Source organism: Amblyomma maculatum, chromosome 4 (assembly GCF_055883805.1).
Source record: "Amblyomma maculatum isolate TAMU_Amacu chromosome 4, ASM5588380v1, whole genome shotgun sequence".
Taxonomy (NCBI): Eukaryota; Metazoa; Arthropoda; class Arachnida; order Ixodida; family Ixodidae; genus Amblyomma; species Amblyomma maculatum.
Window position 1 is genome coordinate 59,549,197 of NC_139347.1, and position 144,179 is coordinate 59,693,375.

The 144,179-nt window shown below is 44.5% G+C and overlaps 1 protein-coding gene and 1 non-coding gene across 2 annotated transcripts; one reads left to right on the forward strand and one right to left on the reverse strand.

Annotated features, from left to right (window-relative positions):
- Window positions 1-18,351: 18,351 nt before the first annotated feature.
- Window positions 18,352-97,413, reverse strand: LOC146191181 (adhesion molecule nephrin-like). The gene is made up of 9 exons (XM_084600283.1): window positions 97,278-97,413; window positions 89,977-90,372; window positions 62,874-62,984; window positions 61,646-61,849; window positions 59,136-59,432; window positions 56,314-56,640; window positions 44,713-45,015; window positions 20,506-20,823; window positions 18,352-19,239 (listed from the first exon to the last, which is right to left on the reverse strand). Exons 1-9 carry the CDS (start codon window positions 97,411-97,413, stop codon window positions 19,145-19,147), a joined length of 2,187 nt encoding a protein of 728 aa, XP_084456409.1. The 3' UTR covers window positions 18,352-19,144.
- TRNAR-CCG (transfer RNA arginine (anticodon CCG)) lies at window positions 31,437-31,509 on the forward strand. Its single transcript has one exon. It is a non-coding gene; the product is annotated as a tRNA-Arg (tRNA).
- Window positions 97,414-144,179: the final 46,766 nt, after the last annotated feature.

Sequence of the window (144,179 nt, forward strand, 5' to 3'; positions counted from 1 at the left end):
GGGGTTGGTTGGGGTCTTTGGGATATTCTCAAGTGAGGTGGGGGATACCGGACACGGGTTATGCCGGCCTTAAGTCGCGGCGGCACTCTTGGTATCCGGGGGAAGGGGAGATGGGATGTTGGGAGCATGGGGTAGCATGGGTAGCATGGCAGGCTCGGAATGCAAGGGTCCTGGGGGGTTTGATTCCCCTCACCCACTCACCAGAAATGATAGGCCCTGGTTTGGTAGCTCCTGCTCAGTCTCGTGACGTCACACAGCCCATCGATCAATTAGTGCTTGGTCATGTAACTTGCTGACTATATATACCACCTGCCGGAGCCATGTCAGTGATTTTTCGTCCACAACAGACAAGTTGTTGTTGTTGGTTCATAGGAAGGGAAAGGCGCAGTATCTGTCACACTTGCTCTGTGGACACCTGAACCGTGCCATAAGGGAAGGGATGAAGGTGGGAGTGAAAGTGGATAGAGAGAAAGGGGAGCCGTAGTGGAGGGCTACGGAGTAATTTCGACCACCTGGGGATCTTTAACGTGCGCTGACATCGCACAGCACACGGACGCCACTTCGTTTCGCCTCCATCGAAACGCAGCCGCCGTGGTCGGGTTCGAACCCGGGAACTCCGGCACAGTAGTCGGGCGTCTTACCACTGTACCACCCCGGCGGGGCCCACAACAGACAACGCCAACGCCGGGTTTTCTGGCACAATGATCCTTTAATGCCATTGCGTTATACTCTTTGTGTGCAGGCTGAGAAGCTCGTAGAACACAGGTCGATTGTCTAAAAGTTTCATGGTTGCAGTCTTTAACGAGGCGCACGCCATCTCCGAGCTGCATCTCGGCCTCTTTCCCACACCTGTCACGTTTCTTGTGCCTGGTGGCTCGTACGTGCATCCGTCTTGCCGACTTTGTTCTTTTGTGAACCACTGTAAACCGTGCCTTGACAAAAGGTGATTATAATTATACCTATGTGGTTTAGACAGAGAACATACCCACAAAGCCGCTTGCAGGGTTGCCAATGACGTGTCTGCAAAACAGCTTTCTCAACCATTGTTGTCTAAAGCTTAGGAACAACGTGGAAAAGGCCCCTGCTTCGCAGATGGCGGGTGGAATGGGCCGTCATAATGAAGGATCGATGCGACTGGCTCATAGATCTAATTTGAGAGGAGTCAGCGATATGTCTTGAACGCACGTGCTCGACTTCTGCGAGTGAAGTCAGCAGCATGACAGATCCAAATACTCAATATATCTATGCTCTCCTTTGTGACGCAGTGGAAATAATTAATTAATTAAATTGGTTCACAGGAAGGGAAAGGCGCAGTAACTGTCACACTTGCTCTGTGGACACCCGTACCGCGCCGTGAGGGAAGGGAGGAAGTTGGGAGTTAAAGTGGAACGACAGAAAGAGGAGCCGTAGTGGAGGGCTACGGAGTAATTTAATACGGGGATCTTTAACGTGCGCTGACATTAGAAATATGAAGGCCTAGCATTTCGGTAATGGCAATTCGCTGTACTTGCATGTAAGAATATCCGAGGCATGAAGGTTACATTCCCCGGGTTACCTCACCGCTCTTCGGCCTCAAAATTGCGGCGAATAATTTTCTACTCTACTTGTACGAAAACAAGAGTACGCCTCCGTCGTGAACATGCTTAACATATATTTGCTCGCTTTTGCCAAGTTAGCTCCCACTCTTTCTGCACTTTAGGGAGATACCATCTTCAAGAGCATGTCGTGCATAGGTATTTAATTTGTCACTCATATTTATTTGCGACTCGAGTCACTTCGAGGTCCATGATTCTCTAGATAACTGATATCGGTTAATAAAGAAACCATCTGTGACTTCCACCTTGCAATCACGTTTCGTGCTGACCGAGTTCTAGAGAACAGTTTGCTTAATTGGCTCTGTGTTAAGCACCGCGTTACGACGTTGTTCCGACCCGGTAGTTGAAGGCGGCGTCTGTGCCAGTCATTCTCAACCCCAGCATCCATCCTCACACGGATCACTGATGGATGTACGAACATTTTCATGGCGTGGCGGATGGTAACAGTGCTACTGGACGCGTGCGAAAAGAACCCCAAAGGAAATATAAATGTTCACTGCATGCGAGCGCTTGTCTAAAATTGCCACGCGCAGCATTACACACAGCTTCGTTGCGACATTGCAGATTCAAATGAAAAGAGAGTGCGAAGGGACCGCATAAATATTAAGCGTCATCCAGTTTTGCCGATGTGCTGCAACCTCGTTCACAGAAAATGACTTTTTCGCAGTGCAAACACAAAGGCGCTCATAATAAGCGAAAAAATGGAACGGAACTCCCGGAAGCAGTTGGATACCATGGCGACCGCACGTGCCGGCATGGTACATACAGCCACAAGGAAGAGGGAGCTCGAGCTGTTGCACTTGCAAAATAAAACCAGACTATATGGCGCATGTTTTCAATAAGGTAATATTTGCTCATGTCGAATAGAAAATACTAAATAAGCTGTGCCTTCGGGGCATTGTTGAGCGCGCATGCTAACCGTATAAACCTAATAGTTTGCGCGTGTCGTCGGAAGCGGTATGTTTGGCACTTTCGGTACACACCTAGCTCTCTGCTTATCGGGCGGCAGAGGAAGGAAGGAATGGGAGGCGACAGGGTAGAACTATTGCCTTTTGCACTAGAAAAGATGCCAAAAAGTATTTGAAAATATCCCATGTATTTGCACCTATCTCTAGCCTTATGATTAAAGTAGATGACAGTTTGCCTTCCTTTTAAGCAGAGTAAGGGCACGAAAGCACCTAGCTTGAAATGGGGCTCCAATTTTTTGTTATATTTTAACTACTCTCAGACACGTGGCTCCACCTTTGCAAAGCAGGATAATGTTGTCTGAGGAGCCGTCTCCGTATACATGCAGAATGAGAGTACAGAAAGAAGAAACTTCATTCGTAGCATATGCGGAACCAGGAAGCTTTTCGTGTCTCCCAAAATAAAAATAAATTGCCACTCTACTGCGCCAAGATATGGAATATTTTATTCTGGCGACTGGCGCTCGATCTTAGCTTTTCAGCATCACAATCCTCCGCATGAAGTTTACGATAGGTTGCAGACAGCGGAGCACAATTCTTCAAGAAACAAAAACGCCAAGGCCAACCGAAAACAAATTACGCCAGAGAGAAGACGAGACGTGCAGAATTTCTACAATGCTTTTTTCAATGGCCTTCAGAGTATACTGGGATCGCTTGTCCTCTTCCAGCAACGCACAGTAATATGACTGAGCTGATTGCGAATTCTCTCCGAATTAGAAGAAAAAATAGAGAAAAAGAATGTTACTTCATTGTAATAAAATAAGCCGCACACGTGTAAATAATTCAATCTTTTTTTTCCTTGGTTAACATGAAACTGGTCCACAAGATCACTTGACGTTCCTGTACTGCCAAAAGCATTAAAACTGCAATTACAATCTTTGCCGGAGTGAAGCCGAAGGCAAGAAATCTCGCTTTAGTTTGCTGGTAACGGTGCGTTTGTTTATTGTGCTTTGCTGTCCCCTGTTAGAAATCAAATATTGGACAGGTTATACAGCCCCGCCGGGGTGGTGCAGTGGTAAGACGCCCGACTACTGTGCCGGAGTTCCCGGGATCGAATCCCGGCCTCGGCGGCTGCGTTTCCATGGAGGCGAAACGAAGTGGCGTCCGTGTGCTGTGCGATGTCAGCGCACGTTAAAGATCCCCAGGTGGTCGAAATTACTCCGTAGCCCTCCACTACGGCTCCTCTTTCTCTCTTTCCACTTTCACTCCCACCTTCATCCCTTCCCTTACGGCGCGGTTCAGGTGTCCACAGAGCAAGTGTGACAGATACTGCGCCTTTCCCTTCCTATGAACCAACCAACCAACCAACAGGTTATACAACCAAAATTAAACAGACGTTACAATTTTAGAGTGTGAAATGCGAAATGTGATTTTTGACGATTTTTATAATGTTGCAATACTGAATAACTTCGTTGCTTTAAAGGAAGTGGAACATCTCAATTAATAAGTGCATATACACATGTTGGCGAAAGAGTGAAGATATTGGCTATCTCCCCTCAATCTAACAGAACGTCTTGGTCGTTGGGCCTTGAGCCTACAGGAGAACACCTTCCACGTCGAAGACGTCGGCACCCGGACGCTGAGTCGTTATCTCGTCACCTTGTGGAATTACCTGACTCAAGTGACTACGACATGACACCGTCTCTCTTTGTAACCTCCGATTTGCTGATCGTCACCACCGAACGCTGTGTAGCCTTGTGTAGCGTTGTGTTATGTAGCGGGCTGTGTAACGTTGTGCAGGTCAGAGAAGGCCCAGCCTCTTCCCGCCCCGATTCCTCACTGCGGCTTTTTGTGTTTCAAGATGGAATTCTGTACCGACGCAACCTCCACTCTGGCAGGTCTGACCTGCTACATGTCCTGGCACTGACCCCCAGTAGCTGCGCTCGGCTGTCTTTTCAGAAATTCACGACACATCTCGGTGTGTCTCACATACGACAGGTTTCGCCGTCTTTTCTTTTGACCAGCATTACACCGTACCGTGCGTAATTATGTCACCTCCTGCAACGTGCATCAACGCCGGAAAAGCTGTCTATACCGCCTGCTTGTCATCTGCAGCCTTTTGACATCACTCCTTTCCGTCTCATCGATCTCGACCTTCTCGGACCTTTTCTTATGACCCGATCAGGCAATAAGTGGATAGATGTCACCACTGAGTATGCCACAATATAGACCATTACGCGTCCGTTGCCAACTAGCTGTTCTACTGATGTTGCAGAATTCGTTGTCCAAGACATGATCGCTCACCATGGTGCACCATACCAACTCCTCACCGATCGTTGCCGCTATCTCTTTTCAAAAGCCGTGAGCGATATCCTTTGCACCGTTCTACTGAGCACAAACTCTCCAAAACCTGCCATCCACAGCAGTCGCGAAGCCAGAAATATTTTTTGAGGAGCTGTTATACGCCGCCGGTTGAAAAATATTGCTCGAAAAAAAAAAAAAAAGGCGCAAGGAAGAGGGGAGGGTAGATTCAGCGCTAGGAAAATTTCGAGAGGTGTTCCAACACGACCCCCCCCCCCCCCTCCCGATTACTCTTGGCTATACCCTTGATCATCAGGTTTAATGGCTTAACGAACACCTGAAAGAAAACATTAATAGTATAGCGGGTACCATGAACGCGGATACGAATCAAATCTTCGTGACTGATTTCGACGGAAGTATACGGGCGGGGCGTCTTGATTTGCACGCAAACAATACGAAAGTTGTAAAGAAGCGCGTGCGCATGTAAGTTCCCAAAGTTGGCAATGTACCTCCATATTTTTAATGCGAAAACATTTCTTGGCTCATGAGTGGCGTCGAGAGAGCCTGTCACCACAGCCAGTCATCCGAGTGTTTACGTGCGAACTGGGCTCTAAAAGAAAAGCAAAAAAATAAAAAAACGCCAGGAACCGAACAGCAATCCGAACAGATCAACTTCCTTGGACCAGGCACCAGAGCATCCTACTATCGTAGCAGCCGATCACGCCCTGTGTAAAACTGCAAAACGTACAATCTCACCTTGAGCAATAAACACCGTCGTCTTCATTAAAATACAACCACGAAACACTCTCACACTGGGCAGTAAACATCATCATTTTCATTAAATTTCATCCCCGCTGTTTCTTCACATACGCCATACAGATATTCCATTTGGCCAAGTGTGGCCAAGGTCCGCTAGCCTATGTCGGGCGAATTCACCCCACGAGACGACAGAACATAAGCAGACTCACATTTGTACCTCTAGAATTTTCTTTCCTGTATGTGCTTTCGTGCTCCGCTGTGCGCTGTTTTCTCTTGGTTAACTGGCCGTTATAGCGCTGTACATGGCAGCAAATCTCGCATGTCCTAATCAAGCACCGGAAAGACGCGGTACATTTTTCATATTGTAATGGGGCGGCAAGCCAGTGAAGAGAGAGCGTAACCTATGGTGATGATATAGTGCCTAGAATATAGAATACACTCGTCAGTATTGTAGGCACTATAGTGATGAGGCGGTGTTAATCATGTCGGCGGGCCTAGCGCGAGCGTTCCTGCCCACAGCACTGTCCGCCTCTTCCTCTTCGTCCCTAGCAATACTCAAGGGAGAAAAGAAACTATGGCCAATTTTAACAGATGCATGGCATGACGATAGGAATGACTGTAAGGGTTATAGGATAGAAGAGCAGGAACGTAACAGCTTGCATTCACAATGATCAACGGATGAAGCCTGGCCCAGGAAGCTTCCTGGCCACAGGTCGCCAAGATCTTACGGCTGAGGACCAGGCACATAACGAATGGCAAAGGAAGGGTCGATGTGATCGCATCTGGTGGTGTCTGGGGTCGATGAGGTTTCTGATAGACTGCGGAGGAACCTGTTGATGCGGTCTAGGAACCTGCTGTCGAAGACTGAAGCAGACACAGAGCGCTGTAGCTCCAAGTACAACGGGAGGAGGGATGCAGATACTCTGTAAGTTCCAACCACATGTAACGAGGGGGCAAGCCAGTGAAGCGAGAAATGGACCTATTGTGATAAGATGATTTATTGTAGACGCGGTGTGCTATGTGGACGCGGTGGGCCCTGAGCAAGTGGATGAACTCTGGATGAAAACTAGTAGCTTAATGTTTCGTTAACAGATAAGGTGCTGATAGTGCTGGCAGCAACCCACTCCGACGACACGCACATAATTTATGATTCTCAACACGTCTGCCGAAATTGTATGCGGGGAAGAATAACGCTGTTGGCCAAGAAAATTTAAACAAATGCATAAGATATTAGGAGCATAAAACAATTGGTATGGGTAACCGAACATCAGGGAATAGAAAAGAATGAGGATGCACACATAGCCGGCCGAGCGTCTCTTCTAGGGAGTTCTAATGAATTCCCAGATTCTGCTAGGACTCCTGTACCGCACCCGCTTACCACTTTCGAAGGACATCACAGCATATCTTCGTCCGAACAGGCAGACGTTCCCAGAGCCCGTCAAGGCCCGGGCTTAGAAATGAGAAGCGACACTTGAGAAGGCTGCAAACTTAGTCACTCCTTGGCCACATGATTTTAAAACATGTAGACTCTGCTTTCTCGCTGTACTGCAAAATACGTGACATGTAGGCAGACGTATAATATATGGTATGGGGTTTTTAAAAAATCGATGGAAGTATAGAATAAGTCAGAAAACGAGAAAGGGTTGGGAAGCGACGCTGTCCGACTGCTCGCACCTGGCGCCCAAGAGGGAAATGGTCCAAAGAGCGCGGACAGTGGCTGCAACCCAGAGCTCTTTAATATTACCAGTTGCGAAACATCAGATAGCGCCAACGTATTCAAAAACGGCAGTTATGATTGGTCAAAATTTGGATGTATACGGATGGTGGCTGTGCCCGCGGTCATTAAAGTCATAAATGTTCACATTGTTGATAAACACACAACCACGTGACAAATAAGATCAGCTGAAGAGGTGCATTAGCAGAAATTCTTAGGTATGAGAGGCGTAGAGGCAACTAAGAGACAAAAGGGAAAAAATAAACGAAGCGAATTTCACAAGGCAATTACGGTAATAGCAGACAGCTTTTGTTGGCAGCTTCTAGATGGCGCCACAATCTATAAACACCCAAAAATGTATGCTGAAACTAGTCAGGTTATGAAGCATAGTTTCCAAATTATGATCAAAAACTATGGCTACGACAAATGGTATCCCGAAATAAGGACTACCACACTAGGGAGGAAGGGGTGATATCCTTCAGTTCAGTTCAGTTCAGGCGTTCAGTCGTGTCCGACTCTTCGTGACCCTATGGACCATGTCACGCCACGCTTTCCGGTCTCTCACTATCTTCTTAACATCACATAGCTTCATCTGCAATGCCTCGAGAATGCCATCTAACCATCGCGTTCGCTGCCTACCCCTTCTCCGGCGACCCTCAACCTTTCCCAACATCAAATCTTTCTCCAGCGACTCCTCTCTTCTCATCAGATGACCAAAGTAGCTGAGCTTTAACTTTAGAATTTGACCCTCCAATGAGCAGTCAGGGTTTATGGTCGACAATATCGACTGATTTGATCTTCTGGCAGTCCAAGGAACTCTTAAGAGTCTTCGCCAGCACCACAATTCAAACGCGTCAATTCTTCGGCGGTCAGCCTTTTTCACAGTCCAACTCTCGCATCCATACATCACAACTGGAAAGACCATAGCACGGGTTATACGGATCTTGGTTGGCAGACTAATGTCTCTGCTCTTTACTAGGCGGTCAAGGCTAACCATTGCTCTCTTTTCCAGAAGCAGGCGTCTCCTAATTTCATGGCTGCAGTCTCCTTCAGAGGTAATCTTGGCGCCCAAGAACAGAAAATCTGTCACAGCTTCCACTTCTTGTCCATTGATGCTCCAGGACTTGATAGGGTAAGACGCCATGATCTTCGTCTTTTTAATGTTCAGTTTAAGCCCAAACTTCTCACTCTCTTCTTGTACGCGCATCAGAAGTCTCTTGAGTTCCACTTCACTTTCTGCCATTAAAGTGGTATCATCCGCATATCTAAGGTTGTTGATACGTTTTCCAGCAATCTTCACTCCAGCTGAAGACTCGTCCAGACCAGCCTTCCTCATGATGCACTCTGCATATAGGTTAAATAGGCAGGGCGACAGTATGAAGGCTTTCCTCACCCCTTTCTCAATCGGAAACCAATCAGTAAGACCATGCCCAGTTCTGACTGTGGCCTCTTGCCCTTCATAAAGGTTCCTGAGGAGACAGATGAGGTGAATTGGAACTCCCATCTCTTGGAGAGCTTGCCACAATCTGCTGTGATCTACGCAGTCAAACCCTTTCGCATAATCAATAAAGCAGAAGTAAATGGGTTTCTGGAACTCTCTTGCTTTTTCCATGATCCAGCGAAGGTTGGCAATTTGGTCTCTAGTTCCTCTGCCCTTGCGAGAGGAACTAGAGAGGATACGCTAAATCTATCCCGGTGCAGATAGTTTTTACTCACACCCCACCACCTATATATCAAGTATATTTTACTTCATAGCGTATAGAGCTTGTTACTTCGAAATAACGTCGCCGTGACATGAAATCATTCTAAGCGTGTTGGAAAAATACGCGCATGATTTCGTGTCAAAATTAAGATGCAACCATTCTTTATCAACATTTGGGGTAGTGACATGACGTTTCGCTTCCCTCGTAACATCCAAAAGTTGCAGTCTACTTTGTGATGGGGATTTGAACCGACGATATGTGTACCATCAGCTGTACTCTGTTAACTGCAAGCGCATGTGTCCACCGAGAAGTGAGACAGATAGTGCGCTTTTTCTTTCCCTCGAAACTAAACCAACAAAAAGCGTTAACACTTTGGCAAACTCAGTACCATTCTTTCAAGGTCAAGTCATGTCAAACAGCGCTTTCGCACGTCTTCGGTTTCAGCGGAGTTAAACCAGGAATAACTTTAAGCGATAGCATGTACACCTTCTTCATCCAAAAAGGCAGCACTGCCGTCACCAGGCATCCCGTCAACAGTCGCAAAGCGTGTTGAAAAAAAAAAAAAAATTAAACATACTTAATATAACCGGTTCACGCGCTTCCTTTAGTGTTCCTGCACATGCCTTCTGTATATTAGTTAAGCATAACTCATTTTTCTGGCAGTCTATAGTCAAGATTAAAGAGTTGTCTTTAAAGTTAAGTTTCAGGCGCGTCAAGAAAACGGTTAGAAGGAACAACTACAAAAAACCTGATCTGGTAGTGAAATGGTTGCATTCCCATGGTACTCTCAAAGCAGGTTACTGCCCACTAAGCCGAATAATTTTCTTCACACCACGTCTGATTTTCTTTCTAGGTGTTTTTAGTTCCTTCACCCTTTGGCCGGCTGCAGCAGACGAACTACAGCAGCATGAGCGTAAAAGCAACACGCCGCAGTGTCCGGCGCCAAATTCTCTAATACCCTTCCTCTCTTATTTCGGTTGTGCGGCTGAACGTTTTCAGACATCCTATTCTCTATTCTCCACTACGTTGGACCTGAAGTCCAGGCATGTCTCCTCAGTTCAGTTCAGGCGTTCAGCCTAATGAGAGTGAGAAGTTTGGGCTTAAACTGAACATTAAAAAGACGAAGATCATGGCGTCTTGCCCTATCAAGTCCTGGAGCATCAATGGACAAGAAGTGGAAGCTGTGACAGATTTTCTGTTCTTGGGCGCCAAGATTACCTCGGAAGGAGACTGCAGCTATGAAATTAGGAGACGCCTGCTTCTGGGAAAGAGAGCAATGGTTAGCCTTGACCGCCTAGTAAAGAGCAGAGATATTAGTCTGCCAACCAAGATCCGTATAACCCGTGCTATGGTCTTTCCAGTTGTGATGTATGGATGCGAGAGTTGGACTGTGAAAAAGGCTGACCGCCGAAGAATTGACGCGTTTGAATTGTGGTGCTGGCGAAGACTCTTAAGAGTTCCTTGGACTGCCAGAAGATCAAATCAGTCGATATTGTCGACCATAAACCCTGACTGCTTATTGGAGGGTCAAATTCTAAAGTTAAAGCTCAGCTACTTTGGTCATCTGATGAGAAGAGAGGAGTCGCTGGAGAAAGATTTGATGTTGGGAAAGGTTGAGGGTCGCCGGAGAAGGGGTAGGCAGCGAACGCGATGGTTAGATGGCATTCTCGAGGCATGTCTCCTTCCAACCTCTAAATGGAAAATGGGGAGGAGGCCGGAAATTGTCGACGTAGCCCTCGTCCACTTCCGACACGTGGAAGCGTTGTCTCTTCGCAATACGGCAACTACGAAGCAAATCAAGGCAGTTCAGTGGCACCACTCTAACGCCAGAAGAAATGTCGATCCCGGCTTTAGAATCTCAGGAAACGTCGACACACCCGAGTTTTCGGCCCGTTTTTCTAAGCAGACTTGCCTAAGTTGGAACCGTCCTCACCACAGTCATATCTAATAATCTTTATGTGCGTTCACATCATTTTCGGACAGCTTTGCCTACCCACCAAGCTCGTATTTTGTGTATATTTTTTTTGTAGTGTATTTCGATGGCATCGTATACTAGAACCACTGGGAAAATCAAGTTCGTCTTCTTTATGACATGGGAACTGCACGAGCGATGACGTGCCCAGCTCGTTTTCAGGGGAAGAGGCAGCAGCCTAAAGTTCCCGGGCGGGCCTAGCTCGTCCTTGGTAGCGAAATGTTTAAGATTGGAATTTACTCTCTCCCGTCGGCACATTATGCCCTACACTTGTCGTCCTCATTTTAGAGACAAAATAGGGACGCATCACAGGCAGGCGGAGGGCTTCCTTACATAAATTTTCAATGTCAGCTTCAGTTCGTTTTATGTCGATGGATAAATGCCTAAGAGAATGCACTAAACCGAACACTCGCGAAGGAAGAAATGTTTTGTAAATAATAAGCGCTGCATACCATATAGGAATTTATTTTATTTTATTCTTAGAAAACGGCCTTTACACTAAATGTGGGCTCGAGACACTGGGTGCCCTTGTTTCGGTGTCACCCGCTGAACTTGCCCTCGGAGCAGTTGGCTACAAAGCTGCTGAAAATGAAGCATGTAATAATAAGGGTTATGCTCATTAACTGATGGCGTCCATGGCGCTCGAATAACAAGTTCAACTAAATGGGTGTGAAGCAACTGTAAGTTACTTCGCACCCATGCACGTGGACGGAGCCACGTGCAGCAATAGATCAGATTAACAGATTAATAGCTGCAAACTTAGCTGAGACGCCTCGACAACCGACTTTATGATGATACTGGAATCATCCACGGCGGATATGGCGGAGCGAAGTGTGGTGAGAGCAAGTAGGTTCTCGCTTGAGCCTTACACCAATACAGCTTCGGAAAGTGCTCGCAAGAGAATGGCGGGTGTCCGCGTGCGTCCCGCCTCTGTGCATTTGGATGTGAATGTAACGCGATTATTCCCACCTTATAAGCTGGCTTCTTCCACGGAAACTTTGCTGCGTGCAAATACAAGCTTCTCTCCCTCTCTCTCTTTTCATTGTTGTGACCTGTTGTGTACCAAGCCTCGTACAAGTCATATCAGCTTTGCGCGATATGAAGGTTATCGCACGAGCGTCGACCAGTGTAGTGTTTCCGGCGCCTAGAGGCCAGATTTGGAACAGGGAAATCGCGATTTCACATTCTTTTTTCTCTTGTTTGCTGTTCCATGCTACAACCATCATACCCGCGACGAACTGACCACCCTATCTTTCTATTCTCTGCTTTCTATTCGGTGCGATAAAGTGTTGAGTTTGTTACATCTTATCTCCTCCGACGATAACAAAATATGTGGTAAAGATCCGAAGAAATCTTGGCGGGCAATACTATCACTGCCTATTCGCTAAAGCGAAAAGAAATTAATTAAAAAGCTACTTACCCAGAAGGAAGTGGCGGCTGCTTGAGGAGCAGGAAATAGAGTGAGGTATACTGGCCGAATACCTCCCTCGCCACGGCAGAGGATTATGGGTCATGGCGCCCTTCACGTTCTCGGTCGACGCTCGCGTAAAAACCTCAAAAATCGCGCTGGACTGCACCCACCCCTGCATGGGCTACCAAAAGACGGCCGGTGGTATTGAATAAATAAAGAAAAACTGAGAAACAAATGAAGCACTCACGGAAACAGCGCCACAACGAATGTTTTATTATGTAACAGTCTTATAAAAATAACAGTTAAATAAAAATTTAAACTGGTTCACAGGAAGGGAAAGGCGCAGTAACTGTCACACTTGCTCTGTGGACACCCGAACCGTGCCATAAGGGAAGGGATGAAGGTGGGAGTGAAAGTGGATAGAGAGAAAGGGGAGCCGTAGTGGAGGGCTACGGAGTAATTTCGACCACCTGGGGATCTTTAACGTGCGCTGACATCGCACAGCACACGGACGCCACTTCGTTTCGCCTCCATCGAAACGCAGCCGCCGTGGTCGGGTTCGAACCCGGGAACTCCGGCACAGTAGTCGGGCGTCTTACCACTGCACCACCCCGGCGGGGCATAAAAATAACAGCACACAACATTTCACAGACATGTATTTACAGAACTGAACTGGAAATTAAGAACTCTCTCTCGCCATGTTCAACACAATGGTGCTTACTTATAGGTCGCAATGAATGAAATGCACACGTGAGGGATCCTGTTAGACATAAAGAGCAAAGCGCCGTCCCTCAAGTCAGTGATGATTTTTGGCTACTTTACACTACTCTTTTAATTCAGTGTCATGAAAAATGCAGAAACGATTCCGATAATGGTAGTGAGGTCATTAGTGCTGATATGCTGCGAAAAAATGTTCGCTTCTAAACGCGCCACCCAGCGGTGTCATGTGGCACACCCACCAGATAGCATTAAGTGCACGTTACATATTAGCGCAAACTTACGTACGTGCCCTGGTAAGGACATGTCATTCTCGGTTGTCTGAGTGCCTTAAATCTGCCCGGATTACTCTTAAGTGCATCACTGGGCTTATTTGCCAGCCAGCACATAAAGCTAATGTTCACGCGGGACATAAACGCAACTAGTACCATAGACACAAAACTGCTCGGCAGCCGACGGTAATGAGGCGTGAGTGACGGTATCGTTAGTGGAGAAGGCCTGCTTGCTATAGCAGCATATCATCGAACGACCCTTGGTCGAAATACTCATCGCAGTGCCGCCTTTGTATTCAACTTAAGTGACAAAGCAGGGTGACATAGCCCCGGTTGACGCTAACCAGTCTTGAGTACTTCTCTAACGTTAACAACCTAGCGAGGATGCAAAGAGGTCGAACTTTGCAACCATTGGAATAACGAGACTAGCGTGGATGGACAGACCAGGATAAATGAAAATGGCAGATTGCGCTAGACACCACTTACATCTCTCGCCATAACAAGCACCTGTGTTGCCAAATAAGCACGTGGTAAACCATAGAAACTAAAACCAAATGCTAGGTGTCCCTCTCCATTCCGGAAATTTTTCTTTGTTTATAAAAAAAAAAAAAAAGAAGATAGTCACCGAGTGCACCCAGAAACGCCAAGGTAAAGAGCGCTTCAGAAATTTCGAGCTCGTTCTGGTTATCTGTCGACGAAATGGCACACGTTGCTCAAGGAATGAACGCCTCTTCTGACAGCGTTTACAATGTGCTGTTGAGAGCCTTGAGCCTGATCGTGATTCCTTGGCGATCCGTGATCCATCTTCCGGTTAAGCCAGTGTAACGTTTCCCACACGACAGTAGCATTCTCATTTTGTTCAGTGGTACAAAAACGTTTGTGCTCACAAAAACATATCTGCGTCATTTTTCAAGCTTGTTTTTTATAGTAAACACCACGAAGACTTTGCAATTTTTCCCCACGCTGGCAATTATGTCTTGTTTTTAGAAATAGCCCCATCCCAGCTGTCTGGTTTAAACCAAGCAAAAGCGTCCTTTATTAGGATGCGGCTGCCCCCTTTCGACACATGCGAAATCTGGGCATTTTTACGTATTAATATACAGACGAATGTTGAAATAAATTAGGTGCAAAAAAGTTTGGGAAATCAACAGTAGGAAGAAAAGTACGCAACGTAAGTGAAGGCCGACTCAAAGCAGCGGACTAACGACAAACTTTGAAGAAGGAGCAGGCGACTTGTGCATCGGTACACCACCACAGACTTTTTAAAGCTTGCGTCTCTGTATCAGCGTTTTTTTTTTTTTTTTTTTTTCGGGTATTTACGGGAAGAGCCTACGTAATTTAGCCCTTGTAATAAATGGATTAAAGCAGTTATTGCAGGAAAAGGCACGGAGCGGAGCCTATTATGGATATCGCATGGTTATTAAGTAATTTTATGCGTTATTTTCAGCTCTTCTCTACCCTGGTTTTTTTGGGTGGAGGGGAGGAGGGGGGAGGGGAGGTGTTAAGTTTCCATAAACGCTAATCAGCAAAAGTGCCTGCCGCATTAGAAAGCCAGAGAAACTTGCTTGCGAATTTCCTTCTGTGGGCTCGGCTACAGTGGCAGGTCATCATTTCTAGGTCGTTATATTGTTGTTGAAGTAAACTTCAGTTCAGCATCTTGGTTTCGTAAAAAAAAAAAGAGAGAAAAAAAAACTACTAATGTTTTGCGTTAAAATAACGGCGTTACAGGAGTGCGCCTGCGTGTCAACATTTCGGGCCGCCGGTAGACTTTTTCTTTGAGGTAAAGGTCGCCTTATGACGTATTTAAACGCAGCTCCTATTTTCCTCTGCTTTCTAATCCAGCACTTCTAAGTTAAAAATAGTTATTTTGAAAGTTTCACACCTTAACAAAATTTAGCCCATCCATCCCAAAAATGAAGCACTGGTATTATACGCATTGAAAAACTACCAATATGTCTTTCTTACATGCTAAATATAACATTAGGGTGAAAATTACTCAGGTTCGACAAAAGCAAGAATTTGGGATTAAAAAGGTTAGAGTTTAATTGAAAGCGCATTCAGTTTCCTACGAAACATAATTTTCAATTTCAATGTGTCTAAGTAATACGTTGACTCAAGCTTCTAAACTCTTCTGGAATCCAGTTTAATAGCCACGGTGTCTTCTGGAATAAATTCGCTCGAAGTCTCCCCAGGACATAATTTTTCAATTGGTTATAGTTATTTAAAAGCGCGCTATTTCCCCATAGGACCGCTTAATAGCCAAGTTCAATGAAAAAAAAAAAAGGGATAACTTGAGGAAAGTCGCTGGAAGATTAGGCGAATTGCCTGAAACCCCACAAGCATGCATAATTGATCAAATAAAGAACTCATCCGCTACCGGCATAAATGATATAAACTCAAAAATTTTAAAGAACGCTAAACTAGCTTGCTCCAGTATCCTTTGTGTACTGTTTACGCAATCATTGTCTGAAGGAGCCATTCCTGACGACTGGAAAGTGGGGAAGGTCGTTCCCATCCACAAAACAGGTACTACTGATTCACCTCTTAATTATCGCCCTGTTTCATTAACAAGTGTGCCCTGCAAATTAATGGAACATGTCATTTACAGCCAAATCATACAATTCCTAGGTTTCAATCACTTCTTCCATTCGTCCCAGCATGGATTTCGAAAAGGATTTTCCTGCGAAACTCAGCTAGCCATTTTTCTTCATGACATTCACGCCAACCTTGACACTAACCTACAAACTGATGCCATATTCCTAGACTTCGCTAAGGCTTTCGATAAAGTACCTCATCAACGCTTGCTTCTCAAACTCTCTCAGCTGAACCTAGATCCAAACATCATCGCGTGGATTAAAGAATTCCTCACGCATCGTTCTCTGTCTGTCTTCATTAATAATCAGCCCTCCCACCCGCTTCCAGTAACCTCCGGCGTCCCGCAGGGTTCCGTTCTCGGTCCTTTGTTATTCCTTATTTACATTAACGACCTACCCCAGCATGTATCTTGTCATATCCGTCTGTTTGCTGATGACTGCGTTGTTTATCGTTCAGTCACTAACCTTTCTGACCAAGAATCCCTACAGGCTGACCTAAACCATGTGCAAAACTGGTGTTTGCAGCAGCTGATGACACTCAACCCTAACAAATGTAAGTATATGTCTTTTCACCGCCGCCAAAATCCTTTTGTTTTCCAGTACACAATTTCTAACTCCTCTGTCGACCTCGTCCAGTCGTACAAATACTTAGGTATCACCATTTCTAACGATTTATCCTGGCGTCTGCATGTGACTAACCTGATATCATCAGCTAATAAAACACTTGGCTTCTTGAAACGTCGCCTGCGGGATGCCCCTCAACATGTAAGACTACAAGCATACATTTCACTCATCAGAACTAAACTGGAATTCGCATCGGCCATCTGGAACCCTCACCAAGCATATCTAACAAACGTCCTCGAAGCTGTGCAGAACAGGGCCACCAGATTCATTCATTCCTCGTATTCATACGACGTTAGCATATCATCTCTAAAATTGCAATCAGGTCTATCTAATCTTTCTGCTCGCCGTCGCACTGCCAGTCTCGTCTTATTTCACAAGTTTTTTTATTCGCCACTCAGAGAAGAACCCTACATCTGCGCACCCCCGCCGCGCAGATCCCATCGCATCAGTCACCCTCTTCAAGTTTTGCGCCCACGTGCCCGTACCACTGTTTTCTCTAATTCATTTTTTTGCCGAGTAGCAGCTGACTGGAACGGCCTTCCCCACGATATCGCTGCCATCACCTGCCCTGGAATATTCATGACTGCTTTAAACACCTGTACTTCATAAAAACCCACCCCTTATGTAACACCCCGCAAGGGGTCTTTAAGGAAAATAAAGTGATGTGATGTGATGTGATGTGAAGGGTCTCAACTACGCCGTAGGCAGAGGGCCAGTCTTGCTGGAACTACCATTCATCATTACTCGAGCTCAAGAAATGATCGACGTCGCTCTTCAGCATCAACTCGCGATGTCCTGGCGTTGATTTTGACCTCATTTTGCTCAAATGTAAGCTTAGTCTCATCAAGTTCCGAAATCTCCGCATGCCCTATGATGCTTATGGAAAAATGGGATGATTTAACTCGCACAGTTATAACAAAGAATCGTTTCTGAGCAATCCTCGGTGGTTTTGCGGATTTCAGGCGTGTTCAAGGTTGAAAACCTTCTCATCCGTGAGCAAAACCTGGTCCAGGACTTCACCACAACTTAGCTGTTTCATCGTGCGACAATTTTGCAATATGAAGGCCTTTGTCTGGTCCACGAGCATCTGTTATTTTGGTGGTATGTGAATTTGTAGTCCGAAGTCCTATTTCATGTGTAGCCGTAAGGTCCAGTTGCTAACTCCGTGCTCCTGGGTGAATTTTCTTATGCTTCTGAGGATATTTGGCTTAATGTTTTTGCACACGGACACTTTCAGGTCCCTGAATCCGGCTGTGCGATATCTTCTGCACTTTTGTCAGCCCTTGGTGCCCACTGTTTCCTGGAATAGGTTTAAGACACGACACACTTGCACTGGCAGTAATTACAGCATCGTAGCCATTTTCGGAGTCGTCATTTTCAGCCTGTGTGAGGTGACGATGGTGTGAAGTAGTTCTCCAGAGACTGTTTTCCTCAATAATGTCACACTATAAACATTGAATGTAGCAGTTTTATACAAGAAAATACAACAAAAACGAATACAACTCTAACGATGCTAAATATAGCAGAAAGAAAAATCAAATTATTAATTACAAACAGCATTACAGTACTTTTCGGCACTCTTGTAAATGAATTTTCGATTAGGACAAGCAACATCACTGCCAAATACTTATAATGGTAAGAATTATAGGCGATATGTCCAACAAGTCGCCCGGTCGAAGAATCTGTAGAAATTCAAAAGGCGCATTAGCTATCTGCCACTAGCTTAATTTGCAAAAAAAAAAAAAAAAAAAGAAAAAGAACATGCAAAAAATTATTACCTTTGTCGCAATCTATTATGTGCTACTCTATCAACACCGCCGATTTGCCAAGATGATTTCGGCCAAGCTTTGTCATCGTATCATGCCAGCTTGATAACGTTTGATACAATAACTGCGAAAAGAACCAGGGTGCCGATTGTAACACGCCACTGCGCCCGGCGTCTACGAGTTGGCGCTGTCTACGTCCTGTTTTTAGCAGGTTCGAGTGGAGTTGTACAAGGGAGACGTTTTCCAACTATCTCGACCAATGTGCTAAGGTATAAGGACGTTTAACATAGAGGCATAATTGTAGGCGATCTGAATTAATGAATCACGTCAAGATTCAACAGTTCATCTCCTTTGTTATCTTCCTGTATTTGTCTTTTTTTGCGTGCCAACTCGTCGTTAATAACAAGCCATGCACCAACTAGCCCAACAAGAAGTTCTTCTAAACTTCAGAAAACAAACCGCCGGTTTGTCCTCACGTGATGTCACATGGAGAAAAAGCGAACACAAATTTGAGAGTGACACACCTCGGAGAGCCACTTCCTTTTCACAGTCAGCTAATGCGTGCACAAGATGGCTGTGCGGTGCAATCACAGATGGTCGAAGAAAGAAAAGCTCAGAGAGACAGGGATGGACTGGCATCGTAGCACTTGACGTGCAGTACAGCGGCACTAGGGAGGAAAACTGCTGCTGCAGCTCTTCTTGGTGCAAGGCTGTCGCTTTTTTCGCCGCAGTGCTTGTGAATTGTGCGTGGTGCCCGATTCGGGGATACAGTCCCGTGATGATTTTAATCCACTCCTCTCTTCCGTTACCGTCACCGGCCCAAAACGAGAAGCCATGTGGTGACGAACGGGAGGGTCACTTGAATCGAGCCTGTCGTAGTCAAGAATGCAGCGCTTGGTTTCTTGTCTGAAAAACAGGAAAAAAAAAAAAAGAGGGAGGGAGGGAAAATCACGAACGTTGAAAGGGGCTCTGAGCTTCTCCATCAGCGTGCGATAAGTATACAAAAAGTACCTCCCAGTGCAGCTGGGAGGCAACATACATCTGAGCACCATGGTGCAGATATGGATGGTAATGACGATTTTTAATGGTTTAAACTTAAACTTCATTCAGGCTAATGCGGTCACGTGCAAAGCACTGCACCTGTAAACGGTTGTCCTCACCTCTTTTCCAGCTTCGCCCTCTTTCGCTTTTGTAACGTTAGCGTAGAGAAAAACCTGGAGTCAAAATTAACGCCGGGGGCCAAGTCTTCATCATCAAGGCCTTTTTTTTTAATACGCTCGTTCTAGATGCACGAGCAACTAAAATCAGTCTACGACATGGCAAATAGTATTTTGATCAACAACCTGGTTCCCCATAGATTTCATACATCCATGTACAAGCGCCTCTAGATGTTTACACAATGGGTCTAGAATCTCTTCACGTCATGCAACTTTGCGACTGCTGTTGATGGCTAATTTGCTATTTCTATGTAGTAATTATACAACGCAGCCATTATTCGCATTATAACACGAAGTCAGCCACACCAGACAATCTCATCCTCGATAGACAGGTGATCAAAGGGCAACATGACATGCCGAAACACACAGCTAAAAACGTATTCTTACTGAGACCTAGTGCATCTTGGGGAAATTCTCAAAGTAAATTATACAAGCTCGCCCGTAGCAATCCAGTGCAAAGAGAAGGCGGAGTAAGGTATGCAGTCGCATCGTCACCGCCTCTGGAAAGCAGTTATTCGTTTTCCCTTCAAAAGAAACGAAAACAACAAACAGTAAAACAAAGACAAAGAAATTGTTTGAATCAATATATAGTCTGCATTTTTAAGTCGGGCGATGGACAGCGAGACAAAAAATAAAAACGTCGAGGTCTCCTCTAGTTGCGAGTACGTTCCTGAAACAGAGGATCTTATTTACATATTATACAGGGCGTTCCATTGCTTATCAACAGATATTATTAGAAACGGATTAATGAGAAGTATTCCCGACTGCAGACAGCCCAATCTAAACAGGTGTGATCTATAGCTATGATATCTTTTCTTTTTATTCTGGAAACCTGAATTGAATAAAATGTAACGCCGCTGTGTACGATCGTTCACTGTTGGAATCAACGTGCGAGCAGATGGTCGCTCTCTTGGTAGCGCCACTGCGTCCGTACATGTCACTGAGAACATCTCACCAGCTGAAGCCAACGGCGCCGTGTACGGGTCAGCTTGCAGCGACAGCCTTACGGCGGGCCCTCTGGCTCCCGTGGCGCTGACAGCGTACAGCACCAGGCGGCAGGCGGCCCCGGGTTCCAGACTAGGAATCCAGAAGGTAGGCCGCTCGCTCGATAGGTTGGACAGCGGTGGCTGCGCCAGTTGCGGCTGCGGCGACACCCCGTGCACCTCGAGCACGAACCGCTGTCCCGGCCGCGCATCAGGCTGCCGGCAAGACACCAGCAGACGCTCGTCCGACTGGTTGCTCACGCTGCAGTCCCGGAGCTGACTTGGTTTCTCTGCGCGGTAAGAAAGGAGGAAAAGAAATACAAAAGAAAAGGAACCCTTAAATGCTAATCAGGAACCTTATCGGTTGTAGGCAGTGCAAATTGGGGAAGATGGCAGGATAGAAGGATGATGACAATTATAATGATGTTCACTGGCACATGATCAGGGTTGACAAAGAGCGCCAAGTCATAAGATGATTTTATCTAGAAAATGCGCAGAGCTAGGTAATAACATCTGCCCATTATACAATCGATAGACACCAGGCCGTACGAAGGAATGAGCTCCGCACCCTGCGCACACAGGGACTGAAACCGAAGAGAGATTATTCACTGTGTCTGCGGCATGGTAGACAGGAGGATGTGTTATTCCACGACAAAAGACTACGTCTTAAGAGGAAGGTTAGTCTTGGACTTCCTTTTCCACCAGGAATGAGCAGTGAACGCAGAATCTCTCTCAATAAGGGAACGCTGTGCACATACCATTGAAGGTGCCAGTGCGACTGATTATTTCTTTCTCGGTAAAGCTGCATAACGTGCAAAAAAGAAAGAATAGTTATTGCACCTTCGATAGGCGAGTGGGCGCAGGGACACATACTTCTCTATCCATGCATGGATACAATCACTGTGAGAAGAGCGGCACTAAGAGACGATGGAAGAGCTCACTACCATGCTGACACAATGGCTTCTAGTCATCGTCTGTCTGTCAGTGCAGCTCTTCTCGATAAACCTTACGCGAATACGCAAGTTCAGTTACCGTCTAACTCCCAAGTCCCGGAAGCGTAAAGCGTAAGGACCAGAGTTTCTCCCATCCTAGATAGATCTGGAACCCCAAGCGAAGCATTATAGTACACTACAGTCTAAACGAAGCACAGCGGCCGCCATAGTTTTGGCAAAGTACGCACGCAAGTATGCAAACAATGCCCGTTACGTTCACTCGCCAAATACGCAAGTGCGTACACACACACACACACACACACACACACACACACACACACACACACACACACACACACACACACACACACACACACACACACACACACACACACACACACACACACACACACACACACACACACACACACACACACACACACACACACACACACACACACACACACACACACACACACACACACACACACACACACACACACACACACACACACACACACACACACACACACACACACACACACACACACACACACACACACACACACACACACACACACACACACACACACACACACACACACACACACACACACACACACACACACACACACACACACACACACACACACACACACACACACACACACACACACACACACACACACACACACACACACACACACACACACACACACACACACACACACACACACACACACACACACACACACACACACACACACACACACACACACACACACACACACACACACACACACACACACACACACACACACACACACACACACACACACACACACAATTTTCTGGCAGTTTGTGTGCGCAGTCTGAACAGATCAATTAAGGGGAAATGAGGGTGCTCGTTATAATACATGAAGGAAAGAAGCGAACAGTCGGCGAGGACAAGGAAAGCGTTGAGAAAGTACTTTGTCTTTTTTTTTAATGTTTACTTGGATAATCACAAAAATTAATAATGTAATCTAATTAAGGGAACGATAATTAAACACAAAATAGAAGAAAAAACAACGTGCCGATGGTGGGAACCGAACCCACGACCTCCGAATATCGCGTCCGGTGCTCTTCCAACTGAGCTACATCGGCCGCTGCCCTCCCTGCTACTTGCTTGGGTATTTATGTTGTCTGAATACGAACCTTGAGAGTGTTCACCAGCGCCACCCTCAACCATAGCGGCGGACGTGGAACGTCCTTTGTTACCGCCAGCGTCACGTAAAACGTGATCAAGAGCGAGGGCGAAAGCTGTGCTAGAACCCTCTTACACTACCTATGGCTTCAAGACTGCCAGAACCGAGACCCCCGTAAGCTACAAGCAGATCAATTAAGGGGAATTAAGCTGGCGGTAACAAAGGACGTTCCACGTCCGCCGCTATGGTTGAGGGTGGCGATGGTGAACACTCTCAAGGTTCGTATTCAGACAACATAAATACCCAAGCAAGTAGCAGGAGCATGTAGCTCAGTTGGAAGAGCACCGGACGCGATATTCGGAGGTCGTGGGTTCAGTTCCCACCATCGGCACGTTGTTTTTTTTTCTATTTTATGTTTAATTATCTTCCCCTAAACAGATTACATTACTAATTTCTGTGATTATCCAAGTAAACATTAAAAAAAAAGGCGTAAAGTACCATCCCCAACGCTTTCCTTGTCCTCGCCGACTGTTGGCTTCTTTTCTTCAGTCTGAACAGAAGTGTGACGTTGTCGGTAACAATGTCAAGTCAGGTAGTGTGATGTCAGAGTCATTGAGCTTGTGGATGTTTTCTAACTATGCATAACCTGTCTGTCAATTTCACGTCTTGCTAACGCGCAGCGAGAAAATGAAGCCTTTTTGGTGATGCCCTCAAATATTTTTGCTTACAGCACTTAGTGAGTGCATTCGTACACATGTGCACAGAATAAAGCCACACTTTAGTGCACCAGTTCAAGGCCCGTATTTATTATTCAGCGCGCCAGTAGAAGTTGTTTATTTCTTTCTTTTTCTGTTATTTACCTGCGCGCGGAGACCAGGAAAAAGACACGTGTCTCGTTCACAGGCGCTGAAGCATCGAACGGCACTTAAAGTAGCAAGGTGGGTAATCACATACATCGGCACCGCTTCATCACTTACTGAATGGCGCATAGAATACAAAATAGCTTGCCGATAGCAGTTAGGTAGGCTGCACTCAGCAACGCACGGGAATCTCACTACTGAGTGTACACAAACTCAGTCCGCCAAGCCAAACAGCCGAGTCGAAGCCGGATGCCCTGTGGCATCCTATTAGAAAGTGTGTACCGAATTCAGATCCGCTCTCTCTATTGGCGTGCCGTGGCGCGGACTTTTCTTTAGGTCGCACCGTAGCGGAATTGCGATTGATTGCCCTTCGACGCAGAAGACTTCCGAGCGTATTTCAGCCTAGTTGTGCTGCAGCGGGTGCTTGTGCTGCCATTGTGAAAGAAAAACAAACGACGACGCGTTAAAACAATGTTTAATTCAAAATTCATTTTAATGTGATGGAGCTCAGCGCCCGCTCACGCGGTATGGTTGCTGGCTTGTAAACGCAAAAGAAAACATTAACGCGGTAGCGTTTACAAGCCCAGATGGGAAAACGTTGTCTGCGTTGGTTCTCCGGCTGAATTCTCGTAGCTATTATGACGTCGCGGGGTCACATGAATTGGTCGAGCGCTGATTGGTCACTTGGTTGTGTGATGTCATAAAACCACCTTACAAAGCCAAGTTTGAAGCCGTGCGGTGAGGTGGCAGTTATAAGCGACTCTCCAACTTAAAAAAAAGAAATGGCCTGGCTAATCAGGGTTATCTAATGTGGGGCTCTCTGTATACCTGCTGTCAACTTGTGCAGCGTTCGTCACTTGATATGTCAACCAATGCAAGCCAGTTCAAATCATGTCAAACCATGGAAAGTCAAGATAAACCTTGCAAAACCAGGGCTAAAGGAAAAGCATGGAAAAAATGGCCTGACTAATCAGGATTATCATCTGCTAGCAGATGATAATCCTGATGCGGTTACAAGAGTGCTGGTGCGTTGGATTCCCACCCAAAGCTGCATAAGTTGCCAGCTTCTGCCGATTCGGCCATGACACGTGGTTTGGTGACGTCACACAAACCGCGGTGACACACACACGAACGTGGGCTACAATGAACACATCTCCAAAAAATACGATTTAGCCTAGTTAGGCCAAGTGCAAAATATGTGATGCTGCCCGAGCCTGGAGGCTTCACATACAGACACATACAACTGCGTATAACCGGACCGACAGTCCTATAGTACTTGCGATAAACACTAGCACCAATGCTACATTAGCCTGGATGCGAAGAAAAACACAAAGAACTGCTTAAAGACAGACTAAACGCCCTAGTGCTAACGCACTTGAAAAATCATACGGCGTTGGCGCTGGCTTTCTGGCAGCTGCTGTTTGGAGAGGGAAAGCGGTGGTCAGTGGAAGCTGCCATGGCTGAAGTAAGGTCAAAAAGCAGCAGGGTGAAGGCAAGAGAGAAGGGGGAATTGGAGGTGAAGTGCGCTTTGGTAGGGAGAGGAAGGAACAAGGAAAAAAAGATGCTTTTAAAGAGCTGAACTCGGCTTTCAGGACGAGAGGATAAGGAGGCCAATTTGGCACGCGAAGACCGTTTTGATATAATGATGCGAAGCAAGCTAGGCGGCCTTTACCTGGCTTTCAAGCCTTACCGCTTTCGCATTTTAACACGAACGATATCATGGTCATGTAGCGGGTTGTAGAAAACTAAAGCAAACGCGCATATTCCTCGTGTATCGCTTTTTTTTTCTTCTGCATTTGTACTTGTAAATGCAGAAAAAAATGTCCAGCTCGCATGAAATCGTAATTCTAACGTGCTCTTCTTGGTTCTCCCTACCAGAGAGGAAGAGACTCCAGAAATCAGGCTGTGCTGTCACCTGCGTTGTGGAGCGTCATTTGCATCAACAAACTGTCAAAATATCAATGCGGGCTCAGTTCATTAGCTGAGCTAAAAGATGACAATTTCAATGGGGCTTTATTTAAACACCGCATCGTTACCGTACTTTCTTTTCATGCATTGTAAATCTGAGGCAGACAAGCTAGCTATGATTACATCTGGCGCCAGAAAATGATCCAGTTTCATTCACAATCTCTGAACGCGTGCAACAGCGTCGCAAAGCTGTTTGGGCTAGTCTCAAAGAATAATTTTTAAATCGTGCATACTTTGCTGAGACTTGGAAGCTTCAAACACAAAGGAGATACTATGGTCAGCTCTTTATCACGCCGACTGCCCTCTTACGTGCGGATAGCGCAATTAAAATTAATCATGGTCGTGCTCACATTCCCCAAAACATAAGCTGATCAAAGAAATAAAAAACAAGACCAGCACACGCATACCAGGCGCCACTGTGGTGATCGAAAACATTCGTTGTACCTTAGCAACACTTAGACAGCATCTCACCGGTCCGATGACTTTTTCCACACCAATACAATCGAGGCACACCAGTAGACCGCATTCTGAGGCATACATTTGTCAACACTTAAAAAAAGAAAAGCAGGCATGATTTTATCACTGGTGGAGGCGCATGTAAAAGACGGTGAAAAATGACACACCAGATCAGCAATATGCATATCAATTCCGGTTACCAGTTTGTATGCCATCTTGTCTTAGCTTCGAGTATCACAACTATGAGCAGCAATGAACGTCAGATAGCTTTGCTACTTCCTGGTACACGAAATATGTCAGTAGTGATGCGCAACACACGACTACTTAAGTTAGGTCGTGCAGCGAATCAACGGCAGGATTGAAGAACACCTCCACAGAAACGCGTAGTCTAGGTGCGCCGCTGGCGTGACCTAGCTATATCCAACGGGCCTGAAAAGCTGGCAAATTACGCCTGGCGCTGAGAATAGGCGCGATCTAAGCCTGCAGGCGAGAGTATAAAAAATAATGATCTGGTCATGCGTATAACTTCGTAAACATCAGATCTCTAACCCTGCAAACTTGAACCCCCCCCCCCCCCCCTACAGTGGAGGAATTTAGTTATTTAGTTATTACCTCGCTTGTTCGCAAACTTGCAGAAATCCCCCCCCCCCCCCCTGCACACACACAGAGAGAGAGAGATAGAGAGACGTGTTATCCATACCTGTAAAAAGCCAGTCGTGTTCTGACGTGGAGCGTGTAAACGTTCATGAACAATACGCATACACAATATTCGCAAGTGAAGCGCGATTAGAGAAAGCTGTTATTTTTGCCCTCCTTGGTGAAGTCATATAGATAGCTAATTCTGCGGGGCTGCCCGCGTTGGCCTATAAAGACTATGCGTATAAGAGAAGATCATCTCAGACGCTTACTGGCAACGATGCAGCACGAATAATATGATCGCTCAGTCTTGACAAAGGAAACGGCAAAAACTCCCTGCTAAATCTCCCAAAATTCCCCGGTGAAGAAAAGACCTGCTACATACGGTGGCCTGCCACTTCCTTTTCGAAAAGCAGGCCTGGAGCTCGTAACGTTTCCCGGAAGCCAATTATGCTTTTTAGGACACGAAGTATATGCGTTGTCTTCTCGAGTTGTGATAATTTATGAATGAATCCAGATAAATAAACGGCTTTCAGATTGTGGCTGCTACCCGAGGTAGGATATAATACTGTTATACGTATGCGCCGAGGCACTTTTACATAACAATCACTCAATTCCAGAAGCACGAGTTGATCTGACTGCAGAGCTGCGACGCCATCGAGAAGTTCTATTCGCGATCATTCTTGAAGGGGATGGCATTCTACGAGAATTTAGCAAATTGCGATTGTCGGTTTTCAGTACGGACGCAGTCCTGTACAGTTCACCGCATTCACAACGAAAAAGCGAAATGTGTTTCACGTCTTTTTTTATTTATTTAATTACTTTGCCTGGTGCCATTACAGCGCATGTTTCCACTACTTCATTGCACACGCACGCCATCCGATAAACAGCAAGTGGGTCAAACTTTTTACTGAAAGCGTATTTCGTTTTAATTTTCTTTATTAAAATAATACTGATAAGCCGTGGGAAATTATTACACGCCGCAGTTGCTGCTGGCTTCTTCACTAGGCGAAACGTCGTGCAGCCAGTAGAGCGTTCTTATTTATATGGTACATGATTTGATTTTTTATTTGACTTTTATTCAGACGAAGTCTCGGATACAGAGGGCAAAAGGAAGATGAACTCTGCCTGACAGGGCCCAAGCACCCAAATATGACGGCATATTGCGGTGTGATCTAATTTCTTGCCTGCATATTTTTAACAGAGTTCTTTTTTTTTTTTTCCAGGCTTTTATTCAAACTGAAATCAAAACTCTTGCATGTGATTTACTTCGAACGTCAATATTTGCTAATCTCATGTCGCGAAAAATATAACCCGGTTATTCCATATCGCATTCACCTTATATAATTCTCTTAAATTCTCAACTTTTCACGAGGTTCGTGTTTCTGGAAACAAGATTTTGCTTCCTGAGCATCACTTGCATCTTAAGGGGAGCGAGGGCTTGTACGTCCTCGTTAGCCAAGACTTCTTTTCGTCGAGTATCACGCATCGTGCTGCGTAATATTCTGCAAAGCAAACTCACAAACTCACACTAAAAAAAGAAAAGAAACAACGTATACTCTGCAAAGAAATCTCACAAATAGAAACACTGAAAAAAAAGAAAAGAAACAACGTTTTCTCTCTTAGCACTGCGCTATATGCGTTTGCGACAACTCCTTACCTCGCCTAAGTGCACTGGCTGATTTCATTTTAGAAAGAAATGTTTTCTTTTCTTGCTTCTTCATTTTTCTTGATGTCGCGGTAACATACGCTCCTAAACAACGTAAAACCTAAATCGCACGCTGCAGCAAACGAGCACGCAGTCACTCATCGTTTCGACGAGCTGATGCTGAGGAACGGTCGTAGTGAGGAACTTCGTAGGATACACTGATTTAAAAAACAAGTGACTCCATTCAGATCTTGCTTCATTTGCATATTTATCAAAAACGTCTTTGTCTCTCGTCCTCTTCCAAGACATATTCGGGGAACAAAGACGAAAGCCTTCCAGTTCAGCAGGTTAGCTGCTACGAGTGCACACTGTCATCTCAAAAGTTCTTGTCCAAATTGGAAGCCTCGGCTGAATTAATTTCCCCGTTTATACGTCGTAGTCATTTTCTTCCGTTTACCTCTTCGACTAGTATGTTCTGTTTATGCATATTTTGTATGCTCGGCTAGTAAAGCTAATTGTTGCCGGGGGCCTTAATTCACGTTAGTCTCCATGCCGGTTTATTCAATCGATGACCCAGATGTTTGATTGACTAATTTTACGATTGAATTGTTGATAATTATTTATTTGATTCTTTTGGCGCGTATAGAATTTATTTTGCGGTGTTATTCTCACCTTGGCAAATAATAATTAGTGCGCCAGTACAGAGATGCTGGCACAGCTTGTACAAAATGTCAACGCAAACATTCCGTAGAGAGAGGACAAAAGGACAAAATGAGGGATACACACACGGGATACACACACGCGCTCGTGTGTGTGTGTCCCTTATTTTGTCCTTGTCTTCTTTGCGCTACGTTTCCTAAAATGAAAACGCACCAACTCGCCCAATTCAGCATTCTTGTGCAACTCTCTTGAACTGATTACAGTGCGAAAAAACGAAAAGATGACGATGCAGCTGTTTATGTGGCGTCATCTGGTAGCCGCGGCGTCAAATGGCGGAGGTTTATCCGTGGCCTCCGCAATCAGCTTCGGGGCAGCCGACGAGATTGATGGCGGAGGCAACTAGAGTGACTCTAGAGCACACTAGAGTTACTATATAGGCTTTGCCTATATAGTAAGCATATATAGTATCTCTAGAGCCAACGGGCTTGCAGCACCACCTGGGAGCTGCAACTTCAAATGGCGGAAGTTTAGCGCTACCTACTTAAACCGTTTTATAACGACCGAAAGTGCCCGCCGCGGTGATGCAGTTGTTAAGACGTTCGACTACTGTGCCCGAATACCGGGTTTGAACCTGAGTACAATTAGCATAATACTAACCTTCCGCCGGCTTATAAATCTGTTCTCACTTCACATAACTTCATTTGGCGCATTTTATTTTTTTTTAAACTCTGAAAACAGCCGCTACTATATTTCACGTAGTGTAGCAAAGTGATTGGGCCATACAATTGGTGGTACATACGCCGGTTTGAATCCTTATCAGATATGACAACATCTAGGACAATACGGGAAAAATGGCTATGCCATAGGGTTGATGCGGAAAAGGAAAAATCTGGCACACATGGATGTGTCTTAGTGATGCCTTACGAGCAACCGGCTCACAAGATGCAATAGGAGGGGGAGGGGGAATCCTGCCCCAGGAGCATCTTCAGTCAGTTAATGCTATTGTCCGGTTCGACTCTTCGGTGGGTTGAAAACGGCTGGCGACATAGTTGTAATGGCAACTGTGACGCGAGATATAGCCACGATGAATACGGAGCGAGAAGCGAGGCACGAAGGGGCATCCGGGTTTTACTTGCGACTTATTACGATACTTCGTCCCGTTTCCACCTTTATTAGGGCGAAATCTTTTCTAGGTTCATGAAAAGAACTCCCGTGAGTGAGAGTTGTGCTCGAGATCTGTCATATTCCGCGAGATTCCGCGAGATTAGTTGTTGTTGTAGTGGTTATTTATTGTATGTACAAAAGGAAAGAAAAGATGTTTGCCGGCCCCGGTATCTGCTATCTTATATCTGAAGCACCTGAACTGGGGCGGCGGAAATAAAGGGATAGATTAGTCCTTGTCTAGCATTTCTGCCATCTGCAGTGCCACACTTGAACGCGCGCCAAAGAACGCCACGTGACAGGAGTGATGGTCTACTGTCCAAAGATACGTGACAGGAGTGATGGTCTACTGTCCAAACACACACGGCAAAGTGTGGCAGATACTGCGCCTTTCCTTTCCTGTAAACCAATTATATGTAGCACTGCAAATGCCCCGCCGGGGTGGCGCAGTGGTAAGACGCCCGACTACTGTGCCGGAGTTCCCGGGTTCGAACCCGACCTCGGCGGCTGCGTTTCGATGAAGGCGAAACGCAGTGGCGTCCGTGTGCTGTGCGATGTCAGCGCACGTTAAAGATCCCCAACTCCGTAGCCCTCCACTACGGCTCCCCTTTCTCTCTTTCCACTTTCACTCCCACCTTCCTTCCTTCCCTTACGGCGCGGTTCAGGTGTCCACAGAGCAAGTGTGACAGTTACGGCGCCTTTCCCTTCCTGTGAACCATCCAACCGTAGCACTGCAACGAACGCCGATAAAAGGCAAATGATAGGAGAGGAAGGGTAGGCTTTCGCCATTGTCCTCTTAAAATGCATCTAAGAGATCCTCTAATTTGTATATAAAGATCCCCGTAGCCCTCCACTAAGACACCTCGTTATCTCTTTCCGCTTTCACTCCCAGTTTCCTCCCTTTCCTAACGGCTCGTTTCAAGTATTCGCGGAAAATATGGCAGATACTGCGCTTTTCCTTTCTTGTAACCCAATAAATATTTTCTATAAACCAATTTACAACTGCACCGACACGTTAGTCAGTAGGATGCGCCAGCAAGCTGCTAATATGCTTCTGTTGTTATCTTGGCCTATCGACGCCAATGGATCTTCGGCAGTCTTGCACAGACAACGCCTCTTGGGCGAACCTGGCCAGTTAAGTTGAATCCGACTACACTACACTTTAAACGGTTTGCTCGTTTGATCTCAGTAGGCGAGGCAGTGATGAAAACTACAACTTTCCTGTAAGTCTGTTGTGGCTTCCCGCCAACCTTTCACGCGACGATGAAAGTAAATGGTGCAAATGTAGACGGTTTGGCGATAGGAGTCTATGTGACACGAATAATATAAACAAAAGTGAACTTTATAAACTTTTTCAGCCTTTATTATACCCACTGTTGAGCCATCTGCTGTGTGGTCCGCGTGGCCTAATGGATAAGGCGTCTGATTCCGGATCAGAAGATTGCAGGTTCGAGTCCTGCCGTGGACGTTCCTTCTTTTTTTTAATAGTAGACTGTTATGGTTACCGCTTTCTGCAGATACATTCAGCAGACGCCACTATGAACCACATTCGCCTTGGACCTGCAACTGTTGCCAGTGGGTTTTTGAGCCTGGCAGCGGCAAATAAATAAGGTTCAGTGACCACGGCGTTGGACCGCTGCGTCATCGTAGCAAACGTTTTTTCAACGCTTATCTCAGTTTTCGGTTTGGTTTGTAGGGTTGAATGTCCCAATGCAACTGAGGCGATGAGAGACGCCGTAGTGGAGGGCTCCGAAAATTTCGACCACCTGGGGTTCTTAAACGTGCACTGACATCGCACAGCCCACAGGCGCCTTTTTTTTTCGCCTCCATCGAAAAGGAGCCGCCGAGGCCGGGAGTCGATCCCGCATCTTTGGGAACAGTAGTCAAGCGCCGTAACCACTGCGCCACCCCGGTTTTTTTCTTTATTACCTAATAATTGTTATCAGATTTTACACATAAATAACGTTACTACACACACACGCACACACACACACACACGCACACACACACACACACACACACACACACACACACACACACACACACACACACACACACACACACACACACACACACACACACACACACACACACACACACACACACACACACACACACACACACACACACACACACACACACACACACACACACGCACACACACACACACACACACACACACACACACACACACACACACACACACACACGCACACACGCACACACGCACACACGCACACGCGCACACACACACACACACACACACACACACACACACACACACACACACACACACACACACGCACACACACACACACACACACACACACACACAGAATATTACGCGACAAATACACAACATGGGTTAAAACCACGCAATTTGGGCTGCGTGTTCATTACAAATTAGGCATTTGCAGCAATACTTCCATCCTCGGAAGCCACTCAGGCACTTCGTTTTGTGTCTTGAAAACTTCAATAACACTCGCAACGGCTTTGCGAAAATACTGCCGTATTTTCCTCGCCTCAACGTCTGCATGCCTGAAAGCCATTCTGGATCGCCATATACTGTGCAGGCCCATTAACATGATCATGCCCAGCGGTAGCCCACCATCATCTTCAATAGGTAAAATCGATTGCTGAAAGAGAGAACGAGGTGTCTAAGTGGAGGGCTGCGCCATCCCGGTGGGGTATCTTAGTTTTTCACCACGGTGAGGTCTTAGTTTTACACGCTGCGCTTCAAAAGTGGTCATGTTCATCACCTCAAAGTTTCACTAGAGATCTTAATTAGGCCTCCTTCATCATTATAAAAGCCTAAATCAGCTAAACATAATGTCGGCGTTCATTCGTCCGGACACACTATAGCTGTCAATCATCCTGATGTAGCCACACCGGGCACGTGAGAAACGTTTCTTAGTTCTTGTCTAGCGTCATGTCAGCGCGGTTGCTATGGAGGCCGGTGCCGCTAGTTAGGAGTAGAAGCTGACTGATAATGACAGTGGTAATTAATGATGGCGACAGTGATGATGATAATGACAGAGATTACTGTGACTGTGACTAGCCCGTTATACTTAGTGGCACGGGCAGAGGCACATTATTTTATGTTTTTTTGGGGGGTAGCCTCACCATAATATATGTGACTGTGACTGGATCTGTAACATCGTCACCTGGTGACGGCATGTCTGGATGTGGCGTCATCATGAAGTCAAATCCGGCCATTTCTAATAATCGGCCTTGACGTCGTTATGACGTCACATCTGGTTATGACTTCAGGAGAGGCTATGATGTCAACAGGAAATTCGCGCATATAGAACAACACCTGTTTACAAACCAAAGTACAGTGGCTAGCCACTGTAACCAAAGTACAAGCCAAGAGGGCGCTAGCGGTGCCGCAGCCGACTGGGGGTGAAAAGTAGGGTTAGTGCCCAGAGGAATACGTGGAACTGAATGATCCCAAAGCCGTTTTCTCATTTTACGGGCCACATATGATGTCATTATTCACTGCAGAGAAACCATGAACATCCTAGAGCAGATTATCAAAGTATGAAATCTCACTACCGGGGGAGTTACTTTTTAAAACACCGCGAAAAGTACGGCGGTGCGAGTTCGGAGGGCGACTGATAGAAACACACGTAAGCATAACTTACCGCAACATTTTTCGCGTTTCGCAGAGCACCAGAAGTGGTGGCTGATCGTTAAACGTTGACCAGCGGTTTTGAAAATGTATGTGGCAAAGTATGATGCGTAATTGCTGAGGCAGTCTGCTTTTAAAACTCCTGCGTTGTGAATTCGGGCACCCCCAAAGGCTCACTGCAAGCTGCGTGTAGCAATCCGCGATTTTGTTTACAGATGATATGATGGCCCATGGGGCAAATTAGCTTGATAATACTTTTGCTCAAGTGATACATCCTAGACAGAATTTTATTTTAAAAAATTGGCAATGGCTTAGCTAAGCCTGGTAATTGCTAAAGCAATAGCTATGGCTACGCCTAGGTTCAGCTGGTGGTGTAGCTGGTTGTGGTGTTTGTGGTTATGCTTATGGTTATGCAGTGATTCACTCTGGCCACGGCATATGTTTCAACTATTGTTTATTGTGGGGTGCTACCTGGTTATTCTATGTATAACTAGTAGCGAGGCAAAGAGTGCCGTGGCTTCAACGATATACTTAGTTGTGGGTGAGGTTAAGGCAGAATGTACAACTGCCGCTCCGACACCGGCTGCAACGGCATTCTTTACGCCAGCAGAAATGAAAGCATCCCTGGAGACTGCGTTGGTTCCACCTGCCGCTAGGCCACCTCCTTAGTATCCAACGTTGCACCCCCGGCGGTAGTTGCGGCTGCAGCCCCATAATTCTTCTTTGCTTTAGGAGCATGTGACACAACTGTAGCTCCGCGGTTGGTAGCTACCGCCTCGCGAGCCGACGGCGCGAGTTGGGGCCCCTGTTTTTGCCGCAAATGGGATGACGTCACTCCGGCTGTAGCACCCCTCGTGGAAGGAGCGGGGGTAAGGCCGCGGTTATAGCGCTCTAGAAGATTGGGCAGTGTGTCGACTTCGCCGCGAAATGCATGGCAGCGAGGGGCCGCTTTTGCGATGACGGAGGCGCCGCAGCGCAGAGGGCGCCACCAGCAACTGGTGTGTCAGCCGTCCGGGCGGCCGCGTATGCGCGCTGTGCGGGGGGGCGGGTACCGCGCGGACTGTACGTTCTTGTTCGCTTGTGCGCCGTCTCGAGCTGTTCGCGACAAGATTTTACAAATATGCCTGTTAACGGTGCTCAGTACTGTTAGCAATCACCTAATTTATTTTCCATTTTGGCCGTCGGCAACGCCTCGGGGAAGTAACATGACAGGAGTTGGCTCCGAAGAAAACAGCTTGGAGAGGGCCGGCGTACGACTCGCACAGCACGCTTCACTCGCCGTACAGCTTGTTTTAGCATTCCTAAAACACCTAATTCACGTCCAGAAATGTAGTCGTTCTGAAAAGCGGGTAGTGTGGAGGCAGGATGTATGAAGAAGTGAAACATACAACACGTGCGTTCGAGCACTTACTAAAACAGGTCACAGTAACCCCATTATCAAAACAGTCCAAAATGGTATATTCCGTTGTTTCCCACGCCAACTATGCCGACTACAGTACGTCACTGAAGCCACAAGAAAAGTCGGCATTCAGTTGGAATTAATTAAATGTGGACTACCCCGCATGGAGGTAGAGATGACCTAATTCTTCAAGAAAATGTTTCCATTCTAGGGTGCGCAAGCCACCGGTAATATGAAAGTCATTGCCTCCAGAAGGTAGCTCTAGTCCTGTTTTATGCACATACAAAATAAAAAAAAAATGAATAGCTTTGAAAAAGAAATAACGACGGAAAATAGAGGACGCAGAGGCTGTATACGTTTAATTCGCTTCCGCTAGATCATCCTTCTGCGAAAGAGAGATTGTGAAGCCGGCACGGTTTCTGACCACGAACAAAAATAGCGCTATAGGTTCGAAGCTAGGTCGCAATTTACTCAAAAATTTGGCTCGGATGCACGGTCCTTTTCGACTGCTTTGCACTTCAGATTTTGCAAACTTCCTGTAAAATGTAAGGTTAAAAAAGTTTACCTACTTGAAGCACCAGAAAAGCTCCCACTTGAAGCAATGAAATTTAATGTGTTTTTGCGGCTTCGCTCTTTGCGAAGTAAGCGAATCACGACAAGAGTTCCCAAAGGGAAAATAATTAAAATCCCTTGGAAGTATTTCACGTGTAATATCAACCTTGTTAACAATTATAGTCTGGTTAGTATTGCAAAGAGCACCTGCGGCAAGTAGCCCGATTATATATAATCCGGTAAGCAGTAGTTGCAAGTATATCCAGTCGATTCATATTTCATACAACACACTCAAAGAATAAACACGCATTATGTCCGTATTTGATTTCGGCATTATTAATTGCTTGCGTATTAGGTGCTCGTCATCTTTTTCGCATTTTTCCGCTTTCTCTCGGTGCGCGCCAAGAACTGCATCATACCTGCCAATTCGACGTGCAATTATCAGTGCTTTTATTTTTTGTTTGTTTGCTCTGTACCATTTTATGCCAGTAAATAAAGCGTCCGCACTCAAGTGCCCACTATGAACGTATTACGTATGTGACAGGTTTAATTTTTCACATTTTATTTGAAGTAATGCCGTAACTGTACTTGACTTTTTTGTTTTTTTTTTTCATCTAAACAGCTGGTTCACCCTTTGGTTAGTGGCACGCAAACAAATGTCCGTGATATACGTATATGTTAATTACGAGTCGCGTATACCTTGTTTATTGTTTTTTTTTTTGCCGGTAAATACCACAGTGGTTTAAATTGGTACGGTAGTGAATAAATGTGTTTTGCTTTTGCTCGCACACTGTATTTGTAATGTATATAAGCGGTGATTAGGGCACATAAAGAACACCTATTAAAGAGATATATTACAGATTACTAGCGATTTAAGATAAACGTTGTTATGTATTAATAAGCGCAAGCTGCAAAATGTAAGCAGGTGTTCGCAAATAAGGTTTGTAAAAAATAGGTGTTCCTAAAGAGGCCTTACGAAGCACAAGCTTTGATTCGCATATGTACACTGTTTTTCTCCGCGTGTTAATAGCGCTCCTGGGCAGTAGCCTTTATTCTCTTACGGGAAAAACGAATGCAGAACACCACGCTTCGTTGCAAACATTAAGTACAAATTACTCATCTGGACGATTTGTAACTGTCCGCAGGAAGAAATGTTGAGAGTTTCAGATAGCGATTCAAACATCGCGCGCTGCTCCGAATGACAACTTAAGCGTGCACGATGTCTCCAGATAGACGTAAAAGAATGGCAGGAATCAGTTTAAGCACATGGAATAAGTCGCCTCTTTATTAATTATCACACTAATTGCGTAGCGTCTGAAAATCGCTCCAAAGAGAACTGCACCCCACCCCCGCTATCCCGCGGCCGCTACGCGCCGAGCGGCGAACGGCGAACGTGGCACCCCTGTTGCACGTCGCGCTCTCTCGCGGGAGTCGGGGCACGGCCGGTCTCGAGGGAGAGAGTGCGCGCTCTTTCTTACGGCCTTTTCAATCGCCGCGTGAACAATGGGAACTTTTCTCCTTGAGTCACGCTCTCCGCCGCCGCAAGGGGCGCGACCTGCTCACTGTTCGCTCCGCATCTGCTTCAGTGGCGGCGGGTGGCTTTTGCCTAGTTTCGCGCTGTCGCCCGCGGGTTTCGTGGTGAGTGCAGCCCCTAAATGAAAGATTACAGAAGGTAGATGCTGCAGCGGCATCCTGTCAGCATGCTACACACGTGAATGGAGTCTTTATATTAAAAAACACTGTCGCTCAGCAAACGCTCGACAAGCATATGACATGTATTGCGGCATGGTATCTACTTTTGTTCATTTTAATCTGAATTTTTGCCCAAGCCTGTACAAGAAGAATATAAAAAGTGAATGAGCAGTGATCACATCGAAGCTTCTTCAAGGCAAACATAACAGCAACAATGGCAAAACCGTCTTTCAGCGCTAGATGAGAAACCATCGAGGTAACACCGAAGATGAAAATAATTTTATAAAAATGTAATGTAAGTTGCACAATGCTTACATGACATAAAGTAGTAGTATAACGTCAGAGTTAACGCTTTTAAGTTTTGTTTTCAATTTTGCTATAATTTATAGACCAGCAAATGTTTTATGTTGTATTATAAACATTATTTTAATTTTGGAAATAAACGTTGGTTTAATGAAATGTTTACATGATATCATGATTATTTCATGAAAAAAAAAAACAGGAAATCTATTTCAAGCACTAATTCCTAGCAATATTTTATTTCTTTTTCTAGTATGTTTTTGAACTAATAGTTCCTTGTAACTATCTGTGCAGTAATGCCTGCCTTAGAGAGCAATCGCTGCCCCATTATTTTGGTAGAATGCTTTGCTTATTACACATTCGCCACTGTTACTCAAGGGACACTCCTCAATAATGGATATAAGAGCTTTTCTCTGTGCTATTTATTCAGAGGTGACTATAGGAGTTGTATGTCGCACTGTATTGCGCGCCTAGGCAATCATTTCAGCTCTGCCGCAATCAGTAACCGAAGAACTGAAAGAAGTGATGGTATCTCCTATCATCACATTACCCACTGTCACGTATTCTGGTTTAGCTTACGTCGCTGGATACATTGTGAGGTTAATCAGTGACTTCGGGTGTGACGTTTGTGCCATCCTTCTTGAAACCAGCGAAAGAAGCAGCCCCATGTACACTATTCTGCGAGGACAAGATTCTAGCGGACTGCATTATCCAAAACCAAAGTTTGTAGCTCTCTTGGACAAGGTTGTGTCTTTTTTTTTTTTTGAAAAAGCTGTCATGCACCTACCACACACAAATGTCCTTGAAGTCCTTCAAATCTTAATCCAGCCAGCACTTCAGAACTCACCTTTGCTGAGTTGCCCGGAAGGCATTGACAATGACCAAGGTCCGCTTCTTTAATATGTGAGAAATTTCTCAGACTCCTTCTTGTCAATTATGCTGAGAAGGTGACATACAGGAACGAAAGGCCAGCTCCTTATGTGCACAAACCGTCCAGAAAGATTTTGAGACTAATTTTCTAGCCGCATGTACCGTTTTGATGAATGAGCGCAATGTGTTAACTTTGAAGGACATTTTTTTTATTGCTTGCTGCTCTTTTCAATTATGCATATCTGTTTATACCCATTTCCTTGATTAATTGTTCTTTTTTTATCACTGGTATTAAACTGACTACGGACTGTCTACGTGTGCGTCAGTCGTGAGACTATACGTATACATCTGCTGTCTTTCAACCTACTGATTTGTTTTAAACGAAGCTAGAACAGCCCACATCACTAGACAACTGAAATTTTAACTGTATGCGTAAATTTTTGTTCCTTACTCTGAATCTGAAACGTGCTATGAATTTTCGTCAGTGCCTCTTTTGCTCTAAACGAAAACGGCAGCGGTTGACAGAGTACTTGGAATATCCACCGAACAGTTTGCCATGCAATAGCGTCATGTCGCGCTATACCTGCTTACAGCTTTCAAAGGCACACTGCATAAAATGGTAGATATAGTTTTGTGAAAAATTTAGGGGCAAAAGGTGTTGATGTAAGTGCACCCGAAACTTCATTCGACCGTGCGCGACAGCACTGACGAAGGCGCGCGCGCTCTCGCGCGCACGCGCATTATTGACGATTTTATTGCTCATACACGATAAATCAGACGCTGATTACGGCTTCTTCCTATAAGCCATAAGGGGTGAAATATCAGGACCTGCCGGTTGCAACCGATGCGGGCGGAGCGAAGAGCGAGCGCGTGTTTCCCTTGCGCGTGAACGGTTGTAGCGGAGGAGCAGCAGTGGGGCGGTGGCGACACCACCGAGGCGCGGCGGGCGGTAGAAACAGACCCCATTGGAGAGGCCGTAAGAGAAGAGACAAACGCGCTCTCCCTCGAGACCGGCCGTGGTTGGGGAACCTGTTTTTGCGGCAGATGGGATGACGTCACTACGGCTGTAGCGCTCCCTCACGGAGGGAGCGGGAGTTAGGCCGCGGTTGGTAGCTACCGGCTCGCGAGTTGACGGCGCGAGTTGGGGCCCCTGTTATTGCGCAGCTGTGCGTGGCGGCACGCCAAAGGTCACGCTAAAGGACAACGGTAGCTACCGCCTCGCTATGCGAAGGGCTGAGAAGTGAAAGTAGTACTGCTTTCGGAATAAAAATTACACACCGCCATTACTCATGGTGATAGTCACGACTTATCATTCATAGATTTCATTTAACGTAACGTAGCTCAGGACTTTAGTAAGTGACGTAATGTAATGATACGTAAAGTCTTCGACTTCTCACACACGCGCAGACTGAAGTGTATCTGCCGGAATTCATTTATAGAAATTTTTTAAACGTCACCTGTCGTTTTCTTTTACATTTTTTCTGCATCTATACCTGACCTCATTATAGCACATCTCACATGACTTTTCTTTTGGTCCAAGTCCAACAACCCTTGCCCTGGCTTTGACTGGCCTGCCTCTTTTTGAAGTTATCGGCGATCTTGTGCTATTATTATTATTATTATTATTATTATTATTATTATTATTATTATTATTATTATAATTATTATTATTATTATTATTATTATTATTATTATTATTATTATTATTATTATTATTATTATTATTATTATTATTATTATTATTATTATTATTATTATTATTATTATTATTATTATTTGTTGTTGTTGTTGTTTCTTTCGCGAACAACGGAGGCTTTGTGGCGATGACGAATTTCAGGCCGTGGAGCTCAGCGGAGGGCAAGAACTTTACGCAGGGAACAAAGTACGGTGCATGCGGCGAAACTACCTTCTCCTCTCAGTTATACGCCAAACACCGGCTCCCACCATTTCCTTTTCTTTCCGTTGTTTTATATTGCACGACTGCCACGGCATTTAGACCCGCAGAAGTTTTGACGTTATGTTAAGCCTGACACTCTGAATCTTTACAGATTTATCTAATTTTAGGCCGCTTGATGGCTCTGACGCCGCCCCAGCTATGCCATAGCCACGATAGCACTGCACTTACAATTTTTGTGCAGCGAAAGAGGAGCTGAGGACGTTAAAACGGCCTCTTCCAGTATAAGGTCAAAAAATGGTTATGAGTTAATAATTAAATGATCCACTGTTCGCTTCCATGAGATCGCAAAAAAATGTATTAAAGAAATATTACTAATCATATATATATATATATATATATAACAGTGCTAGCTCCAAACGCTAGGGCGTCGCACCAATGGCCAATCAACAACGTATAATATAGCGTAAATGGCGCGACAGTGAGCTAAACAAAATTATTGAAAAGTCAGAGTCGCGTCCTGCCTTTCTGATGTGTAGCGTTTCTTACTCAAACATTTCATTATGTGCCACACACCTAAGCTTGGCGCGCGATCAAGCAGCAATTTGAGTCTATATGACTATCTGAGAGGACATCACCGTGAGGATGCGTGTCTGGTTTATAAGTTGCATGAATTATTTAGGATTATTGGGTCACCTGACAAGTAAAAAGTCACATATTGCCTAATGCAAACAAATTTTGCACGTCCGATGATGACGTCACTCATGACAGCCACGTCGTTTCGCGCGCACGGCATGATCTAAGCACAGGAAACTCTTTTTAGGCGAAGGCGCAAAAATCAGGGGTACGCCCAAGCTTCGCCTTAGGAGGACGTTGTTGTTGCTGTGGCTGTATAGGAAGAAAAGAAAATGTACAGGCCTGCTACTGGCTCTGTAGCTGAGCCACCTCCGCTGCCTCGTGCAGACAGAAGAAAAAATAGAGAAGAAAGAAAAGAAAGAGGGAAAGAAAGACGCGCGCCGCAACAACAGCCGTCGTCCACCACCGAAGCGGTGGCGGGTGCAATGACGGCCTAGGAGGACGTGAAGCGCTTTTAACACTGACTCTTCATTCTGCGAATATTTCATGTAATAATAATAATAATAATAATAATAATAATAATAATAATAATAATAATAATAATAATAATAATAATAATAATAATAATAATAATAATAATAATAATAATAATAATAATAATAATAATCAATCAATCAATCAATCAATCAATCAATCTTTATTTAATGTGCGCAGGAACAACCATGTGGTCTTTGTGCTGCAGCACAAATAAAAAAAAAAGAAACAAAAATGAAAAAGCACAAACATGTTTACACACACAGAGAGAACACAAAAAAAATAAATAAATAATACATGAAATGAAACAGACGAAAAGTTTCACGGAAAGTAAGCAAACAATGAGTAGCATCACTTATATACACAGTGAGAGAATTTTTTAGCACACCAGGAAATAAAGAAAAAAAAAAAGAACGGTAGATAGAAGAGAAAAAAAAAAAAGAAAACAGATGACTGACATTGATTATAGTAATACAGAAATATACATAAAATAAACAACCCTTCAAGGCGCAACAAGTGCATGGTACTTAACACACAGGCTAGAAATACAGAATAATACAATAAAGAAGTAAAATTGAACAAGGGGCAGTAAGATTCGAATATAAAGTTTAAAGTTGAAATATAAGTAAGAAACGGATAAAAAGTAGTTCACGATACAGACAGCATTGAACAGGAGAAAAAGCAAAAAGTGAAGTAAATACAATTTAAGGCTAGAAAGTGGGAGTTTTAAGTGATAAAGTACTATTTAGAATACAACGCTACGAACATCCAATGTAAATGAACAGAGCGAGTTTTGGAAGATGTCAAGGTGAGGACAAAAAGTGTTAAACAACCACTGCATCCTGTCTAGAGGGGAGTGGGAATGAAGAGGAGAAACCTGAAATGGTCTGAATTCCCTCATGCTCTTTCGCGGAACGCGCAGTAGGATGTACTCTAAGAGCTGAGGGCACATAATGTGGCCATGAAGGAGTTTGTACAGAAATATGATATCAAGTCTGATACGACGGCAGTGAAGGGAAGGAAGATTCAGTTGGGCGCTCCTGGTGGAGCGAGAGGGGGAAGTTGCGCAAGGAAAGCGATAATGAAATATCCGTAAAAATTTTTTTTGTACTCTGTCAACCTTGTCCAAGTTCGATTTGCAAGTGCCATTCCAAACAACCGACGCATACTCCAAGACCGGCAGGCATATGGACAGGTACAGTTTTAGGAACGGAAGTGGAGTGTGGAACTCTCTCGAAAGTCTGCAAACGAATCCGAGTGTGCGCATAGCCCGCTGAGCAATGCGGTTAGTGTGAGAGGAGAAGCTGAGGGTGCGGTCAAAAAGTACACCAAGGTCATTAATTTCATCAACCCTATCCAACAGCACAGAATTCACAGAATAATGGTAGAGAAAGCTATGTGTTTTACGAGTAAAGGACACAACCCTAGTTTTGGAAGAATTGAGGGTAAGTCGATTCATCGCACACCAATCAGAAAAAGCAGATATGTCCGATTGCAACAACACGCAATCTTGAAAAGAATGTATTACCTTGAATATTTTTATATCATCAGCATAAAGAAGAAACGAGGAGTTCTTTATCGCCGAGGAAACATCATTAATAAAAACGGAGAAGAGAAGCGGGCCTAGTACTGAACCTTGAGGAACTCCACTCGTTGCAGGGTAAACGAAAGAAGTCTGTCCATTGACACTGACAAAGCAGAATCGATCAAGGAGATAGTTAAGGAGATAATAATAATAATAATCAATCAATCAATCTTTATTTAATGTGCGCAGGAACAACCATGTGGTCTTTGTGCTGCAGCACAAGTAATAATAATAATAATAATAATAATAATAATAATAATAATAATAATAATAATAATAATAATAATAATAATAATAATAATAATAATAATAATAATAATAATAATAATAATAATAATAATAATAATAATAATAATAATAATAATAATAATAATAATCAATCAATCAATCAATCAATCTTTATTTAATGTGCGCAGGAACAACCATGTGGTCCTTGTGCTGCAGCACAAAAAAAAAATGAAAAAGCACAAACATGTTTACACACACAGAGAGAACACAAAAAAAAAAGAAATAAATAATACATGAAATGAAACTGAGACGAAAAGTATCACGGAAATTAAGCAAACAATGAGTATCATCACTTATATACACAGTGAGAGAATTTTTTAGCACACCAGGAAATAAAGAAAAAAAAAAAGAACGGTAGGTAGAAGAGAAAAAAAAAACAGATAACTGACATTGATTATAGTAATATAGAAATATACATAAAATAAACAACCATTCCAGGCGCAACAAGTGCATGGTACTTAAAACACAGGCTAGAAATACAGAATAATACAATAAAGAAGTAAAATTGAACAAGGGACAGTAAGATTCGAATATAAAGTTTAAAGTTGAAATATAAGCAAGAAACGGATAAAAAGTAGTTCAAGATACAGACAGCATTGAACAGGAGAAAAAGCAAAAAGTGAAGTAAATACAATTTAAGGCTAGAAAGTGGGAGTTATATGTGATAAAGTGCTATTTAGAATACAACGCTACGAACATCCAATGTAAATGAACAGAGCGAGTTTTGGAAGATGTCAAGGTGAGGACAAAAAGAGTTAAATAACCACTGCATCCTGTCCAGAGGGGAGTGGGAATGAAGAGGAGAAACCTGAAATGGTCTGAATTCCCTCATGCTCTTTCGCGGAACGCGCAGTAGGATGTACTCTAAGAGCTGAGGGCACATAATGTGCCCTAATAATGTGCCCCATAATGCACATAATAATAATAATAATAATAATAATAATAATTGATACTCACGAAGGGAAAGGCGCGGTATCTGTCGCACTTGTTTCTGTGGACACTTGAACCGCGCCGTAAGGGTAAGGGGTTTTTAGATAGGCTTTTGTAGAAAGAAAGGCGCGATATCTCACTTCGCACTTAAACTTGTCAGGGGTGCACACGACGTCCGTTTGAATGCTTGTTGCCAAGTGCTCTCTAACTTGAACAGAAGATTGATGCTAGATGGGAAGCAAAATGGTACGACAGCACTCTGAATGCTGCGCAATCAACGATTACGTCACACTTTTGCTACGAAATGTACTCGCGCGCACTTTCTCCTACATCGTTTTTCTCAATTTGGGCTGCGGCGACGGCTTTTAGGCCGAACGAGCTGCATTTCGTTTCGCGTAAAAATGAAAAATAGCAACGTACCCGCCGTGTCCACGGCTAGGACGCAGGGGCTACTCTGGGGCCCGACGACGTTGCGCGCCCGACAATAGATGGTCACGTCACCGGAGGAGGAGGTGAAGGCGCGGTGGGGCACCCTGAGCACGCTCAAGGTGCCGTTGGATCCGGGCGAAGCGAGAGCGTCGACGGGCTTCTCGCCTTCGGCGTCGCGCATGCTCCACGAGAAGCCCAGCTCGTCGTCGGGCAGCGCCCGGACGCTGCAGCGCACCACCGTCTCGTTGCCACCTTCCGACGGGGAGGACCAGATGCGCTCGCAGCGCGGCGAGTCTTGGGTGGAAAAATATGAGAAAGATAATACTTTTTTTTTTTTTCAACATGTGAGCATTTTTGTTAGGTTTCATGCAGACGAAAAGGAAGGAGGTTGTTGAGAAAAGAAAGCGCTAAGCTAGCTAACAGACAGGCAAGGCAAGGACATGGCAGGGATGCGAGGTTCGCATCACCGTGGTCCGATTGAACTTCTTGTTGACATACAGGGCTGCTAGCTTTAAGGTACGATCAGTTTTATAATTACAGAAGCTCCCCATTGTAGTCCCTCCCTACATACCTCTTTCTGTGACAGATCATTTTTAGCCATCTATAGATCAAATACCAATTTTGCTTGATTATCAGAAAGGACAAAAGAAGGCAGGAGAGTAGACGAGTCTTTTTTGCTATTAGACGACCTAGTGACGCAATGCTTTCTCGCTGAACTTAAAAATTAAGAAGCGCTATTATTGGACAGGTACATTTATTAACGATGAACAATCTCTGGCACATAAATGTGTTTCGCAAACGGTGGACAGTGACGATCGAGAGCATCCCAGGCAAGAGCACGAGCTAGAAAAGTGTTCGCCATAACTTTCTCGTCATGTGCTTTCAAAACAAATGTCTCTACGCACAGAGCTTAACGTAGACTGGAGGCACATCTCGCCACTCGTAGGCTAAAGAGAAAAAATCACCTTTCTTCTCTGTAGGTGGGGAGGGGGAGGGAAGAAAGGGATGAAGGAAGGAGAACCGCACACTCTTTTTACTATCGCATCTCTATTCTATTTACATTCCCTTCTGCAAGACAAACAAGGAAAGTGCAAAAGAAATGATCACAGGGGACGAACTAAATCGTAGACCATGTGCGCCAAAAAATAAAAGAATTTCTACATACCGGAAAATAACAAAGTGAGATAACGGAAATGGGGCTGAGCAGCTGTATGCAAACGAGAAAAATGAATGAGCAAGAAGAAATATGAAAGCATGGCGATAAACACTGAATAAAGGAAAATGATGGAACGAAAAGCAGACGGCGCCTCTCTTTCGCAAGCTCTCTTTCGGCCGAAACAATCTCTTTAGCCTCCTTAATGCTGTAGTTCGTTTTTATTTCTTGTTCGCGAAAGTAATGATGGCGGTATAGGCACTTGGCGTTAGGAATCTGCATTCTTCTAAATTTTTTACGTATTATTTGATTATACCGCTCATGTCACAGAAAGAGCATGGTAGTATTAATATGTTATGTAAATACTGCCAGGCTCTGTTTACAAAAACTTTCTGGTTTAGATTACGTATTCACTTGTACGTACACCATCCGTTGACATTCCTTCCTCATTTGCACAGCTCACAAAAAAAAGCGCAGAGAGGCTCAGCAGCCTAGAAAATCATTTCAGCGCGCCAGTGTCTAAGCCAGCCCATTGTGCGTCAGGTATTTCTTCTGTTAAAAGGACCCGAAAGCGCGTCCTTAACCTGATTGACCGGTTCCCGGCTTAAGGCAAAAGCGGTGTTATATAACAGCCCGATTTTTATAGGGATCGTCAAAATCCAAACCAAACTTAACTAAGCAGTTCAGTATTCTTCATTCCCTCTTCCTACGCACTGTGTGCTGCCTTCACGTTATTGTGCCGTAGTGACGTTTCGGACATTAAAACGTCGTCATTTATTCACGCTGCACGTTCAGAAATACTGGGTCACACTATGAAGATATGGGACAGATTTCAGTGAGAGGTCAAGGAAGCATGACTTCGCAGTAGAAATTGTCCTGAAGCTTCATCTTGTGAGGTAGTATTCGGGGCAGGACAGCACGAAAAATTAACTGTCCTATCGGTCCCCCACGCTGCACTGATCACGTTAAACGTCTCCTGATGCGGTCATTCAAAGGAATGAATGCAAAGTTTTATTTTCCCGCCCCCGGAACGAAGGCTAGGAAAGGGGGGGGGGGGGGGATGTCGGGAAAGACTAAGGACTATTGAAGGTACAGGAGTTCTTCACCGCCTCAGCCGCCAGGCGAATGGCCTGCTGCTGAACGGCGGGGTCTCCGCTCCGCAGCCAAACCTCCCATGCTTCTCTACTATTAACGTTCATGCCGGAGCCTGGGGAGTCGGCGCATTTCCAAATAATGTGATCTAGTGTGCCTTTTTGTTGGCAATTTTTGCATTTCGAGTCTTCTTCCTCCCCGGTCTGTGTCAGGAATATCCAGGCCGGCCAGGTATAGTTTCCGGCTTGTAACCGCCTCCAAATGCGCGCCTCATTTTTAGAGAGAGACCGATCCGAGGGCGGCTAGCTCTTTCGATTTAAATTATAGAATTCAGTGATTTCATTTGATGTTATATTCCTCTGCAGTCGGGCTGTTCAATCGCTGCCCGGTCGTTGAGATCTCGAGCTAGCAAGTGTGTAGCTTCGTTGCAGGGACAGATTCATGAGCAGGTATAAATATGATGGAGATTGTTCGATTAATAGGGTAAGCAAGGAGGGTCCTTTTGGCCTCCTCCGAAACCCTTCCTTTTCCGAAATTCCAAACAGCTGTTTTGCTGTCACTAATGACTACTTTTGCCTACGAGAAGCCCGGCACTATCAGTTTCAAAGTTACGGTCTACTTTGTGACACCACAAAGAGACTGTGGAGAGAATGCCTAGCGTCTAGCGTCGCTAGGAGGCAAAGGCCCATTAAAAATGCTCGATCTCCATGACACAAAAATTCGAGGACACTTTGGCGACTAAAGTGATGAAAGGCGAAAGCCTGAGTGCTGCATTCTGCTACGCGACTGGTGCGCATGTAGCGATGAATGCTGCTACGAGTAAAGCAAGCGACTACTCTTTCGCATTCTGCGAGTGCATTTATTCAGTGAATTCTGCTTGGCAGCAACGAGATCGCGCTCCATGTATCTTCGCAGTTGTTCTACGTTTACTGTTGTGTGGTTGATTTTACCGGGTATGCAGTATTATTAATTAATTAATTAATAACTAATTACGGAACTGTCACTAGTTATTAATTAATAATTAGACAATAATTAAGTAGTAATTGGTCACTCACCGGTAATTAGTAATTGATTAGTACTTAGTACGATCAATAATAAGCAATTGTTATTTACCTAGTAATTATTTAGTAATCAGTACTAAGTAATCAATCACTTAATTATTCATTAATTAGTGATTGGTCATTGACTGGTATATAGCCATATAAGACATGCATTCGCGCATACTGTGGTGGTGCTTTGTGATTGGTCGAGACCTCCATGACGTTATCCCGTCTCAACCATCAGAGCCGCCGCAAAAGCGGGACACTTTTTGCTGACGACAATGATGAAGGAATAAAGGCTTTCGTCTTAATATTGAACGCATCGCTCCGATGCTTTCCAGCGTCCGATGTCAGAGCCTTAGACTCTTTCAGGTGATTTCAAAGAGCAGCATTAAAGGATTATTAACTTCTATGCCTAGCATGTTTCTCACTAAACTGTTCTATGCTGTACATGCTGATACCGAACACAGTTTTCGGGGAATAAATCTCAGTAAGTGCAACTTGAGATCGTTATTCGACCCGGCTATGCTGCAGGCAGGAGAGAAACCAACTACCACGACTGGTTGATAAATGCGGTCGCTGTTTGGTGAAAAGCCATTCTTGCTAAAAAAAGGCTTCGTGTAATGCGATCCTGATTCTCGCGAACGCCACACATAGAACCCTGAATTCTGCTTGTTTGTGACTAAAATGGAGAAGACCAAAAAGACGAAATGCCCCAGGCCACGTTTTCTTTATCGCAGCGCCCATTCGTCTAGGCGACGACGCGAGCACATTTTTAGTGTATAAGAACACATTTGAAACCTGCGGGGTATGGCGAAATGTATTTTCGTTCCGTCTCAGTTGCCGGGCGAAGGCGAGGTGGGAACGATCTTAGTTTAGAGTCTGCGACCGAGGTGTTTGGGCTATGACTTAACGGAGTTCTGGACATTAAATACTAGCGCTACTTCAAACGCTGCAGACAGTCACACTAAGTGCATGATAAAACATAGCTGTCCATTTTTTGAAGGGGCGCGTTGTGCCCCAGGAGGACAACCTAGCTATCACTGGAAATTTCAGGGCCTCGTCGGTCCCCTTGTTTCTCATCCTTTCCGACTTATCCCTGGGTTCTTCCTCATCACTGATGCTCTTTAAAGGTCTTCTGATAGATATAGCCAATGCAATGCCTCTTTCTTCAACTTAATTTCAGCTAGAATACCCTCAGATCGTGTTGGTTATATTTCCTTAATATACAGCAGTGGTTTTCCTTTACATCTACCTCCATGCCGTCAGATTTATCTTCAGATTTCTTTCAGAATTTCAGCTTTGTCAAACACTGCTGCTGCAGGGTCATTACTGGACGTTTTTTTTTTTTTTTTTTTATGGTGATTGCTAGTAATCTGCCATTAAAAGCGGACAATGACTGCGGAACGCTGTAAATCATTTCTTATTTTCCTGCCAGTTTTTTACTGATCACGGATGTCCTCTGACCTCTTGGCCCGATAGATGACTCCCTTTAAATCACTATATTTAGAAACCTCTTTTTTTTTTTCACCAAACTATTGAAATCTCAAGCACGATAGCATGACAACTCCCACAAGCCAAATACTTTCCCCACTGTCAAAGATCATGTTGAACACTATCATGCTGCCTGGTTAGCTGTTTTAAATTAACTCCTAAATTCCTCGCATTTCATTAAAAAGTTTCTCTCTTTTTTCTCTCTCCCTTGCCGTCTATATTTTCTAACATGAGTATGAATAGCGTTTTCCTGACGGTTCCCCTTCTTTAATACGTGATATTCAATAGGCTGAATTAGCGTTCGTGATTTCGGCACATGGCACTGAGCGTCCTCCTGACTATGACGACCCTCACCACTATACTTCACAATCTGTAAGAGTTTCTTGGAACTAACACGCCTTGTTTTCTAGTAATTTGATGAAAGTTCGTGGCAGCTTAAGTATTCAGTTTCGAAGACTGATGGCAACGTAAACCTCTAAAGTCAGCAAATGAATACATAGACTTCGTGCCTACATGCATGAATGATCATTCAGGGAGATCGTGAACCGAAAACACGCCTTTGGTTCCTCCTTAGTCCGTTTACCATCCGTTCACTTACTGTTATCGAGACAATGCCGGCGAAACGATGTATTTTTAGCGCAATACATGAATGTAAAAATTAATGTCAGGGCCAAAATATTACACAACCGCACAATACTCATTGTCTCATGCGCGGTACACATGCGAAACAGTGGTTAATAGCCTCACGCGAGCTACTGTCTCTCTTACGAAGTTATCAGAAGCAGGCAAGACTTAGAAGCACCCTTGAAACTTGGCGTGCGGATGCTTTACACCACAAGGCTTCAGTCACAGAGAAGGTCTAACCCCTTTATTTTACAATCCTGCTTCGGATTAGTTCAATTTCCTTCCTCGGTACGTGTGTCTCCAGTTTATCATATGCTTTTGCGTAATCTTTTATTTCTCAAGTTCAGGTACTGCGCTTCTCTCTTAAATTTATTTTTATCAGTTCAGTTCAGGCGTTCAGTCGTGTCCGACTCTTCGTGACCCTATGGACCATGTCACGCCACGCTTTCCGGTCTCTCACCATCTTCTTAACATCACATAGCTTCATCTGCAATGCCTCGAGAATGCCATCTAACCATCGCGTTCGCTGCCTACCCCTTCTCCGGCGACCCTCAACCTTTCCCAACATCAAATCTTTCTCCAGCGACTCCTCTCTTCTCATCAGATGACCAAAGTAGCTGAGCTTTAACTTTAGAATTTGACCCTCCAATGAGCAGTCAGGGTTTATGGTCGACAATATCGACTGATTTGATTTTCTGGCAGTCCAAGGAACTCTTACGAGCCTTCGCCAGCACCACAATTCAAACGCGTCAATTCTTCGGCGGTCAGCCTTTTTCACAGTCCAACTCTCGCATCCGTACATCACAACTGGAAAGACCATAGCACGGGTTATACGAATCTTGGTTGGCAGACTAATGTCTCTGCTCTTTACTAGGCGGTCAAGGCTAACCATTGCTCTCTTTCCCAGAAGCAGGCGTCTCCTAATTTCATGGCTGCAGTCTCCTTCAGAGGTAATCTTGGCGCCCAAGAACAGAAAATCTGTCACAGCTTCCACTTCTTGTCCATTGATGCTCCAGGACTTGATAGGGCAAGACGCCATGATCTTCGTCTTTTTAATGTTCAGTTTAAGCCCAAACTTCTCACTCTCTTCTTGTACGCGCATCAGAAGTCTCTTGAGTTCCACTTCACTTTCTGCTATTAACGTGGTATCATCCGCATATCTAAGGTTGTCGATACGTTTTCCAGCAATTTTCCCTCCAGCTGAAGACTCGTCCAGACCGGCCTTCCTCATGATGCACTCTGCATATAGGTTAAATAGGCAGGGCGAGAGTATGCAGCCTTGCCTCACCCCTTTCTCAATCGGAAACCAATCAGTAAGACCATGCCCAGTTCTGACTGTGGCCTCTTGCCCTTCATAAAGGTTCCTGAGGAGACAGATGAGGTGAATTGGAACTCCCATCTCTTGGAGAGCTTACCACAATCTGCTGTGATCTACGCAGTCAAACGCTTTCGCATAATCAATAAAGCAGAAGTAAATGGGTTTCTGGAACTCTCTTGCTTTTTCCATGATCCAGCGAAGGTTGGCAATTTGGTCTCTAGTTCCTCTGCCCTTGCGAAACCCAGCTTGCACGTCCGGAAGCTCCCGATCCACATACTGCTGCAGCCTACCTTGCAGGATTTTTAACATCACCTTGCTAGCAAGCGAAATAAGCGCGATCGTGCGGTAGTTGGAACAATCTTTGGCACTGCCTTTCTTTGGAATGAGGATGTAAACCGACCTCCTCCAATCCTGTGGCCACTGCAGGGTTGTCCAAATCTTCTGACATAATGTATGCAGAATGTTAACAGCGTCATGGTTGAGGTTTTGAAGCAACTCAGCTGGAATGCCATCAATTCCGCTAGCTTTGTTCTTAGCAAGGCTGGCTAAGGCCCATTCAACTTCACTCTTCAGGATGCCCGGCTCGAGATCAGTAATCACAACCGTCCTATGTTGGGTTTGCACATCCGGGTCCTTCTTGTACAGTTCTTCTGTGTATTCCTGCCACCTCTTCTTTATCTCTGAGGCTTCAGTGAGGTCCTTGCCTCGTTTGTCCTTTATCACGCCCAGCTTAGCACAGAAGCTTCCTTTGATATCTTTGATTGTCTTATACAGAGCTCTTGTGTTCTTTAATTGGCTGTTGTCCTCAACTGCTTGACACTATGTTCAGGAAGGCATTCTTATCTCTCCTTGCTATTTTCTGAAAATCCGCATTGAGAACCTTGTATCTTTCTCTTTCCCCCATACCTTTTGCCATCCTCCTTTCCTCAGCTATTTGCAAAGCCTCATCAGATAACCAGTTTGCTTTTTTTGCATTTCTTTTGCTTTGGAACTACCTTAGTAGCAACTTCTTGTATTATGTCACGAACATCAGTCCACATCTCTTCGGGCTCTTTGTCTTCTAGATCTAATTCTTGAAATCGATTCCTCACTTCCACAGCATATTCTAATGGAATATGATCCAGATCATACCTGAAAGGCCTTCTAGTTTTCTGCGTTTTCCTCAATCGAAGCTTAATTTTGGCAACAAGAAGCTGATGATCGGTGCCACAATCGGCCCCAGGCCTTGTTTTTACTGCTTGTATAGCGCTTCTCCATCTCTGCCGGCAAATAATATAATCGATCTGATTCCTGTACAGACCGTCCGGTAAAATCCATGTGTACAGGCGCCTCTTGTGCTGTTGAAAATGAGTATTCGCTATGGTCAGGTTGTTTTCTTGACAGAACTCTACTAGCCTCTGCCCAGCTTCATTTGGCTCACCAAGACCGAACTTGCCTGTAATTCCGGATATTTCTTCACTCCCGACCTTAGCATTCCAGTCTCCTATGAGAAAAACGACGTCTGATGATGGGGTGCGGTCTAAAAGGCATTGTAGGTCCGCATAAAATCTCTCAACGTCAGCTTCTTCAGCAGCAGCGGTCGGTGCATAGACTTGGATAACTGTTATGTTGAAAGGGTGACCTTGGATCCGAAGTGAAATCATTCGGTCGTTTTTGGGGTTGTACCCTAGCACTGCTTTGCCCATTCTTCTGTTTACTATGAGAGCGACCCCATTCCTTCTCTTGGATTCGTGCCCACAATAAAAGACATAATGGTCGCCGGAGTTAAATTCTCCCATTCCGGTCCACTTGAGCTCGCTGATACCCAAGATATCAATGTTCAATCTGTCCATTTCTCGCTTGACGATATCCAGTTTACCTTGCGTCATAGATCTTACATTCCATGTTGCTATGTGATATATCTCCTTGCAACATCGGACTTTCCGGTCGCTTCCCGACACATCCACAACTGAGCGTCCTTTTCGCTTTAGCCCAGCCGCTTCATTCGTCCTGGAGCTACTAGGAATCGCCCTTTGTTCATCCCCAGTAACATGTGGGACGCCTTCCAACCTGGGGGGCTCATCTTCCGGCGCCATATCGATAATGGTATTGTGACTGGCCATAAGGTTTTCTTGGCAGGAAATACTGGAGTGGGTTGCCATTACCTTCTCCAGTGAATCACATTTTGTCAGAACTCTCTGCCGTGATCTGTCTATCTTGGGTGGCCCTACACAGCAGAGCTCACGACTTCATCGAGTTTCGCAAGCCCCTCCGCCACGACAAGGCAGTGATCCATGAAGGGGAAATTTATTTTTATATTTGGCAACAATTGTAAATTTTTATCCAAATACACTTTCCGTGCGCCTCTTCTTTCTCCAGAGTGCCTTCTGGCGTTATGAAACAATTAACGCCATTGTGGTTCATCTGCTGTCACTGGGTTATTATTATATTTGTTAGTCGGTCAAGAAAACAAAATTATAGCTGAGGAATAACGAGGGTGCCCCGAGAACCTGAGTGTGCTCCTCTTTCTCTCTTTCCACTTTCATTCCCACCTTCCTCCCTTCCCTTACGGCTCGATTCAGGTGTCCACAGACACGTGTGACAGATACTGCGCCTTTCCCTTCCTCTGAACCAATTATTATTATTATTATTATTATTATTATTATTATTATTATTATTATTATTATTATTATTATTATTATTATTATTATTATTATTATTATTATTAATTATTATTATTATTATTATTATTATTATTAATTATTATTATTATTATTATTATTATGCGCCCAGGTTCAGGATTCCGGGACACCTTGTAAAACGCTGTCCTTTGGTTTTCTATGACAGCTTTATATACTCGCCACGAGCGCAGGAAAAACACTGATAGCGAAGGTTTTAGTAAGCATTAAAACCTCAGTAAAATTCTAGAAACGAGTGAACAACGGGGACCTTTATTCACACGTTTCTAGGAATGGACTGAGGCTCTAATGCATACCAAAAATTTCGCTCTCGGAATCGTTGTCGTCAGCAAAGGTATAACGCTTTTGCGGCGGCTCTGATTGCATCTACACTAAAAAAATAAATTAATAAACCTTGTCTCTCACCGGGGAATCGAACATGCCTTGGATCCCCAGCCCAGCATCTTACCACTGTGCGACTCCCCGGATTTCTTTTTATTGCCTGGCTTTGACACACGACATAACACGAAACTCCGATCAAAACATGAAAAAGACACACAAGGCAATATAAATGAATTAATGTCATGATCAGCCAGTGTTAGACTGTTCTATAGTGGGTGGAACGAGAAGTCTCTTGTGTTTCTCTTCTTGTGTTTCGTCTTTTCGCGCTGTTCCACCCACTATGCAATTGTACCAACTCGCCCAACTGTCCATCTTACCACGGCCGGTCTCAATGCGCGCGCCGCGCATTGAGGCCGGCCGTGATCCTACTTAGACTGTTCTCGTCACATTCTTCATAATTCCCCTTGTCGACAGTGAGAATGATAGCGAGATTCTGCGTGACAGATACCGCGCCTTTTCTTTGATGTAGAGGAATTATAGAACGCTGGTGAACTTTAATGCGTTCAATGAAATGCTTTTTGTGCTCGACAAGCAGCGCGCGATGTACCATCACGACAGGTCATCACATTACAAGGCGATTCATGCATATACGAAGCTGGCCCCTTTCGGGCGTCCCATCCAGGCATCTGTGCGCCCTTTCATTTGCCGCTTCCTAGAAGGCCGCACCACACAGCAAACAGAAGCGGACCCAGACGTCTAGGAGGTGTTAGTACAGCAAGCATCAGTGGCATTTGAAATTAATTTACAGGACAGAAAAGGCGCAGAATCTGCCACAATTCGCCGCGTACGCATGTACCATGCCATAAAGGAGGGGAAGAATGTGAAACGGTAGTCACCCTCTTTACTCGAAGTATCAATCACCGCCACGTTCGCAACAAATGCGTAGCCGAATGCGGCACTCAGGCATTCGCCTTTCACCACTTTAGCCGCCAAAGAGTCTCGTAATTTTTCCTGCGCTCACAGTGAGTATATAAAACTGCCATAAAAAAAACAAAGGGCGGCGTTTTTGAAATTAAATGCGTAGCAGCTGGGGAGTGTATTGTAAGAAGAGTTTGAAGGAACATATTGATAGGCATGGTGCGAGCTTCCAATGCGCCACAAAATTTTCTTTCTGAGGTGTGTCCTGGGCTCATAATATGCACTGAAGACTTTCTATAGAAAACCAAGTTGGTGCAGTCTAAATAATTGCGATGAAGCTGTAAAATTCTTGATATAATTGCCCGCCGGGGTGGCGCAGTGGTTACGGCGCTCGACTACTGTTCCCAAGGACGCGGGATCGAATCCCGGCCTCGGCGGCCGCTTTTCGATGGAGGCGAAAAGCAAGGCGCCCGTGTGCTGTGCGGTGACAGTGCACGTTAAAGAACCCCAGGTGGTCGAAATTTCCGGAGTCCTCCACTACGGCGTCTCTCATAGCCTGAGTCGCTTTGGGACGTTAAACGCCACAAACCAACCAAACCATCTTGATATAATTAGTCCAAGCTTACAGGGTGTGCCAAAACTGTGCTCTTAAAGTTATCGTGCGCTTGCAACAAATAAGTCAGACAGCCACAAAAAACCAATAGTACCAATTTTTTAATTAATAGCTAAAATTAGAAGACTGGCGTGCGACGATCTGTGAGTATATTGATCGTTATTGCGGTATTGAAAAAAATATGCGAAAAATTACATCCGAAAACACAATCGTAAAAATGAATCTCCAATACTTCTGCCATGAGTCTAGGGAGAACCTCTGTGGTGACCCGGGAACTATGTATTTGGTGCTAGTGCTGCGTCCGCGGGTGCACTCTCGTGTCACCAGTGCCCACTACTCACAGTGGACGGTGAGGTGAACAGTATCGCTGCGTACGCTGGCCAAGGGGTTGGAGGCCTCGCAGGAATAAGCGCCAGCGTGGGATGGGCGCACACGCCTCATCACTAGGTACGGGCCGGCCACCAGCGGCGACTGCTGTTGCTGCCGCTGGAAATGGCCTGCCCTCACGGTGGAGTTGCCCGGTTCCAGTGGAAGGCCCCGGTGGAACCACTGGAACATGTCGGCAGCCGGATTGGCAGACGTCAGACACTCGAGGTACACGTCGTGGCCTTCTTCGATCACCGGCTCGCGCAGACCACGGCCCAGGCGCAGGGTCACGTTGGGTGGGTCTGCGGTTAGAAAGACAACGATAATCGTAGCAAAAGGGGGCAAAATGTTTTTAATCCAACAACACACTTGGGACTCGAACACTGGGCGTGGTTCAAAATAAGTCTTCGTGTGCCAAAGTCAGAGATCACCAAGGTTATTGCCCAAAAATGGGTGCGCCCCGTTGATCTTGCACTGCTTCTCGAACAAAGCTGCATTGCGGTATACTGCACAACAGTTTATTGTAGCTATACGGAGAGCAGGCAGATAAGTCAGTATACGCTGCAGAATAGGTGTAGAAGCATGTACTTTGCATGCAGCGACCTATACACTGTCGTCCACAACATTAGCTTTCAGCAACCACTGGCAGGCAGTCTATGATGGCGTCATGAAATCATCATGTTGTAGCAGTCACTCAGATATACTGTTATAGCGGTACTATCGAGAACAAGGAAGTGAGATCAATGAGATCAGAGCGAGAACAGGGAAGTGAGATCATAACCAGGGGACGTTTAAAGCTGGCTCAGGTTAACTACTCTTGTGAAGCTTCCCCTTGAGGACCTGATAAGCCTGCACATTTATGTTATTTCTTTCTCTCATCAGCGTTTCATGGATTGCTGATATGACATCCGTTGTTTGGTGCAACGAACGGTACGTTACCTCCTTTGGTCTTTGTGACACTAATTAGGCACGACATTGTCAGGCGAACGCCAAGTATTTTACAAATGCCGCTAGCCAGCCGCAGAGCACAAAATTGATACATTTCAACGCGAGGGCGTTAAACGCCCCATTCACCGAAAATCCGGCGTCGCCGGCCGTCCGCCGGCGTTGGTGTTCGGAGCTAAAAATTCCCGAGCTGCAAGGCGGTAGCTGGCAGCTGATATGGCCGAGTACTAACTGGTCACAGGGCTGCCTGACATTACATTTTAAGGCGAAAGCCTTTAATAGGTCGTGCTGTCGTGAACAAACTGTGTCCCGCTTTTGCGGCGTTCTGATTGGCGGAGGCGGGATGACGTTATAGAGGTCTCGACCAATCACAGAGCACCACCACAGTATGCGCGAATGCGTGCCTCATATGGCCATATGGCAATCAATGATAAATTACTAATTAATGACTAATTACTCCAGGAGTAATTACAAATAATAATGACAAATTTGTTGAGAAGTGATTACAAATAATAATGACTAAATAAGTAATTCTTTAATAAACTAGCTAATTATTAGGCAATTAAGTAAAATATCGATTGCCTACTTAATGACTAACTAATCAAACAATTACTAATTAGTGCCAGTTGCGTAGATGCGTAGCAGAATGCGGCACTCAGGCTTTCGCCTTTCACCGCTTTAGTCGCTAAAGTCCCTCGTAAAATTTGGTAGGAACTGCCGACTCGGGCCTCTCTTTTCACACGGGAGGGTGATGTCATAATCAGCCGGCCATGAGCATTGTGTTCACGTTACCCCTAGGCAACGCTGGTACGTTCATACGGCCTAGTTTAAAAGGGCTTTATTGCGCCATGCCGTTAAATGCGGAGCTGCAGTGTCCCCACTAATTTGTTTCATAGGTAGTACACTCAGTTCAATTATTGTAAAAATTCCAAAAAAAAAAAGAGACAGCACGAGAGGCATGACACGGACAAGCATCTGTCTTGCTTCTCATTCTGTCGTTCTTTTTGTGCACTGTAATTTTTTTCTCAAGCAAAAGCCACCAACATGCCCAAAATTATTCTCTTTTATTCACACCATCTACATGTTCTGGGATAGTTTTGTTCCTCGCCTAGGCAAAGTATGCCTAGCAGTTTTCGTGTCCTTTTTATGCACAATAATTATAGCCATATGCGCATTTGATACTTGTGCCCACGGATGTTATCAAGGTCAAAATGATCCACACACAAAAAGCGTGCTGAGCTATAAGAAACCATCTAGAGTACGTAACACATTTGCCTTATCAAGTGATAAGGCATCCTCATCCTCAACAACCTCATCACTATGCCAGTGACGTCAAATTGATTGTTATGCATAGGTGAGAGTATACACTAGGTCATGGTTTGAATATGGCAACTGCATGGGCATAGCACGCCCTTATAAGGCTAAATATTTTAAGTTAGGCTACCTGTTACTATGGTGCACAGCGACTTTCGCATATATATATACACATGCCACCCCATCTGTGCCTCCAACTGAGCAAATATGAGCTGAAATAAATTTGAGACTGAGAAAGAAGCAAAAAATTCATATAGATATTAGGGAGGAAAGAAAACATATTTCTTTATTATTTTTCTCCTTTCTTTTTTTAGCACACAGTTCATCAGCATCACTGAGTACCCTCTGAGTGCTCTTGAAGGATTTAAGGTACACCACGAGCCTCTCAGCTTGTGATATCCTATAGCTACAGTCATAGCTACGCTTCCCGAGGGCATACCTTCTCCCTCCCAGATCAAGCTTCCAGGCATGGCGCTCGCGATGAGAGCATAGGCACAATCGAAAGGAAAAACACTCATGACAGGAGCGTCAAACTTACATTGCACGTCCAGCGTCCACGTGGCCTCCAGGGGTCTTTGTGGCCAGCGTGGGTTGGTGGCCAAGCAACGCACCGTCTTTCCGTGGTCCTCGGCCGTCGGCGTGAGCAGCAGCACGCTGAAGCTATCGTTTCCAGTGTCCGACTCCTCGTGAAAGAACGGGTCGAGACGGACGTCGTCCAGCCACCAGCTCAGCTGTGCCGCCGGCCGAGATCCCAGCGCGCGGCAGTGGAACTCAGCGGGCATCTCGGCGCGCGACGTGTTCTGCACGCTCCATAACCGCGTCGACAGCGGTCGCACTGCAACCATGTCGCCAGGGAAGAGAGAGGGAAGAGATAATTTCGACACGCTGCCATGCGTATGGTGTTGTGTGCCACTTTTCCGCTACGTCAGACGCAGTAATTAGCTGAAGAAGTCGCGATCGCTCTGGCAATAGCGCATGGCGATGCAATGGGACAGAACCTCACTATAGTGACGGACTCCAAACAGGCGTGCCGAAACTATACTAGGGGCGCAATTGACGAAATCGCCAATCGTATCCTACAAACGACGACAAGACATATAACGAACAATAAACACAGTATAGTATGGGTTCCCGGACACGAGGGGATGAGGGGCAATGAGGCAGCAAATGAGTTGGCTGGAGGGTACGTCGACCAAGCGTACTCAAGACTCTGCACCACGGGCATCTTTGAACCTGTTATCCCCACGTACTCAGGTATACTAGATCATTACAGAGGCCAGCTAAAACGCTACCTAGCCCCCCACAAAAGGCTAACTCAAGAGAAGGCAGTAGACTGGTGCAGATTACAAACCGGCCCTTATCCGCACCTACACAAATTACACAAGATTTTGCCTGCGCAATATGAAGATGAATACCCATGGTGTCATGGTACACGGACACTCGAGCACGTCACATGAACCTGTCCTTAGGCAGAATTGGACCCCAAAATAAAAAAACCCAAGTGTAATGGAGTGGGAGCACTTGCTGGCCAGCGAGGACGAGGAAGAGCAAATATTTCTCTCACTCCGAGCCACAATGGCAGCAGTGAAGTGCGGCATCTGGACCGAGGATCGACCACGGCGTACAAGTGACCAACAACGGTCACAAACACCTCGATTATGTAGAAAATAAAGTTTCTTCCATCCATCTCTATGCCTATTTTAGCAAATTACCGTAATGTTTGGTAAACTGTCCGCATCCGGTGTACATTCCGCGAAAGCACATGCGCAATCTGAGCATAAAATTATTTGTGCGCGTAGTGGTTAGTGTGATATGGGCTGTAGAAGCGAAACAGGTCTGTCGTTCCTGCTCAAACAAAACAATCGTCATTGTCTTTGGTATCTGCGCTCTTACACTCTGTGTCAGCGCAGGCGTCCGCGAGCCGACCTTAGCGAAGCCACTGGCTATAACTGTACAAATAACCACCTTTGACTATACCATCACCCCCTTGCCCATTTCTTCGTAAGTTAAATGTCTAGGAAATTGAAGCATTAATTTGAGTCTCAAGGCGTTCGGTTGCCTATGCGATGCCAGCAGAAGGACAGCGCAACTATCACAAAATTTCACGATAGAATCAGGTTGGGCAGTTTGTGCCATATTAGGCAATATTAAGAAATACTGAACAGCCAGTGCCTATAAATAGTCCGCAAAGCGCAAACTTTTAACCTTAAAAAAGACGTATAGGCTGCGGACTGTATTCCGGAAATTATGGTATGCTGTGAAACTAGTACACCTGTTTCCAAAAACAAGCATAACGGTACGAACGAAATGCGGCAATTCGCGAATTGCCGCGTCACATTTAGGCTAGCTGGTAGACTGCCCCGAAGTTATTTGCCGTGGAACACCTTTGGCTCCAGAGGACTCAGCAAAGGGCTATCTACAGCACATACTTCAACTATAGTTTCTGACAATAAGTGAAGTGGTATAAACAGTTATCTAAAGTAAAATCCTGCCCACGCGCATTATTTATTGAGTGGCTTGACATAAAGTTCGACTGTCGGCAGCTCATCAAGAAACAAGAACGGTTTATTGCTGCTTTTTTTTTTTTACTTTCAACAGCCAGTAGTTGGAATACATTTTGCTTGGAGTATTAGCGCTCGCCGTACGCTGTGAATTAAGACACCCTTGTTTGCCAGCACTGTCCAATGACGTACAACGATCTTGAGGTGAACGGCGAAGACGTCACTTTATCGTTTTTATTACTCGACTAGAATTTGGAAGGAACAGCAATCGTCATTTGTCTTTAGGGATGATTCTGGGAGATTTATATCTAGGTTTGAACTGTCTCAATATGTCGTTCTGTATTAATAACCCAAAGTGATGAGAAAGCCGCACATTGGGCTCCGTCTATTTTAGGTACCGGAAGCGCAACAATTAGAGCAACAGCTTACATCGAAGAGAGAGAGAGAGAGGAGTTCCAAATTACGCAGTAGCAGGCAAAACGGACTCGTCCCGTATAAAAATAATCATGTACTGTCCTATCATTTCAGTAAACTTGGCATGACTTACGGTTCATGTCTATGAAGAAGGAGCTGTTTAAGGGCTCGGGCATTTCCTCCACTGCGCACACAAATGCTTCCAGAAGGAATTCTCTCCTCAGCGACACGATTCGTAGTGTGCTCCGCGTTAAGTTGCCTTCTCGGCCATTTTCTTCCTGCGCCTCCAGACGCTCGTAGCCGCTACCGGACCAAAGAAGCTTCGGTGGTGGCTCGCCTGTGTAAAGCACAGAAAAAAAATTAGATCAAATAATTGAAACCGCCACAAGTCAGCGGGAGAACACACGAACTGGTTGCAAGCAACGGCGCCAAAGTGGAGTAAAATTATTTTCTTACTTCTGATGCCGCATACAGTTGTTACAGTTTGAAAAATATGCACCGATAGTTGGTTATGTACAGGACGTGCACATGGCATCAAAGATTACGTTTGTTGCTATGATCTTATATGAGCGAAAGACAAAGGAAACGTTTAACAATCATATTCTGCTCACGTCTCAGAAATTGTGCTTAGCATTCTCAAAGTGTTGGGCGCCCGATGCTTTTGTACCATCTGTGATGAAACATCGAGTCTATCAATTGATAATTATGAAAACTTCCCAAACAACGCCGTTATTTACAAAACCTTTCTCATAAAATGTCCTCTATTTAACGTGTCAGCGATGTCGTCTGCCGTTTGAAAAAAAAAAATGATTAGTAGTATTTCTCTCCGGTGGTAACTACGTATGAGACCACGTACACTTTGTCCCAGGCATTTTCCGTTCGAAAGGAAGGCACCGTCAGCGCCGCCTGATATCAGTGAAGAGTCTAGAGAACCAAAGAACTTTTGTGGAGATAGAGACGGTGAAGCGTCCGACGCATTGCAGATGGACGGCTAAATATCATATGAAACTGGCATGCTGTCGTTAAAAAGTGAGTCTAATAGCATTTTAGAACGTAGCTTGTTTATGAGGAGAACCTATATATGTTGCAAAGTTCACTCGTATCGTGGTCAGTCCATTACTAGATAAGCAGCGAGCTGGTTTTCGAAATGCTTGATTTTGCAAGCAGCAATATCCATAATTTTAGCAGAAAAAAAAAATAAAATAAGCACCAACATTTTCAAACATCGATCGATTAGTGCCGATTATTGTGAACGTTCGCCTAATTTCACGCTAGTATTGATCAGAAAGAAGCGTTCGTATCCACAACTCTTAACGCAGGGAAAAACACCAGCAGCCGCAACGATCACAAGAGTTACTCACCACCACGCACTTCGCACGATATGACCAGGCTGATATCTTCATCGTAGGGCTGCGTGACGCCGTTTAAAACGAGGCCACTATCGTCGCGAATGACAGGGGTACTGGGCGGCTCTGAAAAGCAAAAAGAAAACTGAATAAGCAGAGGAAAAAATAAAAGAAAGATACTTAAGATTGGTTTCACCGTGTAAAATAAATATATATATGTAAAAAAACGAAGCAAAATCTTCGTTTCCTAGATTTAAGTGCACGCTACAGTCATTACAAAAGTAAAATAAGCACAAACAGAGCTCATACGTGTGAATTACAACGTACAGGACACCGTAGGAAACGAGACAGTTCCACGCCCTGACGATCCCTCTGCGCCATCCTCTCCAAAGGAAAGTGCCCAAATCGATCCAGTGTGTAAACAGGCATCGTCGACTAGTCGTCCTCTTTTGTTTGTTTGAGACATATAAAGTAAAATAAGGGTAGCGTACAGGGAGACAGCACGATGCTACTGACAATAAATAATTTTGGGTTGTTTAATTTTGACTCGCAAATATCCAGGACGAGTCCCTCGGATAAAAATAGCAAAGGTAGTTTTAATTGACAAAATACTCAGTTTTGCACCGCTGCAGATAAAACCAAAGAAGGAGACAGACGTAGGCGGGGCGTGTAATGAGCAGCACTGGGAACAGATGCTCTGCTGGGGGAGGGGTACTAGAACGGATTGTAATTGCATAAAAAAAAAAAAAAAAAACGTATACGCGGCGACCGAAAGTCAGGCAAATAAACAACCCTCGGTCGTTCTTCAACGTAGCCATGAATACATTATGGTGAACAGGTGATACGTGCAGACACACTCACGGAGACTGTCCTGGAGAAGAGATGCATTTTATGGAAACAGGACAGTTAGTACATATAAACTAATGCAAGAGCTTTCAGTTTTATCTTGATAAATAACGCTAAAGGCTCGAAAACAAAAACACACAATAATGCCCCTAATGGTTGCTGTTCTAAATATTCAGAACACCATTCACGAACAAGCACTAGAGAAACATAAGAACAGTACTTTATGGTAAAGGTGACATCTTATAATTGGCATTTGTGTCAATATAATGGTGACGGAGTGCCCAAACTAGGAACTTTAAGAAACATGCGCAAAATCGTTATAAGACAGATTCGATGTCACAAGGAATGCGCTCTGAATGTGTATCCTGGAACTCAGGTATCCACTGGTCACAATCGCAAGCCTCAGTAGTAGAAGTGCTTGTCGTTGACGGCGGTTTAGCCTAGCGCGGACAAGATGAATTAGCGATTAGCATAAGAAAAAGAAGTTGCGCAAGGTCTTCACGAAGCTATTCTAATTGCATTCATGAGGCGTGTATGTTGATGTGCGAGAAATGAAGGTGTTGTAAGAGACGTTTTACATTCTACGAATCGTCTTACCTGGTCCTATTAGCCAATGCTTTCAGGTTTTGAGTATATCCGAAATCTCTCAGTAGATTAAATCTGTGTACATAGCATTCGAATGCACAAGCCTTGTATGAAGAATAATGACGAAAACGCATTCGCCATCACTTAAGAGAATCAAAGTTTTTACACCTGGTGTTTCTCATTTCGTACTGATACGTGCGCCCAACTTTATCGTCATTTCCAAACATGTCCTAATCCTCATTTGACTGCTTTTATTTGTCGCACCTTTTTACTTGGGCGAGTTAGCAAACATGGACACGTATGGTAAACATCACAATTTATATCGGCATAGTGATCTTTGACGTAAAATTCGGCGAATTCATTACGAACTAAGCTAATTTTTGCACGGGTGGTAGTAGAAAAGCATGGGCCAAACGAAGGCAATTTGGGAGAGAAAACCTCCTGTTTTGACTTGCTCGGTAAACGTTTGCAGGTTAACCTCCGCCTACATACGAGTGGGCTGAGCGAAATACTTTACTCCTCACTATAACGAGGCATGTACGCTCGCTTCTTAGGTACTCACTCAAACTCCTGCCATCAACCGACCATTTCTGCAGCAATAACACCGGTCAATGAACCTTTTTAGCAGGCGTTGAGCATGAACTGCGGCTCCGAGGCTCGGATTAAAACGTACACCTTGACTATCAGCTAGCGTCACCTGATTTTCTTTTGTCCATTCGCATGTTAAGAAATATAAATCTGAAAAAATAAAAAAGCAGTTGGAAGACGCACACTGGGAGAAGCGAAATGCCAAATATTGTGATTTCGCAAATTATACTTGCCGTATATCTCGACATCCTACGTAAAGCGAGACAATAAATAAAAATAAAACTGTAGGGGGAAGAAAGATGTAGGGAGAGAGCACATTTAAACTTCTGTTTTAAGGTTGTAATGCGACAGCTTCAATGGCTTCCGTTTGCCGGCTCCTGGCGGATACTCGCTAGCGCTAATGAACTGCGCCCTTCGGGGATTATTGATTCGTTAATTTGTGATTGCATTATCGCAAACGTGCTTTTTATCATACATTTATGAGCTACCACTCCAAGTCAAAAACGACCCGACATAGATGCACAAATGTCCCTTTTAACTAAGCCATACTAAAACGTCTGCGTGGCCTAGAAGTACCTTCACTGACCCGGAATACAAGGGTCTTGAAAAGCTGGTTTCTGATCTCAATGCCCCATCTCAAATGAGAAGCTCTAGTTAACAGCTCCTGTCTAATCGGTCATGTCACGTGGTCGCGTGACGTCAGACAGCCCAACGACCAATAAGCACCCGACCATGCCTTCTGCCGCACGGCTCCTGCAGTGATTTTTCACTCACAACCTCGGCGCCGAAAGCTGCAACATTAGATTTTTTTTAATAACGGGGGATTTGAAGATATCGCATTCAATGACGGTCACTCTAGCGTGTTTAAGCCAAAATGAGAATTAGGTGTTTGAGTTTCGATTTTTCCTCCTGTTTCGGGCCACATATTCTTTAACTAACATTTAGTCATATAAACTGCCATATTATATGAAAGACCACTCGGCACAGATATAAAGCCCAGTTTTACACAGACGTACAAACATTCCTGCATGGCCATATGTTTACCGTTCCCAATTCATCAGTCAACGGTCGTGGGGAGTCTTATTACCATCGTAAAAGCGATGCCCAAGTTGTCAACTATTGCCTTAACGCCTTAATGTTTTGAAGGTACCTGCGCCACACGCAAATTAAAGAACCGAATTCGTGATTAACTTCTTTAGAATGGCGTTCACTGCACTTTGCATGTGGATCTTTGAGAGAGACACTGAGAAGGAAACTTTCAGAGTCAAGTAAAAGATGCAATAACAGCGTGAAGTACCTGCTGCTGATAACGCGCTGGAGTTCGAGTCTCTTGGACTGCACGAAAAATCTAGCGTACATAAGAGCAGGAAAAAAACGACTTCGCTCTTCCGTGCATTAAATTGCTGAATTGGGAGGCAACCCAAAAGTATCATGCACGCATCCTAATTTATGCAAAAAAAAAAGTTAAAAATAACGTCAATACCCGTAGTAATGCATACCCATAGGTAGCCTCAACCAGCGAGACGAACGAGAGAAATATCTACACAAACCAATCACAAAAACATCAGATAGGATAAAAAAAGAAACACTGAGCTTAAATTTTCTTTAACATTTATATACCTGATACAATCTATTTTTCTTTGTGCGAAGCTTGAAAGCTATTTGCAGACCACTTTCTTTTCTCACCTGTTCCTCATCTTTTCGTCGAAAAACAAAACCCAGTCAATAAACACGAGCCCAAAAATGCGCCTCTACTAATCCGCCTCAAAATCGCTCTCTTTCGATGCGTTTTAGAGGCTGCGTTGAAACGGCGCTTAATCGCTGTTGCTACAAGCGAGCAGGTTATGTCGCAACGTGTCGAGCGTCTTTTCAAAGCGTGCCGCGTCGAGTGGCAACGCCAGGAGAGAACATTAATCACGAGCCGAAGGCAGCGGGGCTGCGCGAAATATTTCGCGGTTTTGAATAACGCTGCCCGAGTAAATCAGCCAGCGCGCCTTAACTGCCTTCGGACGTCGCTCCGGCGGGCATGACCTGGTTCGCGTGGCTTGCTCTCACAGCGTCGTGTACTTAGATATTTCAGACTGAATACTTTTATCCTTTTTTGTTTTGGCTCTGATAACTAAGCGAACGCCCTGCCAATTGCTAGCATTTGCTTTTAGGCACAGTTCTCGTATGGTTATAATATATATTGATCTATAAAACGAATGAATCCATCCTGTATGGAATGAATCCTGTATGGGCCTCAGTGTTCTTTAAAGCACCTCATCGACTTTTTTTGAGCTCTGCTCAAACGCCAATATTTACAGCCACGTGCAAAATGTTTACCCATATGTATGGCATGCTGGCAATACAGCCCATGCCCAGGTGAAGTACTCTTTACAGGGAATGTTAAACCAGTTACGCGGTGTGTTTTAGGCCGCGGCTCTTAGGTGCCCGTTCGTGCACTGCGCCACTATGCGTCATTGGCATCGTTGTTGGAAATGTCGGGGTAACTGCGCAAGTCATGGCAAGTAGGAGCAAAGCGAAGACCCACCTGCCAAAGCTAATAGGTGGCAAAGGAAATAGATTGAAATGATCTTTTTTCATTAAGGGAAAATAGAGAAGAGACAGAGAAAGGGTGAAAGGCAAAGGGTGGCTTAATAGCTTGGGCTGTGTGGCGAGAGCGAAGAAGTGCCCAACCAGAAGGGGGCTGCTTCGGAAGAACCTAGAAAGGAGATACCGCGGACGGAAGAGGCCAGGATGAGGCCTGAAGAATGCGCAACAATAGGCTGGTGCTAAGAGAAGAAGCTCAATAGCGAATACCGTAAAGCGGGTGGTTATGACGAGATTGTAAGGACACACAACAGGGGGATGAGAATGAAACCCGGAAGAGAGTGATGCGGCTGGAGAGTGAGGAGGGCGGCGGCGGAAGAAGAACCGGCGGAAGCGTACGATGGAAAGTGAAGAAATAAGGTAAGGCCTTGGCATGTGAGGGATATCGCGCTCAGTTGTCCCCGAGTGACGCGTAACATTAACACCACAGCGAAAATATTACGTAGGCAAAAACCAACCGTCGGGTTTGTGAGCAATAATTCGCCAGCATGCCCCTGAATTATGCTATTTTGGAGTTGCCATGATATGCACGCACAAAGATGGCAAGGGTAGCTACCTGACTCGTCAGTTGACAACTTGGTAGCATTGGTGACTAGGGAAGATGACACGTGAATCGAGATTAGGACTCTTAGATCCCTAGTAAGACAAGCCAACCATAGGTCATGCAGTCATGTTCCTATACAGCTCGGTTAAAGAGGGGTTTGTGTCTACGTCGAGTGTTTCTTCACATAATGCGGTAGCTTACATCTGTATGCTGAATAATATGTCTAGTATAATAATAACAAAAACTAAAGGGTTATTCAATAAACACGATAGCGTTAAAGGTTCTTTTCTCCAGAAAATACGACGTCGTCATTGCCACTTTGGCATTGCTAGCTCCGGCGTAGAGAGCGAAAAATGATAGGCATGACTCTGAGGTAGCTGGCAAATGACACGGCCGTGCGCTGACTGGTCGCCGCGTTGTGTGACGTCACGATATCACATGACACGGTCGAGGTAGCAGCTGCTGCCAACTCGAGTTTCACCTTTGAAACGGGATGGTGAAATCGGAATCCAGCACTCCGGGATCCTTCAATTTCGAGTTAGAAGCGCTGTCTCTGGACCATGCAGGAGCCCTCGTACGGATTGCCTAAAGGATTGCCTAGTTTGCTTGCTTGCCGCTTCTTTTAATATTATATCATTCGCACACTTTTCTAATTTTAAAGGACACAAGGAAGAAAACCAACTACCAGGTTAAGCGAATAACTTTTTGTTTCAACGGGGAGCTAAGGATAAAATAAGCGACAAGAAGCTAGAAAAAGTAAAATAGCTGGCTAAAACTCAAAGTCGCATTGCTAAGAAAAAAGAAGCGCGATCGCTTCTCAAAAAGTTCGACTACAGCACAGAATATCTGCCGTTGTACATGCCGCATCCCAAAAATAAACCATTCTGTCTCATTAGACGCCGATTTCGAAAAGAATGCCCCAAGACTATACCGCACGTGTTATTTAACATGCCTGTTAGAAAAGTCAATCTGCAACTTCACCCTTACCGGGCATCGAAGGAATACGGGAAAATGCTGGTTGTCTTGCTCATGAACAGGCATTCAGTGCCTTTCGGCGAGATTGTGAAATCATCATTTCGAAACCGCCTCGCAGCACGTGTTATTCAGGCTTGATTTTTCTTTAACCTCGATGGCGCTAAGAAGAATTTAAAAAAAAAAAAAGAGAATAGTATTTCAGCTCGAGCGAATAATCAAGCCATCTAGAGAAATTATGACTCCACGACTGCTGACGTTCGCGAGTAATTTTCCAATACAACGAATTTTCTAAGAGAAAGAAGGCACGTGCCAGAAGCCGTGTGGTTATTCCACCTTGGATTGAAACATAAACCGGTCTCCGGTCTTTTCCTTCTTGTCAGACACGAAGCTTAATTACCCCATTTTACCCCTACGGAATTCAATTTGCAGAGACAGAGCAAGGGAAATATGTATTTGCACCCTCTAGTCCTTCTTTTCCGGTCGTCGCACAAGCTGCCAAAGGGTGCTCCACTTCGTCTGTTTGAAGCATCAGCGAGCTTTGCTTCACTCGCGACTCCTCCGTTGTTTGACGGGCCAGATGAAAGCGTGGCGGATAAAAGTTGTTTTGAGAAGTTCCAAAAGACACGTTTCGCTAATTAGTTTGTTAGCGTTACCCCCACTTTTGGAGAACCAATAGCGCGGAAAAACGAGAAACTTTCACTGCTAGAAAAAGCTAGAAGGCTGCTTTTGACGAAGCAATCGGCGCTGCCTGACTATCAGACCGTAACAGTTAAATAAGGATCTCCCGCGTGTCGCAAAGAATATTACCTCTTACAAAACAACGTACTCAAAAGTACGATGCCGCGAAAGAGTCGCTTTCATCTCGTGTTGATCGTTCATCTCTTAGCAAAACCTTCGTTCTTTATAGGCTCGCGCACATCCAAATCTTAAAGGCTGATCAGATGATGCTAAGCTTTGTTTGATGATAAGGATTGCTGCGGCCATCAACAGTCATTCGCTCTATCCTTAATGTGAATTCAGCCGTTCTATCGGAAAGCAAACTGTACCTTCTAGCCGCGTCTGTTATGTCATGCACAGTTGATTTGCTTCGTGGAAGAAGTTAGGTGTGCTTCAAAATAACGTTGCCTCTTTTCGAGAGACAGCGAGAGAATTTACTGATCTTACCATTATTCCTACGAGTCGAAGTGCCTTCACGGCTCCTGCCATTTCGATGCTGCCTGATCAAAGAAGTCTAGCTTGATGCCGATGTAGTTTTGATACTCATGATAAGGGCTGTTTTGTTTTTAGCGATCCCTCCATGTCCTCTAGCTCAGTGAGAGATGAGTTCCCTGATTTATTTAAAGACTGAAGTTTAGAGAATACACGCACGAGCCAATGAGTTCCGTTGTATTTCCTCAACGCCGCGTGATCGTCGGTGAGGGTCATGTACGACGGCGTCCTACGTAGAGCTCATTTCACAAAGACAACAAGCACTGGCTTCAGAAACGCGTATCCCAGAACCGCGTTAATCGACCTGGATTCATAAGGGTAGAGCTATAAAGTCGCCACGGATAGCTGCTCTCACTCGCCGCATACTGTGAACCCGTCTGGGAATCAAAGGGTTGCACAACCGTCACCTAGTCTCCAGACATGTGAAAAAACGAGGAGGAACATAAAACAACGGATCATCATTTCTCTGGAGTTTTGTGTTAGCTACGGGCGATGAAGCACATATAGCTTGGCAGAGAAACACACTCACAGGCAGATTCTTTTGAATTTCGCCACGCGTTACCAAAGCGCGGCATTTGCCTGACATCTGAATGTGTCGCAACCCGTACTATAGACATACCCGCGTCGGACGTTCGATGACGGCATCGCTTCGTAGAAGGACTGTTCATCGTTACACAACCACGCTTAGCTAAACCATGCTCCATGCTGCCGCCAAGCTAAGTGTCTCATAGTGAGTCTCTTCACTCGGCCTCGAAACTTGTGGGCAGTGAAGTGAAAGTCCCAGGTGACAGATTTCATACGCAATGCGGCTTGCACGCCAGCCCGTGGGGAAAGCACTCTCGTGAAAGCCGCCGCCTCGCACCCATAGCTTCCGCTCCACTGCCAACAACTGTGGGGCGTAACAATGGCATGGAACCCTAGCGGATGAGAGTAGGTTCAACGCCTACGCTCGACCCGGTCGCTTCGCGGACAAAGGCTTACCGTTGCTTACTCGCGTGTGAGCTGAACGCGCGTGTCGCGAGGCTTAAGGGCTTAGCCGCTGCCTCGATTCTAACGGTGCGGAAACAATTTTCGTCGCAGGAAATCCGGCGGCAGCGAGAGAGAGATAGAAAAGGAGGTAGTTTAGAAAATAACCAACCAGTGCGACTTATGACACAGTGTTGCCAATGAGTGACTGTTTCAGGAGAAAAATAGTATTACCTATTCAGACATGGTGCCACCGACGACAACTTTAAATCAAGCCCAGGGTTGTTATTTTCACGCCGTTCGACCCCCATTAATCATGCATCTCCTCCATCCTTTATCTCTTCTATTAGTCCGCATTTTCCAGTAAAGCACACCACTGATAACGGCGAGAGTAAGAACTACTTCATGAACACAAGAACAACCAATGAAACCGGTGGGATGCCGCCAAACCCATGAACTCCACATCTCGCGTACTGAGCTCTACCTATCGAGTTACGACCACGGCAGCATAATCTTCTACTTTAGTGTGTATTCATTTTGTGTGCAACCTATCCTTGAGAGTTCCCCAGCGCTGCCCTCATCCTTGGCAGTGATGCAGAATAATAATAATAATAATAATAATAATAATAATAATAATAATAATAATAATAATAATAATAATAATAATAATAATAATAATAATAATAATAATAATAATAATAATAATAATAATAATAATAATAATAATAATAATAATAATAATTGGTTCACAGGCAGGCAAAGGCGCAGTATCTGTCACACTTTTTCTGGGGACACCTGACCCGCGCTGTAAGGAAAGGGAGGAAGGTGGGAGTGAAAGCGAAAAGAGAGAGAGAGGTGCCGTGGAGGAGGGCTCCGGAGTAATTTCGATCACCTGGGGATGTTTAACGTAGAACTACATATCACATTAGAGTCACGTGGAATGTTATCTAAGAATGTGACCCTCGCCGCTTACGCTGTCTGTTTAGTGACTTAACCAATAATTTATTTATTTATTTATTTATTTATTTATTTATTTATTTATTTATTTATTTATTTATTTATTTATTTATTTATTTATTTATTTATTTATTTCCCAAAGAGATGGGCCAGTGAAAGTCAAAGTAAGGCTTGTTGGATTAGGCCTATATATAAAACCATTTTAGAAGTAGTCTGATATTGAGATATGTGCAGATACAGATGCAGCACGAAGAGAAAGAAAACAAAGTACTATTTCGAGACATGGCGCAGTGGTTACGGCGCTTGACTACTGTCCCCAAGGATGCGGGATCGGGATCCTCGGCGGCCGCTTTTCGGTGGAGACGAAAAGCAAGGCGGTGTGCTGTGCGACGTCAGCGCATGTTAAAGAACCTCAGGTGGTCGAAATTTCCGAAGTCCTCCACTACGGCATATCTCTCATAGCCTCAGTCGCTTTGGGACATTAAACTCCACGAATCAATCAATCAAACATATCAACAAAGCACAGCTTTGCAGCAGTTTCACTTAAGAGGAGTACAAGAAAAATCAAAGAAAACCGGAAGTACAATCTTCATAAGAGACACATTTCATTCTGGAACTCAAAAACACTCTCAAGTTCAAGAACACTCAATTTTGAAATTGAGTGTTTTTGAACTAATCGTTTGAGTTCGAACTCCAGATCGACTTCAATGTAGTCGTCTGGAAGGAGATTTAAAACAGTGCGTATATATTCGGCTGCAATATATCGCCCCGCTTCCTTTAGCTAAATGCGTAGTGACGCGGTACAAGATATAGTGAGGATATTCTGAATGCACGACATGAAATTTTACCAACCTTAAAATCACAGCTGCAAACGTAGAGAAAGATGACAGTCTGCGCAACAACAAAGCGAAAAGAAGGCATACCAAGGAAGTCAACTAAGGATACGCCATTTGGAATAGTGCAATTTTATGCAACGCTCTTCAAGATCTCCTTCAGCACAGCATCGATGCGTTTTTGAAGATGAACGTAGAAGTTTCCAAAAAGGATTAAAGAGTAACGCACAATGTTGTCGGCGAGAGTGAAAGCGACCATCGTACGAACAGAGAAAAGAGCGAGAGATTTCATTTTAAATAAAAGCCGTGATACACTACGAAGCTCACTAGAAACATGCGTGGAATGAGTTCACTAGGTCACCACTGTCTAAATACGCTCCCAATTTTTTCAGGAGTCCACGTGTTGCCCTACGACAAGAAGGGGAAAATACATCGGCATGAAACAAATAAAAGCATATCCATTGCGACCTGCTTATGGCGGTATCGAAAGGACAGTATCTTTGTCTTATGGAGTTGACATGAATTCGGTTATTGCGGAAACTGTAAATTATTTTGCAGGGTACTATCACTTCCCAGTAATTAATATGTTGCATAAGCCGAACAGTGAAATTAACATACTGAAATATCGTACAGTCTGACAGAGGGTCAGTAATATTATTAAGAAATAGATTAAAAAGAAGAGGGGCCAAAAGGAGGCCCTTCAGAAGAAGACTTCAGTGCCGTAGTCAGTTCCTCACTGCAACATTTGAAAGCAACCGGATAGAACATTGTCAAGTATGTAGACTGTAGCAATGTCAAGTATGTAGTAATAAGAAGAGAAGAATTATATTTACAAAACAAGATTAAAGATGTATACAGGGAGAGGCAGCCAATTAACTAAAAAATGACGGCCCAGCGTTCAAGCATACTTTTTCTTCCTCTTCGACCACGCATCAGCCCCACCCTTCACCCAACCCCGCCGGGGTGGCGCAGTGGTTACGGCGCTCGACTACTGTTCCCGCGGACGCGGGATCGAATCCTGGCCTCGGCGGCCGCTTTTTGATGGACTGGAAAAGCAAGGTGCCCGTGTGCTGTGTGATGTCGGTGCGCGTTAAAGAACCCCAGGTGGTCGAAATTTCCGGAGTCCTCCACTACGGCGTCTCTCATAGCCTGAGTCGCTTTGGGACGTTGAACCCCACAAAACAACCCAAATCTTCTTCTCCTTCTTCTCCCTTTTCTTCTTCTTATTTTCCTTCTTTCTCTTTTTCGTCTTCTTCTTTTACTTCTCCTTCTTTTTCCTCTTGTCCTTTTTCTTTCTCTTCTTCTTCTTCTTCTTCTTCTTCTTCTTCTTCTTCTTCTTCTTCTTCTTCTTCTTCTTCTTCTTCTTCTTCTTCTTCTTCTTCTTCTTCTTCTTCTTCTTCTTCTTCTTCTTCTTCTTCTTCTTCTTCTTCTTCTTCTTCTTCTTCTTCTTCTTCTTTTCCTTCTCCTTTTTGCTTCTTTTCCTTCTTCTTCTTTTTCATCTTCTTTTCCTTCTCCTTCTTCATTTTCTTTTTCTTCTTCTGTTCCTTCTCTCTCTTTTTCGTCTTCTTCTTTTTCCTCTTCTTTTACCTCTTCTTTTCCTTCTCTTTTTCTTTCTCTTCTTTTTCTTCTTCTTCTTCTATTTCTACTTCTTCTTCTCCTTCTTCCTCTTCTTCTTTTTCTTCTCTTCCTTCTTCTTTAACTTTTTTTTTCTTCTTGTTCTTCGTCTTACACGGTGCCACGGTAACACGGTGCCTCGCCGACGGCTTGAAAACCTACCGCAATGTAGCTTTCGCTACAAAACCTGCTCGGCCTTTCGGTACAGACATATATGAAACTATTGAAAGCTTCTTTTCTGATCTCAGACGCTAAATATTTTATTAGCATAATAGGCAGAAAAACGCAGGCACGCAATTTTGGCTAATGTGGCTAGTTGGGCGTGGTTGTACATAGTTCTCAAAAAATCAGCTCAAAAAATACGCGGACAAAGACAGGCTCGTCCTTGTCCCGTTTTTGTAAGCGTCTTTTTTCCGCTGCTTTTCTGATAATTCTGGCTACCTTTTTTTTTTTTTTTGTCACTGAAACTTAAGATATTGCATTCGCCTAGATCACTTAATAATTTACAGTCGATTTACTTTCCTCACTTGCTTCGCTTTTGTTTCAAAAATGTGAGCGATGCCTATGACGTCCAAGTTAAGTATAGCTCACATGAAGGATGAAAAGACTGCGGTATGATCGCTCTTGCATTCGCCTTGGTTCATGTTCTTGATGTAATCTTCGTTTAGCGTTGAAGTGAATCAAACTGATGGAAGAGCCAATACAATGCGGCTTCTCATCCATCACATGACCGATACTTAATATTTATGTCCTAGCCATCGCTCCACTGTTAAAACCGACTCCGAAAAAAAAAAATGTGAGAAAAGAAATTCGATCATAAATTATTTAGCGCTCGCGGGCAAATATCACGTGGTGAAATACCTTACGCATCATTATAAAGGTTAAAATACGCAACTCAAAGTTATGTGTCTGTGCGCCGTTAATAACGTGGTCTGACTAAACCAACTCCTTTCTAGCCCCGTATTTCTTGCTCGTTTCTTATCCTGTCCTTTCTTGTCTTTCTTGCTCTGGAAGACGCCTGGACGACTCAATTGTTCCCTGTGATTAACCGATCCATGCTGAGCAGTTATGCTTTCTATTGAGAACGCTGTGCATAATATAAATCCCTTCAAACTCCGTCACCCTTTCTAGCTTATCACTATCGACATCTAACAACGAACAGGCTTTCGTTGGAAACTGAAATTTCCGAGTGGGGTGAAGGGCCCCTTGAAACTACGAGAACATTTATTAGCTATCCTGGCAGATTATAGCAGCTCCTGCGTTCAAAACGTTTCTTTCAGTCTGCAAGTGTAAGCAAATCCAAAACCTGTCTTGTTATCGTGGAATGTCTCGTTCGGGTCTGTGAAACTGTCTTTTAGCAAAATTCCGATTAAAGCATAACCATCTCGGTTTTGATTTCTCGCATTAACCCTTACCCCACGTGGACAGCCTAATGAAACGCAGAGCAGAGGTGCTTAAACGCCTAGTGTTTTAATATTCTCAAGAAACGCTCCTGAATCATATATGCCGCCTTAGTTCCGCCCAAGTTGCTGTTTGCTTCCGATTGAAATGAATAGGAAGGGTAGAAAAGCGTTATTTTTTTTCCTTCCTCAGTTTCTTAAATTTCCCTTTTTTTTTCTTACCACGGGGAGCGTTTTGTATCCTGAAAAACGCATTTTTTAGTTTACAGTGCACACGCCTTACTTAACAATTGTTTTTAACTGCTGGCGTATTCCTGTTTACTTCGCAACCTGTACAATGCGAAATCGCGTTCGAACCGTAATCGCATGGTCTCAACCCGTACGCACCACAAAAATCAACGTTTTAACAATCAACGTGCGATAGGCGGTGGCTCAATAAGAAAGACCTAGAATCCAGGGCTGTACGATTATCCGATTAAATGCGCACATGCAAAGGCAGCCGCCGCTTATTATAGAGAGAGTACGAGGAGGATCGAAGTTATGTGCGCAAAAAGAAAAAAAAAAGAAAAGAAAACGAGAACAGGTGCCATATAAGCGCAAACCTGCATTTGAAGGGGGATTTATAAATTATAGAATGTGCAATCAAAATCACATAAAGTTTCGGCAATAAATTAAATAAAAAAATCTATCGCAAATTACGGATTATAATCTTTATATAGCTCGTCTCCAAAAGCAAGCAGTAACCAGGTGTTAGCGACAGTGAGAGCAGATGTAGTACATGTAGTAATCGTAGTAATCGTAGTATAGATTATAATATTGTGACAAGTATAGTGAGGTTTAAAAGAACAAGAAAAAAGCCTCTGCTAGCCGTAGTACTAGTAATGATAGTGACGGTAATAGTAGTGATGGCAGCAGTCATACTAGTAGTACTACTGATAATAGCAGTAGTCGTAGTAGTACCTTGTCGACGCCGTCATTGTAATACTATTATAGTAACAGCACAAGTGTGTATAGTGGTCCTGGAGTAGTATTTATTTATTTATTTATTTATTTATTTATTTATTTATTTATTTATTTATTTATTTATTTATTTATTTATTTATTTATTTATTTATTTATTTATTTATTTATTTATTTATTTATTTATTTATTCATTCATTTATTTATTTAAGAAATACTGCAGGCATATTACATGACCAAGCAGCAGAGGTCGCTTACATTAGATGTCACGTATTTCGAAAACAATAAAACAAAGAATCTTACACAGCGATGAACTGATAACACAAAGAATACAATGCACAGTAGAACATATGACACTACCGATAATAGCCGATAACCGATACTATGATACTGAACCGATAATAGCAGTATCGGTTCAGTATCAGTAGTAAATATAGCAGTAGAAGCAGCAGCACAAGTAGTAGTAGAAGCAGTAGTAGAAGTAAAATTACGAGTAGTAGAAGAGTGGTAGTTGTAGTAACCCTAGTAGTAGTAAGTGGCAGAAAAGTGTGGAAGTAGTAGTAACAGAGGCGATAGCAATAGTGGTCGTAGTAGTGGCAGCAGTAATCACAATCGAACTAGTAGTGCCCGTGTAACGCAATGAGGAAACTTGCAGCCCTGTAGAGAGGTTTCAATTAATTCTGGCCACCATCCCGGCCGCGTGCAGTCAGAGGAGTAGAAAAGAGGTGAAATCAGGAGAACAAGGATTGAGCCATGCATCGCAGGGAAAATTCAGCCCAGGTACGCCTCAAGCCCACCTGCATGTTTCCTTGGAGTCAAATACTTGAGTACCGCTCTCACGCCAGTACCGAGAAGTAAGGGCTTTAGTCATGTATAAACCCATATTACCCAACAAAGCACGCACACATCGGCTATGGACGAGTCATGTATAAACCCCACTACCGGCATATTACCCAACAAAGCACGCACACATCAGCTATGGACGTAGTCTGACTGGCTTCGGTGACCAAACAAAATACGAGCTCAGCCAAGAGTACAGCCAAGAGTACAGCCGAATTCAAAAGTGAATTTAGCACAGATTACCCATCAAACTCCTCTACCAACCAATTTTTGGGTAGCCAGTAGGCATGTCGTTCCTATCGTAACCGTCTCATGCCACGCGTGCGCACCACAGCAATACATTTCCAAATTCTAAGCGTGCTTCTCGGACCAGCGATTGGTCCTTTATGATATAGGACATTGTTTTGTTCCGTTCCATTTCGGAATCCCATAACCTGTATGTTTCCGTGCAAATAATGCATGTATTCAAAAATACATTTTCATTAAATAAATTTGCCGCGAGAAAATTAATGCGCTACGACATACATGTCGCATCAATGCACTGAATCAATTAGGCGATATGAAGTTCGCATCGGCTTGCTGCTGAATGAAAAAAGCAGAATAGTATGCATTCGTTACACATAAATCCACGCAATTAACTCCAAATATAGTGGCTAACTTCAACTAGCTATTCAACTAACAATCTTGAGAAAACGTTAGGCCAGGTTTAGAAAACGAATAGAGTGCCAGGTGCGTCCCTTCTGCTCAAGAAGTATTGATTCTTGCTGTTTGCGTAAGAAGATCATTTCTTATTTAAAGAAAAGCAACACCTCCCACGCTACTAACGCGTTCACCTATCCTATTCGCGTGTCTATTACACGTACGACTGAAGCGCAGGCAGGAAAATGCGGGAGATAAAGCTCACGCCCAGTAAGGCATTCAAGCAGGCATTCACGTAAAAACCCTGTAATCTCACCTCTCTTTCTCTCTCTGTCTCTTTTTCTATATCTCTCTCTTGAAAGTCCCGCGAAGAACATGCTCGATGAAACTTCAGCAATTTCCTCTGCGCCCAGTCGGTTTTGTTTCATTTCTTATTTTCTTGTTGCCATTGACAGAAGTCAGACAAAGGACGAGCCCGCCGCCGAGATACCCGATTCCGTTTCATTTCCGCAGGTTGACAACGACACCGCTGCGAAAGAAATTCCGCCGACGTCCGCTGTTCCCCGTTGATTGGACTTGGAAAAAAGTTGAATGCTACATTTTATTTACTCCGCTTCAGTTTAATTGAACTTTTATATACAGTTGTTACAGAGAGGAGACAACAATGCGTGGTATGCGCGGTGAAGTTTAAAAATGCAAACGGCACCTTAAAACTTGTCAAGACTAGCATCTCTCCGGCTTTGCGTCTTCCATCAACTAGATTTTGCGACTTCGTCGGTGCTTCAGTATATAGCGCCCACCGACGCTATAAAGCGGAGGCGCTGAGATCAGTGTTAGAGGAAAATAAAGATGTACAGCGCGTGCTCGGAGCGCAGGTACGGTACGGGCTGTTCAGAATGAGAAGCCTGCCACGCGGGTCATCTTGCTCTGGTGCTCCATCGCAACAGTGATGACACGGACGTGATACGGACACGCAACCTTCTGACGTGGTGGCCCAAGAACTCGAGCTCAGAAGAGCCGAAAACACATTTCTGGGCATTCACGACCAAGCCAAACTCTTGGAGGCGTTGAAAGAGTTCCCGGCGGTATTTGCCTACATCGATGACATCCTCGTCGCGAGTCGTTCTCCCCAAGATCACAAGCGTCACCTCCGGGAACTCTTTCAACGTCTCCAAGAGTTTGGCTTGGTCGTCAATGCCCAGAAATGTGTTATCGGCTCTTCTGAGTTCGAATTCGTGGGCTACCACATCTCGACGCAGGGAATTCGTCCATTGCCTTCTCACGTCCAGGCTGTTAAGGACTTTCCAGCACCCACTGCCCTACGCAAGCTCTGTGAGTTCCTGGGCCTAGTGAATTTTTCACGGTGCTTTATTCCGAACTGCGCCGAGCTTCTTCACTCCCTGACTGACCTTCTCCGCACCACCAAGTCCTCATCCTCCGCGATTTCCTGGTCTCCCGAAGCTCAGGCCGCTTTCACGGCTGCAAAATAAGCCCTCGCCGATTCAGTCGTCCTCATCCACCCTAGGACGTCCGCGCCCACTCGCATCATGGTGGATGCTTCTAGCGTGGCCATTGGTGCGGTTCTCCAGCAGCAGATCGACTCCGAGTGACACCCACTGGGTTTCTTTTCTCTGATGCTCCAGCCTGCCGAGACTCACTACATCGCATTTGGCCGTGAGCTGCTTGCCGTGAGCTGCTCGACAGTGGGCCCGCTCGTGCCTTGCTTGCCAGTCCGCCAGAGTGACACGCCATACCAAGACTCTCCCTCAGTCTTTCCTGCCACCTGGATCGCGCTTTGACCATATTCATCTTGACCTGGTTGGACCACTTCCCCCCTCTCAGTGCTACAAGTATATTCTCACGATGGTTGACTGCTTCTACCGTTGCCCCGAAGCCGTGCCAATTCCGGACATTACTGCGCAAACAGTTGCCAGAGCTTTCGTTTCAGCGTGGGTTTCCCGCTTCGGCTGCCCCGATATTGTTACCACGGATCGCGGCCGCCAGTTCGAATGTGCCCTCTTCACTTCGCTCACACAGCTACTCGGCACCATACATGGTAAAATTACTTTTGAAAAGGAATTAAATTACATTACTAATTTGCTGAAAATCGCAGAAAAGTAATTAAACTACATTACTCATTACTGCTCCTAAAAAGTAATGAAATTACATTGCAATTACTTCGACTGAGTAATTCAATTACTTTTAAACTACTTTCTAGTTTTCATCCATGCAAAAAACTAAGTAAAGCAAGCAAACAAAACAACTTCTTCCCCAGACACGAAGCACGCACATTCTTTCGTCTTCCCGCCAAATTCCGTCCCTGAGATATATTCCTTCCCTCTTTCCTACAGCACTTGACGTTGGAAAAATAAGACAACCACCAAAAAAAAAAAAAAAAAAAAAAAAGCAGAAGCATGGTTGAACGGTCGTGAAATGAGCGGCAAACCAAGCGTCCTGCTGGCCCGGAGCTGTCTCCGCCATTTGAAGGTCCCGAAGAAGTTAGGCTATTTATTGCTTCCGTAGTCCCAAGAATCGTCCTCGGCACCTTGCGCTCAGTAATGCTCACGCCACGGCGGCTCACGGCATGGACCCTTCTGCCTGTCTACCCCGCCCTAACCCTCCCTCGCCCCGTGATGACGAGTGTAACCAGGCGCCACTGTGCCCTAGCCGACGCAACACGCCGTGCTTCCAACTAGTTTTCAACTCCGGCCTCCTTGCACCATCTGTCCCTTCGGCATTCCCTTGACGCCTTGTTGCCTGCTACTTGGGAGAAAGGTTGCCATGGGATAGCTGCACTGTTAGCTGCTACACAGGAGGTCTCAGGCGCACTGTATTGCTCAATTTTGTCTCGTTTTGCCGATCCGTTACGCTGGCTTCGGCTTGTGGCACGTCGTTCCTGTTTTCGCAACACTCAACTTTGTTGTCTATTGAAGGAATAGTGGTGCATTTAAGTAAAGAGATTAAGAGATAGAAAGCGTGCAGAGTGGGTCGGAGAAATACCTCAAGTTACCGACATTCTAGTGGAAATTAAGAAGAAATGGACATGGTCAGGACATGTAGTGCGAAGAGAGGATAACCGATGGTCGCTGAGGGTAACAAACTGGATTCCAAGGGAAGGAAAGCGTAGCAGGGGGCGGCAGAAAGTTAGGTGGGCGGATGAGATTAAGAAGTTCGCAGGGGTCAAGTGGATGCAGCTAGCACAGAACCGGGTTAAGTGGAGAAATATGGGAGAGGCCTTCGCCCTGCAGTGGGTATAATCAGGCTGACGATGATGATGATGATGATGATGATGATGATGATGATGATGATGATGATGAAGTAAAAGTAGTTTCGAAAGGAATTAATTACTTTTGCTGCAAAATTACTGCCAAAAAGTAATTCATTACATTACTAAATTACCAAACCAAAAAAGTAATTCATTACATTACAAATTACTGAAAAAGTAATTAAATTACAGTAATTTCATTACTGTAATTCAATTACTGCCATGTATGCTCGGCACTAAACACTGCCGCGCCACATCATACCATCCCTGTGCCAACGCCATGGTCGAGCGGCTCCATTGCCAGCTCAAGGCTGCCCTCACTGCGCGCCTGGATCGCGAGCACTGGGTCGACCACCTCCCTATGGTGCTCCTAGGCCTACGTGCCGTCCTGCGTCATGACCTTGGCTGTTCGGCGGCCAAACTCGTCTTCGGTACATCCCTGCGGCTCCCTCGTCCCAGCCCCTAGAATACCTTCATCGCCTACAAGACTGTCTTCAGCATCTGCGCGCAGTGCCGCCTAGCTCATTTGCCCATCAAGTCCTTGTGCACCCAGACCTTGCTTCCTCGAAGCATGTGTTTCTCAGGCGAGACGCTGTAAAGGCGCCTCTTACCCCCTCATACGACGGCCCGTACCGCGTCCGCAACAAGACGACAAAGTCAGCGACAATCCTGCTGGATGGTCGTGAAGAGGTCGTCTCTCTAGATCGCCTCTAACCCGCGTACCTTGAGACACCTCCCCAGGAGCTCCCCTCAGATGTCCCCGGCTTATCTGCAGACCTGCTTGCCACCGTAACACCCCCATCTCTGCCCCGTCGGCGCGTACATTTCGCCGTTCCGACTAGGCGGGGGGCCCTATAGCGCCCGCCGACGCTATAAAGCGGAGGCGCTGAGATAAGTGTTAGAGGAAAATAAAAAAGTACAGCGCGTGCTCGGAGCGCAGGCACGGCACGGGCTGTTCAGAATGAGAAGCCTGCTACGTTGGTCATCTTGCTCTGGTGCTCCATCGCAACAAGTATTTGTGGCACACTTACATTGATCTCTTACGCTATTATTTGGTAAGCAGCACTGAAGGAAAAACAATGTAGACAGGCAACACAAGGCATTAATACATATTAAGTTTTATGTATTCATATCAGGAACAAGTACCTTCATTAGCAGTTTATCTTCATCTGAATGCCGTGATAATTTAGACGACAAAACATCACTCTAGCGTTGGCCTACAATATTTTCTCTGTGCTATTCTGTACCTTCCGCGCGTCTATAAATACAGTGACGTCACTCTTTCGCCGAATGCACTGACATAAGTTCAACGGTCGAACTAAGTACAAATACGAACGTAACTAGATAAATCAGGCATTGAAATGAGTTCGACTTGTTGATGCTCCATTTTTCTTTCAGCCACTTTCCCTTTCTCAACTGCATTTCTCGATACCCAAAAACGATAGATGTTTTTCGCTCAGGGCTTTAATCGTGAGTTGAGTTTAATCCCAATCGAAAAAGCTACAGAAACGTGTAAAAAATGCAATAAAATTTTATGTAGTTTTGTCCTAATTTTAGAAATTTATGCAGTTCAGTGGTACACGTTTCCTTAGTTCTGTAGAAATTTTATTGCGACTACACATAACCCTAATTTTACTATAAAAATTAAGGTTATAACGACAGGTTCACTGACAAAATGAGGACAAAAATTCTGCTGTCACAACAGAAAAAAATTTGTAGTATTTTTTTTTTTCAGTTATGAAGCAAGTAACAGCTAAACAACAAAGATAAAAGGCAAAATTTTCGCCCGCACAGAATGCGATATGCTTTTATGAGTTTGCATCTTTTATAAAAACAGCCAAAATAATGCAAACAAAAACTAATTATAGCTGTATATTGATTTACCTCGAACATAAACCAAAGCACGCGCTAATCTGTGCAGAGCGTTTTCCTTTACCTGCAAGTGTAAAATCACCTTGATATGTAATCTCCAGAGAGTGTCACACGTCAAGCAACAGGTTTCTTCCGCCGAGCAGTGTAAGCGGAATATTTTATATTTGTGCGGCGCAGCGGTGGGCGCAACTGCAGCAAACGGCAAAAATAAGGTGTGCTAAATGTTTCACTATCTACCAGGTTTGAATCGCGAACTATAACGAAGCAGAGTGTGAGGACATGTTTCTTTTTCTTTTTTCTTTTTTTTTTTTTACCACAGTTCGTTATAACGTAATCAATGTGTAATCGCTTGCGTAGGAGCCAAGTGCTAAGCCGCAAGTTGAGTTACAGAACAAATGAGCGCGCAAAATTGAAAGGGTATGTGCTGAGGGCTTAATAAATTATTCCTATTTCAATCTGGCTTGACAGTACCTATATGAGACATAAGGAGCGTAGATATTGTTCGAAGATCTCATCATGCCCTTATTGCTTTTTCTATGTTTTCTCCCCCATTAATGGGGTTTTCTTTTTCTTCTGAAAACAGTGTCCCCCCTGGGACTTCGGGAGTATTGGGACTTTGTGACGCTCGCTGAAGGACAATAAAAGAGAAGATTACCGCTTTATTTGACGCCAGCACATCTAGCTTTGTAAACAGAAGCTCTCTATCTGCCGAGGACCGCTGTTGATTAGCCGAGCTAGCAACAAAGAGCTCCAGGATTTAGTATGGTACACTGGACCATTTGCTGGAAGTTCACCCTTGACAAGTTTTAAACAGGGGACAAGCAGAAAAATAAACACGAGCGCTGAATCCCCAGAGTTTTATTGAAAACACGAACGTCCCTCTGTTTATAAAGCGTTGTTTTATTTTTTCTCTCATAACACAACAAGCGTTAAACCTTATAACAAAGAGAAATGAAGGAAGTCTTTGTACTCAGCGTACTTTCGCTTGCAATAGTGTCTTTTGGGAATAGTTGGTATATCAGTTGTTTGAGTTGTTGGCGTGTCTCTCGATAGTGTTTTTTTTTTCTTTTTCTTTTCCTTCAATAAAGCTTATACAAGTCCACTTTCATATCTATCTAGTGTTCTAAATGTCGAGCTTAGGAGCCTAGTAGGAATGAAATTCCCAGGAGGATAGGGGACGGGGTTTTATATAGATGGACATAACGACAGCAATCTGCATTTAGCACGTCTGTACAAATCTTCGGAGAGCTGGGATTATGAGCCGCGTCATGGCACGAGAAGTTCCGGAGTAGTAGTTAGTGTGTTAGGGGCGGTATTATTCAGACATGTCTCTAGTTTGTACGTATATTACGTGACTCGACTTCCCTTTGAAAGTTCTATAGCTTATCCTGCTTCGCTGACAACAGGGTGCGGCTTGCTAAACTAGACCACGTTTCGGCAACTTGCACGCGCATCGTTTTTACCCTCATTGCAGCTCACAGTAGCACTCTAAAACGCGGAAGCAACATAAGGAGAAACCTGAACATTGTGGTCGTCTAACCATGCAGCTGCAGATCAAAAAATCCACCCTACGCAAGCCTTTTTTACTCAGAGCATCATTTTTCGCTGCAAGTCATTAGCATAGATCTTAAGGGTATACGTTCAGCTTTTTTGTGCGTGCTTCCGTTTATAGCTTGTTTAGTATTCCTACTATGTGCGCCCCATGCGCTTTAACTTGCACACTTAGAACTGGATATAAAATTCGCACTTACACATGCAGATATCCACACTATGCGGATCCGATTTAATTCGTCTTCTTCATCTTTCTACACTTCCCTCGAGAATAAGTTTATGCGACCTGAATAAGAAACGGCTGCTTCGACGTGGGTAATAGTCAAATTGTCAAGCTTTTTTTTTCTTCTTTTTACATAACAGGACAAAGACAGTTATTTTTAATGCAGTTTTGAAGTTTCATCTCAAATTAAGATATTTTAGAGGACACTTAGGTTCCATCTGAAGGTTATGCAAAGTCACGGATATACAAGTGCCGAATCTGACTTAAAACGTTTGGAAAAGTCGAAGGAAATCTTTGAAAAAAAAAAAAAAAAGACACCATAGAAATCTAGAGCACTGAGCCAGTTAGCATCCCAACAATGTGCCTTGCCATAGGACTCACCCTTTCCCGGGACCAATCAGCGCATGTGCCCCCGCCGCGATGGCGCAGTGTTTAGGGTGCTCAACTACTGTGCCCAAGTATACGGCATCAAATCCCGGCTTCGGCGGTCGCTTGATGCAGGCAAAAAACAAGGCGCCCGTGTACTGCGCGATGTCAGTGCACGTTAAAGAACCCCAGGTGGTCGAAATTTCCAGAGTCCTCCAATAAGGCGTCTGTCATAACCTGAGCTGTTTTAGGACGTTGAACCATAAAGAAAAAAAGTCAACGCATGTGATTTTAAACTTCCGTGAATGACATCGTAACCCACCGTTCAAACGGGCATAAAAGCGGAATAATTCTTGGCGCCATCTTCATGGTGTAGAGGCGGAACTTTTGTGAGTGTGCTCTGCGACTACACGGAATAGCAGCGACGTTTTGGTCAGTCCTCTTTGTTTCCCAACTTTTCGATGTGTTCCACATAGCGCTGCTTTCCTATCGTGTTTTTTTTTTTTTTCTTGCTTCCCTTTGCCTTTGGGGCATTTTATCTCCTGGATTACAGAACTCACTTTCGAGCCACGTCTATTTCCATCTTTATGGTAAGTGAGTGGACACGTATAAACTCACTGGCAGAAACTACAACAACCTTTGTTGCGATTAAGTTCAATATCCATGAAACGGACCGAAAACCTTTCATCAGTGCGGCACACAATTCATCACTCTCCCCTGTGTTCTCAAACTTCGAAACTCCGAAAGAGGGTACTAAATTCCTTTTCATTTTGTTTGTTTATATGCATAACTTATTGATCCTTCATCGAATTACCAGAAAGCCCAACCGCTGACGACCCCCCGAGTCACTGAATTCCATGCTCCCAGCAAGCATCGTCGTACTTCTCAGAGCATGCTCCCCTTCTTTTTCTATCTCGCCGTGCTTTCAGCCTCACAACATTTGCTTAAGCAGCTGTGAGTTGCATTTTTGTTGTTGTAGACGATAAATTACTTCAAATTACGTCAAATTACAAATTTCACAGGGAATTAGACGTGGCAAGACAACACGGCCTCGCTGCAGCATCACATAAATGAGTTCATCCCGTGTCACCTTAAGTGGAAACGAGCGCTCTCTCGCAATAACGTTTGCATTAACTATATTAACTATATTTGCATGAGCTTTGTAAGCCTTATAGGCTACCTCCAATAACCGGAAGTATCTCCGAGACAAGAATAGCCTGGCTGGAACATGATTGCGGCTGTGATGGCGCTATTCTGCTGTACTTTGTTTTTTCTTTCAGGGCACTCGAGGAAAATGTAGGGACCTCGAACTTGTGCGCGCCAATATATACATACATATATATATATATAAGATGAGGTAGGGGAGCACAAACGAAAACAAAGGTTTATTTCCGACGTTTCGGCCGGGGCCCGGCCTTCGCCAAGGAATGGCATTCCTTGACGAAGGCCGGGCCCCGGCCGAAACGTCGGAAATAAACCTTTGTTCTCGTTTGTGCGCCCCTACCTCATCTTATACATATTTCTGGATCCTGGAAGACTTTTATGAAACATATATATATATATATATATATATATATATATATATATATATATATATATATATATATATATATATATATATATATACTAGAAAGCACTGCAGCAATGTGGCACTTATATTTTCCTTTCCTCAAGATATAAAAATTGAAACATCAATAACAGTAAACAGCACAGACGGTAACATGTGTCCTCTCGTTTCCAGTCAATCATAGTGATTTTTTACTCTTTTCTTTACAACAGGCGCCGGCGAGGAGCAACACGGTCTCTAAAAGCACACATCGGCCCTGGCCGTTTACATCGCTTAAAACTTGCCTTTGCCTGCTGTGAGTAGAAGCGACACGGCCCAGCTTCGATCAGGGGCTTCACAGAACCGTCATGCTCGCAGCGTGAGAAGCGTCTCGGAAGAAGCGCTCGGCAGGTCTTAACTCTGAGCGGGAAAAATCCTCGCCGCACGTGGAGGAACTGCAGACATCCGGGGCTGACTACATCGATGCGAGCCAGATAACAACGCGGCGGCACGAGGTACCCAGCTCCCTCGTGGCGGGCTTTAGTAAGACTTGCGAGGATTTTTTTTCAAGTATGAGAGTTGGAGTACACCAGCTGTTCTCGCGGCTAAGTACGCCAATAAAAGCTAGAATTCGCTCCTCCCTCAGCAACTGAGGCTTGTGCGAACGTGCATCATATACCTAAAATTTTATTTTTAGGTCACTTGCTCTCACTGCCTCCACATTTGAGCATTAAAGGGTAGCAGAAGGTGTAAACATTGAATGAACATAGTTCTATACAAATAAAAGATATGAATTATCATTACGTGCTTAGGTATTGTTTCTTGTTTTAAGAATTTTAGGAAATAATTGTGGGATGTATTGGGTTCGCGGCCTGCACAGGGATGCTACTAAGAGCACTATAAAGGACCCTGACGACCGGCCTTCATCTACTATATGCACTGGGGAAAACTGTCGTCGTTTACATCATGCCGCTTTCAGTGTCGTACAAGTGAAGGGTTCAAATATAATTACTTTTTGGAGTGCCTGTTTTCCAATGATATCACCCTTTTACGGATATTCTCTGAACCCTCGCGCATCTAGAATACAAACTTTCTGGCTGCTGATAACGCATGCGCTAAAGTGATGTTTCCGTGCAGGACAGAGCAATCTTCTAAGCATTTTCAGGGCATGCTCAAAAGCCGATTGCTGTCCCACGCAGCCGGTCTACACTTTATGTCGTGCAGAATTACGCGAGCTATAAAAAGGAAATTCGTTTTTATTTTAATTCGAACGAAACATTATATAGTAGACCGCATTGACGGGCTTGCCGTGATAACTGAAGAGCTGAAGTGTGGCGTCGCTTCCACTCCTGGCAACAAGTAATGACTGAGAACAAAATATGGTATCAATTATTTCATTAATTTTAACAAACAAACGTACGAAGACCCTTATCATGTAAAATGATTATACGATTATAGATTAACCCTCTAGATTAAGCTCTAGATTAACCTTCTGCGGGAATGCATGTCTATTGTTTGTAATTCCGATTCCATGCACACACCAGGAATAACACGAAGAAGGCTGCCAAAAAGGGGACCTTCGTGCACTCTTTTCGTTACACCCCTTGTAAGACCCACGCGGCAGCTTTGATGAGGTATCAGGTGAGGTAGCTAGATATGGCGGATGCAAGCAACGAGGGCTCTACAGCGTTAGCACGGGCTTAATTATAAACCTTTCATGCACTCGGCGAGCCGACCGAACACACAAAACAATAACACACACAAACAGACGCGAGACCACTGCAAGAACGTGCAAGCGCGGAGAAGAACATACAATAGGTGAATGCTGGATCCCAATACAGAACGCATCATTAAAGAAAGGCACCCTGCCCGTTTCGGCATGATAAAAAGCAACGGTTTAAAGGCGTCGCTTCACCTCACGAAGGTACTGTTCATTTGTAAAATGCACGAGAAATGTTTGATCAAGAGTTGCTTGCAAATACGTTATCGGGCTCCTATTTTTAGCATTGGGCACTGGCTTGGTCTACCTTAATTCAGCTTAAACCCATGAGCCCTCGTGGCACACAGATGGCGTGTCCACATCGCATTCAGAAAGTTCTGTTTGAATCCCACCCCACCCGATTTGACCCAATTTTTATTTAAACTCTATTACATAGTTGAGGATTCGACGAAAACCCGTCCGGCAAGGGAAATTCAGCATATTGACGAAAACAGCATTCGCCGAAGTCACAGAAGAAAAAAGAAAATCAAAACATAAAGATAACAAACATAAACAAAAACAAACATAAACATAAAACTCTATTACGTAGCTTACAGGAAACATTTTAAGAAATTTTGCGCCGACCTGAATGTATTTCACCTTTCCTTGAATTTATATGGTCCCGTTGAGGTAGTCCTTTCATCGCGATATGAACGGAGGGACGGAGAAAAAAAGATAAAAGTGTAACCTGTAAATGCTGAGTCGCTGGAGAAAGATTTGATGTTGGGAAAGGTTGAGGGTCACCGGAGAAAGGGTAGGCAGCGAACGCGATGGTTAGATGGCATCCTCGAAGCGCTGCAGATGAAGTAATGTGATCTTAGGAAGATAGTGAGAGACCGGAAAGCGTGGCGTGATATGGTCCACAGGGTCACGAAGAGTCGGACACGACTGAACGACTGAACTGAACTGAACTGAAATGCTTTTCCAGCATATTACCTACCTGGTCGGAAGTGAAGTAGTCAGCAGTGCTCAGTATTACGCTACTCACCGACAACCCTCAGGTGCACGGTGTGGTTGAGCCAGCGTCCGTCGGCGAATGTCACGCTGCAGACGAACGTACCGCTGTCCGCGAGCTGCACGCGGCCGATCTTGAGCAGCGCAGGGTCGCTGTGCACGGAGAAGTACGAGCGGCTTTGCCAGTCAGCGCGCACCACGTGTTCTCCCTGCCAGACGTCACCCGCCCCTGCGCCGTCCACCACGTACAGAGTGCGCCTCGTTGGAGGGTCCTCCAGACGCGTCCAACGCAGCTCTGACACCGCGGGCGGCGCGTCCAGGCTGGCCGGCCTCGCCGACCCCGCTGTCTTCGCCTGAAGCGGACATGGCAGCGTGGTCTGTGCCCCGTTCCGCGCTCGCACGGTCAGCCCAGCTGAGAGGGACGGGGAACCTGCGAACACAGATTATGAGTGTAAGGGGAGTGTTCTGAAGAGCTCCCTAGACCCAGTTTATAACAGCTGCTGCATCCAGGATAGTTGGTTGGAGTCTTGAAACTTGAAAAACATTTAGCAATAATAACACGCAAAGGACACTTGCACAGAAACAAGCGATCGAGCTCATTTAGCGTTTGTAAAGTTACTGCATTCATCCTGGAGTTACTGCATTCTTTTGGATACATGCGTACCTTGTACGTCTATCCACGTTTATTGTGCCACGGCCGGTCTCGAGGGAGAGAGCGCGCGCTCTTTCTTACGGCCTTCTCAATCGCTGCGGGAACAATGGGAACGTTTCTCCTTGAGTTACGCTCTCCGCCACCGCAAGGGGCGCGACCTGCTCACTGTTCGCTGCGCGTCTGCTTCAGCGGCGGCTGGCGGCTTTTGCCTGGTTTCGCGCTGTCGCTCGCGAGTTTCGTGGTGAGTGCAGCCCCGAAATTAAGGAGCACAGAAGGTAGATGCTGCAGCGGCATGTCGTCAACGTACCACACATGAACGGATATAAAAAACACTGTCGTTCAGCAAACGTTCGACAAGCATGGCATACACTGCGGCACGGTAGCTACTTTTGTCCATTTTAATCCGAATTTTCTCCAAGCCTGTACAAGAATAGGAACAAAAAAAAAAAAAAAAAAACTGAATGAGCAGTGATCACATCGAAGCCTATTCGTGGCTAACATGACAGCAAATCGTCTGCAACAGCAAAACCGTCTTTCAGCGCTAGATGCGAAACCATTCATGTAGCACCTAAGACGAAAATAATTTCATAAAAATGTAATGTAAATTGCAAAATGCTTGCATGATATAAAGTATTAGTATAACAGTCAAAGTAAACGTTGTAGAGTTGCGTTTTAAATGTTATTACAATTCATATATTAGGCAATGTGGGGTATTATAAACATTGTAATTCTACAAATAAACATTGTTTTAATGAAATTTTTACATGATATTATGCTTATTATGAAAACAAAAAATGGTTTGATATTCATGGCACCACTTGTGCTCTAAGTGGTAAAAAAAGGCCAATAAATGATGAAGGTGATACTCGATGCACTGACTTACATAAGAGTTCACCTGTTATATCGAAAGTATGCAAGAAACTTCTAAAGCGTTAAAGAAGTACACTCTCACTGAAGACTCATTTCAAGTCTTATATAGCGACCCATTGATCTCTTCAGGAAAATAAGGTTAATATGCGGAAGGGAATGACATATGCTAGATGCGAGGGCCGTAACAGCTAGCGGCACATGACTACATTGTCAAGACGGGCGTTTCATCTGAGAGCAAAATCTAGGCACTGAAGGAAGTGATGGCATCTCCTACCATCCCATTCCCACTGTCACATATTCCGGTTCACCTTACGTCGCTGAATATATCATTTAGTTAACTTCGGGTGTGACACTTGCGCTATTCTTGAAACTAGCGAATGAAGCAGCCCCATGTAGTACGCTCTTTTACGAGGACAATGTTATAGTGGACTGCATTATCCGAAACCAGAGCTTGTTGCCCTATTGGACAAGCTTTTTTTTTTTTTTTTCGAAAAAGCTGCCTTGCACCTACTACACACAAATGTACTCGAAGTACTTGAGATCCTGATTCAGTCAGCATTTCAGAACTCAACACTGAGTTGCCCGAAAGGAATTGACAACAGCTATGTTATTAGGTCCGCTTCTTTGATATTTGAAAAATTTCTCAAAATTCTTCTCAATTCATTATACCAGGAAAGTGACGGAGAAGACCGAGAGGCCAACTCCTTATGTGCACAAGCCGTGCAGGAAGATTTTGAGCCTGAATTTTCTAGACGCAGGTCGCATTTTGATGAATTGATGAGTATATAGTGCAATATGTAACCTTAAAGGGCAATGTTTTTATTGTTTGCCGCTCTTTTCGATTCTGCTTAACTGTTTATTCCCATTTCCTCGATTAAAAGTAGTCGCGAGACTACATATACATCTTCGGTCTTTCAACCAACTGATATGTTTTGAACGACGCTAGAACAACCCACGCCACTAGACAAGTGAAAGTTTTACTATATGAGTAAATTTTTGTTCTTTACTCTGAATCTGAGACGCGCCATGAATTTTTGCCGGTGCCTCTCCTGATCTAAACGAAAACGGTAGCGGTTGACAGAATCTCCACCCAACAGTTCACCATGCACTCACGTCAGGTCGCGCTACACCTGCTTAAAACATTCAAAGGCAGATTGCATAGCCTGGTAAATTTAGTTTTGTACAAAACTTAGGGGTAAAAAATGTTGAAGTGTACCCAAAGCTTCATTCGACCGTGCACGGCCGCACTGACGAAGGAGCGCGCGCGTGAGCGGATTGTTGACTGTATTTTATTCCTCGAACACGATAAATGTTCGATGTTGATGACGGACTTTGTATAAACCATAAGAGGCGAAATATCAGGGCCTGCCGGTTGCAACTGACGCGGGCGAAGCTAAAAGCGAGCGCGCGTTTCCCTTGCGCGTGAACGGTTCTAGCGGAGGAGCAGCAGTGGGGCGGTGGCGACCCCACCGAGGCGCGGCGGGCGGTGGAAACAGACCCCATTGGAGAGGCCGTAAGAGAAGAGAAGCGCTCTCTCCCTCGAGACCGGCCTTGATTGTGCTTAGGTCTACCAGGTCACAATTATTTTCCCATTATTTTACTCGTTCATTAGTTCGGCACCTTCAACTTCCAAAGCAGTAACAGAGGAGTGTGACTGACGACGAATAAATCGCAGATATAGGAGGAAGGAGGAGGAAGATGTGGAGGAGGAAAGGCAGGGAGATTAACCGGTAAAAGAAACCGGTTTGCTACCCTGCACTGGGGGAAGGAAGTGAGTGGATATAAAAGTGATGGGTAAGAGAGGGATGGGTGAAGACAGTATGGTTCACATTTAAAGCCGCATCACGTCACATCACATCACGTCACATAACAGGGAAATCACAGCCCAGCCTATCGATCAGGCCCATGATTTTTATGAAGCGGAGCAGTGCCTGAGAGGTCTTCATCGCCGACGATCGCCGCGGCCAGTGACCTAGAATTTTGATTTCAGTCAGTGGGCGTCCATTTAGAAGCTCAAGCGCACGGCAGAGATACTGTCTTTCCACACTGTATATGGGGTACTCACAAAGAATATGGCCTATAGTCTCGTCGCACCCGCAGGTTGCACATTCAGGGCTATTTACCATACCTATCACAAACGAATAAAGAGTTCGTGGACGCCACCCCAACCCACAGGCTGCACAGCAAAGTTTCTTCACGTCGGGGTAGGCCGGGTGGAAGCCGGAGCTTCAGGTCAGGGTCCAGAGATTTTAAGCTAATTAGTTTCTAATGACCCACCTAGTGAATAGCTGGCAGTCGTAAGACAGTGCATACAGTAGGTTCACATTTATTCGTAGAGAACAAACGCGTTTCTTTCGCTGAGTTCAGACGGGTGTTGGAAACACTGGGATATAGCACACACCTACAGGCTTATAACAAGACAAGAGAGGTATCGCGGGAAGTCAGAAATTGGTACCGAGTTCGGCCCATACCAAGAAACACGGACCCCCGCCTACACCCGGGAAGAAGGCAGGCAAGGGCAGAGTATTATGAAAAAACATTCGGCCAACAAGACACGTCAAGGTTCACCGACGCAGCCTTATACGAAACCAACGCAAAGAGGGCGATAACCACGGTCACAGACTGCGAAGGCCGGGAGGTAGTTAGCGCCTCGATCCAAAACTGTACAGCCACGGAGGCAGAGGAAGTGGCTATCACACTGGCCATTAGGCAAGGAAGAGAAACGGGAGAGAGTCTGACGATACTGTCAGACTCTCAATCCGCATGCAGAAATTTTCAACGGGGTAAATTATCTACGGCAGCGCACCAAATCCTTTCTTCCACAAGCGAGCCAACAAAACAATACACTCAAACACTAGTGTGGATTCCGGGGCATGCAGGGATCACGGGGAATTTGTACGCAGACAGGGTAGCGCGAGGACATGCAACCTACCGTGCGCCCAACAGTCTCGCGACAGAGAACCTGATTCCGCTTGACCCTGACTACACCACAATACTACAACACTACAGAGGCTTGCGGAAAGTATATCCGGAGCCGCATAAAAAGCTCAGCAACGAGGAGGCCATAGATCTGAGGTGACTACAGACGGGCACCTTCATTAATTTAAACATATTACACATGATGCATCCCACGACATTCAGAGACGAGTGGCCGTGGTGCGGGAAGACCCCTACTCTGTACCACATAACATGGGAATGCAGCTCACATCAACTACAAAAAATTGAAAACCCAAATGAAAGACAGTGGGAGGCTTTGCTGGCCAGCTCTGACCCGGAGGCTCAGCTCTACCTGGTCACAAGAGCTCGCAAACTGGCGAAAGCCAGTGGTGCCCTGGACTGGGGGCGGCAACCGCTCGGCAGCCTCGGTTGAAGAGGCGAAGAAAAAGATCCCCGAGCAGTTAATAAAGTTCACTCACTCACTCACTCACTCACTCACTCACTCACTCACTCACTCACTCACTCACTCACTCACTCACTCACTCACTCACTCACTCACTCACTCACTCACTCACTCACTCACTCACTCACTCACTTGCGTTCTCGGCTCGCAAACCGACAGAACAGAGTTCGATTCCGTGGGTGAGCAAGACCTTTAGAGCGCGAGCTCGAAAGCGCACATTAAGCGAGTTCCTCAGGGCTAAGTGCGTACCACGTGACCTCATGCATACCACGCAATCACATCTTAAAAAATATAACAAAACAGAACTGTGTGTGTGTGTGTGTGTGTGTGTGTGTGTGTGTGTGTGTGTGTGTGTGTGTGTGTGTGTGTGTGTGTGTGTGTGTGTGTGTGTGTGTGTGTGTGTGTGTGTGTGTGTGTGTGTGTGTGTGTGTGTGTGTGTGTGTGTGTGTGTGTGTGTGTGTGTGTGTGTGTGTGTGTGTGTGTGTGTGTGTGTGTGCGTGCGTGCGTGCGTGCGTGCGTGCGTGCGTGCGTGCGTGCGTGCGTGCGTGCGTGCGTGCGTGCGTGCGTGCGTGCGTGCGTGCGTGCGTGCGTGCGTGCGTGCGTGTGTGTGTGTGTGTGTGTGTGTGTGTGTGTGTGTGTGTGTGTGTGTGTGTGTGTGTGTGTGTGTGTGTGTGTGTGTGTGTGTGTGTGTGTGTGTGTGTGTGTGTGTGTGTGTGTGTGTGTGTGTGTGTGTGTGTGTGTGTGTGTGTGTGTGTGTGTGTGTGTGTGTGTGTGTGTGTGTGTGTGTGTGTGTGTGTGTGTGTGTGTGTGTGTGTGTGTGTGTGTGTGTGTGTGTGTGTGTGTGTGTGTGTGTGTGTGTGTGTGTGTGTGTGTGTGTGTGTGTGTGTGTGTGTGTGTGTGTGTGTGTGTGTGTGTGTGTGTGTGTGTGTGTGTGTGTATTCGTGCCTTCTTGTCCCGTTGTGTTCGCGCAGTTTTGTTTTGTTATAACCATGAACCGACTAACCCAACATCCCGTCTTACTTAAAAAATATATATGAAAATAACTGAATGTATATAAAAAAAAAATCTTAAGTAACAAAGTTTACGCAAGAATGCTAGCATCCAGGTGTGCACTCAACAGTGGTGTTGCATGAGCTAACGTTATATATGCATGTTCGGCAGCGTCAAAAGGTTTGAATTTTTTTTCGCATTACGAAGACGACAACGCATTGGCAAAAGCTCAAAGCCCGGTTGCTAACGTGTAAGGTGATATTCGACAGCAGCTGTTGGAAATACTGCGATTTCATGACCGTATCGAAGTAAAGAATATGAGAGCTGAGATAGACATGCACATATGCATATACTTACAGAACACTGTTTTTAGTTTTCCACAACTCGTTCTTTGACTAGAGCTCCCTTACAGTCTGCCGTATCAGACGCCATACCAGCCTCCCCTCGGGCGGCGCGTCTGGCGGCAGCAGCTTCAGGCAGACAGGCAGACAGTCAGACAGGCAGACAGCTTCAGGTTTCAGGCTTTCCACATACTTTCCTTTTTCCTTCCGAGCTAACCAACTTTCCTATTGCTCGTTCACATTCTTACGCTTTCGTCGTATCAATCACCTTCCACAAATTCCAGCCTTGGGGTGGTTCCCCTGGCAGCCGTCTTTCATTTGCTTATTTCTACGTCGTCGTCATACCCACCCCCTGCCCCAGCAGCTACCCTTCAAATACTTCCTATGATAACCACCCCCTGGTCATACATAGCAGTAATTGAATTACAGTGATGAAATTACTGTAATTTAATTACTTTTTTCGGTAATTTGTGATGTAATAAATTACGCTTTCAGTTTGGTAATTTAATAATGTAGTGAACTACTTTTTGGTAGTAATTTCGCAGCAAGTAATTAATTCCTCTCGAAATTACTTTTACTAAAGTGCACCATCACTCCTTCAATAGACAACGAAGTAGAGTGCACGAAAGCAGGAACGACGTACTGCAATCCGAAGCCAGCGTAACGAATTGGCAAAAGGAGACAGATTGATCAGAACTATAGTCAACTAGAATACTCTGGATAACAAGTTGTTATTTTGTTTACTAGCTTTACTTAGTTTTTGCATTTATGGAAACTTGAAAGTAATTTCAAACTAATTTAATTCCTCAGTAGAAGTAATTGTAATGTAATTTCATTACTTTTGGGCAGCAGTAATGAGTAATGTAATGTAATTACTTTTCTGCGATTTTTAGCAAAGTAATTAGTAATGTCATTTAATTCCTTTTCAAAAGTAATTTTGCCATGTATGCCCCTGGTTACGCCCAGTACAACTACTACTGCTCCTAGTATACGCCGAGGCAGAACCCAAAGAATGGGCCCCTAACATCAGTTGCTTTAAAGCGCGAGATACGGTGAAGGAGCCGTAACAAAATCGGTCACACATTGCCGGCACCCCTGGCCTAGAAACGCCTGCGCATTAATCAGCAGCGACTCCTCGCCCAATGGTGGGGCTCGAGGCCAATGGTCCCACTCTTCAAAGATGTCGCCGCCATGCAGCTGGGAATGGGAGCCAGGCATCTGCACAAGGGTGTCTGCAAGTGAGGTGTGGTAGTGGTGTGGAGTCGAAAAAAGGTGTTCCTACAACTCTCCCCAATATAGCTTTTGGACTTTTCAGTCCTCTCAGACTTTTCAGTCTCTTCAGTCCCTGGCTTTCAAGATATTCAGGTGCGCTGAGGATGAGAAAATAGAAGTAATGCCGACGGAACCTGCACGAGCGGCATTGATTATTACAAACTGTACTGAAACATGGTTGTGCCTCTCAGCTAGCGGTTGTCATACGAAATCGAAGTTCGTAGGTCTGTAACCGCCATTAATCGCATAAATTAAGTAATCATACGAAGACAATGCTCTAGCCGATGTGTATTTTCGTCTGTTTATTTGTTTGTTTGTTTGCTCACTTGCTTGCTTGTTTGCTTGCTTGCTTGTTTTTTATTGTTTTTTGGTCCTCCTCGCCAGCATGCCTCTGACAGTTGACTGCATGGCATGTGGTACGTGACCACATGTAAGAGCTGCAAACTTGGACACCAATTATCAGACAGGAGTCGAACCCACCGGGAACCTTCTATCTCTAGTCAGACACGTTACACCTACGCCATGAAAGTACAGCCATACGGCCCCTTGACTGCTTGCACAGATCAAGCCCGGATGAAATTGTCTGAAAGCATACCAGTTGAATTTCGCGCGCAAAGAAAGGCTTTTTAACACAACTTGTCGTGACCTGTAGTCGAAAGTAGGGATACATCCACTTTCACATCGGCACGTGACAGCGTTCCAACGGCATCAGGTTGATCGTAGTACGATGAAAAAGCCATTACTTCGCCCGTTAGGCAACACCACTTAGTCGAAACAAGCCTCACAGGCTATTAAGCTTGCGCGTTTGAGGTGGGATGCCTGTAAGCAGCTCAGGCACGTCGCGTGGCATGTGCCCGCGGTCTTCTGTAATGGTGGCTGGGAATCAATGAGCCCCCAAGCCTTGTCGCCGCAAAGTAGTGTTGACTTGGCGCGTATGATTTAGGCTGAGATGAAATTTGCCCTCACGTTAGCGCCCTCATTTCGTATGCTTCGAAATGACAGCGGAGCTTAGATGTCGCAGCAGCTCCTCGTCATGCGTTTACCCAAAGGCCCAGATGCGTCAGAGCGATAAGCTAAAGCGTTCTATGTTTCTTTTTGTTGTAAGGCTTCCAAATAGTGAAGATGAAATTTGTGTATACATACATACATACATACATACATACATACATACATACATACATACATACATACATACATACATACATACATACATACATACATACATACATACATACATACATACATACATACATACATACATACATACATACATACATACATACATACATACATACATACATACATACATACATACATACATACATACATACATACATACATACATACATACATACATACATACATACATACATACATACATACATACATGCATGCATGCATGCATGCATGCATACACACACACACACACATACAAATATACGTGTGTGTGTGTGTGTGTGTGTGTGTGTGTGTGTGTGTGTGTGTGTGTGTGTGTGTGTGTGTGTGTGTGTGTGTGTGTGTGTGTGTGTGTGTGTGTGTGTGTGTGTGTGTGTGTGTGTGTGTGTGTGTGTGTGTGTGTGTGTGTGTGTGTGTGTGTGTGTGTGTGTGTGTGTGTGTGTGTGTGTGTGTGTGTGTGTGTGTGTGTGTGTGTGTGTGTGTGTGTGTGTGTGTGTGTGTGTGTGTGTGTGTGTGTGTGTGTGTGTGTGTGTGTGTTCATATTGCATCCTCACTACTTGCAGGCCGATTACAAATTTACAACAGAGCGAAGCACTCTTGTATATTTCGATCATACGCAACTTTGCCCGGCGCATGGCATCAGTAAACTAAAAGATGATTCGCCAAATTCGGCCCATGGGTGCCTAACCACGTATCAGCCTACACTTTAACGTCTATCTTTTGAGAAATGGTTTCATGCCGCGCTAGTCCAGCTTTTGCAACCGAAATGTTTATGAACGAATTGTATTCATTCATGCGCACCAAAAAAAAAAAAAAAACTAGTATTGCGTTTAATATCAGGCGTTATCAGGAAATAGAACGGAATGGCCCCACCATTAGCAATCTACCCACAATCCACCTTTTTCACAAAATGTGGCGCCCTCTGGGGAGTGGTTGAAAATTCCTCTGTACTTGCTCAATACTATAGTCGTTGAAACCAGAGCTCTTTAATACTACCAGGAGCGAAACTTCCCACAAGGCCCGTGTATCAAAGTACGGCGGTTTTCATTGGTCTAAATTCGGGTGTGTACAAATAGTGGCGGCACCCGCGGCCATTAAAGAAAACTGCGTCTAAGTTGCAAACGTTCAGATTGTCGAAAAATTCGCAATCAACTGGAAAATAAAATTACTGGAAGACTTGCAGTAGCGAAAATTCTTAGAGATAACAACCGTTCAGTGAATTGAGATAGAAAAGAAGAAAAAAAAAAGTACTTTCCAAAAGACAATAACGACAATTGCACAAAGCTTTTGTTGACCGCTTCTAAATGGCGTGATAATTCATAGACACCCGAAAAAATGCATACAAAATCCAGTCACATTTTGAAGCGGAGTTTCCGAACAGGTATGATCCAAAGGCTCTGGTTGAAACTGAGCTACCCAGGTACTCTATGCGAAAAGCAGGTCTCAAACGGCATGACAAACGAACGGACACAAACTCTGCCGGAGTATCATCTGCGCCGTCGTCTGCAACGATGCGCAGTTTATTTTCTTTTGTTTTTCATGGGCCGTTTGAGAGCTTCTTTTGGCGTAGAGTGTGTAGGCTGTCTAGTTTCAATGACCGTACTACGAGCCAATGGAGCACGCGTAACAGCATGTTCGAATCCTAGAAAAGCTTTAGCAGTCCGAAAAGACACTAGCTCACAGTGCACCATAGGTCAAATCTGGCTTCACAGCGCACATTTATCGCACCATTTTAAAAATATAGCTTCCAGGATCGGTGCATATTTTGTCACAGTGATCTTCAAAGCACACGCTAACTGTAAATGAGTGGCTGCTTGCATGAATGAGCACACGGTGAAACAAGAAAAAGTGAATATTTTGTTTTTGTGGGTCATGCTCCCGTGCCGTGATGGTTGCCAGCGGCGACACCCCCCCCCCTTTCCACACACACACACACACACACACACACACACACACACACACACACACACACACACACACACACACACACACACACACACACACACACACACACACACACACACACACACACACACACACACACACACACACACACACACACACACACACACACACACACACACACACACACACACACACACACACACACACACACACACACACACACACACACACACACACACACACACACACACACACACACACACACACACACACACACACACGCGCGCGCGCGCGCGCGCGCGTATCGCGGTCCTTTAAGATATGCAACATGTTTTAGGGCCCACTGGTCTTTTGTTTACAAAGGGCAAACATCGTACTGTGAAATCAATTTGCAGTGTGAAATCAGAAAAATCCTTTTAAATCTTCTGTTTCCATGTATTCCTGTGGGGCGCGTTCTCACTCTGGACGCTCCAAGAGGCGCTGGTGATACGCACATCATCCCGGAGTTAGATGTGCGCGGAGCTTATAGCCAAGAAGCTGGTATCTTTGGCGAACGATCAAAATTTATCAACAAAATCTGCGAAACTCGTGATGAAACAAGGGGCAGAACTCATCACCCGGATATGAACACAAAAACCGTATAGTGGAAGCCAAGAATGAATTTCTGCATTGCAAGAAACAAGTTTTATATAGAAAACATCACCGATGGTATTGGTTGATGATAATGTACAACTTAGGTACCGAAGATGATGTGCCTTGGTTTGCAGCATTTTCGTATGCCAGGAATATGCTCTAAATCAAGCTCCCACAAAAGCGGGTAGATCTCCGCAAACAACACTCAAACAATAAAACTATGTTACCATCAAATTAAAATTCGGAAGACGCACTTCACTCCCTCATGTAAGAATGCGAACCCGTATGTGAATGTCGCATGTGTTCTAGTTTGCGTTTAAAATGTTCTGATGCTGTCGTGCTTAGTTGTGCTTGTTTTCTTTGGTTGCAGCACGTTACTTTGTATTGTGTTAAGTCATGTTACGCTTCAAAATGACAGCCATGACTGTGTGTAATATTCGTAAAAGCCCTGCAGCTTACGCACGCTCCTTTCTTAAGCTGCTGAGTCATCCTACGTCTCGTGATGACTATGAGTCAGGGCTATGCGTACTGCTCTCCACCTTACAGTTCGTTGCTTTTTAGAATGGTGAGTGATGCTACTTTCGAAATGACTATGAGTCATCATTTGCAGTCGCATTGTAGTCATATGATTGTATTACACTGCGTAATTTAAATTTGCATTACATTTGTTGTGAGATCGCACACCAACCTAGTAACGGTATCCAAATTTCGTGAAGAGGACACTGCGCCTTTCCATTTCTGTGGACCAATTATCACCATCATCTTCATTATTATTATTATTATTATTATTATTATTATTATTATTATTATTATTATTATTATTATTATTATTATTATTATTATTATTATTATTATTATTATTATTATTATTATTATTATTATTATTATTATTATTATTATTATTATTATTGGTCATCACCATCATCTTCATTATTATTATATTATTATTATTATTAGCACCGAAGAAGCACCGAAGTCGAGCCATTACTGGCGCATCGAGCTCATCTGTCCTGAACGTTGCCATTTACCAAAAGAAGCGTCCGAAGACTATTTTCGTCTCTAAACTCAGTCCCGATACTACATCGGTAGACCTTACCAACCATCTAAAATCAGTGAATATTACTCCCATTTCCTGCCGGCAGCTGAAAACAAGGTACGACTCCTACTCGTCCTTCAATATTGAAGTTGATGAAGAATCCTACAGTAAGCTTGTTGAGCCTTCGATGTGGCCGATGGGTTGCATATACAAGGACTTTCGTGGGAAGCTTTACGACGATATGCTTCATCCCTCTGAACTGACGCAAAATTGCAGTGGCCCCTAATTTGGATATCTATTATCAAAACGCCCGAGGTCTTCGGACTAAGGGATCAGAATTTTTTTCTAGCGTCTTGTCCTCTTGTTATACCGCTGTTGTGGTTACCGAAACCTGGCTGTCAAGTGATATTCCTTCCAATGATTTCTTTCCAAATAATTACTCTGTTTTTCGTAGCGACCGCCCTGAAACAGGTCCCAAATCAAGAGGAGGTGGAGTGCTCATTGCTATTGACAGTTTTGTGAAGTGTGTTCGACGTTCCGATCTGGAAACTGTTGAAGAATGTGTGTGGCTCGAGCTCACTTTAAATCGACATGAAAAACTTTTACTTGCAGCTTTCTACATTCCTCCGAATCTACCTCCTTCAGCCTATGATGATGTTCTGCTCTCAATCGAACATGTTATAACCCGTCATAGCAAACACAAACTTCTTATTTTAGGTGATTTTAATACTCCTGGTATCAACTGGAACTCACTTATTTCTTCTCACAACAATAATTACATATTAAGTAAGTGTAACGCTCTACTTGATTTCATAGCCTTTAACTCTTTGCAGCAACACAATTTCATTGAAAACTGTTGCGGTAATATTCTTGACATCTGTCTATCGAATTTTGAAAGTGTTCGAGTCTCGAGTTCGGACATACCGCTGACTCGCTGTGACAAATTTCACCCTCCGCTTCTAGTTACTACTGCTGTCTCTGCCTCACCTTCTACTAACTCAGATCGGGTGGGGAATTCGCCCCGTTTCGCGTATGCACGTGGTGATTATGTCGGTCTTTTCAATTTCTTCTCTTCCGTCGACTGGTCCCTTTTAAATGACATTAATGATTCAGATGGACAAGTCAGTCGCTTTACAGAAATAGTTCTTGATGGTATGCGTCGGTACATACCTTTGCATACTCCTACGCGTAGGAAGTTCCCTTCCTGGTTTTCAAGGGAACTAATAACGGCGTTAAAGCTCAAGGAACGGGCCCATCGTAAAGCGAAACGCCCTGGGTTTCACAATTGGGCAGATGAGTTTCGCCGTGTGCGTTCTCTTTGCAAACGCTTATACAAGCGGGACTACGACTCCTATCTTGAGTCTTTAGAGAGGTATGCCTCAAATCGTCCTAGTCAGTTCTGGCGTTACGTTCGCAAGCGTTCCATTAAATCAGATTTAAGTATCAGCTTAGTTGACTCTCAGGGTTCGGAAATTCGGGATGTTGCCGACAGTTTTGCACAACATTTTTCCTCCGTTTACAAACATCCACATTGTGATTCCGTTTGCCTCCCATCTGGTGCACTATCTAATTCCATTCTCTTTGACGAGGAGTTGATAACTGAGAGTCTTAAGCGTCTGAGACCATCTTTGTCTCCTGGACCTGATGGCATTCCAGCTGCCATAATAAAAGCCTTCAGTTATATCTTCGTACCAGTACTGACTGCCATATTTAATAACTGTTTAAAAAATGCTGCCTTTCCTCGCGTGTGGAAAATGGCACGCGTGTTTCCTGTCTTCAAGTCTGGAAACAAAACTGATGTTTCCAATTATCGTCCGATTTCTCTTCTATGTGCAACCTCTAAGCTTTTCGAATTAGCTTTGCACAGCGTACTTTCCTTCCATCTCAAACATATCATAGTACCGAATCAACATGGCTTCATGTCGGGTCGCTCTACTTCCACCAACCTAGTCACGTTTATGACGTATGCCTCTGCAGCAGTCCTTCAGAGGGGTCAGGTTGACACTGTGTACTGTGATATGAGCAAAGCTTTCGACGTTGTTACTCACTCACTACTTCTTGAAAAACTTCTACTCTCTGGCGTTGAAGTCTCTCTCGTAGCCCTCCTACGCAACTATCTCCTTGATCGCTTCTGCTTTGTCAGTGTCAATGGACAGACTTCTTTCGTTTACCCTGCAACGAGTGGAGTTCCTCAAGGTTCAGTACTAGGCCCGCTTCTCTTCTCCGTTTTTATTAATGATGTTTCCTCGGCGATAAAGAACTCCTCGTTTCTTCTTTATGCTGATGATATAAAAATATTCAAGGTAATACATTCTTTTCAAGATTGCGTGTTGTTGCAATCGGACATATCTGCTTTTTCTGATTGGTGTGCGATGAATCGACTTACCCTCAATTCTTCCAAAACTAGGGTTGTGTCCTTTACTCGTAAAACACATAGCTTTCTCTACCATTATTCTGTCAATTCTGTGCTGTTGGATAGGGTTGATGAAATTAATGACCTTGGTGTACTTTTTGACCGCACCCTCAGCTTCTCCTCTCACACTAAACGCATTGCTCAGCGGGCTATGCGCACACTCGGATTCGTTTGCAGACTTTCGAGAGAGTTCCATACTCCACTTCCGTTCCTAAAACTGTACCTGTCCATATGCCTCCCGGTCTTGGAGTATGCGTCGGTTGTTTGGAATGGCACTTGCAAATCGAACTTGGACAAGGTTGACAGAGTACAAAAAAAATTTTTACGGATATTTCATTATCGCTTTCCTTTCGCAACTTCCCCCTCTCGCTCCACCAGGAGCGCCCAACTGAATCTTCCTTCCCTTCACTGCCGTCGTATCAGACTTGATATCATATTTCTGTACAAACTCCTTCATGGCCACATTATGTGCCCTCAGCTCTTAGAGTACATCCTACTGCGCGTTCCGCGAAAGAGCATGAGGGAATTCAGACCATTTCAGGTTTCTCCTTTTCATTCCCACTCCCCTCTGGACAGGATGCAGTGGTTATTTAACTCTTTTTGTCCTCACCTTGACATCTTCCAAAACTCGCTCTGTTCATTTACATTGGATGTTCGTAGCGTTGTATTCTAAATAGTACTTTATCACATATAACTCCCACTTTCTAGCCTTAAATTGTATTTACTTCACTTTTTGCTTTTTCTCCTGTTCAATGCTGTCTGTATCTTGAACTACTTTTTATCCGCTTCTTGCTTATATTTCAACTTTAAACTTTATATTCGAATCTTACTGTCCCTTGTTCAATTTTACTTCTTTATTGTATTATTCTGTATTTCTAGCCTGTGTTTTAAGTACCATGCACTTGTTGCGCCTGGAATGGTTGTTTATTTTATGTATATTTCTATATTACTATAATCAATGTCAGTCATCTGTTTTTTTTTTTTCTCTTCTACCTACCGTTCTTTTTTTTTTTCTTTATTTCCTGGTGTGCTAAAAAATTCTCTCACTGTGTATATAAGTGATGATACTCATTGTTTGCTTAATTTCCGTGATACTTTTCGTCTCAGTTTCATTTCATGTATTATTTATTTCTTTTTTTTGTGTTCTCTCTGTGTGTGTAAACATGTTTGTGCTTTTTCATTTTTTTTTTTTTGTGCTGCAGCACAAAGACCACATGGTTGTTCCTGCGCACATTAAATAAAGATTGATTGATTGATTGATTTATTATTATTATTATTATTATTATTATTATTATTATTATTATTATTATTATTATTATTATTATTATTATTATTATTATTATTATTATTATTATTATTATTATTATTATTATTATTATTATTATTCGGACGCCGACTTCCGGCTTAGACAATAATGGGACACAAAATTCCTCCGCACTAAAACTGGCGGGCTTAAGCGGCGCGTCCACCTAATTAATCCTTTTGCTCGGGGGCTTTGCTTTATTTCTGTGAACTTGCAATTCTACACAACTGAGTATTAATTTAATGTCCTCATAATTGTCAAAAATAGTCGTTTAACATGAGAACGTCTAGGAACGCTGTCCTTTTCGTAGCGAAGAATCCAAATTCTGTGAAGGCCGTCTCAAAGAAGTGCTGGAGGCTGACAGACACGCGACGCATAAAAACATGGCCTCGAGCTCAATTTCAAACTAGCTTTCATACGCAGTGTTCGTATTTTTCTCTAGTTTTACTAATAATGCACGGGCTTTTCAAGCTGCCATACGCATGCCTCCCAGCTTTCTTCCTGGAAACGGCACATGTTCCAGACTAACGACAGGTTAGCACCGCTCATGACATGTTGTAAAACTAGTAACTTGCTTTTGTTGTAAATATCACCTCGTTATGCTACGCGCTTAAACCTTCACCGTAAACCGATCAGCGTTAACGTAGCTTATTATTTCGTATCATCAGCTACCTCGCACGCGATATGCGTCTTTTTGTAAACCTTGTACCCAGGAAAATTAGAGGAAACAGGGTTTTTCTTTTTTTGTTGTAATCATGTCGTGAAGATTCTTTTAGAGAGTCCAGAGTTAGTTCTAACGACCAGGGAAGTCTTTGAGCACCGTGACGTGACTTCGTCAGAATGGAAAATTTTAACTATAATGAAGAACCCCGAATGTTGCGCTTCCGATCTTCTGAAATTTTTTGGCGCTATACCTGTCACGCTGTTCGTCACCAACGCTTAAGAAACAAGCATTCTTCCAGAGCACTGAGAATACATGAGGCTGAACACAAATAAAAGTCCCGTTTCGCTCAGTATCTACACGTTTTCTGTACATGTAAAGAAAACTTAAACAGCTGAGAAATTGAGAAATTTCATCGACCAACCCTTACAGCCACAACAAACGCACAGACGTTGGAGCAGAGCAGTATATTTGAAAGGAAATAAAGGAAATGAAAAACAATTACCAAGAGATTGTGCATAGCCCTTACTAATACGCACATTGTTTTGCTCGTTCAGTGGTCTCAAAGCAATTGTTTCTCATCGAGAAAAGATGAAGTCACTTTTATTGTAAAAACTGTGATAATCTGAGTATTCATCAGAAACATGGTGCTCGAAAAATAAGAAAGGACATGAAAAAGATTAATTCCCCGAGCGACAACATCTGCAAGTGGAAGACGGAAGCTGTAGTAATGATGGCGCCGAGCGTGTGAAAGACATCTTCATACAAAAACATTTTCTTGTTGACGGTCATGCCGACTCCCTTTGGTGCGACCCCGTCTTGCAATACGGTATCAACATCTGTCCTCCATATAAGAATGCGTCTTTTATTACGCAGCATACAACAACGCTTTTCTTCGCCATTAATTTCCATGAGCGCAACGCTAAAGAAAATAAAGTTCGGATGGCGCGCTGTTCTTTCAGTACGCCTAGCCCCACTCAACAACTGCCTCTCCTCTTCTTCAGTTCAATAAAAGGCTGAAGAAACAAATCTTGCTGCCTTTTTCTATCTTTTCAATCATACACCGCACGTGTGTAGTCGTTCCCACGAGGAGACGGCGAATGCAAAGAGGCAAGGGCCAGCTTGGAATTTCCTGCCGTATACGTCGACTGAGTGCGACATTTGGGGTGGAACTTAAGCCTAACCTTACGAATCTGTAGAGCGAATCAGTGCATCCCAAGAGTGCACTGAGTGCCTGTATTAAGGGAGGTGCTTGGGTTGGCAGCTCTTTTCAATCCCACAATGCAATATGGTGTGGTGACGTCACGCAACCTCCGACCAATTAGTGCGCAACCATGCCACCTTCCCACTACATGCCTGCCATAGGCACTCTGCCAAATTTTCCAAGCTGCAAGCCCTCATATGGTCGACGCCGCCGACGCAATCAGACATCTTTTTTTTTTCTTTAAGAAAGGAGGGTGTAACGCTCACGCGTTAAGAACAGATCTCTGTCACTGTTAATTCAAGCATCTTTATTTTCCTTTGCATTCTATTTTGCATTATCCAGCCCTTGGTAGAAGCTCTCATGTCTCACCGTCGGTTACCGAGAAACTACATTGGTCTCTGAGTCGTTTTCAGTTCTACAGAGCGTTCAAGCTCAAGCTCTGCGAACCTGCCTGGGATATGCCACAATGTGCCTCTACGGCTCCTACCATTTTAATTGCACAGGAGCATCCCATATCTACCTACCTAACAGTTGACGTCCTGAGGGCACATTTCCGACAAATCTCTCGGGTTCCCTGTCATCATTTGGCCAGTCTTCCCAATACCAGGCCGCGTACACCATTTACAAAGACCGTTGATGCGCATCGAGCTATACTGCCGTTCCAGTTTACACCCGCATCTAGACCGTCCTCTCCATTATGGAGCCTGCATAAGCCACACGTGCTTCTTTCAATACCAGGCATCAGGAAGAAGGTCGAGCTATCGCCGACAGACCTAAAACAAATCACTCTTGAATACTTCCATGAGCACCATGCAAATCATTTGCACGTCTACACCGATGGTTCAGTGAATGCCATGAGTTCTTAATACAGAAATAAAAGGACAATTCACCAGACTTCTTCAACAGCTGCAGAGCTAACCGCTCTTCGTGTCGCAATTAGGTATGCCAGTCAGCAGAGCCCCCAGCGGTGGTCTATTTTCATAGATTCAAAAGCAGCCCTGCAAGCCTTAAAAGCGGCTCTTTGCCATGGAGCCCATGAACAACTCGTTGCGGAAATACGACAAATTCATCACTGTGCAATAATTGGAGGACATGATATCATCTTCCAATGGCTTCCAGGACACAGCGGCATAGCGGGCAATCTTCGGGCGGACGAGGTCACACTAACAGCCCACCAAGACGGCGATTGTGTGTTGAGTCCCTTTTCCAGGGCAGACGCAGCGGGCAGGCTTCGCGCACTTGCGCGGGAACACACACTGTCCTTATGGAATTATGGCCAGTTTGCGAACTACCGCTGAAGATCTCTGGACCCTGACCTGAAGCTCCACCTTCCACCTGGCCTACCCCGACGCGAAGAAACTTTGCTGTGCCGCCTGTGGGTTGGTGTAGCATTCACAAACTCATATTCTTTTATGATAGGCATGGCAAACAGCCCTACATGTACAAACTGTGGATGCGACGAGTCTATAGGCCACATTCATTGTGAGTGCCCGATATACAGCGAGGAAAGGCAGTGTCTGTGCCGTACGCTGGAGCATCTAGATGGACGCCCATTGACTGAAATTACGATTTTAAGCCCCTGGCCACGGCGCTCGTCTGTGGTGAAGGCCTCCCAGGCACTTTATGATAAGCACAGGCCTAATTGAAAGACTTTGAGTTTGCTATGACGTGACTGTGACGTGATGTGATGTGGCATGTCTGGTATGCGACTACACTAACTTCAACTATCCCTCTCTCACAACTTTTATATCCACTCATCCCCTTCCCCCAGTGCAGGGTAGCAAACCGGTTGCTTTTACTGGTTAACCTCCCTGCCTTTCCTCTTCATCTTCCTCCTCCTCCTTCAATGATTGACGTTAGCTAACGTAACGTGCACCACATTAGGTTTCTACATATACTTTTAAACGCAAATGCAACACAGGAAAATAGTTCCAAACAATAGTGATATGCATAAGCTACAGAACATCAAAATCGCGGGTGTTTCGACGGAAATAAAGCAAAGTATCATATTCGAAGAGCTTCTGCACGTGCTCTGAGGCAAGCGAGAAATTATATTAGCCAAATATAACAATGTTTATAATTTTTATCTCTTATTGCCTTTAACAACACGCCGAATATCACTTTGGCGGTAAAAATGCACAAAAGAGCAGAAAGTAATGAAATTTATTTGGTTTACACCTTGTCGTGGTTGAATGTGCATTCGATCACTTTGATGAAGGTGGTTCGTACTTGCAGCTTCTATGATCGGGCAATGTTTTGCTTTAGGCTAGTTGCTTCAAGCTTGAAAATTGCACAGTGCAACAGTGGATAAGGACACGCAAGCGAACATCGTGCCTTTCAGCTCCGTTTCTGTGTTTTTTGCTGTGCCATGTCATCCTCAACTCTGTGAACGATGTTCAACAGAAGGTATGCGGGATGTTGCTGCCTCGATCGTTAAGGCCAATCGAATACATACTCGCTATCGAATTGTAAGGAACGAGCGATTACTATAAAAAAAAAAAAAAGATAAAGAGAAGCTCCCAACATTCAAAGCGAAATCTGTATTTTGGTCTGAGGAATGAAACAGAAAATAATCAGGTGAGCTGGATGAAAAGCGGGGGAGTATGTTCAAAACGGTGTATTATATCAGACTTACTGAAATCCCCTGAATTCAAGGAGAATGCTTTCCACCGAGCAATACTCCCTTGAGGGTTCCGGGTTGCTACGTATGCCCAACTTTTTGCGCACTTTTCCGCGAACTTCAAGTTGTATTTTTCGTGCCGACCTCCCGGTCTCTACTTCGAGAGCAAATAGCCCGCCGTGCATTTAGTTCCTTTATTGCTAAAAAAAAAAAATATTGTGACTTCGCCACAACTTACTCACCCCCCCCCTCACACACACACACACACACACACACACACACACACACACACACACACACACACACACACACACACACACACACACACACACACACACACACACACACACACACACACACACACACACACACACACACACACACACACACACACACACACACACACACACACACACACACACACACACACACACACACACACACACACACACACACACACACACACACACACACACACACACACACACACACACACACACACACACACACACACACACACACACACACACACACACACACACACACACACACACACACACACACACACACACACACACACACACACACACACACACACACACACACACACACACACACACACACACACACACACACACACACACACACACACACACACTTATCTTCCCTCGGTCAATGGACGCGCGGTGAAATGATATATATCTGTATCTCACATCCTTCAATTATGTTCTGTCTGTTGGATGTTTGGCATATTTCATTAATTAGACATCCACATAGATTTCAGGCTGCCTGAAACTCGATATGGCAGGCAAAATAAGTGCCTCGAAAGCCAAGCCCAGTGAAGCCTATATAGTGTAAGGCCTGATGAGTTCTCCTTCGACACTATGCTTACTTTCGCTTAAATTACGAACTTCAGAGCAGATATAATTATTGTAAATATGTGTGTCATGGTAAGTAAGTATAAATGGTCACAAGCACACAATGTGCGCTGGTCATCTAAGTGATGTTACATACTGAAACCGAAAATTTCCCCACTGGACCATAAATTCCCCCCCCCCCCCCCCCTCCCTTTTCTTTTCAGCAGAAAATTGAAAGCTCCAAACACTTCTGTCCATTCCATAGGGTATTCTTTTACGCCTATTTTGTTGCTTCCGTCCTACACACCCAATGCAATGCAGTATGTGTCTTTTCCTAATTTCCGTCCTTCTTTCCATCCTTTTCAAATTATAGGCTTCATCTTATTCTCTCTATATTTAAGAGCTATTGAGGTAGGTCGTTTCCTAGTGGCCGTTTCCAACGTGCATGTTGGCCTTTCATTGCATATGTTTGGCAAGTTTATGCGCTGAACAAGAATAACAAATTTGTACAGAACAGCCGCAACGAACGTTTCTCATACTCAAAGCGCATGAAAAAAAAAAAATGTGGTCAATGTTACAGCAAACTTTGTTAGTTGCTTTATTTGTTGCTTAGAAACGATGCGAATGATCCTAAAAGACCTCGAATATGACTTCAACCAAGTACGGGTACATCGAAGCAGGATATTCGAACGATTACTTATATCGAAGACTCAGAGCGCACACTCTTGAAAATTCCATGCGAGGTGTAGGACTACCGTTCACGTCTACTGAACTCGCGTTCAGAAGAACGCAAGATATATGAAACAGCAAGGTGCGCACCTCCAAGCGGGGGGTCTCCTAATGTGTTCTTCGATCCCAGTGCGTGCATGGAGCAGGTGTCCGGTGGACTATAATACCGCGTAACTAGGTAAACATCGGAAGTACGTGAAGGTGGTCTTCAATCTCTTGCACCATTTTGTATGCTACATTGGTACTACATGGAAAAGGCATAGTAACTAAAGCTTCACGCGGTCTTCGTCTTGCGTGTTTCCCTGCCGAAGGCAAAACTAATGAAGCGAATGAACTGGGATTTGAATGGGATCGTTTTATTTATAGCCGACTGGTAATAGGATTAGAGATCGTTTGATATAGGCAGTAGCTAGTTCTAACACACTTTCGCAGCGGCTTCGATGCGAGGCTGGTTACGCATGTAGTAATTCCTATCGAGCAGGGCGCTCCCAGCATGCCGGCGGCCCGTCGATGCAAGATGCATGTGACTATAGCGTGGATATAGACTCTTGCTTCAAGGTTACGTATCAGCGTGTCTAATGTCATTTCTTCTACACCTAATCCTTTATACATCGAACTATTATAACAGGACTAGCCTCGCATTACACTCCAGGTAAACTTGCTCTGCTGCAGAAACACTTACGTAAATAATAAACAGGTCTACTATTACATTAAAAAGCCGAAAACCGCAAGCCTCCATAACAACGTCTAGACAAATAATGAACTGTGGTCGTCCATTTCAGCATCAGCGTTGTGTTCTGTATACTAACGCGTCCTGTCTGCCGTTCAACCAGTTAGGAAGAATATACAGCAAACATTGCGTTCTCAATTGACATCCTCCACATGGTTTGGAACTGCCCCGAACAACGTAAATCATACGGTTTACAGAAAATTAGCCATGAGCAGTGGGAGGCGAAGCTAGCTTTCACAGAGCACCCCCTTCAGCGCCTGCTGATCGGTCAGGCCTGGAGGGCCGTATTCGCCAATGGTTTCCTGGACCTGGGTGAACCACCCGCGTAATTACCTCGTATAAATAATATTTATTCGCTCTCTCTCATTTGCAGCTTTTTCTAAAGCACTGTAAATGATGGATACTACACTGAGACGAGCGTATCGAGGGAATTTTGTTGCCAATGTCGAACTTGACCTCTGTACAGCCGCTGCCGCCGGCTCCTCTATGGCTTGACTCCACTGTACGAAGGCGCCACTTCCACACTGTTTGCCTCATTACCACCCCGACCACACGACATACGATATTTCCTTATTTTCTTAAAAGAAGAAAAATCTTAAGAATATACGATTCGCGTTCGGAGGAAAGGTCATGATGTGCGCAGTTGGTGCAATCGACGACATCCTCGTTCTTTTGTACGACTGCATGCGGAAAGTGTAGGCAGGTAGCAGAAGGGCATCGCCTTTTCTAGAGAATACAATATTAAGAAATGATGTGCCCATAAGGACTTTCTAAATTTTCTTTTCAAACGTATATATTTGAATATTTTTAAAAACAGCGCATCCCAGGAGGTTAGAATTTTTAAACAATCCACTCGAATTCATTGCAGCAAGTTTCGGTTGTTGCTGCCAAAAGAGGGGAAGATCAACGCACAAAGGAAGACCTAGAACACGGACTTGAAGCTATTACTTCCAGTTTTGAAGAGTAGCAATCACTCCTTTCGTCGTTTTAGAAACATTTTTTTAAGTGCACCAGGTTCAGTAACCACCTGAAATATTTTTTTTGCGTCTATGATGCTCATAGGACCAGCTCAAATGAAACAAAAAAAGGTAAATAATGCTATCTACGCAACCATTTGCAACAATCGCTCAAGGCTACACAGCGCAGCGAGCTAAAGACGAGGGACAAAAAGTGTGTGTGTGTGTATGTGTGTGTGTGTGTGTGTGTGTGTGTGTGTGTGTGTGTGTGTGTGTGTGTGTGTGTGTGTGTGTGTGTGTGTGTGTGTGTGTGTGTGTGTGTGTGTGTGTGTGTGTGTGTGTGTGTGTGTGTGTGTGTGTGCGTGTGCGTGTGCGTGTGCGTGCGTGTGTGTGTGCGTGCGTGCGTGCGTGCATGTGTGTATGTGCGTGTGTGCGTGTGTGTGTGTGTGTGTGTGTGTGTGTGTGTGTGTGTGTGTGTGTGTGTGTGTGTGTGTGTGTGTGTGTGTGTGTGTGTGTGTGTGTGTGTGTGTGTGTGTGTGTGTGTGTGTGTGTGTGTGTGTGTGTGTGTGTGTGTGTGTGTGTGTGTGTGTGTGTGTGTGTGTGTGTGTGTGCGTGCGTGTGTGTGTGTGTGTGTGTGTGTGTGTGTGTGTGTGTGTGTGTGTGTGTGTGTGTGTGTGTGTGTGTGTGTGTGTGTGTGTGTGTGTGTGTGTGTGTGTGTGTGTGTGTGTGTGTGTGTGTGTGTGAGAGAGAGAGCAAAAGAAAGACCCTTTATACTCCTCTGCATTGCAATCATGCAAAGATACCAGCTATCCCAAATAGTTTTCCTTTCAACACGTTTTGTAGCCATGACGCAAGGTGATTGCTCTTGATAATATTCTAGACATCTGATTCCTAAATTACTCGAGAATTACAGATGACACTTTATTTCCTGACTCCTTAAATCGATTTACGTTCTAAATCTCACCACTAACGCCACAAACACGTTTCTGAGGAGCCCGCTCACGTGAAAGCGCATTTTGACTTTTGCCGTTGTCGACAGTGGGGCCCATTCACCAGCATTCCTTTGAAGACGCGAGCTGGAACTAAAAAAGTAGAGACAAAACGGCTACTCCAAAGTAAAATTTGATGGGTTCTAAAGTGCAAAGAGGTCTTCTCTTTCCTTTTATATATCATCTTGAAGCGTACTACAAACACAACTGCCAGGCGAAAGAAACACTAAGAAAGATTGGGGGGGGGGGGGGGGGGGGGGGGGGGGTGCATTGGCCGCATGCAGTCTTTTAAAAGCTGCTTGCCACAACTTTTAAGACCTCTTGCGACAGAGTCCACAGGGTGGTGTGTCGGCGGCCTCACTTTGAGCATCGCCGTACAAAGCGGGCAGAGAAGCCATTTCATCTACGAGGCGGCTGGTACCGAGCAGGAGGGTAGTACTGAAAAATAAGACACAAACACAGAAACATGTGGGAAGGTAAACAGTGGAGACGACTCTGGTCGGTGGGGCGGCACGCGTTGAATGACAAAGCTGGCAGGTAGAATTGCTGCTCAGTAGGTAATACAAAAAAAGGAAGCACACGTGCGCGTGCAAAGCTTTGATACCAGAGAACTAATAAGAATCACGATTAAAATTCACGCAAGTGCAAAAAGAAAAATGTACACAGGAAAGCAGTTCGGTGGCCAGACACGGAAGCTCTCACTCGAAAAACAACTTATAGAGCCTTCATCTTGCCGCTAACTCAAACAATCTTTTCGAAGCAAGCAGAAAACTTAAAGAATGGTAGAAGCCTACACAAAACTTTTGTAAGAAAAAGAAAACAGACACCCTTCTCTTTTGTTGAAACAGTTGATGCTAGAAAAAATGCAAAACAATAATAAAAAAATACTCAAATCAATTCGGACTTCTCGCAACTTCTCGTCGCTATCAAAGCGCTGAAAAGTTTTACATAAAGCCGACACGCTAAGGTTCGTCTAATTGACACCAGCTCATCTCTTTCGATGTTAGCGTTCTTTGCGCTGTATTGCGCAAATGCTGCTTTACTTTCTCAAGATTGGTCAGAGCGGTTTCGTGAATGAACTGACTCCGGAAAAAGGACACGGGTGCACTTTTTGTTTCAAAGTAGCCCCCTTTGGATCCCGTGCTCTAATCCACCTGTTGCGGCGCCAATCTGCAAGCATTAATGAACGACTGTATGATATTTTCACCCCCTGTCAACGAAAACCTTCTCCTTTCAACAGATTCATGATTACTGCTGCGATCTCTTCAGTTTTAAATATCGTAAGAATCGCTTCACATTTGCGGTCCATTTCATAACGACGCAAAATTTCAGGCAGAAATTAAATGCTTGTCATGGCTGTTTCACTCACTGCGCAGGGCTGCTTCTGTTATTTATTTTATTTGCACTTTCGTAGAAGAACCTACCTTCACGGTGAAAACCTGCGCAATTTCAATTTCGCGTACGATCTAGGGCAGCCCTATGTTCTTGCATCTGCGTGATGTGGGTGTCTTTAATATTAGAGGACAGTGCGATGGGTTATAGGTTAACTGTTAGTTTCGACTGGTTTTAGTTTGGAGTTCCCGCTGGCGATCATGTACTAGCAATCATCATTCCTTTGTTCTCAGCCTGCTGCACGTGTGAAGCGAAAGAGCAGGTGAGCGAAGGAAGAAATTAGATCGGAACAAAGCTTATAAACGTTACCACAACAGAGAGTAGGCAAAGTGGTTTTCAGGTGATTCAGGTGGACTGATGGCGCATGCCAGCAAATGAGAGTAATTCAGGCCCGGAAAGCGGTTTCAGTCCACGATAAGACGAAAACGGATTCTTTAGTCCAATGGCATGCATGACTGCTCAATTACGTTGCTTTGTTAAGCATGGCGTGGAGAGTTAAATCCCTTACCACAGCGGTAGAATTTCTTAGGCAAATGCGCTCATTTGGTTGAAGTTGATCTTATATTCCTCTGCTACGGCTTCGTTCTCAGCTAAAGTGGGAAATTAAGACGTAAATTAACAATGGTGCAGATGATTGCCCATTCCATACGTTATACATACATATATATATATATATATATATATATATATATATATATATATATTTGGAGTCGACGTTTCGGCAGGAGCCCTGCCTTTCTTGATAAAGGCAGGGCTCCTGCCGAAACGTCGACTCAAAATAAACTTGGAAACAGTATGAAGCAATTTTTCACTTGTATGAAAAAAAAAAAAAAAAAAAAATATATATATATATATATATATATATATATATATATATATATATATATATATATATATATATATATATATATATATATATATATATATATATATATATATATATATTTCATTTGATTTTTATTGGCTTGAAGACCCCTTTTGAGGGGCATTAAATAAGGGGTGGATACAAAGTCATGCGTTATGATGATAAATAGCTGTAGGCTTTTCGTGCGAAGAGACAGGTTGTTGTTACAATCTCTTCGGGAAGGCCATTCCATTCCGCAGCAGCGCATGAAGAACAATGAGTTTGCGAAGGTGACGGTTCGTGCACGTGGACGGCTAATCTGGAGATGGTGGAGAGTGCGGTGAGATATGCGTGCCGGTGGGACCATATTGAATGCAGTTTGTAGACGGCTGTAAAAAAACTTGTGAAATAGTGAAAGACTGGCTATGCGGCGGCGTATCTCAAGTGGCTGTAAACCTGAAAGGGATTTCAGATATGATACACTGTAATGGTATGACGAATGAATAAACCTGGCGGCGCGGTTCTGCAAAAGTTCTAGTGCATTGCTGAGGTAAGCTTGATGTGGGTGCCAAATGGGTGATGCATATTCTACTTTTGATTTCGCAAGTTATTCGTAAGCTAGTAACTTGACGTGCACGGGAGCATCGCGAAGATGACGTCTTAGGAAACCAAGGGATTTGTTAGCTGAAGAAATGATGTTACTTATATGAGTTTCCCAGAACAAATCAGCACCACAGAGTTACGCCTAAATATTTGTATGATAGCACTGGTAGCACGGGAACGGAGGAAATTTGATAAAGGAATACGAGTGGGTTGCGGCAGCGATGGAAAGACAGTACATTGCATTTGTGAGGGTTTAGTTCCATTTGCCAAGTTTCGCACCAATCCTGAATCTTGTTAAGGTCGTTTTGGAGGTGTAATTGATCAGATGTGATATTAACTGTTTGGTAAAGAACACAATCATCAGCAAGCATGCGGATTTTACAGGACAATTGAAAGGGTAAATCATTTATGTAGATTAAAAACAGAAGGGTACCTAGTACGGAACCTTGAGGGACGCCAGATGTTACAGGAAGGGAGCTGGAATTACATTCATTTACGAAAACGGATTGAGTGCGGTTAGTTAGAAATTCAATAATCCGTATAACCACATTTGGATCGAGGTTGATGTGAGATAACTTGCGTAACAGGCGTTTGTGAGGAACTTAATCGAAAGCTTTTTTAAAATTAAGAAAGATAGCGTCAGTTTGTAGATTAAGATCTAGGTTGGCATGCAGGTCATGTACAAAACGTGCTAGTTGAGTGTCACAAGAAAAGCCTTTCCGGAACCCGTGCTGCGCAGAATGAAAAAAAAATTATTAGAATCCAGGAAGGCAATGATATGGGAGAATATGACGTATTCCATGATCTTACAAGGCACACTTGTTAAAGAAATGGGCCGATAATTTAATGGAGAAATGATGTTACCGGCTTTGAAGACTGGAATGACCTTCCCAACTTTCCAGTCAAGAGGAAGTGATTGCTGGAATAGCAAGCATAAATATGTGGCACTGATGGGTTTAGTACTCTTAAGGAATTTAGCGTTGATATTATCAAAGCCGGCTGAGGATGAAAGTCTCATTTTATCAATCAGCGATAGAATCCCGGAGGTGTTAAATTTAACAGGTGACATAATATTATCAAAAAAGTTGTCTAGCACAGGAAATGGCACATCGGATTCGTTAGTGAATACTGATATTGAAATGCAATATTAAACATGTGAGCACAATCTGCCTGACTAAGAACTTCTCCCGCTTCTTTTGTGATAGTGACATCATTTCTGTGTTTAGGGTTGATGATGTCCCAGAACTTTCGAGGATTGGTATTAAGTATTTTAGGCAAGTCCTTGTTAAAAGAAGAATGCTTGGCTTTCCAAGCGGTTGACTTATTCGCCTTTTCGGCAGCATAGTATTTATCCCAGGCTGTATATATATATATATATATATATATATATATATATATATATATATATATATATATATATATATATATATATATATATATATATTCTATTTCTATAGAGTTTCTTTTGCGCCAGTAAACCGTTCCGGATTTGACTAGATTTATGTCGACTTCCTACGTATTCCTTAATGTTGAGAACTTCTAATGGCGCCCATCAAATTCTTTCGACTCATTTTGCTGCCATATAGGTATTTTGGAGACGGTTAGAAAACACCGCATAGAAAAGCATTCCATGCTTCAAGCGAAACTCGGAACCGGAACGATAAGAAAGAACGGGAACTTGAAAAGGATCGATAATTGCGAATGCATGCGAGCTGTTTAGAATGAGTTCAGGACACCAGCATAACGTTCACTGAAGGGAACGGGCTCGACCAAACATTGTAATGCTTTGAAGTCTATTTGAACGCTTCGGCTGCTGTCTTTTTGCTGCATGTACCCGAAGTGACTCAAAACGGGCTACTTATCAAACATACCAATCGACAAGTAACGATAGCTCCTTCAGTAAGCGCGCACATTTCGATGCTGATTCCAAAAACGAGAAATTGCGCAACATCCTCCTCGCCCCGCTAGCAAGAAAAGCAAACAACCGAGAGGAATTCCGGGCCGGCTCGGATTCTCGAAAAAAAAAAAAAACGCTGAGGTAGCAGGATCACACTAATAACTGTACGCCAGTGCGCGAAAAGGCGTATTTACGACGAAGGAAAGAAAATCGCTTTCTCTCCGTGTTTAATATAGATAGTATATGCACCAAATATTGGAAAATGGGGCGTTCTATTAAGAAACTCAGCGAGGTCTCCAAACAAGCGACAACTTCAAAAGGTTGCAGCTGGCATGCAAAGGACTTATTCGGATGTATGCGCCGCTGTCTCTTGGTAGGCGATACGCCGTGACGCTTGCGTCTCTGCTCTGCCCTCTCAATGAACGTCAAGAAACGAAAGTGCGACAAGCAGCTCTCCTTACGGAGCCAGCCACTCTGTGCAAGCTTGCAAATGTGAGCTAAAATAGAGCTCATATCAAGGTTCAACGACTGTTTCACAGGGCGAAACATCATTCCGGAGCGTCTTTGAAGTCATCCGTCATTTTATTTTTTAAACATAAAATAGAGAATAGCGAAAGTTTAAAGCGCCTTAAACCGAAATTTAAAATATGTTGTATATGAAAAAGACCATGTCAATGGGATGAATATTCGTTTAAGAGACTTCTGTTTCGAGACAAAGTTCGAGTCAAAATGCTATTCCCTCTTGGTGCTGTGCTATAAACTGCCTAGTTTCTAGTGCATATTTGTGTCGTATTAATTTTGCATTGTCTCGGTGTAATATTGCTGTCCTCATAGTTCCTAAAAAGTTCATGTACAAAAAACATTGCTTCATTGTAATGAATATCATGTTGAAATAAAAAAAAGCCGCGGTAGCTCAGTGCTTAAGACGCTCGACTATTGAACCCCAGATTTCGGGTTCAAACCTGGCTAGTTACAATCCGTTCCGATGTTTTTATTGTTTTTTTTTTCTTGTATGAAAGCACTACATGCAGACTAGCTAAATAACCACCAAAATGGCTAAGTCATATAGTTTCCAGCCTGACAAATGGGCCTTCCGCTGCAAAATATTCTGATCCCCACTTAGAGGCTTAAGGAGAAGAAGGCGAGGCGCGGGGCTCTGTGAAGAGCTCAAATTCATTCTCCGACACTTGGCGAACTCCGACTTTGCAGCCCGGAGAGTAGAGCTTCCGTTATAAAAGGCGGCAAAAATTCTAGCGGTAGCGACAAGACTCTCTTCAAACACCCTGATTAAATTCTTGCTATCTAGTAGCCCGTAACATTTGAATCCAGTAATAACGGCCCTGCTGGCAGTAGTTCGCGGGAATAATTTTAGAGGAGGCTATTGAAATGAATGTCTAAACAATCACCAAAGAAGTGCCCGTCACTTCATATTTGTAGTGCAGTTTAAAACTTGGCACAACACTTTTACTAGGAGTGGGACGGTCCCTGAGCTGCGATAGAATGTCGCTTTGTCTAACATAAAATTCTTTACAACGAGAAGCGCCGCTGTCTTTTGACTGATTGGCTGTTTGGAACATCTTCGCGGCAAAAGAGACGCACGACACAAATATACGACTTTGGCGATCGCAGTAGATGTCACCATAGTGTAATGTGTCTAGAGACAACTAGCAGGACGACTACGCCTGCTGCGCCACAGGGAACTTGTGCTGGCGTTCACTCAAAGCATCCGTGGACATGATGTGGCTGAACGGCGTGTATCAGTCGTGGGAAAGAAGACCTCAAGAGGCCTAATGTGTGCCCTGAAAGTGTGCCAAAAATGATCTATATCTAGATTTATCAGTGTCGAAGCTAAGCATACAAATTATACGACACAAAAACAACACACAAATAACCTAAACAAGCTGTTTTCTTTTCCGATTTTCTCGTCAGTAGTGCTGAATAGATAGATGAGTCTGAAGATTTACATGAAGACTATAAAGAAGAACATAATAAATTTTGCCAAGCAACGCATCACTTACAGGGTTTTGACACCAATCTGTTAATTAGTTGTAGTATAAAGCGCACAGTCATTACCATACCGCATTAGTACTTAGGTCACCGATGTAAAGCTAAAAAAGAAGTGCACTCAGAAAAAAACCATCTGGGGCGGCTGGTAAAACGTCAGTGACTACTGCTCAGGCGATATTCAGGGGTATGAAGAAAAATCGAACATCAATATGACGAAATTAAGTTCTCTTTTACCACGTAGTGAAGCTGTCGCAAGAATATGCAGCGAGATGAAATGTCGAACACTTTCAATAAATCTAGAAATAGGCAGTAGTGGTAGTAGTAATACTATTATGCAGTCAAACTGTTCAAACTATATCAAGAGAACGAGAGATGCGGTGGGAAAAACACTTTGCTAGCTGTTTGTTTCGCTGGTTTTCTTAAATGTTCACATAAGCCAAGAATATCGAATATGATACTAGGGGTAACCAGGTGCAGCGAAAGCTGATTGAAGAGCGACCACTCTCGATTTAGAGCCTTTAAATTTACAGTTTACTGACCTGTAGGAGAACCTTCCTCTCAAACCAACTTTCTAAGACAAGGAAGGAACTCGATGAAGACTTTACAAATAGAGGGTCGATCAGATGAAACACATTCTGCAGAGTTGTAGGCTATGGCCCCAGGTGTGGGGACCATTGATGATGCAAATATACTGGGCTTGTTTTTCACTAAACAGTTGCTTAACTAAACTTGTCTGGAAGTGCTGCGTTAGTCTCGGCACCTCAAGTAAAAAAAATACTGCTACTGCAATGCATTTAAAGAGACGCTAATTCAAAATGTGCGTCTTAGGATCATATTAGTGAGACAACAATCTATAAACAGGTCATTGCAACGAATGCAACGTGATCGCTCGGAGTAACGTGCATGCGTTAAAAGCAAACGCGAGGTAAGCGTTATGTCTCTGCTTCTATACAACCTTGACCATTCAGGGTGGCACTCGTCGATGATGCTTTTATGCCATCAGCAACAAACTGGACAGCCACCTATTTCTGGATGAAAATCAGAACTGGTCTCGCAGTTTCCCAATTCGGTACAACGCACGAATGTCTAAAGAAAAATGCAAGCCAGCAAAGATTTCAGCTACTTTACTGCTGCCTTCTGGACTCAATTTCTAGTCGACAGCACCCGCTGTAAGCGACAATTTTGCTGCTTGGCAAGTATCGATAACTAGCTGTTAGCCCATGGGTAATTCGGAGCTGTCCTCCAATAGTTGCCTCTAGTGACGCGGACTGTCATTCATCTGGTCGGACAACTACCCGCTGTACGAGCAAGCAGTATAGTGCTTGACATAAGAGACAGACAGCCTCGGAAACAACTAGAACCTGAAATGGGCACATTAATGGAGAACGTTGGATGGCGACGTGATTCCTATGTTCCCAGGCACACGGAGACGATCTGTTTCTTGAGTCGTTAACATTGTGTGGAAGGCTTGTCTCTCACCTTGCAGTTTGTCCATTCAGAGAGGAGCCAAAAAGACTTCAGAAATTCGACTGCAAGCTGGAACTCAGTGAGTGAAAAAAGCAGAGGGCTGTCAGACTGTTGAAAAGGCGCCGTAAAAGCGGGAGGAGGAGGAGGAGGAGGAGGAGGAGGAGGAGGAGGAGGAGGAGGAGGAGGAGGAGGAGGAGGAGGAGGAGGAGGAGGAAAGGCAGGGAGGTTAACCGGTAAAGGAACTGGTTTGCTACCCTGCACTGGGGGAGAGGGGCAGGTGGGTATAAAAGTTGTGGGTGAGAGAGGGATGGGTGAAGACAGTATAGTCACATCACAGGCATGTCACATCACATCACGTCACAGTCATATCACGTAACATAAAAAATCATAGCCTTTCGATCAGTCCTGTGCTTTTCATAAAGCGGAGCAGTGCCTGGGAGGCCTTCACCGCGTAATAGCGGGAAAGCTGCTAAGCTGAATAAAGTCGTGAGCTGTAACAGGTAGAATCGCAAAGTTATGATCTGCCTCATTGTTTCTACGTCCTCTGTGAGTACAAGCCAAGAACTCAAGGCACACGCAGTAGGCACACTCATGAATATAAAAGTGGTGGCGTCTGATTTCACAGACGCCTCTAAAAAAATTATCTGCAGTCGGGCTCTGGTTGCGTATCAATATTTAATGCCCTCAGAGCGTAGCTCCTAAGCCATGTTTACATAAATGCGACAACTGGCGCATCACATTCATAAAAACGGGATAATGAGCTAGGAAAATGCCACGCGTTAAATGTCAGGAGGGCGGAACTTAAACGAGAAATACTGCTACCTCACGGCAAATTTTGTCATGAAGGCATAGTATCATCTTCCTGGCCCCCGTGAACTACAGATGTCACTTCAGATACGTAAATATTGGGAACCCAGGTAGATGTAACGATGCATTTGTATATGGCCGATCAAACCTCTGCCAGTACATTATTAGTGACAGCTTCCATTCACCGGTGTCGGTGATTGAGAGAACGAAAGTGCCAGCGGTTGTTCTTTGTGACCAGGCATTTCCATTGTCTGCGAACTTATGGAAGTCATTTGCCAATGCCTCGGAACCTCATCAAAGGGCATTCAATTCCAACTTATCAAGAGCACGGGGGATATTGTAGAGAATGCATTCGGGCGACTCAAAGTTCGCTTCAGAAACGTAATGACGAGCATGGAATGTAAGTTGCCAACAGCAAAGCGGGCAATCAAAATCGCATGAGTTCTTCATAACATTTCTGAGGCTCTGAACGACTCTGTCGAGCAGCAGTGGATAAAAGAAGCTAATAAGTTTGATGCGCTTTATGTACACGCTGTGCATAGCACTGATACAGCCAGCAGACATGGGCGTGAAGTAAGGGAAGATCTTGCCGCCTATTTCAGGAAGAGGAGCCAGCAAGCTTAGTGAAGTGCATGTGGTGTGTGCAAGCATACTGTGTGCACTCGTTAAGAAATTCGACAATTATGATGGTACAACGTGAGCACAAGAAAAGTAGCAACCATTGTTCACCAGTTTAGTTATTGCACAGTTAAACCAGACAAGAAATTAGTTGGCCTTTCTTAGAAGCGGCTTTGCCCTCCCTGGAAGCAGTTTTTTCTTCCAGCTTCAGCTCTCGCTTCCTGAGCTTAAATTATTTCCGCTTGGATATCTCGTATGCTATGCGAAACTTTCGTTGCTCTTCGACTGGCTGAATACATCTTGTTTCGACCTTCTTGGTTGCGTGTTTGTAGGTGACCAGCAACTTGGCGACTGTCGCTCTGTTTTTACCATCTAATGGGGCCCGAGCGCCGTCATATGAATTAACGTTCACTTTTTGTCTCTGGTCCTTCCCTTCTTCTTGAAATGAGAACTCAAACTTTAAACTTCAATCTTCAATCTTCAAATACTTGGCGTACATGTCCTCGAGGGTGAGCTTGCGCCGTCAAGCTCTTCAAGGCTCTTAGAACTGGATAGTTACAAGGGTGATAGTCTGCTGGACTCTGGCTCGTCCTCCAAAGTTTCTTGTCAGGCATACACCATACTGAGAAAAAGCTTTAAAAATAATGCAAGCAGAAAAACATCAGTATGCGCAGGGCAAATTTATGTGCATGACCCGAGAAGCACCATGTTGAGTACACATACATACCACACTTTTACTGTACACATTATGTAAAACAGCATAACCATAATAGTACGAAGACAGTCTTGTTTTCCAGTTGTCCTCTGCATGCTCTAAGCTGTGTAACATACTGTGAAAAACATTGGTCATGACTGTATATAATGATGCAACACAACCACAATGAAAACAGACTATACTGATGTTTACTAAGCCCGAAGTACACTCAATAACTTCTGTTGCATTGAGTGACTTCAACTCGGCGTGTAGCGTCCTCAAATGAAAGACTGGCGAAAAAGGACAGCTTGATAAGTAGCTCATCCAGGGACTACTTTCTTCTCACCCACCCTCCCCCTCCCCAGCTTTTCTTCTTCGGAAGCAAAAGCGTATTTACACCCCTGCCAGGGATGATCGCTCTGCCCAGACGAAGACAAGTCCACTTGTCGAAACGTTGGCTCGACCTGCGAACTGAGGCTTCCCCCCTACCTCTACCCTTGTTCAGTGCTCTTCATATCATCCAAGGACAGGCACACATTGCCTGCACTAAAAAGCAAAACTAAAAAGTTATCCTCTGTAGCAACCGTACAACTTAAATTGCATGAGCGCGTGGTAACAATTCACAACATTCTGTTAAAATGCAGTGGTAGTTTTCTTATTTCTTCAGCAGTAGCCGCTTGACGACAGCCTATTTTTTCTGCCACGCTGACGTCGTTTGCAGGCAGTGCATACAGAAACATGAGCAAGTGTCAATAAAAATTACAAGGGTGCAAGGCTGCTGAACCAAATATTGAGCGAAAGCATTACCTGCGGGTGACCGAGCGTTTTTCTTCTCTTTTCCTTCTTCCTCAGCCCATATATAAAGCCCTGCTTTAACCAACCCATATGAACGTGCCTTAGTGGCCTATAGGGGTAACGTGAATGCCAGGGTACTAGCAAGCTGATTCTGACATAACCGTCCCATGTGAAACGAGAGACCCAAGTCGGCAGCTCCTGCCAGCCCGTGTGTCATGTGGGGTGTGACGTCACAGCGTCACGGGGGTAAGACGTAACTGCGGCCGGGTCACACGAAGGCTTGAAAATGCGAGTAGTATTGCTTTCGCAATAAAACTTGCACGTGACTACGCCCTCCCCAATTTTTTTTCTTGCTCAGTTCCCTGGAAGAAAGGAAAAGAAAGTTTTCCATCATTGTAAAACAGCACTGCCTACGAGGTTATTATGCTGGCGATTTTTCGTTTGTTGGCCAGGTAGTCGCTAGCAGTGGCATTGATTGGTATTGAATAGGATAGGGGCATTGAATGGTATTATTTTGAAGCAGCGCGCCGTAAGGACATAAGTCGCTTTGACAAATTCAGAAAGCAAACATACGGCGACGTGTGTACACAATCACTCAGTGAAACAAGTCGACAGATAGCCGTGTGAGTAAACGCACGAAAGCGGCAGCGTCACTACGGTCTAGACAAATTTGTTCTGCTTATGAGCTTGGCTGTCAAAGCCTTACAATGAAAACTGTATTGGCGGAATAAAGGCGATACTATTTGTTACGATGAAAAAACATTGTGAAAAAGCTTGAGGTTTGCGAGTGGCTGCATCTGGCAAAACAATTGAAAGGAAGGGCAATGCTTACCTGCACTCGCTGCCCTTGTTTTCTATCTAGCTTTTTATCGCCTTCAACGTCTTGTCAACTCCCTCAGCACGCAGGGCTTCTTCGATAGCCGCGTAAATGTAGCGTTCCGCTTTGTGCTGCGTAGGTCGAAGAGATGGCCCTGTCATACTCTTATAAGGACGATTGTTTCAGATTCCGTCTACTGAGCACGCTTTCTGCTCTCTGATTCAGCCATCGCGCGCCCTCAATTAAATCAAAACAAGAAATAGGGTCGCGGACAGTTGTTGGGCACCGTGCTTCAACCCTGGCGTAGCAACAAGTACGAGGAGGCGACCACAACAATACCAATAGTAAACAAACATCGCCGCCGGACAACTTGGTTGGTTGGTAGCGAGATTAGTAGCTTTATTTTTTGCAAAACTGTTTAAGAGTATTTCACGTGAATAAATAAATATCCATAAAATTACGTGCCTACAATGTGATTATGAAGCTTCAGCTACTTTTGTACTCAGTTTTGCGTGAATATCCTCGCCAAATCTCTGGTCTCGAGATAACACACTTGCTTGGTTATCGCAGGCGAATGAGTTCCTCAAACTCATTCGATACCTAATATCGTTTTTATCGAGTGTCATTATACTTTCTAGTGTGGTAGCACAAATGTCAGTTTGAACTAATCTGATTCGATGGAAATTGCATTCAATTTGCCATGTGGCAGGGGTATAAGTAGACTTTCAGAGTGTATGTAGACACGGTCGCATAGCATCGAGAATGGCCTTGTCAAAAAGGCCATTAGCGCCGGTCGCCCACGCTCACAGAGCTGCGCAACAAGAAACCGTCGCTTGGCCTACTTTCAGCCTCGTAGTTATGGGACTGCACACGGACGCCACTTCGTTTCGCCTCCATCTGGGGATATTTAACGTGCGCTGACATCGCACAGCACACCGACGCCACTTCGTTTCGTCTCATATTTCCCCTCGCATAAAATTCCGTTGACGGCACAACTCACTTGCTAATCCGATTCTGTGTAAACGCTCTTTGCAGTAAACCAACCTTACAAGGCGGCGATATTTTTCAAACGGCAAAATATGGGTGTGAACGTTTGTACATGAAAAAAAAAAAAAAGAGTAGAATGTGCAAACTCAACGTTACGTTTATGGACAGGGTCGATAAAATCTGTTGTACAACGTGATGCAACTCAACAAAATGAGACAGCAAGCACGCGAAACCATAGGGGTTTACACCCAGGCTCATGCATTGATGTAAAGTTGAAAAGGGGAGGGTAGCGACTACGAGAAATGTGTGTGTGTGTGTGTGGGGGGGGGGGGGAGAAAGGGGGAAAAGAGGACCATAAAGTTCTGCTGCCAGAAACGGATGACAGAAAGAAAAAGTGTACGATAATATATATTTTCGAATTCAGCTCACCGACATATTCTCGGCAAAAAATCGGCAAGGTTTGGTTTATTGGGTTTAGCATCCCAAAGCGGCTTGAGAGACACTAAGAAAGCTGGCAAAGGCCATATCTGTTAAACCGGTTGCAGTGCGAAAGCGGGCTTCTCGTAGGTCTCTCATGCAGTCCCCATCGAATCGTTTGTTATTTCCGATGAAAATATTGAACTGTGTGCTGCAAAGTTGGACACCGGCTTGCTGATAGTGACCGTCTACTTCTCGTCTACCACACTCTCCAGAGACGTCACGCACTTCCTGCACCACGCAATAACCGCTCACATTTCCACATAAATGTAGCAGCGCAGGGCTTTATTCCCGATATAAAGACAAAAGAAAACTTAATGTCCCTTATGCCCATATCTTATGCCCAACTCATATCTTACGACCTAGCGAAACACTTGTACAAACCTCTTCGTTCAGAACCATTGCAGCAGCAAGTCGAACATCCCTCGTCCATTTTTTAGACCACAAGACTTCCTTAAACACATTGAAGGACTGAAAAAAGAGCGTAACTTGAAGAACGGGTATGTGCGGAAAATAAAATGTTCTATGTTTTGCATACACCTATGAGTTTTCCTCAATATAGCACACAATCAAAATACTTAAATATATGTTCTCAAATTTCTCATTACAAAGTACCGTAATCATCAGTGTAGTTTGCATCAGATTGCTTCGCTACTGATCCGAATATAGCAAAAAGGTCAAAAGAAACCATAACCCGAACAAACTTATTATGATTAACACAAAATACACCATTCATGCTCACCACGTGGCATTAACTAATACCAATTACAAGTGAATGCAACTGACTTATCGGCAGTACAATAAGGTACTCTAGGAAGCCTAATTAAAATTGGCTCTTCTAACGTGTGATGATTTGCAATCAAGAAAGTCTTGATTACACGCGCTGCTGATAGAACGATACGTTGTGCGCGTTCAGTGCTTAGCACCACTTCAGTTTAAATCCCTTCCAATTATGTCGTTATGTTACCATCCTTGCTATCTTTATTTCATATTTATTCCTTCTTAATTTTTTCATCGTTGTCTTAGCCCTCACCCATACCGGTTTCCGTCTTAATTAGTGAAATGAATTTTGTTATACCAGCAGGCGAGGCAGGCATTTTCAATGATCAAAATTAATTAATAATGGCAGCATATGCTTCACTTTTCATCATCCCTGTATATCAAATTTCGATTAAACACGATGGAGATCTCTCAAGATTTTATCCGCTTTTTTCTGCAAGGATTAAGTATGCAGCACTTTCCAAAAGTCTTTATGTTTCAGAGGCTTCCGATCGCAAAACATTCGTTATGCAGAGCTAACGAAGATAACGAAATATGTTTAGTGGTATATATATATATATATATATATATATATATATATATATATATATATATATATATATATATATATATATATATATATATATATATATATATGAATGAAAGAAGCCAACAGCCGGCGAGGCCAAGGAAAGCGTTGGGGATGGTACATTATGTCTTTTTTTTTATGTTTACTTAGATAATCACAGAAATTAGTAATGTAATCTCTTTAGGGGAAAGATAATTAAACACAAAGTAGAAGAAAAAACAACGTGCCGATGTTGGGAACCGAACCCACGACCTCCGAATATATATATACACATACACACGTGTGTGTGCGTGTGTGTGCGTGCGTGCGTTGGTTTGGTTTGTGGGGTTTAACGTCCCAAAGCGAATCAGGCTATGAAAGACGCCGTAGCGGAGGACTCCGGAAATTTCGACCACCTGGGGTTCTTTAACGTGCACTGACATCGCGCAGCACACGGGCGCCTTGCTTTTCGCTTCCATCGAAAAGCGGCCGACGAGGCCGGATTCTGTCCCGCGTCCTTGGGAACAGTAGTCGAGCGCCGTAACCATTGCGCTACCCCGGCGGGGCGTGTGTGTGTGTGCGCGCGCGCATGCATATGTATATCAGATCAGTCGAGCTCTGCAAAATATCCTGCTTCTATTTAAGAGCGCAATTTGACAACACAAGCGCAGCGCATTCTCAAATCAGTGACGAATCAATTTAAATGTCTGCCTACCGTGTGTGACTATTATTTCTATTGTTTGAAGGAACCATACCAATGACTGCCTCTTTGAGATAACCATCTTAGAAAACATCTCGCGTGAATGAAAGCAAAAGTGTGTGCTTCGCGCCCAGCACGCAAAGCGTGCATGTAGAGATCCAGCTTAAGAATGGTGTCACCTCCACCAAGAGACGTTACAGGTATTGGATTGCAAAACATTTATTTTATCAGAAAAGTCACAATACAGATGATCCGTACTAAGAGGCCATCAGTTCACTGCTGACAGCTACCTGAGTAGCCTCTTCAATGACCCAGGTTTGAACTCCCAGGTCTGAGCTGGACAACATAACCTCCCATTGCTCCAGAGTAGGAACTCTTATTAGAGATTCCGGGGTAGCTCCTCTTTACAATTCCACAATATGTGATCATAGGTGGCTGTTTCACCACATAGTGCACAATCCGGGTCGTAATCACCGGGATACAATTTTGACCACGGGTAAAGGATAGCGTCTGGAGTCACCTCCAGATGACCTCCTGCTCCTTATCTAAGGATTTGTCTGGAGATGGGAATGTCCTCCTTTCAAGGTTAAAATGATTATTAATGTCTTCAAATGATGCTAGGCCGTCCATCGAGAAACTTACGAGGAAGGTTCACCAATGATATAGTCATGGCAGCTCACCTGTTCACCCTCAGCGTCGTCGTTGTTAGGCAGTCTGCCCTACTTCATCTTCATCATCCTCTGACGTATGACCAGCGCCTATATATATATATATATATATATATATATATATATATATATATATATATATATATATATATATATATATATATATATATATATATATATATATATAGCAGAAAGAGTTACGCGAGCGCTATCTGCTACGCTTCAGTTCAGCTTGAAAGTAAAGACGTCTTTTACACATAGCAGTTTACTCTATGTTTGAGCAGCTTTATTTATGTCATAGGGGGCACTTTTGACCACTAAAGTGCGATGGTCTGAAGCCCTCCACTACGGCACCTCTTTCTCTCTATTTTCACTCCCACCTTCGCGATGACGCGATAGCGTAAGCTACCAGCCAACATATAAAGCCCCGCTTTAACCGAGCCGTATGAACGTGCCAGCGTGGCCTAGTGATAACGTGAATGCAAGGGTGTTGGCAGACTGATTCTGATATCACCCTCTCATATGAAAGGAGAGGCCCGAGTTGGCAGCTGCAGCCAAACGTAACGTCAGGAATCCCTACGTTCAGTTAGTGTTCGGCCATGTCAGCTGCCAGCTACCGCCTCCCACAACTTATTTGTTCGCTCTTCGGACAGGCGCGGACAGGCACGGCGCAATGGCGAGAATGTGGCCAAAAGTAGCTCTCGCTAAAAAAAGAAAGAAGGACCCTCCCGTACTTGTATTGCGTTTTTGTCGCCGTACCATGCATAATGTAATGTTAATTATATGCGTCTAGTGTCACCATCGGATCGCCTTTTCCACCCAGCGTTAGGAGGTGTGTAGGAGGTCTTGGCTGCGAGCGCCACTTAGCATAGAACGACTGAACTAGGCGCGATGGTGCTTCTACGCAATGAGGCGCTCGCATCGCATCGCGAGAAATTATAGGACACGTTAATTGCGGAAATCAGCTTAGGTGTACGAGGCAAGAAGTGCAAGCAGCCACGCTAGGTACACAAGCCAAGCAGCCAAACTATGAAATTCATGTCGGAGCTTTAAATCTATGGCTGAATTACCTCTGGCAGTTAGAGAGGGCCCATATCAGTAGCTACGTTTAAAGGGATAAGAGTCGAAGCTTCACCGCGATTAAATGCGACTTTCTGTGTTGTTTGTTGGACTATTCGGCGATTGGTCTGCCGGGTGTGTGACGTCATCAGACCACACAACATGGCTCAGTTGACAGGTGTGCTAGTAGGTGGCAGTTGACTTTTGTCAGACGCGCCGATCGCGTGACATGTCGGAGCGACGAGTCCAGCTTGCTGACAGTTAGCAGGTGCACTTGGCTGTGTGCAGTCGGGTCTAGACAACTCCGTGTTCAGTGAACCTTTCCTTGAACAAACTTCAAGGCACCTTAGGAAAACGTTTGTTAAAGTGAAAGTTCGCTTAGCTGAAATAAGTGCATGGAAACGTGTTTCCATTAGCTCTTTGAAACATTTGGAGTTCAAATCATATCACAACCCAATTCCAATTTGTCTCTATGCTCATTAACAAACGAGGAATGCAGTAACCTTTTGCAGCGCTTTTCAACTGAGGACTGCAGTGGTCTTGAACTCATTTTGTGCGAGCTCCTGTGAACCTTGTCCGGCACAATAGTCTGCTGGGCAACAAAGGCCTTTATTTCCTCCGAGCAGATCATTGTTTCAGCAGATCACGGTTAACCAGCATTCATGCTTACGCCTTTCTTGGGGCTAGAAGGCTTAGTAGCGCTGAAGCTCTGGCTATGGCTGACTCTTACAGTGGAACCAATTAGGCGTACCGGCCTAGCTATAGATTACGCTGGCTACAAGCTTATTTAGAGAGCCAGTTCATTTTAAACCTAAATGATAGACAGTTTTTGTCACGCGGTAATGAAGCGTGGTTCTCAACCTGTGATTATTCAAGAAACACTACAAGTTGTGCTTGTTGAAAGGCGCTGTATGGACGTGAGGGACACAGGGTAACACCGCAGAAAATGTTCGTAGAACTGAAATTAGCAATAACCTAATTTCGTTAAAATGAATGGCGTTTGAACATCTTCGGTGAGGAAATTTAATAAAGTTAGAACAACTGAATTCTTCATTTAAATCAAGTTCGTTCACTGTTATTCTAGTGTATCAGGTTGGAATAAAGCCAGAATCAAAATCTCCGCGAGCGGAGAAGGGGTCCATGTAAGCATGTCGCCAAAGGTGAAGTATCGGCGGATGCACAGGCTCAGCACATGCAGTGGGCGACAATAACAAAGGAGAACAGCTAGGGCTAACTGGACTTCAGAATTTGGTTTGGTTTAGTTTATAAGGATTAACTTCCCAAAGCTAATCAGACTGTAAAGCACGCTGTAGTGAAGGGCCCTGGAAAAATTTTAGCACATGGAGCATTAAGGTGCACGAGCATCTCACGGGCGCCTTTAGCGCCTTGCCTCCATTGAAAAGAGGCCGCCGTGGCCGGAATGTAATTGGGTTCAACAGTCGAGTTCCATAACAACTCAGCCGCCGCGGCAGAGCCCTTCGGACCTTACGTCATCGCTGTTCGCAGCACGTAATGCGATTCAGTGTCCCGTAATCTTTTTCGAGCGAACCCGGGCCGCATCCTTTACCTACGCGGCTTAAAAAAAAAAAAAAAAAAGCTTCGTTGACTTTCTTTCGGCCAATTATTTTCCCTGCTTCATCCTACCGTTGCCATCAATGCCTTCTTTTTTTTTTTTTTTCCTTTTTTGTCACGACAGCGGTAGCATCCCCAGATCATAAAAAATTGTCCATCGGCGTTGATGATGGCGTCGACCGTTCGAAGCCACGCCGCTTCGAAATATCGAGGTCATGTCGCGGGCAGGTAGCAAGGGAGTGTCCGCTTCTCTACCCTTAAAGAGATATAAGCACTTCATTACAAGTTTGTGCAAAGCTTGTCACGCGTTTCCTTTGTGTTTGAAGACCATCACAGTCAAGTGTTAGACTCAAAAGAGAGAGAGAGAGAGAGAGACAAACATTTATTATGAGCAGGCGTGAAATATTCAGCCCTAGGTGGCGTAGAAAATAATTCCTTTTTAAAGTTTGTGAAAATGCTCGCTCTTGCATTCCGGACCTATTTCTAGCGCACTGACTGTGACGTAGGTTCAATGAAGAAACCACAATCAAGTAATAGCTCTAACGCGCAAACAGCACGACAGCTCACTGTAGCCAAAATTATGCTTAATGGCAATATTAATTCGCTAACTTTTTCGAAGGCTGCAGCCGACGGCGCGGAAATTGTCGGCAGGAGGCGTTGTCAGTCGCCGTACCCGAGACCGGAGTGGCCAGCGGCGCAGCCGTGAGACAGTGTAGCGCTCCTTGGCTTTGTATCGAAAAAGACAAATGTTATCAGGACTGCCTTCTACACTCGTGCAACAGTAGCATGCCTGCACAAGTGTGGATCTTTCGGGAATGGCGCCTCCCACGGGCGCACCGGGCGACGAACTGCGCTGCTCTGTGCATGCCTTACTAATCGCTAGGCCTAGGAATGGGTCAGCGGCTCAACGCTCTAATAAAGGTTCGTCTTCCATCACCGCTTTAGTATAGGAAGCCTATCCCATAACAAAATAAGCTCGATAAAACGTGTGTATGGCGACTATTCTCAATCGGCCTAATTTTCTTTCCACGAGTAGCGCCGTCGACTGTTCCGGGCCAATTGCAGTATTGCTTGACGCACCGGGGTCACACCGGCGATTCATGGTGATTGTACGCGCGTCCTGCGATGTAAGAAATTGCCGATTTCAGTTCACTGTTGCCAAAACTATACTCAATGACTGTTATCAATCGCTAAAATTTGTGAATTTTCCCTAAACGATCACCAGATTCACACACATGAAGCGGTGCTCAACACGTGCACGAAAGGAGTGCCTCGATCAGTGCGATTCAGAGTATATACACGCAAGCATTTACGTGCGCTGCTTCATAGTCAAAGCCTCTCCCGCTTTTTAATTTTTCCGTCACTCGCATAGTATAGGAATTTGGGCAATATTGTAGCGAAGCCAGCGGCCGACATCGGCACTGCTACGAGCAACAAGTTGTCGGAGGAGGCGACAGCTGCTCGCAGGTGACGAAGGCGTGTTTCCGAATATTTCGTGTTGGAGCGGCGTGACAGGATCGCCAAAAAGACGGAAACATGTTTACAGATCCAGTTGACTATAGTGAACTAGATACAGTTGACCAACTATTTCCCTCTATGAGAGCATAAGGCGGAGTCACGCTGCAAACAGAGCAAACGACGCGCCTGCTCCTTGACGTCACGAGTTTGTCCCACGTGACATTTCAATGTTATGTCTTCTGTTTCTTAACGTCAAGTAAAAACCTGGCAACTAAGAACCGAAGCTGCTGCACACTAATAATACGATAACAAATTATTTAATGCAATTTTGGGCTTCTAACACCGCGCTCTATGCTTACAGAATCGCTACGCACTATTTACAATGCAAAAGAATTTGGTGTCCCTACCCTTTTAAGGACATGATGGTCTCATCGAGCTCAGAACTTTGTCTGCAAGGAACGTCGACGGCTAATGGACATCCCATATGGTCTAAGTCACCTAAAATGGAGTAGCCGCAGCAGAATAAATCATTCAGGAACAGGCATTCATATCTGTGTCATTTCTTTGCACAGAAGATTACATAATCATGTAGCATGGTGTAGAAATGTAACCGCTCTCGCGTAAATGTCACATGATTTCACTGATCATTTGAGATTCTTTTTTTCTTAGTGTTACAATTGCGTGCGCCACCTCGCCTCACGCAGTCTCGCCATTTCGATCTCCGCTATTTTACCCATCCCCGAACCCCAGAGGGTCGAAATTTCCGGAGTCCTTCACTATGGCGTCCCCCTAAACCAACCATCTGGCCAACTATTTTACCCCTTCCGCGGGCAAAACAGCGCAAGATATAGAGAGATGAAAGGTCAGAAGACATCCACGTGTATACGCGATTGTGGTTCGCCGTTTCACGATAGACAACCTAGGAGTGTTAAGGAGTGTTAAGAAGCATAAAAGTAGTTCTGTGGTTACACAAGTCTACACTCGCACCCGTTCTTCATCCGTGATCCTGGAAGACGCCAGACTTAGACTGCAGGCGCCTCCCGCATTAGGAAACATGGCCGTTGACCGCGATCACCTCGACGCCGTAACGAGAAACATGATCCGGAGGCTTATTTCTTGGCCCCGAAATGATCACCAGCATACCTTCCGCCAGGGGCTTGTCGCGTCGGAGTCCAAAGTGGGCAAGCAGCCGCCAAGGCTTGATGTCCTTCCGAAGTGCACCGAGATGAGGACGCGGCATCGATCGCCTGACGCTAGTCCTCGCAGTGCCAGCTAGGCAGTCGCAAAAGTGACGCCGCTCTGATTACGACTGAGCTTCCATGCTCCTATTGCGTGCAGCGGCAGTGAGACTGACAGCGGATCGAGGTTGGAGGTCTGCAACGCGAGATGAAACGCCGCCACACTGTGGCAGCTCTGCGACGGTGGTAGATATCTTGAGAAACGAGGCCAACAAATACGACATTCCTAATCTCTGACATGTGATGCTGGCTTCTGGACTCACAATTGAAAACAAATCGCTAAAAGAATTTTGACAACGGCCGAGTATAGCATGCGGGATTAAAAGTCCTAATGCAGCCCACGTATGTGCAGAAGCATGGTTATTATTTTTAATTGGTTTATAAGAAAGAATGTCGCATTATCTGTCGCACATCTCTGTGGACACCTGGGCTCGTATTCTGGGTTTGCACCTGTTTTAGATTGCGCCTTTTAATAAAAATAATAATAATTATTCTTAGTAATAATCTTTTTTAACGGTATCATTTTCGCGGTTTTCACCCTGATTGGTGGATGCGCCGGAAACAAAAGTGGTGGCTCGGTTCCAGTGTTCCCATCCATCAGATCAGAGCAAATTACCAGAGCAAAAACGACAATTAATAAAACGAAGCAAACACGGAATATAAACTCTGAACAGCGCTGTAAAAAAAAAAAAAAAAAGAAAAAGGTAGAAAGATGGGATTCAAAGAAGAGAGAGAAAGAGAAAAAAAAAGGTGCTATAGTGGAGGGCTCCGGAGTAATTTCGACCGCGTGGTGATATTTAATATGCACTGACACCGCGCAGCGTATACGGTCGCATTTGCATTTCGCCTCCATCGAAACGCGGCCGGCGTGTTTGGGTTCGTACCCGGTGTCCTGACGCTGGGACTAAGTCGACCCGGCCTTCACTTGGTAGCGTGCAGAGACTCCGGGTTGATGAAGGATTGAATCTTCGAAGTTGGTAAAATACATACAAGCAGGTTTATTGGCACTTTGAGAAAACTTATTTACATGAAAAAAAAAGGTATATTAGCAAAATGGCAAGCGTTAAGAGTTCATAGCGAGAAGCGTCTGGATGAGCCGTTTACCCAGGGCTCAGAGCGTCATTTCGTGCTCTGCAATGTCCTTAAAACCCCCTATGTCCAGCCCCTCTCTGAAGATGCTGACCAATCAGTTCCAGGGCACACCCCTCAGATATCGGCAACCAATCGAACACATCACTGCACTGATGGTCTGATGCACTGACTGGTCCAGTATTGTTTCGTAGGGCGTGGTCACTTGTTGTCGGGTAGAGCTTGGGAACGGCGAGGAGGTAAATTTCGATTCTTCTGCAAAGATCCGCTGTGTTGGTTCCGGCAAGTGGATTTCCTTCTCAGAAACCCAAGTGTACGTGCGCGCCACGAATACTGCTCCCTGCATTGTCCCTTTCAGGCAATTGCAACTCTTTCCTGCATTCACGGGAAATCATCTAATGGCCGTAATCCTCATGCTCCTTTCTTCTCCTCTACGTCAGCGGACGTGTCACTCCGATCGTCTCCTTTGGACAATAGGCATTCATCACTTGACAATAGCGCATCTCGACGGGAAGGGTGAACAGTTGAACAAAAACACTTCCGGCTATTTCTCACAGGGCGACGTTTCTTTGTATTTTTCTTGAGGTTCCCTTGACAGGGCCAACTTGGCAGTTGTAGGGTCACGACAAAGCGAAGCATGCTCACACGAAAAGATTCATGTGAACACGCACACTTAGAGCCCTTGCACAAACAGCACATATCAATACCATGCCCACAGGCGCACAATAGTGCGCGCAAGCGCGGACCATGCACGGTCACAACACCGGGTACTGCGGAGGGCGCCAGATTAATTTTGACCATCTGGAAATAAGCAGAATGCACTGGCATACCGCATAGAAAATGGACGTCATTTGCTCTTAGCTTCCATTGAAATGCGGCCCTCGAGATCGATATTTGCTCCCATGACCGTAGGATTAGCAGCCGAATGCAACAGCAACTTACTCATGTCAGTCTTAAAAAAACTGTTGCCGCGATTAATGGCTGAGACACCGCGCTTACTTACAATGCTTACTTTTTACAAGTCAATATGCATTAAAGAATGGCTCTACATGAAGCAAGGCGGGTGGAGTAAAAAAGAAAGTTTTCAGGATAGGGTGGCCCCAGCTAGCCGGTATAAGAATCGGAGAGATAAGGGAGCCGTTTTTGTCGTGAAGAGGTGGACGTAGTTATTCTGGTGGTGGTTATAACGCTGATGAAAGGCTGATGTCAAATTTTCCCTCCAAAGTTTGAAAAGCAAAAAAATAAGCCGTAGATTGATTGATTGATTGATTGATTGATTGATTGATTGATTGATTGATTGATTGATTGATTGATTGATTGATTGATTGATTGATTGATTGATTGATTGATTGAACGTCCTTTATTGAAAATGAAGGCTTATGGCCAAGGATGGGGGTAAAGTGGATTAGGCAGAATCTTCATTGTTTGCACAGGTCGTCACTCAAATCATATTGCTCTGACCAAGCCACTAAGGGAGCTATATTTGGCGAATAACATTTGTGTGTTAGTAGTTCCGGCGCAAGGGTTCCATCTCGGAGCGTCCTGTAGAAAAAGCAGGGCAACCCCAGAGTAGATGAGATATGCCGCCGCGCGTTAGAGAAAATGATTACGTGCCCCCACTGTACGACTCTAATAAGCCGTATAAGTTTGAAGAAACGCTCCTGACGAGAGTGTCTGCAAATCAACACGTGAATCACTGAGAGACCACCCGATATAAAAAAAAAATACAGTCATGAGTAGCATTTAGTCCTTACTACCTCGCTTTTCTTCTCGGTCGACGAATCGCGACACAAGCATTTACGACGCTGCATCCAAGTTTCTCAGCTGCCCGGTCGATGCACATCTCACTGGAACGCACTCGCCCTCGGTCCCTGGAGCACGCGTTCTTTGTCGTAGATTAGTCGAAAGTCCGATCGAGCTTTGTTGTCAGCACAGCAAGCATCTACCAGCAGGTCTGTTTTACGTCTACACTTTCAGGGTTTGCGACCTGCATGGCAATGGATTGACGGAAGATGAGAAGCTTGTTTGCACGACGGCGGACGCAACGGTAAAGCCATGAGGCAGTATACAGGCATTAGTCACTAATTATACACGGCTTCCAAAGGTTGAGTTCTGCACATTGAATGAGTCTAAGTAAGAGACCGAATTCTCATTGCTTTCTGATGTGGTGTTCATCTAGCTCCCCTCAATAATGATTAAAGTTACGTTAAATACATGTTCCCGATGGAACGCCGCAGAGAAAGTGGATTTATAAATATGAACTAGTCATAGCGTCTCATTTAGTATAAAACACGTTGAGCAGCCTTCAAAAAACCTTAGAAAGTGGATTTATAAATATGAACTAGTCATAGCGTCTCATTTAGTATAAAACACGTTGAGCAGCCTTCAAAAAACCTTGACTTGATTGAACAATTCTTATGGGACGTCTTAAACGATCATAAAACTCCTAAGGAATTGCAGGCTTTTAAACCCCAAAAAGTAAACTGAGGCATTTCGGATTCTCAGTTGCAACGGAAACATCTGCCAGTGATGCGACTCCAATGTTGCGACTATGGCTGATAATAGCTTGCTGAGGGTAATTACTAATACGTGTACAAATGAGAACACGAATCGAGAGACAATTGTCAGCAAGCTATACCATGCATGACTCGAAACACTTCTAAGTGAGTCACCCCCCCCCCCCCCCTCCCCCATAAAACAAAAATGTATATCCCAGTCATGTGCATAAAAGTGAATGCAAAGCTAAACTACTTGAACGAACATTTTTTTTTTTTTTTTAGTATAGCCTTGCGAAGATAGTTTTGTCAAAATTGCCGCTCGCTGGCTACCCGAATATGGCTAATTTATCACCCTCGACCTGGATCTTCAGTCAGCCTTGATGACAATATCACAGTGTTGTAGAACTTTCCATGCCTGAAAGTTCGCTCAAAATATGCACGTACTCGCTTGACGCGGCGCGCCCGTAGCGGCTGTGCCCTGTACGAACACCATTGCACTAAAACCAAGCGGGAGTGTAAACAGATTACGTTCGTCCGCAGATATTGGTGAATCTCGATGCAGGCAACGCGGGCAGCCACGGAATCAATGCTCCGAAAAACCGACCTCTCGACTTACTCAGCGATTCTAGCAGCCAATGCCAGCGAAAGACACGGAAGGGGAACGATGGGACGCGTTGAAGCAGTGACGTGAAGCGCTGTACGCGCAAATTCGACATGCATCTCTTTCCCAAATACATATATATACAAGCACAAATATCGATCTGTTTATTAACCGGCGGAGGCGAGATGGTATGTAACCTCGACCCGCTGGATGGATCTGTCGCTTGCTGCACATTACACCGTCGAATGTAGTAGACCGGCGAGACACTGTCAGAAGCTGCTCTGTGGGGCTCGAGCTCCTCTGGGGCTGCATAGATATAAGACATCACAAGGAAGCACATGTGGCCCTGTAAATACTCTGGGGATTGAATATGCGCCCCTGCCCTGTACGCGCAGGCAGCCTTGCGCTCTTTATAGGCATTCTCCGTTGTGCCGGGCATTGGTTAGCGTGTTTGATGTCAAAGCATCTGATCGGTTTTCCCGGAAGTCCTACATCCATCTTACCCGACCCGATGTTCCTCCCCTAAATAGACGAAAGAGCCAGCCACGTAAAGAAAAAAAAACATTCATTCATTCATTCATTCATTCATTCATTCATTCATTCATTCATTCATTCATTCATTCATTCATTCATTCATTTGTCATGCCCTGGCCCATGAAATTAGTACAGCGCACAAGCAGTTCTGCTTTTAGAAAGTTGCACTCTTCATAGACTGTTTTACGAGAAATATGTTAATTGAATCAAGATTATGTGCGTACCCTCAACCCAGAGCCTTCTGGCTTACAAAGTGCAATCTCATTACGTAAAGCGGGCAATTGTCCATTGAATAATCGGGACAATTTGCGCTGAGAGTGCCGCATAGCGTTCCATTGCTTTTTCTACAGTGGCCTTATCACTTTACGCTTGCGCCAGGAGACGCAACCACAGCGCTCTAGAGTGGTTAGGATCACGAACGACAGATTTGATATTCTTCGCATTGGTTGGCGGTGTTTTGTGGAATTTTACTTTGGCAGCTTTTTGCCGTTGTTAAATTCAGCACGAGTGAGAGAGACCGGTGCTCTTATCTTCGGCAACCATTGCCACCAAGATACTTTTTTTTTTTTTACTTTGGTGCACGATTGCACCGTAATTAACAGTTTGCGTGTTCGGCGTAAGTCTGTCCCATTTATAAAAAGTGTTTAGTAATCAGGCTTCCGAGGGAAAGATTAGTCGAGGAAAGCGACTGCAGTGTAATTAACACACGTCACTTGGAACAACGCACACTTTTTTCCAGCTGCTAAGAGAAATATAGCCGGACTGACTCTCAAATTTCTATAGTTAATGGCAAACAACAGCGGAGAAAAAAAAGGTTGGCAAATGATGATTTTTCACCCTATGAAACAAACGTTTAGCCATTACTTTAAATAACCTAACCCTCAAACCGCTTACAGCCAGTTACAGGGCAACAAGACTTATAATGGCGCTAGACAATACCTTATGGCCCGCGCCATAAAGTGCCGAGCAAAAACACTTTCCAAGAAACTTAAGCCGCCGCCCCGCCGCTCTAAAACAGAAGGTGCGCTGTAAAGCTAACTCGTGCCTGCGAACGACAGCTCCGTTCGGGGAGTTCTTGCGTTTATAATCTCGTTGCATCCTCTGTGCTCACACCTTCTTCAAAGGCACTCACTCCCTCAAAAAAAAAAAGGGGGGGAGGGGGGAGGGGGGGGGAAGAGAAAAGAAAACATTCAAGGCAACATTTATTAAAAGCCCGTTTCTGCGCGCAGTCTATTAAATGTTCTGGTCTACGCTGAGTAAAGCTGATCGATGAAAAATGTCTATTCTTTAGGTTCACGGCTCATAGGTAAAAGCCGAGCTACTTGCGGGTTCAGCTTCTGCGTATGTTGTTGCATGGCTCGCGGCCTTATTTGCTCCCCGCATAGGAAGTCGGCCAAGAAAGAAAGTAGACCGATTTGGTCATATGATGTTGTATTACGCCACCGCCGCAGCATTTTACACTGGGAGTTGTGGTACTCCGGCCAGCGCGGAGCAAATCGCGTTTGCGTCGCCCCCTCCCTCTCCCCTACTCACCCCCCCCCCCTCCTCTTCCTCCCTTGCCTTTCGATGCATTTATGGCAGGTTTGCGGGGCCAGATGCCTTCGCCTGATTGGCGAAATGAGCTTTGAAAGCGGTACGAAACAAGGACCATCTGGTTTTATTTTCCCTAAAAAAAAATAAATATCCAAAAAGAACACGTAAAAGCTTGCCTGAGAGGCAATTCATAAGTTCAGTTCGGGATATTTGATTGTAATCTGCTTGTAGATCAGCTTGCGTGGGCGTGTTGTAAACTTGCGAGGCCTTAATATATATGAGTGTATTTTATGCATATTTAAGCCCACGAAAGGCAGTTAATTAAATTGTATCAATGACGTGTTCAGTTTCACATTCGTGCTGTTTGCTCCCTACACTGATTTCTACCTAAGTTAGGCAGTGCAAAATGAATTTTTTCTTTAAGTTTTGCAGTAGACATCAGAATTCCGCAGTGCATGAATGCTCAATGAAAGTGTGCACTACGCTTCACTCGCTAGCTACGGTTAATTCACTTCTTCAATGAGCGCGTCGACAAAGCTCATCGATATTTGATCATGTGGCTTTCTGGCAACGCATCATTTATGCAAGAATAATGCCTTGTCTTTACTGAGCATTTTTCATGATAAAATAAATCGGGGTCAATAATTTATTCGATAATATGTTCTTTTTTTTTTGTCATAAAGAAAACAATTTCGTGATGTTCAGCCATGAGTCGATTCCTTCAGATTAGTACCGAATAACTAGCAAGTCATGAGATATTTAATTTTTTTATTTGGAACAATCTTTTAGACACAATTGGTCTTGGATAGCAGGGCTAAAGGCAGATACTCTCGGCCTGACGAGGACCCTGTCACCCATACACAGGCCGGCAGATGCAAGTGACGAATCGAGCGAGACATGATACGAATGCATGTGCTAAACTGAATAAGCAGTATTGAAAACACCAACAGCCCAATCAAGCAACATGTGGACATGTACACACTTTTTTCATGGAATAACAAATGCATGGCATGAAATTGGACAGCATGTAAGTTCTGATGACTTCTTAAAGCTCCTAGATTACATAAATTGCATGATATTTGGAAAGGATGGGTGCATGTACGGAAAGTTATGAATTAAGTACATCAGAGTATGGGTACCATAACTAGTTCTCACTCTGGGCAGTTCTCATGTTGTACCGAGTAGTGGGCAAGCGCAAAGCGGATATGCTAGATGGATCTCGTAGAGTTTGAATTCCAATATGTTTGGTAAGTTTAAGCTGGTATAACTGGGCAACCTTCAACACCTTGTGCCTTTGAAACATACGCAAGGGCCGTGTGTTTCAACTGCTCAAGTTTTACAATGCATCGAATGGCTCGTTCCTGGAGAATGACGAGTCTGTCAATCTCAGTGCCAGAGCCCGAAACTAGTAAACAGTAGGGAAGGTGAAACTAAATAATGGTGAAGCACAACTGTCGCTTGAACCATAAAGGGATTAAGTGTCTAATTTTATGCAGCATGCAAACCGATCTAGATACGCTCACATGTATCCTGTTCATATGTGGTGTCCAGCTCAAATGTTCCTCTAAGTGTACGCCCAAGAACTTATGCGAACTAACCCTGTCTAATATAGCGTTTTTAAACTTAATATTGATTAGTGCATCATAAGGTTTATTTCTGGGTTTAAGGATGACATGTTGCGTTTTACCAACATTTAGCTGTAGTTGGTTTTCATTCGGCCTGGACGATAATTCATGCGACCATATATTGGCCCGGCATACAAAATCGCTCGTATTATTGCCAGAAAAAAAAAGAAATAAACAAAGTGGTGTAATCAGC

What these genes read in the sequence shown, in the direction of transcription:
- LOC146191181 (XM_084600283.1), bottom strand. Translation starts at nt 97,413, where the DNA reads ATGCCTGGCTCCCATTCCCAGCTGCATGGCGGCGACATCTTTGAAGAG. An exon ending in ATCGTGCGAAGTGCGTGGTG is followed by an intron (nt 61,850 to 62,873) that starts GTGAGTAACTCT and finishes TGCTTTACACAG; the next exon opens with GCGAGCCACCACCGAAGCTT. An exon ending in TGTTCACCTCACCGTCCACT is followed by an intron (nt 45,016 to 56,313) that starts GTGAGTAGTGGG and finishes TTTCCACCCAAG; the next exon opens with ACTCGCCGCGCTGCGAGCGC.